This window comes from Coturnix japonica, chromosome 4, assembly GCF_054131305.1.
Source record: "Coturnix japonica strain WE chromosome 4, WE-NBRP24, whole genome shotgun sequence".
NCBI lineage: Eukaryota > Metazoa > Chordata > Aves > Galliformes > Phasianidae > Coturnix > Coturnix japonica.
The window spans coordinates 74,193,699-74,337,877 of NC_140666.1; the positions used below are offsets into that span (position 1 = coordinate 74,193,699).

The window sequence follows — 144,179 nt, forward strand, 5'->3', positions numbered from 1 at the left end:
AAGAAAATAAAAAGCAGAAAGGAATCCTATGTCAGACATTGCATTTTTATTCTGATTTATCAACACAAGAAACTTGTTAAAATGTTTAAGCCAGTATTCCAATCTAACTCTCAGAGTATTAAAACCTAGTAGATGCTTAGACAAGAAGTGCCTTAAAATGATCTAAAGCAAGACCAAACATTCTTATCTTAGTCATGACTACACCTAGAAGTCAGGTAACTATCACCAGAGCATCAAATCAAAGGAAAGAAAGACAAAGAGAAGGATGGGGGTGTAAAGGAGGTGTCAAAAAAAAAGAAAACTACTAGTAGTAGAACAAAGAGAGCATGGAGAAGACGGAGAAAAAGAACAAGGAGAAGAAGAGTGAGAAGAAGAACAAGGGGAACAAGAAGGACAGCAAAAAGAAGAAAAAAGAGAAATAAGATGTGTACACAAGTTCATTGTTAGAGTGCAAGTCTTCAGTTCAGCTGGAGAAATGGGAGATTCTCCCTCTCGTAAGAATACATTAGCAGAATATCGGTAGGAAGGTTCAGCCTCTACTGTCATACCACTATATTTGCCCCAACATAGTTAGCCAACATAATAAAATAGGAACCATCAGTTTTGGAGCAGCTCTCACTTATTAGTCAAAGCCATGGAGAGAAATGTGAGTAGGGATGAGTAGTGAAAGCTGATGACGCCTCTGACTTTGTCAGAGATGAATATATGAATATGTGAAACCTTGTATGCACACACATACCTTGTTTTTGGCAAACAGAAATTGACAATAAAAGTGTAGGTAGAAAGAAATGTAGGGGTTATTTCTGGGGAACAATGTCGCCTATGATGGAAACCATTCCTCCCATGCTATTGGGAAAACTGTTCCCAGCTTTCATTTTTTTTCTTTTCTATATGCTGGTTCTTTATACACATTACATTCTTATTTAACTACTTCCTGTATTTCCTTCTTAGATTTAACAACCAATTTTTAGGGAGTTTTGAATTGTTTTACCCAGATCTATTTGTACTACAGATCTCAGTGTAGGAGAGAACTGCCTCAGCTATCCATAATAACCTCAAGCTCATACAAATTTACAGAGCCTCTGCTGCCATGGCCAAACTCCTCCAGGAAGCTGAGTTAACTCACTGGCAATGCCAGTCAGTCAAACAGCAAAGCTGCTTTCCAATCTAATAAATAGTGTGAGGTATACTATTCCTCAATCCTGACATAGTTCCTTTGGAATTACTGCTATATGATAACGTAATATTCGTCATGGATATCTACTCATGCAAATGAAACTCATTATGGAAACTTCCTACAGATAAATTTGAGGGCAGTCTCATTCTCTGCATTCAAAATGAGTAAACAGCCTTTGCTTTGTGGAAGGGGGAATACTTCCAATAAAGAAATTAAAAAAAAAAAAAAAGAGAGAGAGAGAGAGAGAGAGAGAGAGAGAAATGATATGATCATGCTGTACATCTGTTCCATTTTCTAGATGAAAGTAAATAAATAAATAAATAAAACTTGCAGAAATGAAATTTTTGTAGACTTGGTGTAATCTGTAAGCTGCAGGAAACAATATGTCTATCTTTAATACGGAATAAGAAATGAAATTTCTGCAAGCCTTAAGGAAACATCATTGAGGCTAATGTGTTACTGTTAATGGTCCCTTGGCTTGCCATATGTCCAGGCAGTAAAGTTAGCTAATGTGCTATTTCCATTTTTTAAACTTCAATTCCTTCAGAAAAACAAGCTGATAGGAGTAAGACAGTATTAACATTAGAGATGTGAAGGGAAACAACAGAAGAGTATACACTATCTTTTGTTCCAGTGTATCAGTATTCAGACTATATTACACTCATTAATATTTAAAAAATTTACTTCCTGACAGTAGTTGTTTGTGTAAATTCTGACCTTGATTACAAATACGATCTGTAGGAATATGCAAGAAAGTAGCATTCAAGATTGCTCATTTTCAGTAACAACAAGACATGAAATTAACAAATTGATGAACACTAGATAATACATTAAGTTAAAATTTCGCAATTAGTAAGGGACCTAAAAACACAAAAACATTCTGTATGTAAGAAAATGCAAAAGGAAAATACCAGTGCATAATGATGAAGATGCTCGGTAGCTAACTCATGGTAATTTCTGAGCAGTGCTAAATGTCACTTAATTTTAGATACCACTTTAGTCTAGAAATGAATATTATTGGAGAAACAATATTTTTCCTTGTCATTAACATAAAGCCAGAAAAGCTCTGGGTCAGTGAAATTTCTTTAGAAATATATTGGGCATAAATGGGATCAGCATCTAGATATCAGAATAGTACAAGTGTAAAAAGCACTTTTCAGAAAATGTCCAAATTACTAGATCTGCTTTCTACCTTCTTGTTTTGCATGTCAGGATCAAGGTTTGTTCTCACTCCTACTTCATTTCATATCTCAGAAAGTAAGAGCACAGACGTGCACATTATTTTGTTTGCACACATCCACACATAGACAAGATTAATTGTCAAATTTCTTAAGGAAAAATGACAATTTAGGGAAATAAATCACTTTCTATCTTGGAAATTTCCATTCTTACTTCTGCACATTGGTTTTGAAATGCTGTATAAATGTCCAAGTATTAAATGTTTCTGTGAAAGTAAACTTCAAGCAACTCTTTAAAAAAATATATTTCAACAATCCTAAGATGCTTTATCTATCTGGAAGGCACGTCCTATGAGAAGGGGCAGACAACACTCATTTAGTTTGGAGAAATGGAGGCTAAGAAGCAACCTCACTGCTCTCTACAACATTAAGAGGAGCAAAATTGAAAATGGAGGTGCTGGTCTATTGCTTTCACCTTTCTTTAAACTTCTTGAAGTGGTTAGGCATTTGGACTTGATCTTTAAAGGTCCCTTCCAACTGAACTAAATTAATTCCATTATATTCTGTACTATTCTATGCTATTTGAAATTACAGTAGAAGAAAGCATTTGTTGTTCAAGCATCCTTGTTACAGGAGTCAATTTGATTTATAAGCAAAGAAGTCTACTTAGGTAAGACTCTCTAGAATTTTACTGAGAGCAAACAGCTGGAAACAGGTTTCAATATTACAATGACACAATGTCAAGAAATCTCTCACAGTCAGACATTGTTGAGGCAAGGGGAATGTCTCACAGTAGTCTCACAGCTGTTGGTGTCTGCTTTCCAGCTGAGATCACGACTCAAGTTGTGTTTTTTCTTCTGTTTCCTATCATAGCGAAGTTAAATGGCATAGCTAAAACAAGCAACAGTCTGCACAGAAAGGAAGGGAAAACAGAATAATTGAAGCCTGTGGCAACAAAAAGATGCTACTGCTTTCCACTTCAAACACATCAAGTGTATAATCATTTTGCATGTTAGCAAGCATGCTATGTATAAGTTTGGGACTGAGAGTTCAATTCCCAGCTATCAAGATCCACACAGTATTTTGCACAAGGCAGACTGATCTTGAATTTTAGGCTACTTCTTTCTTTTGTTTTGTTTTGTTTGTTTGTTTGCTTTCACATATTTTTATACAAGGGTAAGAAACAAATTAAGTGACGAATGATTCAGTATTCCTTTAGCATCTCTTCATACAAGAGTATGAAGGTCATCTTCAGTCAACCACTAATCAGCCAGAAATAAGGAAAATATAACTGGTTTTACACATCTCCCAGCAAATGCCACCATCTTTTCTAAATACTGCAAGGACATTTCTGTCTTGTATAGATTCTTCCTCACACTTAGCTGTTGGAAAGTCTCAGAAATTTAGAGAGATATTACTATATAATATCTTGAATAAACTGTAATTTGCTAGAAAAGCATCTCCAGTTAAAAATTAAACTACAATGTTAATAAAGCTTTAAACTCTGCAATGATTGTCTCTTTTTAGAAGACAATCTTAGGAGGAGGATCTCATCACACTCGCCTTTTGGTTATGTTATTAAAGCCATCTGCTTTGTTCAGCAATATTAACTTCAGCTTGGGAATATTCATTTCCTCCAGATTTTTGCAAAATGTCATTATGTCTAAAACATATTCTTTAAGAGAATGCATATATAGAAATATGTATGGAGGTATAATCATGCATAGACACTGTTAAAAATCCCCCACAATCAATAAAAACTCTGTACAAACAGACCAATCCACAGATGTCAACAATCGGTGTGTACTCTTTTGAATTCAGATAGACAAACTGAATTAGAAAGATAATTCAACATACTGAAATTAGATATAGACCTAGATCTAGATATAGATCCTTTTATCTTCTGTTCATGATTCATTTCTGTTCAGAAGGCTGTAGACTACATGCATTCTTTTCATGTACTGTGACATATTCTCATGTCACTATAAAATATTTTATTTCCTGTTATAACTCAGGTGTGATTTATGACTGTATCTTGCTTTTCTACTCCTCATCAGAAAATAAAGATACTATTGATACATAGGGTGATTTCAGTTTGTGCCCAGCTCCTTTGCTTCTTGTTTTAACAACAATTCACCAGTGGACAAAATTAGAATTGACAATACCTAATCCTAGTGCATTCGGAGTAAACTACATGATGTCTCATCACACTCATACAAATGTTTCCTTACTTATAACTCTAGAATTCATTACATGTTTCTTCCATCAAGCTCATCAAATCATGGTGTTGATAATACATATTTTAAAAAAATAAAAATGAAGTGAACACGTGGTGGAGAATGATCATTCAGGCTTACAGTTATATTGCTTAACTGGAATTTAGTTAGACCACTGAATTTTCAAAATGAAAAACAGGGTTTAGAAAACATGTTTTTTTCTTTCTCTTGATCTAGCTATGGCACAGTCTAATTTGTGATAGCTGGAGTTAAATTCAGAACGTTAATGCTGTTTTTATCTCTGCAATGTCATCTCATAATCTGGTTGCTGTTTTTTCACTCACATTGGACCTTATTTTGATTCATCTTCAGGTTTTGTCCTCCTAGCTTTTGCAGAATGCTGATATGTGCATATACTTACTAGTACCATCTTGAGATTGTCCCAGTCTTCTTCTAACTTTTTGACAGAGTTTTCAATTAGTTTCTATTCATTATTATTTTTTTTAAAATCATCGCAAATGTCAAGAAAGTTTGAGACGAGATTTTTGCTTTTCACTGAATCTGGAAATTTACTTCCACTTCTCTGAAAGGTCAGTGATTATAAGAAATATTTCTCTACATTTTGTAAAAACAGATGTATCACTTCAGAAAAAAAAAAATAGTTTAGAATTTGCCAAATAAATACATCTATAGTCTAGAAATTTCTAATATATTTTCTTCAGCTTCTTGACAGAGGCTTTAACAGTGTAAATACATGTTTCACAGTTACTGTCATCAATAATTTTAACAGAGTCTCATGCAATAACATTTTAATATAATAACTTCATTTTGTAAATACACAAGAAAACTAAATGTTTTGTGATAAAAACAGAAAATGAATTGTTGGATTTTTATGTAGCTTAATGGCAGTGGAACATCTGGTTCTACAGTTTGCTACATCTGCCATTTCTAACCAGATATAAGAAATATTAGAATTATCATTAAATGAATAAATAAATAAATATTGGAGTCCTCTCTATCCCTATACTCCTATTTTTGTGGAATCAAATCAAAGGGTAAAAAATACTATATTTTATAACAGTAATGTTACATTTATAAAGGTTCAGTAATACCTTTAAATAATGTCTATTATTCTATTAAAGTAATGTGGGTCTAAAAATTTACAAATTATGACTCAAGGTACCCATTGCCTTTTTATTAGACTGTATTTATTCAACTGCATCTATAGCTTTGCCTGAGTGAATGCTTCTGTTTATTTATAAAATTTGTTTGTTAGTTGCAGGAAATATTCACAAGTAATTTTTTATTACTATAGAATAACTATTAATTTTACATTAATTGATATTTTCATTAATTAATGTTTTTTATCCTCAGTATAATTCTTCAGTAAAAGATCCAAAAACATTAACACATGGGCTATTTGTTCCCTGAAATTCTTACAAATTTGTATTTTATGTTGTTAATATCCTTTGTTCCATTTGAACTCTACAGAAATTAGAAATACTCAGAATCTCAGAAAGAATACCTGGAATACTGTAAGATCAAGTCCAGCTTTTACAGCTCCAATACAAGCCTTCCTATGTACTGTTTTAATTTGTCCTGAAATTATCTGATAAAGTCATATTTTTTTTCTGTGGGAAGAGAAGAAAATGAAGAACAATCAGAAAGTAGACAAATACTATGAATAAGGCATTCTATTTATCAAGGATGCAAATTAGCACACCTTAACATAGCACAACTTCGGTTTTCCACTCTGATTCCTACAATGGGTCCACATAGATTTAGGAGACATATTTATGTAAAAAGACAAAATGTGATTTCTTCTAACTGTATACTTTAAAAGTAAACCTGAAAAAATGTAAACTAAAACCAATTCAGAAGTAAACATAAATTATTTCAAATTACTTTTATAAAAGCTTGCACCTGTAAAATACTGCATCTGTATTTCTTTTTCCTGCAAGCAGATCAAGTTCTGCTCTCATTGTTTTTCTGATCACATTTCTACTTTGTTCAGTTTTGTTTCTCATCACCCAGAACGACATGCCTTGAAACTTCTCAATGACTTTACAGCACAGGAAGTAATTACTGCTCCCATTTCACACCTAGAAAACAAAAATAGAGAAAATGCAATTACTCAGGCAAAGCAACTACAGACAGCAGTTCTGGAAAATGAACAAGTATCTCTTAATTCGAAGTTGAACCTTCTAACTTGAAGATAATTTCTCAGTTGATTTCTGACTGAGGAAGTTAATGAAATACATGTGCAAAGAGCTGTAGATAGCTCTAATATTTGAGCTAGTTTTAAGGCTATCTGCAAATATTTTATTTTAATGGAGCATACTTTCAGATATCACTGTCCCTATGTCCAATAAGTCTGCTCTGGTATTCACATTTGCTTTTACAAGTTCCTCCACTCAGAGGGCCATATCAACAAAGGGATGTTGTCCACTAGTTAAACATTTACTTGTTAATGACATGAATGCTTGAAACTTCACTGAAAATGGTTCCTGGTAAAGATTTTCCAGTGCTTTAAGCTATTCATGATTATCATGTTCACAGGTACAGAATTTCTTCAATGTCCATCTGATTCCTTTTCTTCTAATCCCAGATGATAAAGTTAGTAAATATGATTGCTTCAAAAAAGCATCCCCTAGTTTAAATAATTTCATTGACTATTCACCTACTCTATTCACAAGGCTGTTATTTTTAAAAAGATAAAAGATTTAAAATCTCTGTATATCAATTATTTACAGTCAATTATTTATTTATTTATTTATTTTTTCTTCCCCGCCATTTGCAAAGTGTTATCAGCTCAATCACTCTATATGACAGGTAAACATACTGAATTTATAACCTCGAAATAAAAAGTTAAAGTATTTGCACACTTCTTCTCAGATCTTTTTTCAAATTTTAACCACAGCTTTTCAATATGGACACCAACACAGGGACAACACGCTGACACTGATCGCAGAAATAATTTCTGTAAAAGTAATAATGTTCCTAATTGTATTGGCTCCTTTCAGTTTTACTCTAACATTTATGCTTTGTCTTTAGATTGAAGAAAATATGTTATTCTACTGCAAATAATTAAAGGACATTCTTTCCAGTGTGATTTTTAACAGTTAGAATTAGAGAATTACTTGTTTGAAGGATAAAACATGCTCCCATTAATTCAACGTAAGTAGTTATGCTATTGCAGCACTGTGATACAAAATACATATATGCATTATATTTTAAGAAATCTAAATTTAAATATTAAACACTCCACATCACATATTCTCTTTCTAAAAGGTGTGTTAAATAAATGGACATAATTTCTCTATCCATTATGGAATAAAGTAAATTGTTGCTTTCATGTGAAAAACCTCATCTATATCTAAAAGAGATATATTCACAGATTTCCTTTCATGTATAATTATTAAGTAGAGCCACTATTTCAAAGTGGGCAATCCATGTAAAAGAATCTAGGTTGTGACTAAGAAACTGACAGTGAGTTCTGAAATGCATTATTGTTATGCACTGACTTTTTGTCTTTGCTGCAGTTGCAGTTTTCCAGCCACACTCAAGATAAATTGATGAGTTTCATATAAGATATTGTAAAAATACACATTCTGGTGTTTGGACTGCTGGCCAAGCGTTTCTTTCCCGTTCAGCATCACTAGTGTAATGTTCTTTCTCTTATGAATTTCTATTTTTATGAGTTTTTGAAGGAAAGTTGCCTAGAAAATGCAATGTGGGGATGCTCAAACATGTCTAATAACTCCGAGTGTTTTGATTTGATCAAAGGTTCTGGTGTAAATACAAAAGAAGTTGTCATGGTCTTCTCAGCATAACACCCCGTCAGCTACAGGATTTAGTTTTGTTGTGTAGGCAGAAAAACTACAGGGAAAATAAAACTGAGCTTTCAAGATATTAGATGCTTCTTTCATTCAACTGAGAAAAATGCTCTGAATAAAAGAATCCTTGTAGGTAGCAACCAATTGCCTAACAACAATAAACAAGCAAGTGAAAACATAATGGAAAGGTGTAATCAACAGTTTGCATCCTTTCTATAAATGCATATGATTGCTACATGGTTATTTTAAAATACAGATGACTTAACATTTTCATTAGAATTGTAAAGGGAAAATAATATAAAAGAGTAAAATCTTGAAAGCCTGCAGACAAACAACTTGCTAGTTTAAGTACCCTCAATCAAAAGAACAACATACAATACAAACTGATGACAGAAGGACACAGGAAACACCTTGCAAAGTAGTATTTCATTCTGTTTAGCACTGACTGAAGACATAACCTCTAATCAAACACTCTGGACTACAGCCAACACTATGGTGAGAAAAAGCAGAAAATTCCTCCATAGAAGATTTAAATTATCACTAAATGAATTCTTATAGAACTAATGGAATGTAGGCTCATGCTCCACACCTCTCTCTTCTTTGTAGAATCCACTTATTCTATTTAAAGATAGATTTTATTAACATATAGAAATGACTTACTGGTTGAAGATCATGTGCTATCTGACCCAGTGGTAGCCAGGAGCACACGCATGGGGAAACATAAGAGCAAGGCAAGCACAGGTGTCATTTCCCCCAAATATTCTTCTACTCTATTTTAACATGACTTCAAGGCTAGCAAATGAAATACATAGTTCTTACTTGTTCCTCCTCGGGGCAGTAAGGACAAAGGCTTTCTGCCACGCTGTGTGCAGAATTCTTGTTCCTGGCAGAAAATTTTGAAGGCAGAGAGAGAGAAACAATGGTTCAGATAATAATAATAAAAAAGAACAGTATTCATGTGCACATTCAGAGACTAAAGAGGACAATAAAGATTTTAGAAGAAGGTATGGATGAAAGAACTGGTAAAACAACTGGAGAAAGTCCAGCAGCGAATGTGAAAAAAAAAAAAAAATAAAAAAAAAAAAGCTCTCACTAAGCGAGCCATTGAAAACAGTAAGAACAAAATGCACCTCCAGATCTGTAAGGAACACATACTGGGGGAGAACAAGAAAAGCTGTCATGGTTTAATAATTTTGTAATTTTTGCTATCAGTATTCCACATCATAACATCATATTAAGCATGAATAATTTTACTGAATCTGCAACTTACAGAAGAAGACTACATCTCCCAGGGAACAACACGATAGGTCACGGGACCTGGACTCTATATTAACTCTGTCGCAGAACAGACTGACGTCTTTCGAGTTCTGGCGTTCAGGGGAGTGTGTGGGAGCCTTCAGCCGTTCGCCTAGATTTACAGTAGGCCTCTCGGTTACGGGACTCATTCTCTCTCCTATTTTGCTTGATTCGTTAGCTCAATTTTCAATTATATTTTATTATATTGTGTTATCCTGTATTTCGATATAGTATTTAGTAAATAAGTGTGCCTCCTTAGATCGTTGCCGCTGTTTTCTTTTCCTAATTAATTAACTTTTCCTTTCGGCCTAGGGCCCCTCCGGGGCCTGCGGCCCCTGTCACGGACGCAGGTGGATTTTTAGTTCAAACCGTGACAGATTTTGGTGGAGGATGCGGGCAAATTGAGTTGCTGTTTTTCTGTGTTTTCTTCTGTTGCTCTTTTAGCTTTTAACAGAGCTACGAGTTTTTTTTTCCCTGTTAAGGAGCTATCTCGTGTTTGCGATTCTGCACCTGCGAGCTTGACCTTGAAAGTCCAGGCGGACTGCCAATACTCCGGTATATTTTATAAACACTGCTGAGCTTTGTTTTCTTTTACTTTTTCTCTCTATTGGAGGAAAAAAGATGTTTTCTCTACTAAATTTGTTTTACCAGGGACTGTGTGCCATTGGTTCCTTTTTTGAGACGCTCCGAACATATTGGGCCATGTTTAAGCTAGCCACTTTTTCTTATGGAGCTATACAATTGTATAATGAATTGAAAGCATGGTTAGCAATGCTCACTTCGTATCTGTATACAGCTCCAGAGGGAGCAACTAATGCAACTAATTATACAGAAATGGTGATTTTTAAGCGTGCTCCTCTTTCTTTCTATGAATCCTTTATGCAGTTCTTGAATGATCAGTGGGCCACACTCTTAATCTCCCTGATCTTACTGTTGATTATTGTAATAATCTCACTCAGTATCTGGATTTATAACATCCGGAGGAAGTCTTCCCTAGAACCAGAGAATACTGAGTGGCAGGGAATTGAAGAGATTCTCAAAGGACAGACATCTTCAGTGTTATGGAGCTTCACTCCTGAACACTTGAAGAATCCTGAGAGTTTGATTGCATATTTGAGGCAGGAATGTTGTGGCTCAGGCAGATCTCAGGAGGCACAAATGATTTTGGGCCTAGCTAATGCTTATTGGGCCTTAGTCAATACCATTCCTGAGAGAGAGAGTCTTAGAGCTGAGGCAGAAAAACTTTGGACTGAGAAGGTAGAGAGAGAAAAAGCTTTTGAAGCTGAGAGAAAAGATCTCCTGTACCAACGAGACTCAATCTGGTACGAGAAAGAGAGTCTTAGAGCTGAGGCAGAAAAACTTTGGACTGAGAAGGTAGAGAGAGAAAAAGCTTTTGAAGCTGAGAGAAAAGATCTCCTGTACCAACGAGACTCAATCTGGTACGAGAGAGAGAGTCTTAGAGCTGACGCAGTAAAACTTTGGGATGAGAAGGTAGAGAGAGAAAAAGTTTTTGAAGCTGAGAGAAAAGATCTCCTGTACCAACGAGACTCAATCTGGTACGAGAAAGAGAGTCTTAGAGCTGACGCAGAAAAACTTTGGGATGAGAAAAGCTCCCTGCAATCCCAACTCAACACTCTCCAGTCCGAGTACAGCGCCCTCCGGTCCGAGCACGACGCTCTCCAGTCCGAGCACGGCGCCCTCCGGTCCGAGCACGACGCTCTCCAGTCCGAGCACGGCGCCCTCCGGTCCGAGCATGACACTCTCCAGACTGAGCGCGATGCCCTCCGGTCCGAGCATGACACTCTCCAGACTGAGCATGATGCCTTCCAATCCAACTGCGACACCCTCCAGTCCGAGCACAACACTCTTCAGTCTGTGCATAATGCCCTCCAGTCCGAGCATAACGCTCTTCAGACTGAGCACAATGCCCTCCAGACCGAGCACAACACTCTTCAGTCCGAGCATAATGCCCTCCGGTCCGAGCATAACGCTCTTCAGACTGAGCACAATGCCCTTCGGACCGAGCACAACACTCTTCAGTCCGAGCATAACACTCTTCAGACCGAGCACAATGCCCTCCAGACCAAGCTCAACACTCTCCAGACTGAGCGCGATGCCCTCCGGTCCGAGCATGACACTCTCCAGACTGAGCGCGATGCCCTCCGGTCCGAGCACGACACTCTCCAGTCCGAGCACAGCGCCCTCCTGTGTAAGTGCGTCGATCTCCAGGTCAAACATGACTCTATTGACTCGTTGTACACTGACCTCAAGGCCGACTACAACGCCCTCAAAGCCAGTCGCAGCACCCTCCGGTCTGTGTACGACGAGCTCCTGTCTGACTACGACGCTCTCCAGTCTGAGCACGACGCCCTCCAGTCTAGTTATAACGTCCTCAGGGCGGAATGCGACACCCTCAAGTCTGAACCGTATGTACTCCAACTTAACCAACCACCGGGGGCACCAGATACAATGTTGGTTGCCCCTGTAAGAGGGCGAAAAACAAAACGAGTTTCAACTCAGATAGAGAAAATGCAGAAGGAGTTAGAAGAGCGGAGGGAGTTAGGAGAGCAGGACTCAGGAGAGCAGGGGGACTCAGGAGAGCAGGGGGACTCAGGAGGTCAGGGGGACTCAGGAGAGCAGGAGGAGTCAGAAGACCAGAGGAAGTCGGCGGAGCAGAGGTTGTTAGAGCAGTATAAGAAGATGTTAGAGGAGGAGAAGAAGTCAGAGGAGCAGAGGAAGTTAGGAGAGAGAAAGTTAAGAGAGAGGAAGAAGGAGGAAGGTCGCCTGGAGGAAATAACACAAGCGTCAGAGTCAGGGTCAGAGTCAGACGAGGAGCCAAAAGCTAAATTTTCTTTACGAGAATTTCTCGAGTCCAAACTTATAGATGGGGCAGCCTCATCAACACAGCTGCCAACATTAACACCTGGGACTCCTGATAGAGCAAAAGGTGAGCAAAGTATTACGACCATTATTGATCGATCTTTTAAACTGAGTGAAATTCGAGATCTGAGAAAGGATTTCACACGTCAGCCAAAAGAAAATATGGTCACTTGGTTACTTCGCTGCTGGGACAATGGTGCCAACAGTGCGTGGCTCGATGGCAGTGAAGCTCGCCAACTGGGTAGCATTTCCAGGGACTCACGTGTGGACAGAGGTATAGGCACATGCCAAAATCAGTCCTACACCCTCTGGAAGCGGATGTTGATAGCGGTAAGAGATAGATTCCCCTTTAAACGGGACTTGGAGCCTGAGAAAAAGAAATGGACTGATATGGAGAAAGGTATCCAATTTTTGAGAGAAAGGGCTCTGGTGGAAATGCTCTACAGCCCCCAGTTCAATCGTAACAATCCAAACCAATTACATGATCCTGAAGCAGTCCACGTTCCACGACAAATGTGGCGTGACTTTACAAAGGCAGCTCCAGAAAAGCATGCCAGTGCACTTGCATTGGTATATGGCAAAGGGGAAAGAAAGCCCCTTGTAAATGAGCTAATTAGCAGACTTCAGGAGCTTGAGTTATTTATAAGCGCTACAGAAGTTAAGCTTTATACTTCAGCCATTGTCCAAATGGGAAAAAAAATAGTAGAAAGGTTAGACAAAGTGGAGGAAACACAAAGTGATATTATTGACAAATTGGCTAATGTGCCTGATGTAGATGAATCCACGGTGGTACCAGATGATGGAAACCAGGATTTCCACGATCGCCTATTGAGAGAGCTAAACAACATGAGTTCCTCTCGACCTGTATCATCGAAAATCTCAACCATAAAAAAGAGACGTCCTCGTATTCAAGCAAATGACAACGATAAGACACCTCGTATACAAGCAAACGACAATGATAAGACCATACGTTTTGCTTTGTTGTATTTCTTGAGTAATCATGGGGAGGATATAAAGAAGTGGTATAACTCATCCACTTCTGCACTTCAGGCACGAGTGAAAGAATTACAATCCAAAACAACCACCAAGGTGAACTCTTCCAAACGGGGGAAAGTTCCAGTCGCTGCGAGTCAACGAGGTAAACAATAGAGGGGCCCTGCCCCCAGCCAGGGGGGGGAAAGGGACAACAGAGTATACTGGACTGTGTGGATTAAGTGGCCTGGCACATCTCAACCACAGAAATATAAAGCCTTGGTGGACACTGGTGCACAATGCACCCTAATGCCCTCAAGTCACCAAGGGACACAACCAATTTATATCCATGGAGTGACTGGGGGTTCCCAAGAATTGACTATGTTGGAGGCCGAAATAAGCCTCACTGGTAAAAACTGGCGAATGCACCCTATTGTGACTGGTCCAGAGGCTCCATGTATACTGGGAATCGATTACCTTAGGATGGGATATTTCAAGGATCCCAAGGGGTATCGATGGGCCTTTGGGATAGCTGCTGTAAACACAAATGGTGTTAAGCAGCTGTCAACTTTACCTGGTCTGTCAGATGATCCTTCTGCTGTGGGGTTGCTCCAGGTAAAAGACCAAGAGGTACCAATTGCCACCAAAGTGGTTCACAGACGGCAGTACCGCACCAATAGGGACTCATTGCTCCCCATTCAAAAGCTAATTCGCCAATTAGAAAATCAGGGAGTGATTAGCAAAACGCACTCGCCTTTTAACAGCCCCATATGGCCAGTGCGTAAAACCAGTGGGGAATGGAGGCTGACGGTAGATTACCGTGGCCTGAATGAAGTCACACCTCCATTAAGTGCTGCTGTACCAGACATGCTAGAACTCCAGTATGAATTGGAGTCAAAAGAAGCTAGGTGGTATGCCACCATTGATATTGCTAATGCCTTCTTTTCCATCCCATTGGCTGCAAAATGTAGGCCACAGTTTGCTTTTACCTGGAGAGGTATTCAGTATACCTGGAACCGTTTACCCCAGGGGTGGAAGCACAGCCCAACAATTTGCCATGGATTGATCCAAGCTGTTTTGGAACAGGGTAATGCTCCTGAGCACTTGCAGTATATTGATGACATTGTGGTGTGGGGCCATACAGCAGCAGAGGTTTTCAAGAAAGGGAAACAGATAATCCAAATTCTTTTGAAAGCTGGTTTTGCCATTAAGAGCAGCAAGGTGAAGGGGCCTGCCCAGGAAATCCAGTTCTTAGGCATAAAATGGCAAGATGGACGTCGTCACATCCCAGCAGATGTGATTGACAAAATCACTGCTATGTCTCCGCCCACAAATAAAACAGAGACCCAATCTTTTCTGGGAGTAGTGGGCTTTTGGAGAATGCATGTCCCAAACTACAGCCACATAGTGAGCCCTCTCTATCAGGTAACACGGAAGAAGAATAATTTCTCATGGGGTCCTGAGCAGCAGCAGGCTTTTGAGCAGATAAAACAAGAAATAGCCCGTGCCGTGGCCTTGGGGCCAGTACGGACGGGACAGGATGTGAAGAACATCCTCTACACTGCTGCTGGAGAGAAAGGTCCCACCTGGAGTTTGTGGCAAAGAGCCTCAGGAGAGACCCGAGGCCGACCCCTAGGATTTTGGAGTCGAGCATATAAAGGGTCTGAGGAGCGCTACACTCCAACTGAGAAGGAGATTTTAGCCGTGTATGAGGGGGTTCGGGCTGCTTCTGAAGTAGTTGGGACAGAGGTTCAGCTTCTTCTAGCACCTCGCTTGCCAGTAATAAACTGGATGTTTAAAGGACAGGTTCCCTCCACCCATCATGCTACTGATGCCACTTGGAGTAAGTGGATTTCATTAATTACTCAACGAGCTCGAATGGGAAAACTCAGCCGTCCTGGAATTCTAGAAGTGATCATGGACTGGCCTGAGAGTAAAAAAATTGAAACACCACCTACAGAAGAGGTATCACGTGCTAAAGAGGCACCACCATACAATGAGCTACCAGAAAACGAAAAGAAATTTGCCCTGTTCACAGACGGATCATGTCGTATTGTAGGGAAGCATCGCAGATGGAAAGCTGCTGTATGGAGCCCCACACGACAAGTTGCAGAAGCCACCGAAGGTAAAGGAGAATCAAGTCAATTCGCAGAGGTAAAGGCTGTTCAGCTGGCTTTAGATGTGGCTGAACGGGAGAGGTGGCCAATGCTTCATCTTTATACTGATTCATGGATGGTGGCAAATGCCTTATGGGGGTGGTTGCAACAGTGGGAAAATGATAATTGGCAACGAAAGGGTAAACCTGTTTGGGCTGCTGAACTGTGGAAAGACATTGCTGCCCGAATAAGGAACATTGTTGTAAAGGTGCGCCATGTAGATGCTCATGTGCCTAAAAGTAAGGCTACTGAAGAACATAAAAATAACCATCAGGTTGATCGAGCTGCCAAAATTGAGGTGGCTCAAATAGACTTGGACTGGCAGAACAAGGGTGAATTATTCCTAGCTCGGTGGGCCCATGAGACTTCAGGTCATCAAGGAAGGGATGCAACATATAAGTGGGCCAGAGACCGAGGGGTGGACTTAACTATGGACGCTATTGCTCAAGTTATTCATGATTGTGAAACATGCGCCATAATTAAACAAGCCAAGAGGATGAAACCTATTTGGGGGGAAGGGCGATGGCAAAAGTATAAATATGGAGAGGCATGGCAGGTTGATTATATCACCTTGCCACGATCTCGCAATGGTAAGCGTTATGTACTCACCATGGTGGAGGCAACCACTGGGTGGCTCGAAACATACGCAGTACCCCATGCTACCGCCCGAAACACCATATTAGGGTTGGAAAAGCAAATCCTGTGGCGGCATGGCACTCCGGAAAGAATTGAATCAGATAATGGGACCCATTTTAAAAATTCCCTTGTAACCACTTGGGCCAAAAATCATGGCATTGAGTGGATTTACCATATTCCCTATCATGCACCAGCTTCTGGTAAGATTGAACGATTCAATGGGTTATTGAAAACTATGTTGAAAGCAATGGGTGGCGGAACGTATAAAAATTGGGAGAACCATTTAGCAGAAGCCACCTGGTTGGTCAACACTCGAGGATCTAGTAATCGTAATGGTCCTAACCAATCCAGCTCCCTACGTACCGTGGAGGGAGATAAGGTTCCTGTAGTACACATAAAGAGTGTGTTGGGAAAAACAGTTTGGGTCCTTCCAGCGTCTGGAAAGGGCAAACCTCTCCGGGGTACTGTCTTTGCCCAGGGACCTGGGTGCACATGGTGGGTGATGGACAAAAATGGGAATGTTCAATGTGTACCACAAGGGAATTTGATGTTGGGGGAGTGCAGCCAATGATTTTCCTGTAGATATATAGGTAGAGTCTCAGAAAATATTTCAATTAGGTACAGAATAGTTCAATTAGGTATAGGACTTAAGATAGAGTGGATTAATGTTAAGGAAACACTTTTTCTCTATATACCTTAATTAGGCATTCTGTAAGCAAGTTTTCCATCTGGACTCTATATCCTGCACTGGCCATGCATGTGTAGAGCACACATGGAAAGAAGTATAAGTCAAAAGGAAATCTGCTGTGGTGGCTGGGAAAGGATGAGTGCACCTTGATGTGGGGGACGCCCTACTAGCGCTGCCTTTCCCCTCTACCGCTGACATGTTTTCCTTTTTCTGGCAGTTTTGCCATTTTCTCAAAATTAATAAATAGTAAATTAGGTTATAGAGTTTTGTTCTCAACTTAGGGATTTGTATGGAATAAATATAGATTGTTGAGAAAAAATAAGGTTGCTGATTATTCACAATTATACATATGAGTGTGTATGTATGTATAAATATAATGTAATGATGTAGAATAAGGGGTGGAATGTCATGGTTTAATAATTTTGTAATTTTTGCTATCAGTATTCCACATCATAACATCATATTAAGCATGAATAATTTTACTGAATCTGCAACTTACAGAAGAAGACTACATCTCCCAGGGAACAACACGATAGGTCACGGGACCTGGACTCTATATTAACTCTGTCGCAGAACAGACTGACGTCTTTCGAGTTCTGGCGTTCAGGGGAGTGTGTGGGAGCCTTCAGCCGTTCGCCTAGATTTACAGTAGGCCTCTCGGTTACGGGACTCATTCTCTCTCCTATTTTGCTTGATTCGTTAGCTCAATTTTCAATTATATTTTATTATATTGTGTTATCCTGTATTTCGATATAGTATTTAGTAAATAAGTGTGCCTCCTTAGATCGTTGCCGCTGTTTTCTTTTCCTAATTAATTAACTTTTCCTTTCGGCCTAGGGCCCCTCCGGGGCCTGCGGCCCCTGTCACGGACGCAGGTGGATTTTTAGTTCAAACCGTGACAAAAGCACATCCATTTAAACACTCATCAGAGAGTGATCATCATATTAGCTTCTGTACAACAGGATTCTTAAGAGAAATCTGAAAAATACTGAATATACCTGTTGCCAAACTGTGATAACATATACAACAGTGTTCTAATGGTTTTCTAAGTGTAAATGCAGTGTTTTCTTTGACAGTAGAACTAAAAAAAAAAATAAAAATAAAAATAAAAAAATGTAGTAAAGATAAAAATCTCAACTGTGAAATGAACAGTATAGTCAGTATCATGAGGGATCAAAAGGAAGTAAAATATATTTTATTATTTGGCAATCAATAAGAAAGACACCACCAATTTGAATTTCTTTCATTTCTGAGTATGAAACTCATGATCAATTTTTAACCTTTTCCTTATGTGTTATGTGAGTGGCAACTCTTCCCATGGCTGGCGGTTTGGAAGTAGATAATCCTTAAGGTCCCTTCCAACCCGAGCCATTTTACAATTCTATGGATTGAGATTGTTTTTTAAAGGAGAAAAAAAGAAAGAAAAAATTGATCTACACAGAAGCCTACCGAAGACAACAGAAAGAATCCCTTTAGGTCACTCCTTTGTTGTAAAAGAACTGTTCCATCCAAAGATGTTAAAACACTTTAAACATGACGGTATAGCTATGGTAGTTCTGAAATGGAACTACATCCAAGGTATAAAAAGAGTAAAAGCTAGCTTAGAATTCTGCACACAGAAGTATGTAGAAACTATCTACATATCTACTTCTAGGTATCTGAAAAACATTGCAAATTTTATCCATTTTCCCTGTGCTCACTCAAAGAAATGGTCATGGGAACAAAGTCCTCATTTTCAGTATTTTTTTGAATGGAAATGATACAAAATAACAAAAAGAGTAAGCTTCCCAGAATAAATGTATTTACTTTATACGAAGGATTTATTGAATCAATAGGTTATGAATGTAGCTTCCAGAAATCTTGAGAGAGAAGATAAAATGATTGTGCTCCAAGTCATCACTTTACTAAGTTGGGAAATGTTACTATAAAATACTGACACAGTTCTGCATTTAGACAGTGTTACATAGTAGCAATACCTCTTTTTAAGTAGGAGGTAGATAACAAAACAAATGTCTAATTACTGCTCCTGTGTGAATGGTAAGGCATATAAGCTAAAAATCAGAGCACTTCCAGAGGCAGTGCACAGGGTAGTAGCAGAGTTTACTGACATGTCTCTGTTCCAAACATTCACAGTGCCTAAAGTTTTGGAAAGCTGAACCTTGTTAATATTCATTCCACATTTCAAATTTAAAACTCATAACTAAGAAGTATTCTTGGGTTTGAATTTACCAGTTCCAAGGAAACAAAAGTACATTGCTTTTTTTCCATCATAACATCTAAGTAGACTTTAACAAACAGTTGGATAGAAATCCCCTCTGTTACCAACAAAAATCTACACACAAACAGACAAAAAAAAAAAAAAAAGAAAAAGATTCAGAAAAGAAGAAAAAAATAATTTAGTAAATACTTCTACTACAAAAAACAAAAACAAACTAAAAAATCTAACTAAATTAAAGTATGAAAATTCCAATTTTTCATTATTTATTCTCTAAAAATATTCCATAAATACCTTTGAGGTAGAAAACAAAATTGATAGGTCTCTTTTTTTTCTGGATAGCCAAAGAACCTGCTATTCATATCGCCCAAGATCCAGTCTGATACTGTCAGATAGTTTATTGGCTAAATGGAAAAAGTAATCATGATTAAAACAAAGTTTTTAGCAACAGTACTTTCTCATAGAGTTAAAACATTCAATTTTCCTTGTTTTTGACACATTAAACTGTAGATGTTTTCATAACTCCTTTCCTTTCCAACATATCTCAGTAAAACTTTGAATCTGCTACACTTGAAATGCTACAGCAGAATGGCACAGTACCCTGGAAGTCAGAAGGCCAAGACTTTATTCCTTACAATTGCATTGTACAATTTCAGAAAATTCAGTCTACCACTTCTTATTTTTGTTTTCCAGGCTCTTTCTCTCATCAGTTCGAATGTCAGAAATCACTTCTTCCATACAGACAGAAAGATCAAGCTGGGGGAAGGGGGGCAGGGGGGGGAAAGACCGAAGAGGATTCTAGAAACAATTGTAATTCAAATAACAATCCACAATAGCAATTTACTCTCAGGAAAGACATTGAGATAGTAGATGGAGATTGGAATGCCAAACATTATTTAAGAGAAAACTGTTGATGACATTAACTCAAAGAAGGCATTACAATGTCTGAGGGTATTACTCTGATCCATTTGCAGAATCGTAGAATCATAGAATGGTTGAGGTTGGAAGGGACACTTCAGGGTCATCTGGTCCAAGCCTGTGCACAAGGAGAGCCACCTAGAGCTAGATGCCATGGTAAATTTCTCTCTCTGAAGAAATTAAGATTAAAACAAAGAAATAAATGTAGGCATGTCCTTATATAACCTGGACCTAACAGCTGGGCCAGGGTGGACTGAATTTTAAAAATAATAAATTCAAAATTTCCATTAGTATATATATTTTCATTAAGAATCATGATTTCCTTAGGACGCTGTTAATTTTAATGACAGTGGTTGATTTTGTGTCCAGAACTTTTAGAAGTAATTTCCAAGAAGGATATTTCCCTCACTTACTAATGCTCTATTGCTCACTTCTTTCCAGTAGGAAAAACAGATATGGCTTTGTACAAACCTCAGTAAGATTTCCAATCTAAACAAAAAGACATTTTATGCAAATAAGATTTAAATGCATTTTGAAACTTTATGCAGGAAAATATCGTCTAAAACTGTTATATTGGCATTTTTTCCCCTAAAATTTCTGTGTTTTTCTACTTATTCTCTGAAATTTTGAAATTCTTAAAAGCTTACTGCTTAGATTTCTCTCTGAGAAAAGCTTTAAGCATTGTGCAATTCTAGAATAGCATACAAAGTCCTATGTAATCACATGTGTAAAGAAATGCATCCAATGCTGGAGTAATCTGACTTCAGGAAAATATCTGGAGTTCTGGTGAACTGTTGTTTACCATAGAAATCCTAAAGCAAATCTTAACTTGGCATGCAAGAAAGTCTTTGGAACTTGTGTTCAAAACTGGACAGTCTATTCCTAAAGAGCATGAAATGTTTGTAAGCACTGCATAAATAATTAGCTGTTCTGAATACATCTAATAGTGAGTTGGAGTATTAATTTATTCTCTTTTTCATCATTTTAATAAAATTAAGACTCAAAAAAGTAAACATACATAAATTAACTCTCCCCCCTCTAGTCACTGAGAATTACTATTATTGAGAATATTCTTTAAAAGTAAGGATCAACAAAGTGTTGATGACAAAGCATGTCATTTCATAGAAAACCAAAATCTTAACACAACAGTATAAATTGTAGCCTACTTTATTGTGCTGAAAGTAGATATCTATTTTAAAATGTTAAGAGATAGCTTTTTTTAGTTTTTAACAATGAAATATGAAAGAATTAACTACTGATACATAAAAAGGGTGTATGGAAGACACTTTGGAAGTTGCTTTAATATTCTCCCTTTAGTTTAAAAGTTAATCAGAACAAATTCAAGATATATTTATTTAACAGAAGTTCCTATTTTTTGTTTTAATCTTAGTAAGCATGTAGGTCTTCACATATAGCTGATTTATAGAAACTGTTTCACGCAAGGAATTGTCACTTGGTTCTGTTTAAATTGGGGCCTAGAAGGCTATGTGTAACAGCATTCCTGATAATTGGTTCTATTATGAAACACTGTCATGGTAAATTTTCCAAGCACAAAACAGACTGCATAACACTAACTCACAAAGAAAAAAAAAAAATAAAAAATGAAACCCCATGCTCTCCAGCTCCAGCAGCACAAATTTAATCTAATTACATACAGTAAATGTAATTATACTTCACATAATGCAGATGCTAAACCTGGAATTTAGAATATGTATTTTGAACAATACAGAACTGCCACAGAGCTTAAAACAAAGACATGAAATGCTATAGTTGGAATTCTTCTTTAAATATAAAAGAAGAAAAGAATCCATCTGTCTTTTCAAAGTACAATACACTCCACAAGTTTCTTTTTAACTCACTCTCCAGCAGATCTTCGCTACTTCATTAAAACATTTTTCAACGTCATATATATTTGTGGCACAGCAGTCCATAGTTTATTCATGTCATGTGGCTAACATTTCTCAAAGCAATTTAGCAATGTTTCTCATTCCTTTCTTTTATAAAATCTCATCTGAACAGTTCTGAAGCAGAGCTGGACAAGAATTTTTCTAAATAAAGCACTTTTTAAAGATTAAAAGATGAAATTTATTTATTTGTCCTGGTTCTGTTTCATCAGTTCTGACTTGATTTTAATTTTCATGTCTTTTTCTTTCATCCAGGTTAATTCAGACCAACAAAAAGTAATGTTCTGTAAAATTGTTTACATCATATTTCAAGGAAAAATGAAACCAAGATTTCCAAAGACTTTTACATCACACTATCTTACAATAAAATCAGCTTAATTTATAGCTGCTTTCACATATTTTTAGATTTTCCTATAAATCATTAGCTAAAACATCATTAAATTATCAGACCACTGGAATAGGCTGCCCAGACAGGGTGTGGAGTCTACTTCTCCAGAGATATTCAAGACCAACCTAGATGCTTTACTGTGTAACCTACTACAGGGAACCTGCTCTAACAGGAGGTTGGACTAGTTGACCTCCAGAGGTCCCTTCCCTGTGGTTATTAAAAACACGAAACTTCATTCTGAGGAATTGCTTGGATTAGTTACATCAATCCACCTAATCAACTTCTAAACTGAAGTTAAAATAGAAAACAATTCAAGCTTTAGCTTAAAAACATTATAATTTCTGTGATTTCTGTAATTCATTTGGATAAATAACATGCTTCTGAACATTTCATCATTCCATACTGCAGAGAATTGTTCATCGGGTTCAGTCAAAAATCATAATGCTCACAAATATGCCACATTCATTAGCTTTATATATTAATGGTAAATAAAGTACATATTGAAAAATCCTCATATATTTATACAATCTACAGTTGCCAACAATTGTACACAGACTTTCTAGAAACTTTTTCAGAGTAAAATTCCTATTTTTACCTTTACCTTATAGCTGAAACAGCAGTGATTTAAAGTATAGAACAGGGAGTAATAAAAGAAGCCTACAGAAGTACGTAGGCAAAGAATAATGCACAGCAAAATGACTTTTTTTTTCCCTTTGGGGATTCCAAACTATGTTTCTTAACAATCAGCTGTTGGATAAGCTTAACAATGGAGATAACCGCTCCCTATTTGTCTGAAAAAGTAAGGTATCTTCCTGACACTCAGAAAATTTATTGGATGAAAACAGGATGACAAAGGCTCATTTGATGACTACATCAACCAAAGTGATATTGAAAATGAAATGTTATTCAAAATAAAAATACACTCAGGAAACTACTAGATAGGCTTGAAGTCTTTAGGCAGTTCAAATAAACCCCTCCTTGGACCCAATAAAGCTATGAGGCATCACTTTATTATATAATAATATAATACAGGAAAGGGCACCTACACAGTCAATTCCACTGAAGCACTACTGAAATCAAAAGTAGAACGTACATATTCATAAGTCAATCTATTCTGTGAAACCAGAAGTGGATCATAATTAAACAATGAATTCTTACTCAGAGAAGCTGAACTTGAGCTGTTTAAAGCACCCCAAATTGGAGAAATCTATTGTTTTAGATATCTGGTCAGCTTAATATCCTAACTAATGGACTTAATTTTTTCACATAAGTCACAACAGAGTTAAGAACAAATATAATGTACTAGCTAGGCCACTTTTCCATTTCTGGGTAGATTTAAATCTAACCAACCCATCTGTTTTTTCTCTTGCCATTACCAGTATCAAAAGAAAGCACAGCCTTCAGCTATACTAAGTCTCTGGCATTTCTGTATGTTTCCTTTCCCACTCATCTACAGCACCTCTCCCCTGACCTGGAGAATTAACTACACTTCTCACTTTGAGTCCCAAGCACCTCCCTCACAGAACCCCCTAACAGAAGCACACACCCCTCAGGCCTACTTAGAGACCTAAATTAATTATGCTAATCAGAATACCTTGGCTAACCCAATTAAGTTTAATTAGCTGATGCCTTTCTTCCTAAACCAGCTTGCCTTAGGGGCATTTTACCTCTGTTTTTAAGCTAGCTGGAGAAGTCAGTCTCCTCTTACAAACTTGCTTCTCAGCCAGACTTTCAACGTGAAGAGACCTGCTCTCAAAAGCATACCTCCTTAACATGCTTTTCTGTTATGTTTCCTGAATACTTAAACTGGAAGTTCAGTTGTGATCGAAAGCTGCTTACTTTGTAAGTTCAGTGACTGTATTTGTTTCTTGTTTTTTCTCTGCCATTTTTGAGGGACTGTAGTTCTCTGGTCATATTCAGCAACACTTTTAATTTGATATCTGGGCTATTTACAATCAACTTCTACAAAATAGTTGTCAAAAAAAACACACAAATTTTACATTTCATAGTAAAAATATTTTCAAGATACGAATTAGAACAAGAACCACAAAAAATTCTCTATCAACAGGAATTTCAAACTTCTGTTGCTTCAACAATACTAAATATATATATATTAAGAAGAAAAAGAAAGAAGGCAAGTCTGTCTCTCTAGTTCTTTCAATTGTGAATTGAAATTACTGTTCTTCGACCTATCATACTGTTCTCCATATTATTTCCAGAGATAAACTGGAAAATATTTCAAATCCTAAAATAAATTTAGGAAAGATATTTTTTGAAATGTTTTCTATTCTCATGAACTTGTGATAACAAAAGGGAAAGAAAAATAGTATGCTTGTTTATGTTGATCAAATGGATTTTTTTATTAAATTTCATACAATAAAAAAGACTTCAAGATTTCAAACGATGCTCAAATTTTGAAGGTTTGCTTGTTGTGTTGTGTGGGTTTTTTTGTTGTTTTTTTTTTTCTAATTATTATCATTTTTAAGTTTTTAAAGTTGACAACATCTTCTTCAGGGTGTCAAGGTTTTCGTATTGTATGAAATGCTGGGGATAACTAAAACGAATTGTACAATAGAAATTTTAACATAAAAAATAGGAATATGACAATAAAACCTTGTATTCAGTAAGTTTATTCTAAACATTAAAATATATATTGTAATGAACATACTCATTCCCTAAAAGAAATTTGATTTTGGACAAATGGTCACTAGTTAAATTAAGCACTGAAGTGAGCAGTATTACTTAAAAAGTGTTGATCTAGGAAGATTAAATAAATCCTGTAAGAATTAGTTCATTGCTCAAGTAATATATTCTTTCACATTTCCAAATCTCCACAATCTAAATACAATATTGAAAAAGAGGAGTTTCCCCCACATATTCTGAGAAATACAATTCTCAATGAATTGTGCAATGAATTGCAACACAATGTGCTGTCCTATTAAAGCATAATTTCACTTGGCATTATCATCTGCTTAACTTTTCACCAGTATAATCACAGTGATGAGAGGTACATAGACTAAGTCTAAATATTTCTCGATAAAAGTGACGGTTTCAGGTTTTTATTTTGTTGTTTATTTGCAAAGTGCAACGGAAGAAAATGCATCAATTATTTCTTAGGAAATGTTTCTATTGATTCCGATAAAAATGTTGACTAAATAAAACCTGCAAGATTAGCTCTTGATTATACATTCCAACATGAATATTCTTTGCAAATATCTTCTACACAAGCATTGTTCTTAGCAGACTTTAAAATCCAGAATACTTTCTAGGTCATAATAATTCACTTATTTGCAGAAGTCCAACTGCTCATATTTCTCCAATCAAATATATTAATAGTATGGTCTTAAACAGAAATGCTAATCTCTGACTGAAATAAGAAGATCCTTATAAAGCTAAATGTTACATTTCCAATTATAACACTTGGGAAACACTGATAGGACAAATTGCTGTCTTTTACATACCAGAAGAAACAAGTAAAAACTTACTTTCTTGGAGGGTTTTTTCCCTTATCACAGCTCTACACAGCGGCACCTTCTGACCTATCATGTTGAAGATGTTCAGGCTATTCAGCTGTTAGAATAAACTCCAGCAGAATGTATGAAATGAATTTCCTACTGAATACACATTGATAAAATGTTAGCAGGTAGAAGTAGTGGCATGCGATGGAGAAAAAAATTACTTTTAAAATACCCAATCTAATGTTCACATTTGGGATTAAACAAGTAGTTGCCTGAAGCTTCCTCCGTGATGAGGAAACTGCATATCTTGCAAGTTGTATTTGGAGATGTATTCCTCAAGCCAAATAAATAACCTGCAGTGCATATGAAGTACAAACAGATAGCGTGTTTCCAAAACTTCTTATTTGGTATACAGCCCAATTTCTGCTTTGGATTATCTCTGTAGCTCCACTAATATCAGGTTGTTTGTAAGTTGTATTTAGTACTTAAAAATTAGTATTGCACAGAAAAAAATAAAAGAATAAAACCATGATAACAAATTATGAATTTAAAAGTTAATAACTAGCTTATTAATGAGCCAGTTATACCTTTTTAGTGTAAATGAGTACGTAGAATGCGTACTAGCCAATCTACTTGAGAAATGAATTTATTGTGTTGATCTACAGAATGCACATTATATACTCATATGTAAGATGCTCAAGTTGTAGAATAATTTCCTACTACATGCAGATTTCTGATTCCCAAGAGAATGAGTTAATTTCTAAAAATTTTCTTCCTGAAAATATCACTAATGTGAATCTCTTTCAAAGCTTTAGAAGACTTTTCTAAAGTTATCACATAGCTGTGTAGATAACCACCAAAGTTACATGTAGTGTAAGAATCCTCTCCTTCTAATGGTTTTGTATACACTACAAAGAGACAATGTGGTGAATCATACAGTAAGCCAAAGAATTATTAGAGTATGGCAGTGAGTTTAAAAAAGATCAGATGGTATGTATTTCTTTTGAAGGCAGATGACACTAGTAAAGAGGAATAGTGTAGAACAAAGTAGTAAAGTACAGAGGAGACATTTATTTTCAAGTCTTCTTACTCTTCACCTCTTAGTTCCTTTTAATTCCTTGATCCTTCTATTCTCTGTGATTTCATATCACAGCCAAACAACTGTAAGAGAACACAATTTAGAAGGATGGTATGCTATAGCAACAAAAGATGTGGTAAGGTGTCTGCAAATTAGAAGTATCGGTCTCTCTTTAGTCACTGATGATTTTGGAAGATCTGTAGGTAGTAAGAGTAGCACTCAAGACTAGAAAAATCTTCAGGAATATTTTTGGAGAGAACTAATACTTTTCCTCCCATTGAAAGACTTCACTGAACTGGATTTATTTTCTGATATCTTAACTTTGCTATTGAGAGGCTGAAGTCATTTTTCAGTCTTAATGAAGAAACTATCCACTGTGATGTTTCAACTTTAAGTTAGTGTGATACAATTTTCATCAGTTTTTAGCCACGACTGCTATTCATAGTGGGATCTTCAATACATTAGTCTATACCCACCCTGATCACCAATCATTTACTACAGAAGAGGAAAAGGAATTAATTAGTCTTGGTGAATACTTCTATTTCTGGTAAGACTGAAGAAATTATTTATCGATCTCTAAAAGTATCATCGAGAAATTCTGCACTGGTTATAGATTTTAAACAGTTAGGAAATTATATTTTGTGTGATTTACATGTGTGGGACAAGCTGAATGGAGAATGTGGTTGCATGTAAGACAAGCTGAGAGATGAAAGGATGGAGCACAGTTTTGCCAAAAAGGATGTGGAGAAACTGGTTGATCGTAAGCTGGGCGTTGGCCAGCAATGTACCCTCACAGCCCAGAAAGTAAACCACATCCTGGGCTGCATCAAAAGAAGCGTGGCTATCAGGTCCAGGGAGTTGATCCTGCCCCTCTACTCTGTGCTGGTAAGACCTCACCTGGAGTACTGTATCCAGATGCGGAGTCATCAGTAGAGGAAATACATGTACCTGTTGGAGCACATCCAGAGCAGAACCACAGATATGATCCAAAGGATGGAACACCTCACCTGTGAGGACAGACTGAGAGAGTTGGGGCTGTTCAGTCTGGAGAAGAGATTGCCCAGATTGGTGCTGGAAGTCCCATCCTTGGGGACATTCAAGGTCAGGTTGGATCAAGCTCTGAGCAACCTAATCTAGTTATGCAGGCTCCTGTTCATTGCAGGGAAGTTGGTCTAGATGTTCTTTAGGGGTCTCTTGCAATTTAGAAGATTCTATGGTTCTTTAATATACACACTGTTGGATGAAGTGCTCTACATTGCCAAATGACTCTTCTCCTCCTTTTTTTTTTTTTTTTTTTTAAATACTCTTCTGAAAACTGAGTCATGCATTCATGCATTTTTTTTTTCATTTTGATCCCTGTTACCTTGTGAAGCAAAAAGGAACCTGTATGCACTTGGTTTAATCATTTCTCACATACAAAGGCTTATTTCCACAATACATACTCTGCAAGAAGTGGCATCCCCATTTTCATTCCTTCAGGATATTTTTAAAATAAATGACTGAAGAACCTTTATCAATATAATTTAAGAACTAGGCATATCTGAGGATTAGTTGGTTTAAGAGTTATGACTTTCATAAAACAGTTATTCAAAACTGTAGGATTTTACATGTGGAATAATATGATTATGTTAGGCTGTGCCTGCATTAGCAAGTAATTAAAGGAAATAGGAATGGGTTGGAAGATCAAAAAATTGGTGCTAAAGACGCCACATCTGCCTAACACAAAGACTGTTGCTGCACCTGCCTTGCCTTTATCCAACAGGAAGCTTTAATATTAGTAGTCAGGTTTACTTTGTGAAGATGCTCCATGAGATCAGAAGTAGATGACCAAGTTTTTCCTGTTTATCATGAACTAATGTTATGATTTTGTCATCATTATATAAAGTACTGAGCACCTTATCTATATTCAAGAAAACTGTACCACTGTGTAAAACCTAACAGTGCTCATGATGTAACACTTCATGGGGGTATATGTTCAGAAGGAAATTGATCCCATTGTAAAGCACTTGCCAGAGAATAAGGACTAAAAATTATATCTTACTATGTAAACTATAGAATTTTAATCATTCTAATATACAAGGCAGGAGAGAACAATGTAAGAATTCAAGGGGAAAAGGGAAAACACTGGCAATTAAATATTGGGAAAATTGAGGGAAAATAAAATAGAAAATGTGTCAACAAAACAGAATCACATCATGTTTAATGCTCTGGAAGTTACCTGATACAAACCACTTTTTCAGTCTAGGTCATCCAAACCAGTTTGTTCATGATTATGTCCAGAAAGCTTTTGAAGATCTCTAGGGAGATCCCACAGCTTCTTCAGGTAGCCTATACCAGCAATCATCCACAGAGTAAAAATAAAGTGGGAAAAAAAAAAAAAACCAAAAAAACAACAAACAAAACAATAAAGAATATAAAATAAATGATGTTTAAGAAAAATAATCTGTGTTTCTGTTTGTACTTTTTGTCCTGGCACTTGGCACCACTGTTTTCAATGATTCAGGTTCTTTTGAACCTGCCTTCATCGTTTTCAGACTCCCTTCTGGTATTTACATACCTTGATTAGAACCCACCTTCTCCTTCTCTCCTCCAGACTAAGCAGCTAAGCATTTCCTGTTGTATCAGCTTTATCTCAGGCAGCAAATGCTCCATTCCCTTCGTCTTTGTGCCTCTTCAGTGGACTCTCTGGAGTAGGACCACGTTTTTGTACAGCTGAGCCCAGAACTGTATACAATACTCTGTGTGTGGCTTTACCAGCACTAAGCAGAGAAGAAAGTTCAGTTCCCTCAACTGCTGGCAATCTTACCCTAGTGCAGCCCAGGATACTATCAACCTTCCTAGCTGCAAGGTCATGCTGCTGTATCATATTCTACTTGCTGTTTATCAGGATCCTCAGGTCCTTCTCTGCAAATGTAGTTTTCATCTGAGTACATCCTGACATATTTGGTTGTATCCTCCCCAGGTCAGGGAGGACTCTTCAGATGCAGGAGTTTGTGTTTCCCTTGTTGAACTTCATGGTCTTCAGCTCATTCTTCCAGCCTGTCAAGATGGCAGCATTTTTTCTGTTTTTCTGATGAAACTTTGCCCCATCATTTAGATCATTAATGAAGATGATGAACAGAACTGGGCTCAGTATTGACCTCAGAGTGCACTACTAGTTATTAGTCTCCATCTGTATTTCGCACCACTGATCACTGCCCAGATGATCAGCCAATTTTCACTCCATCTCGCATTTTACTGATCCTGCCTGTACATCAACAGATTCTATACAAGGATTTTATGAAATAAATTGTTCCAGGCCCTACTGAAGTCCATGCAGTCTATACCCACTGCTCCCTCCTCATCTACAAGGTCAATCACTAAAGATTATCAGGTTGATCCCTTGGGTGAATATGTGCTAATGACTTGACGCTTTTGGTGTCCTTAGCTTCTCCATCACCACCCTAGGGAACAAGGTGAGGCTAATGAGCCTCTAGCTCTAGTTTAAACAATTTTTTAGAGTATTTTCTTTTTTCTTTCTTTCTTTTTTTTTTTTTCCCTCAGCAATCATACTTAACTAAATCTAAGTTTTATATGTTTTTCCATTTTCATTAAATATTACCATCTGTTTTTAAAATGTTTGGATAGTGTTTCAATATTGTCTAAGTATTTCCCTACTTATTTTCTTGACAGGATTATTTATATACCTTGGCTAATTTTTTATATATATAATTTAATGTATGTAATACTAATCTGTCTTCCATGTTGGACAATTTTTTCACACTTCAAAATATTCACTGCAAAAATTGTGTGCATACACACACAGAATCACTCTAGATACCAAGTGAATATTTTTATTTTCAGTCTTTTTTGTCTTAAGTAGCGCTAGCAAGTTTTCACACTCATTCTAACCTTAAAAGAATCCATATTTTTGTGAAAAACAAAATGAATTGTATACTGTACACATTCAAGACCCGCTGTTTTCAGTAATAATGTGATAGAAGTATTCATTACAGACTTATTCTGACAGTTTGCCACAGTAGAGTTCATATTGCATGTTGAGACACTAACAACAAACAGAAAGGAAGAAAATACCACTGGCTCTTTTCCAGTAGTCAGCACTCATCAAATACTGTATTTTCAAGAACATTATTATTTCTCCTCAATCAGCAAGTTCAAGGTAGCATCTTAACACAAGACAGAGTCAAACAGATATTTCTTTTAGTTGGCAGCTCTGTTCATTTCCCACCTCTGCAATAAATCTAATCTATTTTAAGAGTACTTCTCCCTCCACTTTCAGGTCAGACTTAATTTTCAGATGTCATCCACGGGTTACCAGAAACATGCAAAGCTACCTGAACTTATAAGTTAAACAGCTTTCCTAAAGAAGCAAGCGCCTGTCAACCAGATAAATGTTCTCTATCATATATTTTTTTCACATTACAGCAGAGTGTTATGATAAAAAGTATGGGTCAGATCTTTGGCAACTGTAAATCAAAAAAACCCTTCCAAGTTCTACTTGTATTCCTCGTTAAGGGACTTATTTATACCATTTTTGGACTTTTTCAGTCTGTATGTTTTGATTGTTCCCTTCTCAGGTAATGTTCAAACTATTTTATAAATTACTTTAATACTATTACTCTAGAGAAACCATAAGCCTGAAATTTCTAGTGAATTAGACAGAATTAATCTGAAGTCTTTATTGATAAATTGTAGTATTTGAAAGCATAGCATTTCCAGAAGGAAAGGCAACTCTTGAAAACCACTGAAATTATAACTTAAATGTTAAAAATTAAATATTTTAAACAAAAGATATAGAAGTTGTGCTACCCAAACATTCAGCTGCATCAAAAACAGTAACTTGTGCCTACATCCATACCAGTACAGCATCTCAGTCAACTTCTTGTGAAAGCATGCTGATTCTGCTTCTAACTAAAATCAGTCAAGGACTAATACTCATATTAACATCTACATTTGCTACTGAAAATTTGAAAAACTATACATTTTTCTTTTGCTCCGCTGTGGGTTCTGAATGGGTTGCAGTCCCTTCAAAGGTGTACCAGATCCACCATGGACTCATCTGCAGTCTTTCCTGGAAAGCATTTGCTCAGGATCAATCCATCTTAGTTTCAATCAAGAAAAATGATTATATACTGTAATCATTTAACATATTTTGTAATTGCATTTTTGAACTTTGAATCCCAGGGAAAATGGTATTTTAAGTAAGTATGCAAGAAAAGGAAAATGAGTCAGTCTACACCATTACAGCAAAGAGTCAAAATGATTTCATGTAGTATTTAAAATGTATAAGTTAGACATATACCTTCCTTATTTGTGAAAGTTATTTACAGCAACATCAAAGCCTTGAGAGAAGAGTATAGTTTTTCTAGATGGAGCATAGAGTATAACTATTTGCTTAGGTTGCAGGCTGATTTCTCTAACTTCTACAGATAACAAGTTATGCTGGACAATGACCACCAAAATCCCATCTGTTATATAATGGAAATGGGATATATCTCAAACAAAGAGAGCAGAGAAAAGTGAAGAGACTAGTGTATTCAGTATTACTTGGGTCTCTATAGAGAGACACATTATACCAGCTAGGATTGCCCCTACTATTTTGATGAAAATGACTTGCATCATTATCTATTATTATTACTTCAAAATAGACTTAAAATGATCAGCTTCCTTTTCTCTGTTAGAATTCAAAGCTCTCATATGTTTCAAAAGGTGATATTTTGGTTTTTCCTAGTGTATTGCTTGTTTACAGAATTGAATGGGATATTTCAGACTGTTGATCTATATTCAGGCCAGCTGTTGTAGGAATACAAATTAGGCAAAATATTTCAGAGCAGAGAGCACCTGTGCAATAGAAATAAGCTCTGATAAGATGGGTGTTATTCAAGAGAAACATACAACAGAGCCTTCAGCAACCACACAAAAGAGATGTTAGTACCTTTGTGAAATAATTCATAATTTTCTCATGCTTAGGGAGGGTCTGACTAGACAAAGTAAATAACAAATATAAAGTTTGAATGTTTGGATGATCACTTGCCTCAACACACAGTTACCTATGTGAGAGTAAAAACCCTTAATTCCCTTTATAAGAGACTTGTCAAGCAAAGGAGTACAAACAATCTCTACCTTTCACCACTGTTCACTGATTAAAACAGATATAAATAAATAGAATCATAGAATCACTCAGGTTGGAAAAGACCTTCCAACCTAACCATTCTACCCTAACTCTAAAACACAGTGCCTCCTGAGAGCAGTTTCCCTTTCCCAGAAGAATTAACATGCTTACAAGCATTGTTCATCACAGGCATTGCTCAACTGCTGAAGATCATAAATAATAATGGACAACATAGTATCATAGTAATATCACAGTTTAACATGTAAACATTGCTAACATCCTCCAGTACTGATCCTTTTCTGATGTTCCTGTATCTGCAATGACCCTATTCACACAGCCTGAACCTCTTGAGACTCTGATCTATTCTTCCCATTCCTCCATCCCAGGTCTATGGCAAGCTAGAGGTCTACTGCCAGAGTATTACAGAGGAAGTGTGAAAAGAGCTCCCTTTTCTCTTCCTCAGCAACTCAGTTATGAACTCTCCTTAATTTCTACAGCAACATATCAAGCTTAAAAAGGACTTATTTGCATGCAGCTTCACTGAAGGAGCTGAGGATTCCAAGAGAAGTATTGTTGAGGCAGACAGTTTCATTCATTTAGGGTATTAATGGTTGCAAGATTTAAAATGGGTAATAAAAAGGCAGTCCCAGAGTTTCCAGCACCACATTTTACTGAAATTTTTCCTGCAGTATAAAATCAATAGAAAATTTCCCTTATGTACTCAATGGGGCAAGATCGGTGGTAAAGTGGGGAAAATTAGTCACACAGGACTCCATTATTGCTTAAGCTAAAGTTTTAGTAACATGAAACATGATAATGTAATTTTGATATTTTTTTCCTCACACAAGGATTATCTAAAATTTAAACTTGATTATCAATCTCTGATTCTGCATTTTTTAGAGTTGTTGTTGTTTTGGTTTGTTTTCTCAGTGATAATGAATTTGACTGTTTTTGGAAAATTCCTTGTGTTCTTCTGGCAGCTATCAAAAGCCCAGGGAATAGTCTTCTAGCTGTAGACATTAAATAGTTTTGTTAGGAAAAGGAAAAGAACAAAGTGTTTCCATTTTCCATGCTTACTTATCCAGTGAAAGGAAAATGGAATAAGTCTTATATTTACTCTCATTCAAAATGAAGCCTTTCTTAAAACATCGAAATTTCATCCAGAAGGGAAATTCTGAGTCTCAGCCAGCTCTGCCTGAAAGTACCTTTTTGAATTAATTCAACCTCAAATGCAAGTCTGTGATTATTTCCAAAGGTTTTGAAAAGCTGTATTGTATTTTCACTTTAAAATGCACATTAAAGCATTACATATGCTCCAATGTGCATTCTCAGCAGCAAAAATGCTTTTAACCCTCAACATTTAAGAGCAGCTGCAGGGATTTTTTCCCCAGAGAAGACAGTTCTAAAATGGACAACAAAATTTTGAGGTTCCTGTGGGATCATGCTAGGCTTGTTTGGTTTGTCTCTGGAGTCTTTCATACAGTTGTGCTGAGAAAAGTTAAATTTGTTATTATATTTGCTGAGCATATTTGTTTAACCAATTCAGCAAGTACAAACAATAGAAATTCTAATAACTAACTAATCAAATTAGAAAATATCTAAAATGCTAATATTTTCATTGTAAAATTATGAATCCAAGAATTGTACTCATTAAAATCTTCCCTCATACAAGCCAGGATGCTAGTGGCCTTCTTAGCCACCTGGAAACACTACTGGCTCATGTTCAGCCATCTGTCAATTAACAGCCCATATCTTTTCCTGCCAGCAACTTTCCAGCCACTCTCACCCAAGCCTGTACCACTGCACTGGGTTACGACCAAGTGCAGCATCCAGCACTTAGCCTTCTTGCATGGTATGAGATTGGATGTAGTCTATTGATTCAGCCTATTGGGATCCCTCAAACAGATCAACACTTCCCCTTATCAATAACTAATTATAATTTATGTTCTAGTGAACAATCCAAAGAGATTTAAGAAAAATAAAAAAATCTACACATACATAAAAATCATATTACTAGTTTTTCAAGCATTTGGAAGGACATATAAATTCCTTTAACATCTAATCAGAGTTTTTGTGTGTGAAATAAATGACACTGATTCAAAAGGACATTCTTAGTTGTGACTACTACTTCTTTTTGCAGTAAGGTAAAGAAGTCTTAACTAAAACTAGCATACCATTTGAAAGGTATTGAACAAAAATGTTTAAAAAAAAAACTTAAACCATTCCTAATCCAAATAATTTTCACTTCATGTAAACAAATAATAGCTGGTAATTAAAATGGATTTATGACTAACTAAGCACAGTCAGTAGATCAGAGGTGGGGACAGAACTTAAGACTGGCAGGTCTTGAACCAGCTCTCCAATGTCATTTGTGGATTAAGGTTTTGTTCTTCAGCATTTTCTTCACTATTTTAAAGAAAAAATTACAAGACTGTTATCAGAGAACATTTTCACTTTGAAATCTAACAGCTGTTCTCTGTTCATAGAGCAAAGATAACTTTAAAGTTTAGCTTCACTTTCAAATAAAGCAGGATAGAAAATCAGGAGACACTCCTTAGTTTACCCCTTTTTTGCCTATAAGGTGGTGTATTCACTAGCTTGTTATAGCTTTTACCTTCAATTTCTGGCACAGCATTTGCAGTAGTTCCATAAGAAAAAAGAAAAAAAGAAAAGTATAAACTTCTGATGGATTCCCATCTGGAAAGATGGAATATTCTTTTACAGGCAAAAGTGAAGTGTTATTAAGAATAAAGCATTGCAAGCTTTTAAAATATTATTTTTTTCTTCTAACTGGATGTAGAGATTTCAAATATATCTGTCTTCGTGGAAAAAAAAAATAACATTCTGAGTAGCTCAGTAGCACCGCATTGCTATGGTAATATATGTAACTACGATACTGAGCCAATTCTCATTATCACTTGAAAAATAGAGTCTGTCCTACTAATAAAAACTAGGACTTAAACATTTAAATCAATAACATAGTGATATACTTCAGCTTTGCAAATGATTCTGTACTAATCCAAGAATGCTCTATTTCTTAGTAAGTCAATAAAAGACACATCACAACTTTATATATACTTCTCTTTCACCCAGTTAAGTGTACAATCACTGTAACACATTACTGAATGTAACAACCAAACTACACTTTATATTTTTATGGCACATTCAGTATGTTGGGCTAATATTAAATATATTTTGCTATGCTCATTCCATATAGCTTGAACAAAAAAAAAAAAAAAAATGAGAAGGAATGTCTAACAGTGAGAAATAGATCAGCTTCAGATGTGATTTCTATCAAAAATAGACAAATATAACTAATATATTTTTCTGTTATGAACAGTGACATAAATCACTAGAAGAAACATGAAATTGCAAACTTAGTACAGTGTTACTGAACAAAGGTCTTCAGAATCATAGAATCACAAGGTTGGAAAGGACCTACAAGGTCGTCTAGTTCAACCGTCCTTCCAGCAACATTGCTACCACTAGCTACTAAACCATATCTCGTAGCTCCTTATCCAGATGCCCCTTGAACACTGCCATGATGGCAATTCCACCACCTCCCTGGGCATGCCATTCCAGTGTCTCTCCACTCTCTGATAAGAAAATATTTTCTCCTTTTACTTCTCTTTAGGACCAGAACAATCATTTTGTCATATGATTACAATTGCATATCAAGAGAATACAGATCCACAAAACCACATTACTGAGCACTAACAAAATACATTAATATATAATTAGAAAATGATACTGCCAGCATCATATGAAGATAAGCACTGCTAGTTCTTACATTCAAGTTTGAAGGAACATTTTGTTTGTTAGTTCTGTTGAGAATGATGAAGTAACAGTAAAAAAATGGAATCACAGAATCACAATCACAGAATCACACAGAAAGACTGTTCAGGCACTGGAATGGCCTGTCCAGGCAGGTGGTGGAGTCACCGACCTGGGAGGTGTTAAAGGGACATTTGAACATTGTGCTCAGGGACATGGTCTAGTTAGAACAGTAAAAAGTTGTTCTGATTTTAGCAAGAATAGAAAATAAGCTTAGGAAAAACTTTTTAGCATGTATCATACAGAAATCATCAAGATTTAACATGTGCCAGAAAACAGGGAGTTACTCTGCAAAGTAAAAACATAATGTTTTTACTTGAGGAGATAACAGAAATATTGATAGAAACCAAGACTAAAATCTGGGAACCATTAAAGTAGATGTCATCAGACACTACAGAACATGTGTGCATTCTGCATACTGCCACAGATAGAAAAGTGTAATAATGAGAAAAACTGATGTGGAGTTTGCCATGACTTGTTTATCCATGGCTATAGACAAAGAACAATGGAATCTAAGAAGCACATCCAGAAGTTTTGTGTAAAGCGTTTCTGACATAGAATCATAATAAGAAACTAATTCCACAATCCAAATACTGGGAAGTTATGCTGCCTACTTGGTATGAGGACAGAAAATGTTATTAGGAGGGACAATGGGTTTTATTGCTAGTGCCACTGCATTTTAGAACAAATAACAAACAAGGAGTTTTATGAAGCAAGGACTGTCTTTCAATGTGTATGATTTTACAGCGCCATGGATTCTTGAATTTGTCACTGCAGTACACATAATGGATTTTTTTTTCAGCTTCTTTAGCAACTCAGATGACAGAAGGAAGAATCTGTAAACTTTGGAAGAAAATGTAAGGACATTTTAACTGCTAATTAGAGAGAGTCTTTTTAAGATTCATTAATAAGCTCACAACCAACTCAAATGTTGTTATCATTCTATAATCTGTGAATTTAAGATACTTCTTGTCTGAAAGAAGGACTGTCCCATAATTAATGGAATAAGTAAACACAGACATACTTTTTTAAACTATTATCTATGTTTCATTTGTCAGAGCAGAGTAAAGAGGCATCAATTAGCAGAAGAGTAAATACAAAAGATGGAGAGAAAATATTTTGAATGATCAAAGAAGACATAATGAATCACTGTGAAATCACTTGAAGAAAATTAAAATAGAGTATCTATAGAAATCATTGATAGTGAGCTGTACTATATAATAAATTATGAAGGAAACAATAAATACTAAATACTGGAACTTCTGGCATTTAAAAGTCAACAGGAATAGTATTATCACAGTACTTCATAGGGAAGAATAGTTTACATGTACATCAGGAGTAGCTACAGAATACATGCCTCTCTAGGCAGGGAAAATCATATTTGACACTTCAGAGTTCTGCCTGGAAGGATCTCATGGGTGAATGCTGGAGAGAAGAGTAGTCCAGGAGGGCTGGCTGTTATTCATGGATCACCTGAGGACGAGAAGAGAGTAAATGTCACTTTTATTTTGAAGCAGGGCAAGGAGGAAGATTTGGAAAGCTACAGGGTGATCAGTTGCATCTTGAATACTTGGAAGCTGATGGAACAAATAAACCTGGAAGATGTTTCCAGACACATGAAGGACAGAAAGGTGAATGTAGCTAGTCAGCATGGATTTACAAGGGGAAATCATTGACCGTAGTGAAATAAGTACCTCAATGGGTGAAAAGGGAGCAGCAGAATATGCTTTATTTTTACTTTAGTTTCTCACAACATTCTCTCAGACTAATGAAATACCTTCTCTAAGAAACCTTATTTAGCAGAGAGGTGGACTAGGAGATATGATGAGATCCTTCCAACTCCTATGATTGTGTGATTCTGTGATTCTGACTGAGTAGGCAGCGAGATGGATTGAAAACTGACAGTATGAACAGGTTCAAAAGCTTGTCCTCAGCAGGCAAATACCAGACAGAGGCTAGAAACTCATGGTATACCCCACAGGTCAATAATGGGGCCAGTGCTGTTTAATATATTCAGTCATTACCTAAATGTTGGGACAGAGTGTACTCCAAGAGAGATTGCTGAAAAATTCAAAGGTTGTGTTGTCATTCAGAGGGACCTAAACAGGATTGAGAAATGGACCTCAAAAGGCATGAAATTTAGCAAAGTCCTCCTGGGCTGGAAGAACCACACACACCAGTAGAGGGCCAACTGGCTTGAAGACAACTTTGCAGAGAACAACCTGAGAGCCCTAGTACATAGCAGGTTGAGCATAAACCAGTAATCTGCTCCCACAGCAAAGAAAGACAATATCTTGTTTAGGAGAAGTGTTGTCGAGATTTAGAAGTAGCAGTGGTGAGAGACAAGTGAAGTACTGTGTCCAAATCTGGGCTCTCTGATACAAGAGTACAAGAGGGACCTGCAGCTATGGAAAAAGTTCAGCAAGAACTGGATCATCTGTCAAAAGATGATAAAGTGAGGATGTTCAGCTTATTTGTACTTGACAGGAAGGAATGAAGAAGACAGAGACAGCCTCTTCTCAGAACTACACAGGGAAAGGACAAGAGACAATAAAGACAAACAAAAACATGTGAAATTAAAAATAAATTAATTTTAAAAGGTTGTTATTCTGAGAATAGTTTAACATTGATAAAGGTTCCCCAGAGAGACTGTAAAGTCTCCAACCCTGAAGATCCTCATGACATGATGTTGATTAATCATCTGCTGTAGATGACCCTGCTTGGAGCAGGGGATGGGACCAGATGATCTCCAGAACCTCAGCATTTTCTGATTCTATATTTTTTGCAACTATTACAGTCTGAAACAACACAGAAAGACAGTTTTTCAACTCAGTGCTTCCAATTACATTAAGTAAATTTACATTTGATGAGAATCTGTCTAAGAGAGCTTTAGGGCATTAGATGCAACAATTCTAATATAAGCAGGGCTGGAGAACAGCATAAGAAAATGAGGCTGAGTTAAGGAAATGTGCTGACATTTAAAGTAGGCTTCCTGCAGCAAACATCCAGGCTTAAGGAAGAGGAAGGAAAAGAGAACTAGCAATTACCATTAATGGAAATGGCAGAAAAACATGAGAGAATGCTGGGTAAAGTCTGTGCATGTGAAAAGATGGAAGGCAGAAATATTCTACATTCACTCATTGAGTAAAAATGATCAAGAGTTTGAATTAGATAATGAGGTAAAAGTAAACGGAATGCTGAAAGCAAGCAAATAAAAGATAAGCTTAGAAGACATTAATGATAGCAAGGATAATTTTGTCATTAGTCAGAGACATTTAATATAATAGGCTATCATTGTTTTTCATCTCTCTAATTGGACTTTCCTTTAACACCCACAGAAATAACCAATTGCTTTATGTCTCCCATTAAGAACCCTGGATATTACAGAACTTCAGGAGGAATTCAGAGAATCCTTCTACTTCAGTATGGATTTTTCTGCTACGTACACATAAAGATACAACTTACCCCTTCCCATATTCTTGCTAGCCTAGGGAAGGAGACTGTAAGTTTCTTCTATTATTCTTTGCCAAAGTTACTATAGATGTGAGGCACCACACAGTACAGTCAATGAGGAAATAAGATTCAATTAAATGTTAAAGCAGTTCACTGAAAATTCTCAACTGCTTGTGTACCTCCAAACATCAGAATTACTTTATGAATCATCCTAAAACCCTTTGCTGGATATTCACCCTTATTTCATTGTCAGATACATTACACTTTATTTCTAACTCTAAAACTTTTTTGTCCCTTACTTTTGTTTACTTGATGAACTGAGAATTTATGAAGAAAATATAAACTCAGTAAGGCGAGAGGTGATATCACTGGAGACAGAAGTTTCCTTTCTTCAATTCAATGAACTGTAAATAAAACACTTGCTATTTTTGGTTTGATCTACAGACAAAAAGAATTCTTTAGACGTGATGAGACAGTAGGAATTGATTCTAATTAAATTTGCTTTTTGCTTAAAAATATTCTGTGTACTAAAGCATTGTTAACATAAAAACACATGCAGTGTATCTTAATTTGATTTTCTATGGACTGTGAAACAAAATTTCCAGCTATAGCAGGGAAATTCAACTCAGTGATCTACTGAGGACCATTCTAATCCCTGCAATTCTGTGATTCTGCAAAAATTGCTCGCAAAATATATTAGATTAATATCTTAATATTTCTCACAGTGTAAGATTCTCAATGACTTTTTCATAAATCTTCCCCTTTATTTATTACAACAGTAAATTGACAGTGGGTGGAAGATCTGTGGAAGGCTTTGATGCTACCGTCACAGTGCAGCTAAAGGGAAAAAAATGCAAGCAATGTGGGCTTTTAGTATTTTGCTCAAATGTTAAAATCACAGTAAGAACCCTGGTTTGGCTAAGGAAAAAAAGAAGTTTATGAAACTATATTCTTTATCAACAGCTTTAGAAGCATTTCCTTTTTCATTAGAATAATAGCTAAAATTTGACCTTTGAAGTTCTTTTCACATTATAAGGAAAAGTTAGCTTTCTTTCATGGATTTATACTTTATGAAGAAAGCAGACAAAACATCTGTTACTAATTATTATTTATTCATGTCACACTAACACTGAAAGGCCCTAACATGAATCAGAGGCTCTATTGTACTTTAAACTAGAAAATACATTCAGGGAGACAGTCTCTGCTTCAAAGCCTTTACAGACAGAGCAGACAAGTTCTTTCTTCTGAATATTAGAGATGAAGTATTGTAGCACAGAACAATTGCACTTCTCCAGTTTGCTCAAAAAGACTGCAATGGAGACACAAATTAGACTTACATATTGTAAGGATAAACTTAATTCTTTTATCCCTGGACCTCCCTTCATTTTTAAGTACAATATACTTCCTCGCTAGTGGACCTAACCATGGAGGTTACAAGCAACCTTTCTGATTGTATAGCCAAATCTTTTTTACCAGTTCAGTGCTTGAAGAAATTAGGAAATTTCTTTCTAAACTGGAGGGATGCAAAAGGTTATTCTCAATAATGGTAAAAATAAAAAAAACAAACACATTTTTTTAAAAAATAATTCACACAATGTTTTTTGGACTTATACTTCATTATTATTTCATTTTCTAAGAAAGACATCTGTGATTAACATTGTTTCACATGATGTATTTGATTTCCTACTAAACTGGATGTCATTACAAGATATAGATCAATACCAATAAAAGCTCTTCTTTCCCATATTTCTTGCCTTCAGCCTGCATGAAATAATAAATGCATTACAAAAAACTTTCCAATTTGTCTATTGATCGTGATTAACTACATAATAGAAACAACAGCGATAACAAAGAAAACATAAGTGAAATTAAAATAAAAAATATTCAGACCCTGAAACTGTAAAACTTACAAGGTAAAATGAAAAACAGTACTTTTTTAATTACCTCTCCAGACTGGATGACTGCAAATATCTGAGGTCATCTATGTCACACATCCTTCATGAGCAGGCACTGGAAAAGACATGGAAGCCAAAATAATCACTGACTACATTAAACTGGGATACTTTCCCCGAAGGAATGAGCAAGACACCTTTCAAAGCATTGGGTGTCCTCATTTAGTTTCTAAACTCAGAGGAATCCAATGTTTTTATGATCAGTTCAAAGCCATTTCTGAAACTCAGATTAATTAAATGTATCCCTTCAAATCCAACCAATGCAACAAATATGTCACATAATCTGTCATATAACCACAGAATGCTTGAGATTGGAAGAGACCTCTGAAGCCACCTGATCCAACTCCCCTTCTCAAGCATGGTCACCCAATCCAAGTTGCCCACAGCCACATGCAGGCAGATTTTGATGGAGAGAGGCCACAACCTCTCTGGGCAGCCCGTGCTAGAACTCAGTCACTGTTTCCAGGCTTAACTATTCCACCACCTTCTCAGAGGGAGAGGTAAGGCTAACCAGCCTGTAGTTCCCCAGGTCCTCCTTGCCACTCGTGAAGATTTTAACAATTTAACAATTAATTTGAAGATTTTAGCTCTCTCAGTACTTATGGTTACATCAGAACATGGCCTATGAACGTAGGAATGTCCAGTCTGATTATTTTATGACTTGACATTCTTCTTTTAGTTGCATCTTCATCAGCCTAATCATTCACCTTGGTCACAACTCCTAGAGTTGTGAAAGTCCTTTTGCTAGTAGTGGGACAAAGAAGGAATTCAGTGCATCACCCTTTTCTGTTTTTTGTCAGAAGGGCTCCTGGCTCATTCAACAGAAGGCCCACATTTTCCCAGTCCGTGCATGTTTATATTCTCATTAAGAGTTTTTCCCAGTTCATTATTTCTCATGTGTGATGTTCAGTCAGAGAATATTTCCTCTTCAGTGAAAAAAAGCAATCTAACCTATGGACTGTTCTCCAGTACAGCCACAGTATCTCAGAGGGAAAAAGGATATGTTACTTTTACAGGAGTCATTTATAACTTCTTAATATTTTGAATGTCAATTACTGTACTAATATCAAAAACACATCTGAAAAGTAGTCTTCTTTTTCACTGCTTCTTTTAAAACCCCAATTCATTCTGTGGGCACAGAGATGAAGCCACTCTAGAAAGTTTACTGAAACAAAGATTCCATATTAAATGATATAGATTTTTTTGTCATGGTTGACTTCACTCAGAGCTTTGCTTTCTTCATTAAGTATGACCAGATAAAGTTGTGTCATTTTGAAAAGAGACTGCAGGTAGATAGCAAATAATCATAGGCATAGTATATTTTTTGACATAAAAACGGATTTGTTTCATACTGTTCTGCCATAAAATGCCACAATTTCTCCAGTCCTCTTCTCCGGTTGTACAATTTATCACCTGAACTGTGAATTCTAGTTCATTTGTTTTGAAATTTTTAGGAAGAAGATTAAAGGGTCAAATGTTATATATATACACTATATATATATACTTAATATCTAATGCTATAACATCTTATGAGTCATAACAGGCTCATCAAAAAAAAAAAAAAAAAAAAAAAAAGGTGAGAAGAAGGAATGAAATTAATGAGCAATGAACAACTGGCATCTCATATGGAGATAAATGGTAGAATGGCAGAAAAAGTGGAAACTTTAAGATATGACAAAGTTAAGGTGTCCTGGTTTTATCAGTATTTCCTGTACATGGGACTTTACAAGACAACTGTAGTTAAAGCTACAGTTAAAGCTATGTCTTCCTGAAAATAAAATAAATAAATAAATAAATAAATAAATAAATAGAAGTATACAAAAGCATGTTAATAATTAAATCATTTAGTTAACGTGATTTTCTCTTAACACATGAACTTTAGAATATGGATCAGCTTGAAAGCATTTCTCTTTAGTAATTAAATTTAGCTAACTTGCTTACAGTCATTACAAAAATATCTTGTTTGATGTAATCAAAGTTGACTTAAACTATTATTCCATTTCCATTATTTTTCAGTCATCATGAAGAATAAGGAGTTCAGGCTCCTGTGGTCCTACATTCCCTTTCCCCCAGACCCTCACTGTTGAGCCACTTTTAACTACTTAAATAGCCATTCTAGAGAAGATAAAGAAAGAGTAATATAGGCTAGTACTTTCTCTCTGGAAATAGTTCTTACACAGAGCACATAAACCTTGCCTCTGTCTGCAGTGCATTCTTTTCATCTGCCTTTGATATTCACATTAGCAATCATAGGGAGTTTATTCCTGATTTTAGTGTCTGTTTATTAAACATGTACTAGATTAATCCCTATATGAACCTGCTCGTTATTACTTCTCTCCACAGCCTCCTGTGGCAACACTTGCCAAAAATTTACCAACCACTTTTTAAGATAAAACCTTGCCATCCTGTTAGCATAGTGAGAGTCCTTTTCTCCTAGTACTGTGGGCTTCAATGAATAATAGTAACACATTCATATTATCTACTATCTTCATGACTTTGTCAATATTTGTTATGTCCCCTTCCAGACTTTTCTCCCCCAAGACAAAAAGTTCAAGCATTTTAATATTTTATTGTAAGGCAGTATCTTATCTTTGTAATCAATTAAGTTGCTTTATCTAGACCATTTTAAAATTAATTATATGTTTTTCTTTCCTTTTTTTCTTTTGTTTGAGATTCAGGTATTTAGTATTTAGTAACTGAGGAACTAATAGACCAATGTTTCATACAGTAAAAAATACTGATTTAGTTTAGCATTAACATTTTTTCCTGATGGTGACCAGGTGACCAGTATTTTGTATGTTCACGACCAGGGTTGCATACTGAGCTGATGACTTCAGAATACTGTCAGTAAGGATTTCAAGATTTGCTTCCTGAATTGTAACTTCCCCTTCCAATAATCCTGTAAGCACAATTTAGGTTACATCCCTTTTACTGACATTATGGAATTTCTCAGTACTTCTATTCTGTGAGGTCTCTGTGAGGATTCTCATCATCACTGACACATTTAACTGCCTGAAATACCTTACTACCATCTGCAGACCTGAACATCTGATTATACAGTTCCCTTTCCAGGTCATCAGTTAGAATGTTGAACAAAAATGAAACCCCCTGATCCTGGGGACTCATGCTTTTCAATTGTACTTTATTGTTTACCTTTGTATCTTGTAAAGCCACGAAAGCACCTTTCCTCCAAACCCATAGCAACTTAATTTCCTTAATTTAGTATAGTAGTTGCCCAAAGTAGTTGCTTTTCAAGTCTATATGTGCTATGTTGTCTACCTGCCCGTTACTCACCCACTCACTCAAACTGTTACAGGCCTCTGAGCTGACTGTTTCCTAACACATCAAGACTACATCTGCGCTTCATTATCTCATTCTTTATTGCAGACTTTGATTTTGCGAAGAATGGAAGCCAGACCCATACTTCAGATAATGTAGTTTACAGGACTTCCCTTGAAGTCCTTTTTTCAGTGAGAGATACCTTGGCAACCTGTCAGTCCTCTGTTACAGTGGCCTACTTGTAGTGGGCAGTTTTAACAAATTTGCTAGAAGTTCAGGAGTTTCAAATCTGAGTTCCTTCAAAACACAAAGCTGAATGTGGCATGCTCCTAGTTACTTACCCAACTTTATCTTCATTGAGCAAAATGTAAAAAAATAAAATCCTCCCTATATGGATTATATGTCATCTTGCTTTTCATTCTTCCTGCTCCTTCGAATCACAGAGATACCTAGCTTTAGTAATTGGGATGGAAAACATTCATGCTCAAAAACGCATGCATTTACATTGGTAGAGCCTAGAATCTAGAATTTGGTGGGTCTAAAGAGATAAGAAACATAACATTCATTTATTTTTCAGGAAAAGAGAAACTGAACCTGTGTGCACAGAGTCGAGTTAAAATTAAGTGAAAAGATTTATCCCCCAGTTTTGATTTAAAAGAAAGCAGAAGCTATTGCTGCATGCTTGGTTATCAGTTAAGTCTCAGGAAGCTTAACAGATCACACCATTCAAAGGAGAAAAGCAGTAGGTACCTAGTTTCTGGATCCTTCTGTTAGGTCTGGATTGCTGAACTACCAGGATTGAGATACTTCTGACAACTGCAGTAGCAGTGATTTAAGCATCTGGGCAACTTTAAGGTCAAGAACAGAAGTTCTTACAGATTACAGACCTGTCAAATATAAGAAAGAGCTCTGTGTGAGCTCTGGACTTCACAGGTTTAGACTAAGGCTTCAAAATATGCTGCTCTTCCATTTCAAGCACTGAAATTCTTTCCAGGATTCTGCCTTTGGTGACTGACATAATTTGTTCTGAGTTTACCAGAAATCACATCTTCTTGAAATAATCAAGCAGTCCTGAAAACCAATTATAAATCCCAAAATAATTTATATATTTTTTGTCATGTTAAAAAGGTCTAAAAAATAACATATATTTTGATGTTTTACATTGCTTAATTATGCTTATAGTGGACACTTCACATACATGTATAGTATATTACATCAAATGGATGTATATTACGTATAGTATATTACATCCAATGGATGTAATATCTGTAGTTCTGATATACACATGACTATATTATACACTCTGTCAAAAATATTCACATTATATCAAAAGTGACCTTAGGTAGTTTTAGGTTGCGCCGGAAGCTGAAAGCTAAAAGAATCTCTTCTAAGCAAACAGCAAATACCTTCTTTTTTGTTGCAGACTGTCTTGATTTTGTGACTAACCTTGAAAGTAACAACCATGACAATTCCATAAAATTCTTCACAGTTCATATAATCTGAACATTTTGTTTAAAATTTATTCTGAATCTAAGGAGAAAACTTCTGCTTAAATAATTCTAATCTCTTTTAATTACTTCACAGTATTTTGAAGTGCTCAAATCTGTTGACTTCTCTTTAAGCTGTCCTCAACTAAAGCAAATGATTTTAGTTGGTTTTTTTTAAGTCACACTTATAGAAATTTCTTCTGAAATATGAAATGAAGTTCTTATTCATTTTTAATAATTAAGGAACTTTTTCAATGATGTTTTAAGAACTCTTGTATCTTTTAATAATAAATAAATAAATAAGATTTTTCTATACTGGATCTTATACACAACAAAATTATTTCTTACATTTCATTTCCCCTTCCACTCTCCAATTCTGCTGTTTTCTCCCTGCATCTTGTCTGTACTTTAAATCAGAAATAGAAATAGTGAATTTTCATCACAATATGAACCTAATCACTGGGGCCAGTGCTACTTAATATCTTTGTAGGTGACATGGACAGTGGAATTGAGAGCACCCTCAGCAAGTTGGCAGATGACACCAAGCTGAGTGTTGCAGTTGACAAGGCAAAGGAAAGAGATGCTACCCAGAGGGTTCTGGACAGGTTTGAGAGGTGAGCCCATGCCAATCTCATGAAGTTTAATAAGGCTAAGTGCAAGGTCCTGAACCTGGGTCAGAGTAACCCTAAGCACAGATACAGACTGGGTGGAAAATGGCTTGAGAGCAGCCCTGAGAAGGATTTGGGGGTGTCAGTTCATGAAAGACTCATCGTGTGTCAGCAGTGTGCACTTGCAGCCCAAAAGGTCAACTGTAACCTGAGTTGCATCAAGAAAAACATAACCAGTAAGTCAAGGGAGGTGATTCTGCCCCTCTACTTGCTCTCACAAGATCCCACCTGAAGTAGTACATCCAGTTCTGGGGCCCCCAATACAAAAAAGATATTGAGCTCTTGGAGTGGGTCCAGAAGGAGGGCCGTGAAGATGATAAGAGTGCTGATGCACTTCCCCTGCAGGGACAGGCTAAGAGAAGAGAAGGCTCCAAGGCAATCTTATCTCTCCAGTACCTGAAGGGGGCCTACAGGAGATCTGGAAGGGGACTTTTTATAAGGGCAGGTAGCAACAGAACAAAGGCAAATAGCTTTAAACGGAAAGAGGAGAGATTTAGATTAGATATTAGGAAGAAATTCTGTTTGTGGTCAGACAGTAGAGCGGGTTACCCAGAGAGGTTATAGATTCTCCCTCTTTGGAATCAGGCTGGATGGGGCTCTAAGCAACCTGGTCTAGATGGAGGTGTCCCTGCCTATAGCAGGGGGATTGGAACTAGATGATCTTAAAGGTCTCTTCTAACCCAAAGCATTCTATGACCCTATGATAATAATACATAATTACATAATTATATACATAATAATTGTTAATTACATAATTAATTATGTAATTAATTACATAATTAACCTGTTTTAAACCATTTAACTTCAGTATTAATACAGGAAGAATGCACAAATTATAATGCTGCTGTATAAATTCATAATAATTGTAATTATTTTTCTGCAAAAATTATTCATTATCTCCTAGCATTATCTTCTGTCATTTGTTAAAGATGTTGCTTATTCACCTCAGAAGAATGCACCAAATAATCAGAAGTAGTCTTTTGATTAATTTATAGAATTATCAAAATCTGATACTCTAATCCATGTCAGAAAAATCCACCAATTATTCAGTGATATTTTGTTCATCAGTTCAAAGTATTGTGTCAGTCTGTCGCTGTTCTCAGTTTTGTTAACTTGTAATGCAGAATATTTGCCTATAAAAACATTGAGTCTTTAAACACTGCTAAAAAAGTAAAACAGAAAGATAAATATTTTCCCTCCACTTTTTAGAAGAAAAAACAAGTTACAGACAAACACCTGTCCTTTGAGTCTTAGAAGCTTCGATAATCACTAGCTCTAGCCATAGAAATTTCCCCAACAATTTTTCCATTATATGTGTACAAGACCATATCTCCTGTGTTAGCTGCAGATCCTCTTTCTGTAAGACACTGCATTTATTTAGAGTTTTTAGGCAGCAAAAATCCACTACTTCCCAAGACAACATTTTAAAAAGATTAATTACTTTTGCTTTTAGAAATATGTACTTTCTTTTTCAACTTTGAATTTGAATTTGAATCTAGCTACACTTTGAAATAAGAAGACTGGATCTCATTATAATTTTGCAGTTACTCTAAACAGCTTGCTTTCTCTGGAAACATTAATATGCCTATAAATATTGTTCAATAGTGTTCAATAGGTTGACTGTAATGCCACATGTACCCTGTGATATAACCTCATTATGTGTTCGTTGACTTATATTTTAATCTCCAATAAGAATTTTATGGTGGCCGTTTAAGAGGTTACTTGATCAGCACGACCTTCATGTAACATTCAAATAGACATCTATATTATTAAAGAAAAAAATTTTCAGTATTCACTTTGGAGCTTGCCTTGACACTGAAACCTTATGCACCTGACCCTAAAATATTGACACAGTTCTTATCTACCTTCTTGTTGTGTACACTGTCCATTCAATATACCAATTGTCATATAAAGGACTTGCACAAGAACACTGTTGACAAGATATTGGCATTAATTGTTATCACATAGAGTTAAGAAATGGAGAATTGGATTGACTTTCTATCTCAGTGAGACAGGAACAAATTCATCAGAGATTGTCTGTCATCTCCATAACTGCCAAAAGAGCTATGGATTAGGTCAGGACAGATCAAAGACGTAATGCTTTGTTCTCTGTGCTTTTATCTTCATGCTTACATACTGAGACATAAACCTTTCCAAATAGCTTTTTTCAGAGCTTCTATGTATAAAAGTAAGATTTTATATATTTTTAAAATGTAATATCCTTGAATAAATATTTTAAGACAATCTTTCTACATATCCCACTCTGTATACCTAAAGGTATCAATATAGATAATACCAGCAAGTAATTTAGCGCATCATAAGAGGAACAGCAGATCAAAATAGCTGATGATAAACCTAATCAGCACCACCCTGCATAGTCTCTGACTTTATTTCAGATTATCTTGAATCATGTCCTGTGTACTGAATTCTGTGATTCTGTGAATATCATCACCACATATATGTTATGAATAATCATAGAATCATAGAATCACCAATTTTGGAAAAGATCTACAAGATCATCCAGTCCAAGCATCCACCTATCTCCAATAGTTCTCATTAAACCATGTCCCTTAACACAACATCCAAACATTCCTTGAACACTTCCAGTGTTGGTGTCTCCACCATGCCTCTGGGCAGTCCATACCACTGCCTGACCATACTTTCAGAAAAGTAGTATTTCCTAATGTCCAACCTGAATCTCTCATGGTGCAGTTTGAGGCCATTCCATCTCATCATATCACTGGTTACACGAGAGAGAAGGCTGACCCCCAGCTCACTACAACCTTCCTTCAGGTAGCTACAGTGAGTGATAAGGTCTCTCCTGAGCCTCCTCTTCTCCAGACTAAATAATTCCAGCATTCTCAGCCACTCCCCATATGGCCTGTGTTCCAGACCCTTCCCTCCTTCCCCCCCCAAGAGCTTAGTTGCTCTTCTATGGACATGCTACAGAGCCTTGATGTCTTTCTTGCAAGGAAGGTCCCAAAATTGAACACAGTACTTGAGGTGCAGCCTCACCAGTGTTGAGTACCAAGGTACAATGGAAGTTTTTTAAGTAATTTCCACAGCAGTGGTGGTGGTATTGTCTTTTCAATAGGTATTTACAGTAAAGGTATAAAAGCATCATGTATCAATTTTACTCTTGAAAATCCAGGAGTTTATGACTACTTCAAAAGAAACACAACGGCCTAAAAATTTGTTGACAGGATTGTGGTCATACTCACCAGATGATTGAGAATTTACATCAAACAGCTTATAGTTGCTTATGTTGCTGGTCACCATTGTCTTTGCCTTGTCCACAAAAGTGCTTTGGCATCAAAAGACCTAATGTTAGCTTTTTTGCTTTTTTTCATTCCTTTCATCATATGCCATGTTTCTATTTTCACTTTTCAGAGAAATATTATCTCTAGGTTTAAAGGTTTGATCAGTATTCATTTCTGTTTGTTTCTTCCTCATAAATACCTAGCTAGATTTATTACAAAACGTGTTTGAAAACTTTTCCAAAGGGGATGCACAAAAATGCAGCCCAAACAACATTTCCATCCTCTTAGCTGATATTTCTTTAATCCAGAACTTTTAATTATGTAGATAACAATGTTCCAAGTTTATCTATTTGTAGGTACTGGGGGGTTCCAGGTAATGCTAAGCAGATGTACAATGTTAAATGCATTTGCTTTTTCTCAAATATCTTCTTCAGTTTCACCGTGGATGTTTTTAAGCAAGTACAGTTACTATAGAAATCTGTTATTTAAAGATCCTTTGTAACTCATTAATCCCTTTGTGCTTCAAATTAACTTTCATCTTCTTAAAGAAATGCAGTTTTTAATGTATAAAGAAAAGAAGATGACTTCTACTTTTCAAATTACATTCAGAAACAAATGCTTTGAAAAACAAATGGCATTTTTCTAAGCAAGGAATAAACACTGCTTAGTATAGTGTCCAAGCAGATTATTTCTCATGAACACTACCTGTAAATTACAGTGAGCCAAAGCATATAGAGTCAGAGTGTGTGATAGTATAGTATCTATAGATAGTATAGAGCCACTGAGTGTGTGGCTGCAGGGCCAGCAACTGCAGAGACAGTGCTGTATGCACAGTGTGAGTACATGTGTATCACTGGGTAATCCCTGATACCTATCATCCTGGACCAGCAAGGGAATAGGTTAAGGAGCCAGGTATGAAAGTGGCCATAAGCCTGGGGCAGGTATGTGTTTACATTTCTATGAGATAAGTGTGGAATGGGCTTCTTCAGAATCCAGAGACACTCCATGTTCTCAAGAAAATTATTTTCTTCAAAAGTGAACTGATTTACAACATAAAAGCACATATAAAAGACATGTAACTATAAATATTTAAAAAAAAAAAACAAAACAAACAAAACAAAACAAAAAAAACCACCTTAAATGTTATAACAGCTCCATATTCCATTTTGTAATATTTTCAGTGTGATATTTTCACAGAATCACAGAATTGTAGGTGTTGGAAGGGACCTCTAGGGATCATCGAGTCCAACCCCCTGCCAAAACAGGCTCCCTACACCACGTCACACAGGTAGGTGTCCAGGCAGGTCTTGAATATCTCCAGAGAAGGACACTCCAGAAGTCTCCAGAAAAGACTGCAGACTTCAATATCAGAAGTTCATGTATGTCTAAGGCAAAAATGCCTGACTTACAAATAAGACCTTTCATGCAGTTACCCACATGTAATTTTTACTATCACTGCACTGTAACTGTTATAGAGAATTTAATAAATTCTATGCATATCTGAAATATAACATATATAGATTAAAAACAAAATGTATACTGTAAGAAGTTCCAATGTTTCAAAACTGAGAAGGACCAAATCTTGTTACTTTCATGAAACTCTGTAGAACAATGGAATGCATGTCAAACACATAGGATTTGGCTTACAGTTAGTATTAATATTCAGGGCTAATGAAATCAATAAACTGGCTGCTTTAAGATGTACGTGCACTACAAACGGCAATAAGGACCTTCTTAATCCATCTAAAGATTATTGCCATCACAGCACAGTAATTGGAAAGTATCATGTAAGTACTGATAAAGTAACTTCATGTAAAGTATAACAGAAATCTCTTGATAACTAGAGATTCCTAGAGAAAGAAAAAAAAGAAAAAAAAAGGGGGGGGGGTAAACCAAGCTAATTTCTTTTTAACTACATGTAAATCAGTTTTAACACTTTATTCAAATGTCATTATTGAACCTAACAAGAGAAGTAAAATGTTACAGCAAATGATACAGACTTTCACTCTTTTCAGAACTGAACATTCAGATGTTCAAATCTGACAAAAGCATGACATCAGAAGCTTCAATGGAATTAAGGATCCAGGGAGCTACCTAGGAAACAAATAGCACCTCACAGGATGAGGCTATATTGACTAACCCCTGTGTAAGACTGCATATTGTATGACTAAACTTCATGCACATGTCATACTCTGCATTCTGTGAGTCCCACAGGTAGTTATATTACAATCATCAGATTTTTTCACATGAATGCAAGTTCACTGTATGCATAAAACTAGTTTCTGCCTCAAGTTTTCTTGTTACCACAGGCATAAATCACACTCTGCTATTTGTATATAGATTCTTGCCATTCGACAGTTCAACAGTTTTCTTAAAAAAATACATATATAATAAAAAAATACCTTTTCTCTTCCGTATTTTCAGACACCTTAAGCAGTAGCTACAGATTTATTTTCTCTTCTTCGTGATATAATAACTATTGAACAGTTTGAAAAGAAAGTTAAACTTTAAACCTAAAATAGAAGTGACTATCGAGCTATCACTTCTATTACTACAACAACGTTTCTGGGAAACTACTTAAAGTCTTTAATAGCCCAGTCTCGTACCTCTGAACTACAGTTTCTTAATGTAGTCTAAGTTAAAAGTTTTCTCTATAATCAAGAGAGAATCAGTGGTAAGGCCACCAGCCTGTGGACTGAAGCTAGTGAGCTTGTTTTGTGCGCCTTGTATTAAAACAGAGGGTGCAATGAAGAAAGTCATGTCACACTAAGAAGAATTTGGGTTCTAAGTTTTGCTACAGGTACTGCTTCTCTACGTTATCTAGTGACTAATACACAAATACTCCAGGGTTATGAGCATCTTCCCCACCCAATCTCCCCATAGCCTGGCTCTTGTTAGTTTATCCCATCCTAAAGGAGACTGCAGGCACAGTGTGGTTTCCTTCATCATAAGAAGCCCTACTGCAAGAAGTGTACACTCCACTTCTCCCATTCTGGTCCATCTTTCAATAGCACATAGCATAACCTGCTGCTTTTAGCTACAATTCTAATGGGAAAAAAAAAAAAAACAAAAAAAACAAAAAAACCGCATCAAGGTACCTTCATTGAGTATGAAGTTGTGAATTCCAGCTTTACATAGACTACTAAATCCAGGGGAGAGGGATTTTGAGATCTGCTGTTCCTACTCCTAAAGCCATTTGCAAAATGTTGCCATAATCCTCACTGAATTCACATTCACATTCTGTAACAACTCAGCATCCAAAAACCCCGAGAAAGCTTTTTGCTCACTAATTGAGATCTATTTAAAGTCTAGTAGTTATAGCAAAAAACTTCTATAGAGCTGAGGGCTCCTGTTATCCAACTGGAGGTTATATTTAATATTCTGGTCAGTTGTCTTTTGCATAAGCATTTGCTAGATAACAGCTGCCAAATTAGAGTAATCCAAAAAATTAAGAATAATTGTCTTCTTTGCAACATTTTAACTATTTCACTTTTACAAATGAGAATCTTTTCACAAAGGATTACCTTCTTTCCTATTCAAGTAATTGATAAAGAATTCTGCACTGCGCATAAGGTATGTCAGCCAGACACTAACTATTCTTCCCACGTTCCGAAATACTGTTATATCTTACAAAATCTTACAAAATCATTTATAACAGATTGTTATGGTTAAAATAGAACATAGCTTTTGGTCTGTCAAACTTCGAATGACCTTTGGGCACTCATTTACTACACTTCTATAATTTTCAGAAGCAGTCTTTAAATTTGATATAGCTTACTCTATGCATGTTCAGTTTCAAACAAATCAGTTCATGTTTTTGGAAATAATTACCTGTCTTTCTATTTGCTATTGTTATTTCACACAAAGGATTAGCTTTCACTCCAGAAAGGAAGACAAGTTAAGCAGTACTGAATCAAAGAAAAAAAAAAAAAAAATGCATTTGCAACTACCAATTAACATGTCTGTAGACACAAAGAATTTCAAAATTATCCCTTTTTATTTTTTTTCTACTTTCTTTTTTCTTTTCTTTTCTTTTTTTTTTTTTTTTTCCAGACAGAAGTTTCATAAGATTTAGCCATGGTAAATAGTAAATAGCATGGTATTTCAATCAGGGCAAGAGGAAGAGAAGACAAATACATCCTATGTTTATGATGATGTATAATATTTTCAAGAGTTAAATACTTATTCCCTAAAGCCAGAGTAACAATAATTCAGGTTAAAACTCTATTCCCCATTTACTTACAGTGCCAAAATAATGGAAACTGAAAAATAGCCTGTTTTGTCAAATTAAGTGGTTCATGTATTCAGAACTGTTGATATTTTTAAGCAGGTTTGTGTATCAAGGTTACTCATTGAAACCAGCAGGATGACTTTGATTTTATTTATTTTTAAAGGCAACCAGTGATTTCCAATCAAATTGACTAGTTGTCACCAAATGCACTTGCTACTTATGAATTTTAAGCTGAAGGAACTGCAAAATTTTAATAATGTTATTGTGAATGTTGGTACTAAACTGTTGGTTAGCCAGAATTCAGAAATTTTAGGTTTTTTTACAAAGGCAAAGAAATTCTATTTTATTTTTCATCTTCCTTATGTAAAATTCATTGCTATTGGAAACACAAAAACAGTAAGATTTCTTCAAAAAGTGTGAATCTGCCAATTCAGTAAGTCAATTGTGAATGAAGTTCATACATTACTTTGCTGGACAGACATCAAGATCAAAAGCTTAACTGAGAGAAAAAACTTTGAAATCACACTGAGAATAGTAGAGCTAATGCCACTTTTTGCCCCTTTGAATATTCAACCTGAAGGACTCAGTACCCATTTACAGTCAGATCAGAGAGCACCTAGGACAGTTTTATTTCATTCTTAAAGCTTATCTAAGGTACAGTCACCATTGTCACAGAACATTTTTTACTCCCAGTGCAACTTTTTCTCTTGTAAGATTTGAAATCCATGGTTTATGTGCTATGTGGAATGTGAAATGATTTTAAGGATTTTTTTTAGGTCATAGTATTTATCTGAGTTCCTGACATAGGAATTAAAATGGCTTGATACATCTAAACTGTTTCCTAGATAATGCATTTTCTTAGTAGTTTTCTTGGTATAAAATTGTTCTTCTCACTTTATGTATTTGATCAAGATTATAAATATCAAAACAGGTTGGTCAACTATTTATTTTTTTTTATCCTTTTCTGTCTAAACCTGGAATGTTGTCAAGACAGAGTTCTGTCATATCTTGTTATGAAGACAATATCAGCATTATCACTTATCAGCAAGCCTTCTCTGGAAAACACCTTCTCTGACAGTATTATTTTATTTTATTTTTGTAACCCATACTTTCAAAGAGGGAGCCTACTTCAAAAATCTGTATACTGATACTGGTGTGTTTTCAGATATGCCTGTGCTAAGGCCCTTGAAAGCCTGAAAAGGGATCAGACAACCCCAGCAGAACCCTATAAGCGTTTGTATGTGGCTATACAGTGAAATACTTGCTCTGAGAGAAGCTAACTGAGAAATGATAACTACGTGCCAGGTCTCCATTGTTCTCAAATAGCAAGAGGAAGGAGTAAAATATAGTGCACATAGAGTATAATAATCTCTCCACCAAATTTCAGTAACTATCCTCCACACTGACCCAAAATTTTTCATTGAAGGATTTCTAGTGCAGCAGAAAATAGAATCATAGAATCATAGAATGGCCTGGGTTGAAAAGGACCACAATGCTCATCTAGTTTTAACCCCCCGCCATATGCAGGGCTGCCAACCACTAGACCAGGCTGCCCAGAGCCACATCCAGCCTGGCTTTGAATGCCTCCAGGGATGAGACATCCACAACCTCCCTGGGCAACCTGTTCCAGTGTGCCACCACCCTCTGCATGAAAAACTTCCTCCTAATCTCTAACCTAAACCTCCTCTGTCTTATTTAAAACCACTCCCCCTTGTCTTATCACTATCCATCCTCATAAACAGGCATTCCCCCCTTCCTGTTTAAATGCTCCCTTCAAGTACTTGAAGACTGCAATGAGATTTCCCTAGAGCCTTCTCTTCTCCAAGCTAAACAAGCCCAGTTCCCTCAACCTTTCCTTGTAGGAGAGGTTCTCCAGCCCTCTGATCATCTTAGTGGCCCTCCTCTGGACCCACTCCAAGAGCTCTGTGTCCTTCCTGTACTGGGGTCCCCAGGCCTAGACGCAAGTACTGCAGATGGGGCCTCACAAGTGCTGAGTAGAGGGGGACAATCACCTCCCTCTCCCTGCTGGCCACCCCTTTTTTAATGCAGCCCAAAACACAGTTGTCCTTCAGGGCTGCAAGCACACACTGCTGGCTGACATCCAGCTGCTGTCCACCAGGACCCCCAGGTCCCTCTCCACAGGACTGCTCTCTAAGAGATCTTCCAACACTTTGGATATATACCTGGGGTTGCCTCAACCCAAGTGCAGCACCTGCGCTTGGTGTTATTAAACCTCACTAGGTTTACACAAGCCCACTTCTCCAGCCTGTCCAAGTCCCTCTCTGGATGGCTTCCCTTACTTCCAGTGTATTGATGGCACCACTCGGCTTGGTATCATCCGCAAACTTGCTGAGGGTGTACTTCATGCCATCATCTATGTCACTGATGAGGATGTTGAAGAGTGTCAGTCCCAAGACTGATCTCTGAGGGACACTGTTCGTGACCAGCTGCCACCCTCACACAGAACTATTAATCAGAACCCTCTGGATGTGTCCAGCCAACCAATTCCTAATCCATCATGCAGTCCATCCTTCAAATCCACACCTCTCCAATTTAAAGAGAAGGATGTAGTGAGGGACCATGTCAAAGGCTTTGCAGAAGTCCAGGTAGATGACTATCTACTATCCACCAAAGCCATCACTCCATCATAGAAGGCCACCAGATTGGTCAGGCAAGATCTGCCCTTGGTGAAGCCACACTGGCTGTCTCAAATCACCTCTTTGCCTTGTATGTGCCTTAGCATGGCTTCTAGGAGGATCTGCTCCATGATCTTCCCAGGCACAGCAGTGAGGCTCACTGACCTATAGTTCCCCAGATCTTCCTTTCTCCCTTTCTTAAAAATGGGAGTAATATTTCCCTTTTTCTCCGGGGACTTCACCAGACAGCCAGGATTTTTCAAATATGATGGAGAACTGCTCAGCAACTACATCAGCCATCTCTTTCAGAACCTTAGATGGATATCATCTGGTCCCCTGGACTTATACACCTTCAGTTTCATGAGGAGAGCTCGGACTTGTTCCACAGTTACAGTGGGACAGAAAGCACTCCCTACACCCTCAACTAGGAGCTCAGTGTCCTGGTAGACATGAGAAGGCTGACCACCGGTGAAGATTGAGGCAAAGTACTCACTGAGTACCTCAGCTTTTTTGATGTCTAAGGAAACCATCTCCCCATTACCTTTCATCAGAGGGAGAACACTCTCCTCTTAAATAGTTTAATTCTCCGTATTAAATAGTTTAATGTTACTACTTATTACCGCATTTCATCTGTTTCTAAGCCAGAACACAATAACAGTACACTTACTGTTCTTCATACCACTAATATATATGGATGTTAGGTAGCAGGGTGCTATCACAGTCATAACTAGGCAGGCAGTAGCTGACATGGAAACCAACACCCTAAAAGAACAACATGTTGCTACAAATTTAGCAGTGATCAAACTGAGAAGAGTCCAGTTGTGAAGAAGTAATACAGCTTTACAGAATAGATTGCTATAGAAGGTATTGGTCAGGTGGGAGATCCCATTGAACATCATTTATTACTTGCCTTGTGTTCAGTGTCACCTCAAACTTCAAACGCGCATGTATCTTTGATATTTATATGTTCAAATTACATTTTAGGGTAGAATATTTAGGTATTTATGCATCAGGTTTTTATCCATTTGAATGTAGATACTTTAGTTTTGCTTCTTTTTTTCCAAAACTGTAATAAATATTTTGCTAAAGGTTATTTTTGAAAAAGCAATACATTCTAACAACTGTAATTTGAAAAAATAATTGATAATGGAGAAGTTTCTTGTTTCTCAAGAAAATATAATTATGCATAATTATACTAAGACAATTCTGAGTAATTTTATAACTACATTAATTAACTGTGAAGCATTTCTTGAGTAATCCATTATTTCAAGAGATATTTTAAATGAAAAATCCATTTATAAATTCTACACACATAAAATTCAAGAAGCTGAGTTATAGTAACACAAACAATTGAAACTGTTCGTGTTTTCTGTAAAAGAGCACAAAACTTTCTTCAAAAATTACAACAAATTGAACATTCCAGTAGTCAGATATAGTTTCGACAGATTAATGAATGCTACAGAAAACTTACATTGATAATACTTTTTAAATAGTCATTTACTAACAGCTATGTATTGCACTCAAAAATAATTGCCTGGTTTTTTTCATTTTAATATACATACAATCAGAAATGTCTTTCCTTAGATGTAGTGTTATTTTCTTTAACTGTTTATAATATTAGAGAATAATTCCTTAAATAAAGTTGTGTTTACAAGTCCCACCTAAGTCTTTGCTTTTCTATATTCTGAACTCTATACAACTGGACAGCAAGATATATTTGTATTGCAGTAATATGTTATTACTTCTGCCTGTGTAACAGCAATAATGATGACACAATAGCTTTGTGAAAAATGAAGTTCCCTATCAGTGATCTAACTGTTAGCTTCATGAAACATTGCACTATACATGAACAATTACAAAGGGTTTGAAGTCAGGGAAACTAGATGAATTTCAAAAGATCAAGAAATGAGTCACCCTGTAATTCCTTAATTAGCACGTTCTATCTTTAAAAAAATGACGTTGATTTCAGTCACCCACTGAAACTTATTTATGAATCTTTTCCCTACTAACATATGGTAACTACAATTAACATCCTCAGGTGACCTTTATCCTCCAAGCAGAAGGCTTCATGTCCAGGATAAACAGCAAATTTGTATAATTTTATATCAATGTCAATGGCAAATACAAAGGTCAAATAGGGGACATTTCAAAAGCCACTACCCATAATGAATATATAAACCAAATTTTAGAATCCGGGCTCCAGAATGGCATTACAAATTAATGCCATCAGTCAATGACTGACCTTTAATAAATTCACAGACAATTGTTTAATCAAAAAGAATAAGAGGCAGCCGGATTGTTAAAGTCAAATACAAACATCATATTACTTCGGAGTGATGAATTTATCTGCAAAACACAGCTCAAAATATCAAGGAACACACTGAGAAACATGTTTTCTGAGAATTAATGGAAAGTGGATGAAATATTTATTCAATATTTATTCTTTAAATACTAATTATCTGCTATACATATATATATATATGTAGAGTTTCTCAAACACTCTAAGAGCAGATACTTCTTGTATTCATTCCTCCTACCCAACTTTAGTCTCTAGACCTACAGCTTTAGACCTACAGTAAAACTGGTAATAAGTAAAAAAGTATCAAAGACTGAAGTAAAATGTCAGTTGTACAAGACAAAGCTTTGGAAAATAGTTACTTTGTCAGTTTAAAAGGATTCCAAAATTTTCAAGAGGTAACTTTTTTTCCCATACAGACATTATTTCAGGTCACATATCACCCATTCCACGGCTTGCAGAGAGCCTGCATAAAACTATCAGGTGGTCTATGTGAACAGAAATGCAGCTGCTTTATATCTGATCAACTTGGGACCGTCAGGGAATTGCATGCACAAATCCAGCAAGACCAAACACAGAGAGATATGAACTTAATAGCAGATGTTCCTTCTCTGGTACAGATTACAGTAAACCTGAAAGGAGCTAAACTCCCCACACTATCTTTCCTTTGGTCTGAATAAAAAGCCAGAGCTACATTATTATTTCAGTGCCTGAACTGGATAACTTCTAGCTCAAATAGGTAGAATGCAATGGTGAAAGGGAAACCTTAACTTTTTTCAGATCTTTTTCGATTTCATATTTGCTTCCTTTACAAGCAAGTTTCCTGGTAGATTCTCCAATAAAAAGCTAAGCAAACAAAACAGAAACACCTAACACAGACATAAGTACAGTTACTGGTAGAGGGACTGCAGTAACACAGGCAGTGAAAAGCCAATCAATAAAAATTAGAGCACATTGAATCAGCTTCTCCTAAGAATACCAAGGGAAAATTAATGTCCCAGGTGTGAAAATCACTGGGATGAGCCAGCAGCAAAAATTCCTTCACAGACCTTCAGACTAAAGAGGGATTACTGCCTACGAAGGTATAGCTCTTATTGTGGGATGCAGTTGAAAACAGAATTTGTAGACTGTATAGATTTTGTTATGGGATGGTTCAAGTTAGTTTTGGGAGTTTTTTAAACTTGTTATGGAATGGGGAAGGAAAGTGATCAAGATGGATTGCACATCAAAGAGAGGAAAGGTAGTAAAACCCATTGCATACAAGCAGGTCATCAGGCTTGTCTTTGTCACAGAAAAGGAGAAAAGATTTGAGCAGTTTCTGAGATTCGTGTTTATGCATACACAGAATCACAGAATCACAGAATTGTAGGGGTTAGAAAGGACCTCTAGAGATCATCAAGTCCAACCCCCAATACACTTTTCTGGGTGATCTCTGTGTCCAGAGTTATGTTAGTTTTGTGTGCACTTGCTGGGAGTACCTCTCTTTTGGAACAAGGGAGGTGCAATAGATTGACTTCATGGAGATGGGACAGGAGGGTTCCCTGGTCACCCAGTTCACCAGATCTGTCTGCTTCTTGCAATTAGTGCAGGAGAATTTGGAAGATTTGCAACAGTTATGTTACTAACATTATTTTTCAGACAAGTGTTTTAGAAAGCCCTCAAATAGTTCTGGGGGAGGCCTAGAAAGATATTATGATTCTACAGAGTGTTCTTTCCTGGAGATACTGAAAACCCTGTAGCTGACCCTGTAATCAATGTAGGCTACAATACTTTTTTGGAAAATTCTTTCCTCAGTGGAGAAAATGATAGTCCCAAAAATAAAAAATCACATAGTTTTCTCTACAACTTCAGTTCTTAAAATATTTATCTTCTATTTGAACAGATTTGTCAAATGAAATACTTAAAGATCAAGAGGAATTACTGGGATGTTTAAGTCTGCCTTCACATATGTCTCAAGCTGAACAATAAAGCCAATTATTCCTGAAGTCATATCAGTAATGAATGGCTCTGAACAAAGAACACTTTTCAGAAATACCATCCAGACCTGATTTGGAAATATCAAGAAGTGAAGAATGATCCATTTCTCTCTTTAAGTAATTCCAGTGGTTAATACCAACAATGGTAAAGATGTGTGCTTTATATCTAACTTAAACTTGTTCAATTTTAACATCCTGTCATAGGTTCGCATTACAAGTTCCTCACATAGAAGAAGGAGACTTTAATATTCTGTATTTTCCCCCATGAAAACTAATCTGACAACTGTAAATCATTCGAGATGGCGATGTAATATATGGAAATATGCATATGTGTATATAAGTATATATATATACTTAACAGATTTTAAAGCAAATTTAAGAAGCAAGAAGAAAGAAAATAAAAGTTTGTGGATATTCTTTCTACTGTTCTTTTTCTAACACAGGTAATGGCTAGCATTCAGGATCTTTTACTTTCTTTTTTTTTTTTTTCTTACTCTTTGAGAATATCACACTCAACTATGGAAATAAAAATTGGTCCTGAACTGCAGAGTTCAGGTAAATCTGGCCGAGTTACAATTGAATATCTAAATCTCAGTTATGCTACTTTGGTATGAATTTAAGGTTAACATTTCTAAATATCCACAGTAAAGGATTTCAGAATTAAGACTCAACACACTTTTATCATGATTTTTATAATATATATAGAGAGAGATATAACAAAAGAACAGGAAGAATAAGGAGGAACAAAAAACCTTTTTCTCAAGTTTGTGTTCATTGGAAACTAATTATGTAGTTCAATATGACTAGTTTCATATTCTCAAACATGCCTTTAAGTAATCATTTAACTTCTAGAAAGCAACAGTATACACTGGCTTGCCTTTCTGAAGATATTATTGTATTATTATAATATGCAGTCACTATTCCACATACATGTATTCCACTTGTATATGTATGTTTATCTCCCACAAATATATATATATTCCATGTGGCTAATTATACCTCAGATAAAGGAAATGCAGATTGAAGTGGGCAGGAGGATATGTGGATATAAAACTACAGTGTTTATGTAATAATAAGTCTCTAAAACATATTCTTGGTGAAATAAAAAGCAAAATAATAATAATTTTAAAAGATCTGTAGACTGTTGTCTTTATGACCGAATATGGTATACAAAAGAAATGTGCTTGTAGTCTCAATAGAGACAGTTTGAATTAACCACTCCTTGTTCTTGTATCATCTAACAAGTGGGATAAACTGATCAATAGTCAAAAACAGAAGTGAATCTGACTTGTAGATCTTTCTAAATTGTAGTATCACTATTTATGTCAGACTTTTTCTTTGAGATCACTTCTGTGGATGTACTCCAGGGCAAGATGTACTCTACATGGGCAAGAAAATTACAGATTTTCCACAGAAAACAATTGTTCTGGAGTATTTTTTATAACAGAATCACAGAATCACAGAATTGTAGGGGTTGGAAGGGACCTCTAGAGATCATCGAGTCCAACCCCCCTGCCAAAGCAGGCTCCCTACACCATGTCACAAAGGTAGGTGTCCAGGCGGGTCTTAAATATCTCCAGAGAAGGAGACTCCAACACCTCCCTGGGCAGCCTGTTCCAATGCTCCGTCACCCTCACTGTAAAGAAGTTCTTCTGCACATTCATGCGGAACTTCCTATTCTGTACTTTCATCCCATTACCCCTAGTCCTATCCCCACGCACTACTGAAAAGAGACCAGACTCACCACTATGGCTCCCACACTTCAGGTATTTATAAACCTGGATCAAGTCCCCTCTCAGCCTTCTTTTTTCAAGGCTAAACAGACCCAGTTCCCTAAGTCTCTCCTCATAGGGGAGATTCTCCAGGCCCTTGACCATCTTAGTGGCCCTCCACTGGACTTTTTCCAAGAGATCCCTGTCTTTTTTGTACTGGGGAGCCCAGAACTGGACACAGTATTCCAGATGAGGCCTCACCAGGGCAGAGTAGAGGGGGAGGATCACCTCCTTCGACCTGCTGGACATGCTCTTTTTAATACACCCCAGTATGCCATTGGCTTTTTTGGCTACAAGGGCACACTGCTGGCTCATGGTCAATCTGTCGTCCACCAGGAAACCCAGGTCCCTCTCAGCAGAGCTCCTCTCCAGCAGGTCTACCCCCAGCCTGTACTGGTGCATGCAATTATTTCTACCCAGGTGCAAGACTCTACACTTGCTTTTGTTAAACCTCATCCGGTTTCTTACTGCCCAGCTCTCCAGCTTGTCCAGGTCTCGCTGAATGGCAGCACAGCCTTCAGGAGTGTCAGCCAATCCTCCCAACTTCGTGTCATCAGCAAACTTGCTGAGGGTGGTCACTATCCCCTCATCAAGGTCGTTGATGAAGATGTTGAACAAGACCGGACCCAGTAAAGACCCCTGGGGGACGCCGCTAGTTACAGGCCTCCAGCCAGACACCACACCGCCAACGACAACCCTCTGCACTCTGCCAGTCAGCCAATTCTCAACCCACTTCACCGTCCACTCATCTATCCCATACTTCCTCAGCTTTGTTATAAAGATGTCATGGGGGACAGTATCAAAAGCCCTACTGAAATCAAGGTAGACTACATCTACTTCCCTCCCCCTGTCCACCCAGCTAGTGACATTTTCATAAAAGGCCACCAGGTTGGTCAAGCATGACCTCCCCTTGGTGAACCCATGCTGAGTACTCATGATAACCTCCTTATCACCCAGTTGTCTGGAGATGGCATCCAGCACAAGCTGTTCCATCACCTTCCCTGGGACAGAGGTGAGGCTGACTGACCTATAGTTACCCGGGTCTTCCTTCTTGCCCTTTTTGAAGACTGGAGTGACATTGGCCGTCCTCCAGTCTTCAGGCACCTCCCCAGTTCTCCAAGACCTCTGAAAGATTACAGAGAGCCGCTCAGCAACAACTTCTGCCAGCTCTCAGCACCCAAAGATGCACCCCATCAGGTCCCATGGATTTATGGACCTTAATGTTTCCTAGGCACTCACGGACCACCTCTTCCCTGACTAAAGGGAAATCTCCTATTCCCCAGACTCTCTCATCAACCTCCAGGGTCCGGGATTCCTGAGGGAGAGACGTTTCACTAAAGACAGAAGCAACAGTTCTAACCCAGTCATATCAGGCCAGGTAGTTTAATAGAAAGGATACTTTAGGTTCCTAGGTTCAGGATTTTACATGGTCTTTGTGCTGACTACCTACATTTGCACTGGAATTGTAAACTGGAAGCTAATTATGACAAGAGAAAACCCACTCTTTGATTCAAGCGAATTTTAATTTTGCCATGACATACAAAAATTGGAAACCAGCCAAGATTCAGATTTGCAGATACAGTGAGGAATTTAAATCTTACAGAAATCAAAGGGACTTAAGTTTATAAATACAAGACCAATGCAAATACAAATGAGAAATCCTAACAGCTACAGATGAATTGTAACTTTGCTTCTTCTCCTTTTGACTGGACATGATAACATATTTGTTAAAGAATAGTAAGATTAGCCAACAGTGTGCCCAGGTGGCCAGGTGGGCCAATGGTATCCTGGCGTGCATTAGATATAGTGTGGCCAGCAGGAGCAGAGGGGTAATCATCCCCCTGTACTCAGCACTGGTGAGGCCACAGCTTGAGTATTGTGCTCAGTTTGGGTACCTCAATACAATAAAGGCATTGACGTCCTGGAACATGTCCAGAGAAGAAACTGGTAAGGAGTCTGGAGCACAGGTCTAATGAGGAGCGGCTGAGGGAGCTGGGATTGTTTAGCCTTAAAAAGATGAGGCTCAGGGATTACTTCACTGCACTCTTCAACTTCCTGAAGGGAGGTTGTAATGAGGAGGGGTTTAGAGTCTCCCAGGCAACAAACAGGACCGAGGAAATGGCTGCAAGTTGTGTCAGAGGAGATTTAGATAGACATAAGTAAAATCTTTTTCTCTCAGAGAGTAATCAGGCACTGGAATGGCTGCCCAGGGAGGTGGTGGAGTCACCATCCCTGGCAGTGTTCAAAAGGCGTCTGGATGAGGAGCTAGAAGATATGGTTTAGTGGCTTGTGGTAGCAATGTTAATGGGAAGATGATAGGACTAGATGATTTTGCAGATCCTTTCCACCCTTGTGATTCTGTGATTCTAAATAAAATTTCTTGGGGCAGATTAACACACATTTCTGAAGAACTTATAGGAAATACGGGAAATGTTTCCATGTTCAACACTGATCTTATGAATCTGAAGAGTAGTCAAAAGTCATTCCCAGACACATTCAAATGAATGTTTAATGCCCCTAAAATATACTGATACCCATCCTAGGATATCGCTACTGCTTCTTTTTCTTCTTCTTTTTCTTCTACTGTTTGTTCACCAGAAGGAAGCAGTGCATAAAGAAAGTGAGACAGAGTTGTAGCAGTAGATCCCTGGGGTCTCAAAGTTTCCACTGTGGCCGGATCCATGCTCAGGCTACTCCCAGACTTCCCAGGACAGCCCTATTTATTACCTTAGCTGCATTACTTTCTGACTGTCTTTCTCTTCCCACCCTTTTTCTGCCTCTCCTAGATAGCTTTGAACTGGTGGCTGTGAATGATCTTTGTTATGTGTTTGAATTTGAACAAAAGCCAAGTAGCTCTGCTATTGTTAGAGGCTTCTAAGCTTTTCTGTGAAAGATGGTAACAGTAGGATGGTTGAGAGATCATACTAATATTTTACCTAATGATACCTGTTACTGGGCCCCTTATTGGCACATTGCTGTACTCAGTGACACATAATTAATCATTATATCACTAACCAGAATCGATGCTGTATTTTCAACCTTCCCACTGAATTACTTTCACTGGCATCAAGTTTAACCTAATGAAAGAAAAATGTTATGCTCCTACAACACCTTGATCCCATCTCTAGGATATTGCAATTGCTCCTTAAGCTTTTTAACAGGAGGTCTGTTTAACCTACAGTCCCCTAGGTCCACATATGCAGGAAACCAATCTGTTTTTTATCACTAGAATGTTTACTACAATGCATTTTAATTTCAGTAGCAAAATGTATGCATGCTCTTCTCTGATTGGAAAAACATTCCTGTCAAAACTTGAACGTATAGAACTACAGAAATAGTTGGGTTGTGTTTTTTTCACTCAGATGTCAGGATAGAAATTCTGGATGACTCTCCTGGCAGTAGCAACCTTATAATTAGTTTGCTTTTAGAAGCTGGGAAAACAAAGCATGTATTGAGAACTTTAATTACCACCTATACTATGATATTTCATTTTTTCTTAAATCAGTAGGTATTTGAGGTCTGTGATGACAGAGTGCAGACACTAGAATATTAAAAATTAAAAAACATAAAAATAATTTTTAAAAAAACTTTAAAAACGAAATAATAAAGCAGGGAAAATAAGTAACATTTAAAAATGCCTTAAATCTCTATCATGCTTGGTCAATAGTAAATGACTATACATTTCTTTGATGTTTTTGGTTTAAGAGTCCTTAGTACTGCTGCAGGGTAAAATAGTTAAATTCACCTGAATTTTTTGCCACATAGGAGCATTTCAGGTTTTAGTGTTTGTTTATCTACTGTGTCCTGTGTAATGATTGCTTATCAGAACCCTTTACAAAAAACAGAAGGGCTGGAACATGTCCATCATGTCCTTCAGAACTTAATTTACAGGGTCCAAATATAAATATTGCTGTTACTGCTTTTTAAAAAAAGTCTCAGATGGCATCCTAGCAGCATAGTTTAGTCAAACACATAGTCTTCCTGCCTGAAGCCCAGCATAAACCAATCAAAATACATCTGCGCACGTGTGTCCTGAGCAGATACTTCTTAGAAGATCAAGCTCAGCACAGTGCCAGAGTTTTAGATACTGCTTCCCATTCACATACAGCAGATTCATTTCCCAACAGGGTTAAAGTTCCTTTTTCATTTATAGGATGGCTCCAGCCTGGCTCTTATGGAAATGAGGAGCCTTACAGTTGTGATGCAGTTGTCTTCTCAGAATAGATTACATAGCCAGCCAATTGGTCCCAGCCTAAGTTCTTCAGATAAATTTCCCTGTCACATCATGTGTAAGAAGTGACCTGCCTGTTTTCATACATCAAACTACTATTTGGAAAGCTTACTCTGCTTTTCTGCATTGTACCAAGTGTTGCTTATTAGCCAGGGAGTTATTATCAGAAGTTACCTGCCTGTTTTCACACATCAAACTACTATTTAGAAGGCTTACTCCACTTTTCTGCATTGTACCAAGTCTTGCTTATTAGCCAGAGAGTTAAATTTATGCATGAAAACACAAAAGAGATCAAAATTTCAGAAGAAATCTTCAGAATCAAAACAGATATAAAAACATCTAATCAGTTCTGTGGAATTAGAGATCAAGGCAACCACCAACAAAGGACATATGAAAAATTCATATGAAAAGACATGGAGGGTAACCCAACTTCAGCCAGTTTCAATTTATTTATCTCCATTGCATAGAACTCACTAATTACACATTCAGAAACAGAAGCTTATTTCTGTGTTACTGAGCAGAGATGATCTAAATTTAAACTGGAATGACAAGGAACTCCAGGGTTTTTACTAAACTCAAAGAAGCAAGACACTAACATGAAATTTTAAAGAGAAAAGAAGGAGCAGAAGGCAATCTCTTAATCAACAACTTCAGTGCTGGCACCAATCATTACAAACAGTTCTCCTTGTGTATTCAGATGACCCCAACATCCAAAGGTCTTCCAAAATACAGGTCTAGATAATGAGGTTTCAGTTAACATCATATTCCAAATTCCAGATACACCATCAGGAAACTTGAAACGCTCTATCTTAGATTTTACCAAAGGGCAAGGTGAAAATAATATATTAAAAATAAAACAAAAACAGAAACAACAACAAAAAAAGAAAACAGAAATGTTTTTCCTTTTTAGACCTAAAAGCTTTCAATAAATAAATATTGCAAAGACCTTCTTGCTTTGAAATAATGTTAAAATTAATGTTGAGTGACTTCTTTAAAAACAAAATCCTGCATGAATATTCCTCTTTCTTCTGCATGAACACTGCATGCTGAGAAATAAGACACATAACTTTTGATGTGTACTTCCCATAAACAGTACCGGACAAGTAATAAACCCAATTTATGGTAGATCCAGGCACAGGTTAAGTTTTCATACTGAGAATTTGTACATTTTGATTCCTTGAGCTTTGTGTTTAGGAACATTTTATTTTGTCTTTTATTTAAATGACAATAGTCATAGCTAGAAGCTATATCTTTTTCTGTTTATCTCATTTCCCCATGCTGCCATTTCTATTGACTTCATTTAAAGTTGGTATAGCTACTGAAAGGATATGAAGATGGATATGATCTGGAGAAAAAAAGAAAAAAGAAAAAGAAAAAGAAAAAGAAAAAGAAAAAGAAAAAGAAAAAGAAAAAGAAAAAGAAAAAGAAAAAGAAAAAGAAAAAGAAAAGAAAAAGAAAAAGAAAAAGAAAAAGAAAAAGAAAAGAAAAAGAAAAAGAAAAAGGAAAAGGAAAAGGAAAAAGAAAAAGAAAAAGAAAAAGAAAAAGAAAAAGAAAAAGAAAAAGAAAAAGAAAAAGAAAAAGAAAAAGAAAAAGAAAAAGAAAAAGAAAAAGAAGAAGAAAAAGGAAAAGAAAAGAAAAAGAAAAAGGAAAAGAAAAAGGAAAAGAAAAAGAAAAAGAAAAAGAAAAAGAAAAAGAAAAAGAAAAAGAAAAAGAAAAAGAAAAAGGAAAAAGAAAAAGAAAAAGAAAAAGAAAAAGAAAAAGAAAAAGAAAAAGAAAAAGAAAAAGAAAAAGAAAAAGAAAAAGAAAAAGAAGAAGAAAAAGAAAAAGAAAAAGAAGAAGAAAAAGAAAAAGAAAAAGAAAAAGAGAAAGGAAAAGAAAAAGAAAAAGAGAAAGGAAAAGAAAAAGAAAAAGAAAAAAAAGAAAAAGAAAAAGAAAAAGAAAAAGAAAAAGAAAAAGAAAAAGAAAAAGAAAAAGAAAAAGAAAAAGAAAAAGAAAAAGAAAAAGAAAAAGAAAAAGAAAAAGAAGGGAAAAGGGCAAATAGAAGAAGCAAGTAAACAGTGCATTATTTCAGATGCTGTATTCCTCAGACATTTCCTCAGAATAAGTAATCAGTAAAGTGAGTATGCAGCGGGAGGGGGGGAAGGAAGAAGTGAAATCAAGAAAAAGAGGAATGAAGAAATTAATGAGGTACAAGGAAGGAAGGCACACCACCTCCAAGAGGCTTGATTTTTCACCAGTACAAGCTATTACGAATGTAATTGACTTTTTACATTGGCAGCTGCTGCTCTTTTTACAATAGTAGGCAGAGAGCATAATATTACTCTGGTTTATCCATCACATTAATTAAACACTAAGTTCTGCATCACCCGTTGATGATTCACTACCCCTGCACAGTGTAATAAATAAACATTCCTAGTTGCTATGAAGGGTAAAAGTGAAACATAGAGTCCATGCCATAATAAATCATTTTGCAAGCCATTCCACTTCATTCAAATACTTTACAGCAAATGAAATCAGTGAAGCATAAAGGGTTTCATAAGGCCATCTCATTCTCCACCCAGGCAAACGGCGTCTGAAAGCATGTCTCTGTGCAGGAGTTTCTTTTTGTTTAGAAGTCAATTCAGCACAAGCTAGTGAAGAAATATGGCTATGGACAACAATTGGATCCAAACTTTGGTATAGGAAGTGACTGAAAGTCCAAAGAATGGGCTTACTACAAAGTCTACTAATTCCATGAGAAACAGTGGTGAATGGACCAGTTGGTGACTGGCCATTATTAGTGTTCCTCAGCTGTAAGTATTGGGGCTGCCATGTTTAGTATTTTTATTGATAATCTGGATGAGGGGATTGAGTATACCTTCAGTAAGTCTGCATATGACGCAAAGTTGGGAGGAAATGTTCATCTGCCTGAGGGCAGGAAGGGTCTACAGAGGGATAGGCTGTATCAGTGGGCTGAGGCTAATTGTGTGAGCTTCAATGACACAAAGGACCGAGCTCTTCACTTTGTTCACAACAGTGCCATGCAGCACTACAAGCTTGGGACAGAAGGAATGGAAAGCTGTGTGGAGAAAGAGGACCTGGGGATGTCAGATGGCTGAATATGAACCAGAAATGTGCCCAGGTGGCCAATAAGGCCTGGCCAAGCACCCTGGCTAGAATCAGAAATGATGTAGTCAGCAGGACTAAGGAACTGCTCATCTCTCTGTACTCAGTACAGGTGACCTCATCTTAAGGATGCCCCTCACTCCAAGAAAGTAATTTGGGACCTGGAACATGACCAAAGAAGGTCAGTGAAGCAGTTGAAGGGTCTGGAGCACAAGTTCTATAAGGAGTGAGAGGCAGAACTGAGGTTGTTTAGTTTGGAAAAGATAAGGCTCAGGGGAAGCCTTATCACTCTCTACAGCTCCCTGAAAGAAGGTTGTAGCAAGTTGGATGTCATTCTCTTCTCCCGGGTGACAACAATCGGATGAGACATAAAGGTTGAAATCCTTAAATTGCACTAATGGAGGTTCAGTCTGGATACAAGGTAACATTTCCATTCAGAGAGTGGTACTGCTTTGGAACAGGCTGCCCGGAGAGGTGATAGAGTCATCATTCCTGGAGACTTTCAAAAAATGTTCAGATGTGGCACTGAGACCATGGTTTAATGAGCATAGTGGTGATGGGTTGACAGTTGAACTAGCTGATCTTGGTGGCCTTTTCCAGCCTTACTGATTCTATGATTCTATGATGCTATGAATATTTTGTACCATCAATATTCATCAATCTTCCAGAAAGTGTGGAAATTCTACTGATCAGTAGAATACTTACTTGATATTCTATATATTATAGAATATCAGTAGAATATACCACTTTAAGGTATAAAATGGTCTTAGTGTGAGATTTTACTTCATAACCAACAGAATTAAAGGCACATTATGTGTGAATACCTGAACCTGTCACGCTTCTGAATCTTTATGAATTTCCAGATGTCCATACCAGGAAACTGAATATTTATGATGCATGAGGACAATGTGAGGATTTAGTCAACTATCCAAACATCTCTTTAACATAAAGTAATTATAGAAAATTTTCTTTCTGAATATTTTATAGTAAAATTTATTTAGCTTGTGCATCATTCAGCAAATTATTATTACAATGTGTTTAAGCATAATTTTGGTTTTTATGATTCAACAGTATTTATTACTCTATGCCTAAGGACTGAATATAATATTAAGATAACACTCAAACTTTCTGTAAATCAATACTTTCAAATTATTAGGAAGTTTTCAGATTGAAAACTGAAATCTGAATCTGAAAACTTTTCAGATTAGGAAGTCTACAGAATATTTACAAGAAAGCACATCGTGTCTACAGTGTGTGACTGCAACATATGGTTTATAAACTGAAACAGGCATGGGAGAACAGGTGGTTGCAGCCATTCAAGAACATAGCTGGAATTCACCATAAGAGGAGTGGGGAGAAATAAGGAAAGATTTAATAGCTTAATTACCTTCTAAGGAAATTTGTGGATATAATGACAGAGACCACAGTTCTTCACTGAATTAAGTCTGAGACCTCCATATTGTGTTACAAACTAACTTGATGGAAAATCTCACCACTGTTGTCCCCCAGCACTATGTCATTACCTGTCTCAAATTCATTTTTTGTCAGAAATTAATACTTATTTGGGAAAACATAATGTTTCTTCATCTTAACTTTCAAAGAAGATAAGCCTATGCATAAGAAACAAGTGATAGAAAGATACAGTTAGCATACCTCATTCAGTTGACTATCAATTAAGACCTTATTCAGTAACTGTCAACCAGTTCTTTAGCTTTGCAGCTGAATTCTCACAACCCCAGAGAAGTAGGATGTTGAAGTCATTTGTGATTTCTTCAGTGCATTGGACTGCATTAAAAAGTGTATATTCTCCTAAAATTAATCATTCTAGTTTTTTAATATTCTCCAACTGTAATAATTTAAAATAAAATTAACTTGTTCTAACCTATGCTTTCAACCAAATTCTTTTGGCACTTGTGCCCTGAAAAGCTATTTTCAGGAACATAGGAACTCACATGCTAGATCAAACCAATGGTCCATCTAGATAGTGTAGTAAGTGTGCTTATCATCTCTCACAGTTTTCCTCTGAAATTTCTGATTCAAAAACTGACTGCTTATTTTTAATCATGTAGACAACAATCAAACCAAACCATTAATTTCAGAGAGCTATTTAACATATGTGCTTCAACATCTTTCCTATGGATCTCAAAAATGCTATGTGTGGTGTCTACATTTAATATACTTCTACTAAATTGTGCTGTCGCAGATACATTTCCAACAGTGGACCAGATTTGCCCCTAGCAGCACTTCACAGAAGCCAATGGATTCACTAAGAATAAAAGAGGCTAGCTTTGCTAGATTAACACTCACTATGTTCTCTAATGCTAAGCCAAGTCAGCTAAAATTACAACAGAACATTTACTAAGCAGGCACAGTACGGTAGCTGGAGATGTACGGCTTACGCTTTTTTCTACAATCAACTTTTTTAAAAATCTGATTTCCAGAAAATGATCTTATTCTTAGAGGATGTTTGCATTTGTAATTAAATTCTACCAAATTTGATGAGATTTAAGCAGTGCTGAAAGGTAAGCACATGCTTAAGCCTATCCCAGGATGAGTCCTGAAGTTGAAAAATTATGTATGCCTCATCAGTAAGCAACCTGTATATATTTCTCTAATGCTATTCCAGGACTTCATGGTTTTTAAAGAGTGTACTGCTACAGGAAAAAAAAAAAAAAAGTAAAAATGAAATTATTATGTTTATCATTTATTTTCTTTTACATGTAGTATTTTTTGTAGTGTTTAGAGGATCAGTGTTAGAGAGCAGCAATATTTGAAATAGATTTTTCGTATCCCATTTGTTACTAGTCTCTCAGAAATACTTTTAATACTGTGGTCCAGAACACTGTAGCAGCTTCACTTGGTCTTTTGCATGTAATGCACATCAAATCTAAAAAGTCTTATCGGTTACTACCTGCTTAAACCACCTCGGAGAAACTCCATATGCAAGAGTTACCATCTGTTGAAGGTACAGCTGTTCAGAGCATTATAAAGCAGGCTATGATTAAAATCCTATTAAAGTATATTTTCCATAAATGAATTATTCTCTACTTGAAAAAATATATCAATAAATCTTCCAGTTAATTTCCAGAATTGTGGGTGTTTGGATATCTAATGAAAATTCTCGTGAAAACTATAATAATAAAATAAATACTTAACACAAATGAAGAGCTGTCTCTAGCATTAAGAATAACAAGAAATGACATGGAAAGAGACTGATATGCTTTCTCTGCAAGTATACTACCAATGCACAACTGAATAGCTTTGATATGCCATATAAGCACACAAGTTTGTGGGTTTTTTCATTGATATTACCAATCTAGTTTAAATATATGACATGTATACTCCCTGGATTTGAAACAAAACAAAGAACAAAGTTCAACAAATGTCTGAAGTACGCTTAACACAGAAATTTGAATTTTGCCATGCATGATGTCCCTGAACTATGGAGATGACTGCAAGTGTACCTGAACAGTCTAATCATAATTATGTCCCAAAGTATTTTAGAAGACGAGAAGCAACCTTCCTGTTATTTAATGAACATAAAAGAAAGCCAAGCAAAGTACATGACTTAACTACATCCTAGAGAAATAAAAATTCCAAGATAATATTGTTGAGGATGCTCAAAACAAAAGTTTGAGTGAACAAACTAAATTAAGAGATACTTTTAATTGAACAATGAATATCATAAATCAGGAGACCAGGAGACATTCTGTTGTGTCTACACGTGCATCTATATCAGTATATAACAATATACCATGAGGTGAACTCTCTGTCAAGTTACTTAGCATTCTACTAATACTGAGAGTTTGCTTAGTACCTTGGTTGTTTTTTTAATTGAATTCCTCTATTTGTTCATGAACAGCCTCAAATAAATCCTTGTGGAAACCACTGTTTGATAATGAATCATTTTGTTCAGTACCACTTTATTTTAATTACATTGAAGAAGAACTTGTTAGAAGTAGTCTGTAGTTGCTTAAGCTTTAAATGTCAAGCAGGGTCGGGGAGGGGGGTGACGTTTAGTTAATGTAAAAGACTGTTTCCTAAGTAGAATTAAAGAGCATAATTTGTCAGATAGACTATTAAAGTAATATAGAGTGTCCTTTTCAGTTCACAGTCTATTAAGGGGAGAAAAAAAAAAAAAAAACAACCTCAATTACCAATTAAATTTCTGGAGAGTATAACAAGACTCTAAATAAATTTTGTAAGACTGAAAACTCTTACATTATGACCTGCATTGCACCCCCATAGAGGAAGAAAATGGAAAACAAAGAAAGGAAATTGCTTGTAAAAATAAAAAGTAAGACGTGTATCTCAGTTAAAGAGTTGTACATATGTTTAACTGAATTTGATATTCTAAATTTGACTATTTGATTGAAGTCTCTAAAAGAAAATAACTTTAAATTAATGGTAAAGAAATGACATACCTCAAAACCTCACTGAACAAGAGTTGTTATTCATTCCAGTACACTTTTGTCCTTTCCCTTTAATTAGAGCCATAAAGCTGTGCAGAAAGTTTAAATATGAACAACAATGTTAACAAAGATTCATTGCAGACACCTTTTGCCCTTGAATCTGAATATGCTTTAGAATGGGAGGTACTACTTTCCAATATATAGCTGGACTAGGAGTAAAAACCTGACTCCCAAGTCATCTTTGAATGATTTTTGATTCCATCTTTCTATCCTAATTCTTCAAAGGTGCTAGATAAAAAGGAATACGACCGGAATATTGACTCAAAATGTAAAAGTACATTAAATTTAAAACTTCACTCTCCATTTCAGTAGATCTTTGCAGAGTGGAAAATCAGGGTTCTCATACAACTTTCCAGGATTTCACAGATGAAAATATGCCTGAGATGTGCAGCATATGTTTAACAAGTCTGATTTATCCAAAATGTATCTCAGCCACTGCACATACTGTTTTTCAATTGATCTGTCCATATAACCTCAGGCATGGACAAAGGTTGCCTGAATGACTTCAGGCTGTTCAGATATCCCAAGACAAGTACATAATTCACAAATGTTGGCTGGATAATACTTCTAAAAGGGAAAAAGAAATTAATATAAATAAACATAGATATGAAACTGTATGAAATATGTCCATTTTCTCTTATGGGTGTTCAATGCATGATTTTAATTGCCAAATCTCAAAATCCACTTCTCAGAAGCTGAGGAGAGGTAGGAATATATTTATTGTGCTAATGATGTTCACTAGCTCTGTTCTCCCAGCCTCATATGGCCACAAAGGAGGCACACATTTTAATTTCAGCATAGCTTAAAAAATCTCCAACAGTAACTTTAATTAAGTTTTAATAAAAACTAACATAAAAAATCCAAAAAGGAGAAACTTCACACTTTATTTGGAGTAATACTCATGTGTCTAATACTTCCTAGAGATTTACAGGAACCTTTGTAAATCCCTGAGGTATTCCTTCTAATCACAGACCAAGCACATTACAGACCAATGTCTCCTCCTTCAAGGTCTTCATCTGCATCTTGGATAAGTTCTGTTGGGAACATTAAAACTTCTCTTCTTGACTGATTCATAGAAAACTGGGCACCTTCCCTCTTTCAGGTGTTTCAGGGGTTTTTCTTGCCCAGGTTTTCTATCACATTTATAATGGGCCAGTAAAGAGAAATACTCCTTACAGACTCCTAAAAGAAGAGCATCCATTTGGAGGTTTGTAAAAAACACCTGAAAGAGGGAAGGTGCCCAGTTTGGGGTGTGTCTCATTAATCTCAAACTCAGATCTCCAGATGTGTGTAACAAACTGTGCCTCTGTGTTCTTGTCTGCATGAGTTGGGAACAGTTCTCATGTCATGGAGTTTACCAGCAATATAACTTAGGAAAAGAACTGTCAGGTGGTATTGTTCTAAAATGCTCTCTCAAAGAAAAGACATAATTCTGTCATTAACTGCTTTGGCAAAAAAAAAACCAAGCCAAAATGGCTTATTAAGAACATATTTATTAAAAGCTGTAAGCTCAAGCAACAATTAAAAAAAGAAAAAACCAAGAGTCACAGCTTAGCTGCGAAATAGGTCTTTGAAGTTAACTGTGTCAAGTTTTCCTGCTAAAATTACCAATCTGTTAAGGAAACATACTAAAAATGTTGCACCTAACTTTAACACAGATTTCTGGTAAAGATTTTCTCCTAAAAGTGTGGCACGGAATATTTTAGTTTAACCGAAACTTTGCAAACTCTGCAGAGCTCAATTTGGCACCACATTTTTTGCACAGCTCTGCTACTAGCAGAGCACAGTCTCCATATTCTCTTTCTAAGCTCAACATAGAAAATTTATTTTAATGGAATAGTCCTTTTTGATGGCTTTCTGAAAAATGTAGTCCTTACAGCTTAAGTAATAAGGAATGCCTACAAGCAAAATCCTTGAAATGAACATCACAAATATATTTTAAGAGTGTCCAACTACTTTGGTAATTCTCTCACCAATTCTGGTAAATGTTCCCTTTAGAATATAATGTATTATATAATTATGCAGTCAGAACTGTGTGTGTACTGATTTGTGCAAGTAATTGAAATACTGTTCTTCACCAATTTGTAGGTTCATCATTGCTGAAGCTGCTTCTGATTATCTTGCTGTTTCTTACTGTTTGCACATATGTCAATTTTTAAATCTTCCAGACATTTTTAGAATTTTTAAAAGTTCTTAGTTTTGCCCAGAAACATATTATCGGTTTCTGGATATATATACATGGTTGTTGTTTTTTTTTCTCATAGCTTAATCTTTAGCTGAATAACATTAGTTTTAGAGATAAGTAACTGTGAAAGAAGATTTTGTGAGAGAAAAAATAATAGTTGGAAGAAAATTAATAATGCTGCATTCATATATGTAATAGAAATCTCATAATGTCATCCTACTTAGCTATCCAACTCCCTGATCTCCATGACTTTTACTCATAAACTCAAACATAACCAGGCATTATTCTTAATCTTTTCGCAGCCAAAGAAGCATTTGTAGGCTTTCTTTCTCTGTCAGCTCCTATCCAAGTAGATTCAAATGTAGATATACACCAACTTAGATTGCCTAGTCTCAATTCTAGCTACAGTTCAGATGCTGCACAGCAACGTTTTCTGACTTCTGTTTTTCTGCAACATAAAGGAACTTTATGGTGATGATTCTGTAAGTAGGAAACATGAAATACAAGACCTCTGGACAGAGCTTCAGGTGCCCTACACAGAGCATGTCACCCACTCTGGATCCACAACTCAAATAATATCACCTAACTTGCTATGCAATATAAATCTCTCTCCTCTCAATATGAGTAAAAAAGTAGTTTATATGCTCACTTACACACTACATTTTTTCTCTTTGGAGCCAAAGTAACCAATTTCCCAACACAATCTCTTAAACATTAAAATGGTGTTTCTGTAAACCCTGTCTCTGTGGTTAGATTTATCTATTCAGAAGCATGATGTTTAAAATTCAAAATCTATTCTGGATACAGATTAACTGTGAGCAAACTATACACTGTTATGAAAATTACAGTGCTTTCCTCTTCCTGCTTTAACCCAGATGACCTATGTGACCTGTCCATTATCACCCACTACCCTTATTGTTAGCAGATTTTTCCTCCACTGGATCACTGAAATAAGGTTTTGTGGTAAATGTGTATTTTTTTAACTGAAATCATTTGATTTTACAGACCAGTTTTTCAATAGATTATTATTCCCTGCTTCAGAAGCACGATCCTCTCAAGCTGTGTTTACTACTAGAGACTGTGCCTTTGTATTTTCACTATTTTCAGTTCATTCAGCATGGTACAACATGTTGGGTTCTATCGTCTGACTTATTTTTGCTACTTTTTATTTGCTTTCACTAATTTAGCAAATAAATAATACATTGAGATATTTTGCATAATTGCATTTCAGCGGTGCCACTAAGACTTATTCACTACTGAAATAAATAAGAAAGCCGTTAATTCTAGTGATTTTTTTCATTTTTCAGTAAGAATAAAGTCTTATTTTAAACTTTTCTTCTTTATAGAACCATACAGTCTGAGCTTATTTCTTGTGCTATTCTATGTTCTCAAAGTCACTTTTTGCAGTCACATTATACCAACATTTCACACTGTATTCAAGGTGAGGCAGAACTATAATTTTAGGTCAAAATAGTGTATCCAACATTGATTATATCATTCAAAGAGTGCAAAATGAGGAACCTGTTTGTCTTCAGCATTACAACTGCACCTCTACAGATTTTTCACACAACTGCCATTTTTTTATTTTTTTTTTTGACAGAATTCTATAACATCTTTCCTTTTTTATTATTTTGCACACAATATATTTTCTTTTGATTTTCTGACTGATTATTATATGTAGAGTTAATTTCAGAGGTAGTGGTTACCAGGATGAGCTGGATAAAGAAGAAACTATAAAGAAGAACTGATGCTGCAACAAAGAATGTGCAATGTGGGGACATTTTAATCTAACAATCTTATTCATAAGAGTTAGGCAGCTTAAAACTTCATGCAGGCACAAAAGAGGAAACAGGTGATGCTATAGACAAAAATTCAAGATTTGAAAGTAAATTTCAACACTGTGTGGTAGACTAGCCAGAGATCTGTATAAGATTAACAAAGAGATTCAATATAGGCAAAACAGAAGAAGGAAGATGTAGAATTAGCAGCATCAATATAAATAAAAATGATAAATAAAAATTAAATCAAAAACCTCTCTAGAAATACTGTAGGGATCTAGACTCCTCTGTAGTGATTAAAAGGACCAGACAAATCTCGTTCAACTATAGATTTGCTTATTGAGAGTAGCTGCTAAGTAAATCTAATGCTTCCATTAGTAATACAAGGGGTGACATAGTTCATTTGTGCTTAAGAATCTCAAAGTAAGAGAGAACAACAATTGATTTCACTGTGAGGATTCCCTCTCCCATCTGTTTCAGTGTGCTTCTAAAGGAGAAACAAAAGTATGCTAATTGATAGCAAGACTTTCTGGTGAACAGTGCTTCCTTAGTCAGCAAGACAGGCTGGTGACTGGTGAAAATCAAAACTATTATAAAACCAGCTACATCTTCAGCATTCCAGATTAACAGAATATGAAATTCAGTGGGCCCCAGAACAGTAGATTATTTTGCTTACAAACGTCTTAGTGCCACATTAATTTACTATTTATAAGCATGAGGAAGGATCACAGTTATGTAAAAAATAGACCCTGTACTTTCTGCTGGACATTTTGAGGTTAATTTCTATTGCTGTCATCAAGGGTAGCCAGTATCCTTTAAAATGTTGAATTATTGGATTATTCTTTTTTCTCCACCTACTTTTTTGTGACAGAATTTCAATGATTTTATTTCACATATTGAATTTGTCTCAAAAAATTATAATGATGCAAAATAGTATATTTTAAAACATTTTTTGTGAAAGAGAAGTTCTAATATCAGTACTTTCCCACATATATGAAAATAATTCAGTTATTGTACAGCCCATTTTACCTGTAATAACGCCCTTATGAATTCCTTACCAAACTATATTTATAGCTCAGAATTATATTAGATTGTGAGAACAAGATATATAAACACCATGGCACAAGAAAAGAGTGTGCTTCTTGACCTAAAGAAAGTATAATATGCTTTGCAAAGATGACTATTTCAAACAGCAATAGGCCTGCATGCACTATATGGAAATGGGTTTTATTTCAGTATATCACATTACAAATCCCAATCCCAACCTTGTCATTACAATTTGTCATACGGTTATGTGTGGGTCCTATCTGCCTAAAGATTCCATCTCTCTTTCACTGCCTCTGGCTGTTATCTGGAAAGAAGTTCTCTATCAGAATGCAAAAGACTTGCCAAACCCAGAAGTTAATGACCATAGCTATAGCTGTTATTTATGCATTCTACTTCCCAAAACCTCTGAAACATCACTGACATCTGCAAATTCAGAAAGGCATATGCCTAAGTATGTGCTAAGAGTAGCTTACTGGCAGCAGCATGATAATGGATTTTGGACCTTTTTAACTCAAGAATAAGTCTTTTCCAGACTTTTCAGGTGGTTTTTGGATGACTTTTTACAATAGTTTTCTTCAAAATTAATTCGATGATAAAGCATCTACTCCTAGAAAAGAATTTAAGTTACAGGAGACCATGGCAACCTTGTTCACTGTCTCTACAGAAAACTCAAAGGTAGTGTAAATAGGGAGACTGACAGACACTCAAACTCTAATCTGGTTTTAAACAATTAGGATAGGAATGCAGCGAAACTAAACTAGATTTGAAGATATAGATTGTTCTGACTGCTCCATTTTCTGGTGTCTTTCTTTCTGCATGATGTTCTAAGAGACAAAATGTTCCTATATGATGTGAGATCTTTCAGGTTGAATGCATAATTTATCTACACATTTCCTCTTTCAGTAGCTATTGTTTTGAAGAACTATCTCGTTCATGTATCTTCCAAAAATCTTTCCCAAATGATCTGTGTTTCAGTGTTAACCCTCAAAATACTCTGCCATTCTTATTCCACACAGCAAACGAACGGCTGCTGCTCATTTGTGATTCCTGCCAAATCACTACACTGCTCAGACTGAGACTAGCTCAAGACCCTAATTCAGTGACAGCTGCTGGGTATGCTATTCTGTAAACTGAATAGCCAAAAAATATTCTATCAACTAGCAGCACATAGTCTTCTGAGATCTTATTTGAATATAGGTGGTGATGGCTCACTTCCTTGTAACCCACATGTACTTCACAATATGCTAAGTTTGTGCTACTGAAATCGTTATAGATGCTTGCAGTGTTTTAAATTAAGCTCATACAAATTCTTGCAGGATCAGACTTAAAGTTTGCCATTAAGCAGTCAGATTAAGGTATGAGTTTTTTTGTAACTGCTTCACATCAGATAAGTTAAAACAATAAAAAATAAAATATAATAAAATAAAAATTTAAAAAATCAGACTAAACAATGATAATGGTAATTTAGGAAAACAGAGCTTGCATACACCAGACGCAGCAAGTTAGAACAGATCCTAAAAAAGCTAACAAGACCAAGTATATCATAAGAGCAACAAAATCATGTTTTTCATCAACAGATCAATATTTGGATCAGAATTCATTAAGTTTCTTACCTTCACTACTTTGGTTGGAAATCTACTCCATGCTCATGCCTCACAGTATGAATTCTTTTGTCATTACAGCACTGTTTTTCTTTTATTGTTTTTTTCTTTTAAACTAAGTATCTTCTACAATACTTTGTCATTAAAAATATAGGGTATTTACAAAGGATATTCGCTGTCTCAAAGCCCACATTCTATAGTGTAAAAATAACTATATTTGCCTCTGTAAATAATGTAAATTATTTTCTGTTGATTCTGATATCCTTGTCTTCCCTTCTCCAAATTCATATCAGGCAATATGTGAACAATGTTCAATGGCACTTTCTGTACATACATAACATCAGGTGCTTAGTACAATGGCCATATTGGTATTTTGCATCTAAATCTGAACTAGTAGCTTGAATCAACTTCTTTCAGAGAAAGAAATTAGAATATTGGGATATCTTACAAAAGTTTTGCATGTTATCAGTGAGTTCAATTATACATTTCAAATAGTACTGTCTGATTGCATTGTCACGTCTGGCTACAAGGAAGCAGATATAAGAAAAGACTCATGTCACTTCTACACCATGTATTAAACCATAGAACATTCAGAAAGCCCGCAGCTCTTTTCTCCTTTCCTAAATAGAGGTGCAGTTTGTAACCTCCTCCATCATAATGTCACATGTGGGCTCAAAGTTTAAAAAGTTCACAGAAATGACTCAGGCAGAAAGAAACTGAATTCCTCTAGATGAATGGAAAATAGAAAACAAATCCTGGAGGTAACAAATTATGATATATGGAATAGAAACAAGTAGCCAGAAGATGGAAAAGTAGGCATAGAAAAATAAAAATTGACGATAAATATATTGACTATTATTTGTTAATCTTTAATGCCTTTTGTATTGCTACAAGTATATTACTATTGGTTTTCAGCAGGATTCTCAATAGTTATCCAGGGTGGAGAGAGTAAGTTGTTTTTTTCATTTATTTATTTTTTAAACAAGGAAAGTTCTGAAACAGTAACATCAAACTTTAAATTAAGTGTGAAGCTGAGAGAAATTTCCCTACCTGTAATTGAATTATGGTGATTTGTGAGGGGAAGTTAGTGTGTAAGCAGGTATATGGCCCCCTGTGAAGTGGTAGGTGAATACCAGAGAGACTTAGAATCAGATATTGTCCTACAAATGTGTTTTGCAGGAACAAAAGAAACTAACCACAAAAGCAGATTTGAAAGACTTAAAAAGCAAAGTACTTGAAATATATTGTGTCTAGGCTACAGCTTTCATGTACATTTAAATTATCTATGAACTCAAGTAGAGTCCCCGCAGGGGACTGGTAGGTTTCACAGCCAATGCTCAAGACCTGTTTTAAAATTGTGAACAGGAACTAGAGCAAACCTGAATATAGGGTTTTCAACTATATATAAAAAACTGTCATTCTTTCCTACAGCAAAAAGCAAGCCATCTTAGCCCCTTATGACCCTCTCTCTGTGGTTAAAAGAGGGAGGCACTAGTCAGAGCAGGAAGCTCACCTAAGCTCTGTGAGCTGTCCTCTGGAGATGAATTTTTCTCCTCACCATCATCTCTAACCTCTTGGTTTAGGCACCCGTAACTATCCCTGTAACTTTCTCACCAATGGGTGAGAAAAATTCTCACATGTGCCTCACAGAAGTGTGCTTTGAGAGTCATAGAATCATTAAGGTTGGAAAAGATCACTAAGATCATCTATCCCAGCCACCAAACCATCACTAAACCATGTTCCTCATTGACACGTCTTTCCTTGAACACCTCCAGGATAGTGATTCCAACATCTCCCTGGGCAGTTTGTTCCAATTCCTCACCACTCTTTCTGAGAAGAAATTTTTCTTAAAAATGAACCTCCCCTGGCAGAACACATTACATCTCATCCTGTCAAATTTTCCCCGTGCTCAAGATCAATTTCTTTCTGCCAAGATTATTACTAAAAATTCTACATGGGATCAGATGCAAGACTTATCCTAGAGGAATTTCATTAGCAATATTTCCACTTTAACAAAACCTATTATCATCTCATCTTATACTGGTTCCTCACTTCCTAACAATTCTTGTACAAATCTCTGTCTGCAGTAACTTAACTACTACATACCAATTGTCAGGATATACTGTAGAACAGATTTTCTTCTCAAAATATGTTTATCATACAAACAAAGCCAACAGGCAATCCAGACATACCACACTTGTGGAAAAGCATACATTTCATTCTGTCCTCTCGCCTGAGTGGGGTATTTCCTTGCTTTCCATTGTCCTCAAGTAATTCCAGTAGCTATTTTTTCCAGGAAATGGTACAAAGCCTTGCACATTTTTAAGAAGAAACTAATAGTTCTATAGTGATGTGATTTTATTATTTTTTTTTTACCTTTTGGCACCACTATAATTTGTTTGCATTCAGATTTTTATGTTTGGTTTTAGTTTAATCCAGTGGAAAAACAAACAGAATGGATTATCCACCTTTTTGAAGATAGAGGTTACATCTGTACAGTTAACTTGGGTCAACCTGAATCTTATCAGACAGGGTCAAGAAACTCAATCTTCTCTGATCAATGGTGAGAAATACGAAGCAAGAGAGAATCTGTATTCTATTCACCCTGACAGCTCAGTTTAGATTTGATAATTCCCTGTGCTTATGCCTTTGTTCAATGACAGGTTATTACTCTTGAGTTTTTTAACAGTGTCGTAAAACAACATGAAAGTTCATGAGCTGAATATGCTGCTTTAAGAGAAAATACTGAACAGAGAGGTGCTATATTTTGCTGACAGATTGCAATATAACAAGAACACTAGAAAGTTAAGTCATCTGCTGGTAGTGTGGCAGTGAAACAGTGAAGCATGCTGCCCACCCCTTATAGTTGGGAGACCCATAAAACCCAAAGTCTGCTGGTGATCCAGGATGGCATGCTGCACTTACAGTGATGGTAACATAGAAGTCACTCTTATGTTCCAGTCATACTCCCTTCTGTTTGATAAATCTCTGAGCTCTGCAGGGCACAAGGAGGCATCATTCCCACAATAGATGAAGAATGAGAATCAGGCAGACTGGAAGGAACTGCACCTGTGCAGACAGACTTGCAGTGGCATCTTGTGCACGGAGGGGAAGATCTGATACAGTTGCAGATGAGATCCCTGCACATCCTTCTGCTTTATAAAGATCAGGAATATATTCGTGGAAATAAAGCCTTTTTATTATTTTGTCAATAAAGGCTAAGAATAAATAAATAAATAAATAAAGCATTTAAATACACCAAAATAATGTAAGATAAACTAGAATTTGTACAAATTATAAAGTAAATCTAATAATACAAACTGCTGCATGGGAACACAATTAGATTCAGATAGGAACCTAAACTAATATTTCTTATCTTCAAAGTACCTGATTTTGCAACCTTAATACTGCAGGTTTTGAATGGGCAGTTTCCTTGTTTTCTTTAAGAATGCCACAGCCACAGCAAATACATTACGTAGAAGGGCTCAGCAGCATCATTAAAGTTGGATTATCACTTAATTTCAAGTTTCCAGGGAAATTAACTTATTTTTCTTACAGTGCTTGGCTACGAACACTGAAAAATACCTCAAATAACTGAATTTAGCTAAGCCATCACGTTTTATTTAGAATTTTTTACAGAGAGGAATGGCTGCATAGGGGCTTTTTCCAACTACTTAAATTTACATAGAGATTAATACACTTGAGACATTCCACGGACACTGATCTGTTTAATTGGTTTCTCTTGACTGTAAGCATACTACACAAGATATTTTTTCAGCATTTGAAAAACTGCAAACAAGAAATCCAGTTTGTAATCATCTCGCTGAACCATGCAGCAGTCTTCTATTACTTTCTATTGATACATTCTCTGCTCATTGGCTGAAAGTGCAGCCCACTCTGTGAAGTTACACTATAAGCAAAAGGTAAGAATAATCTGTACAAAGTGATGGTTGATAGGAATGGCTGGCTGGGCACTGTGCAAACCTCCATGCTGGTAGCTGCCACCAGCTGACTCAGAAACTGTCAAAAGCTTCTAATCTGCTTCACTTTTCCCTCATTTGCTGCTGCATTTTTGCTTGACGGTGAAATCTTGACAAGGCATTGCTGTGGCTTTGTTTCAATTTAGTATATACACTGATCTTGCGCTACCACAGTTTTGGCAGCTACTAAAATATACTCTATACCTCCATATTCCCAGTGATTTTACAGTCTTCATAACATTTAGATCTTATCAGCGACTGAATTTCATCTTCTTAGATAAGTAAAGCTTTCTATTCCTTCCTGTTCTTTACTAGCAAATGTTTCTTTTTATCACGATTTTCAAGCCTTCATCTTCAGAGAATTTATTCTGAGGTCAGTGAATTTGTCATCTTTCCTGCTACAGAGATGCTCCTGTGCATCCTAAAGAGGCTACCAAACAGTTCTCAGAAAACACAACATACTAAAACCCATCTAGGAGGATTTCTCTGCAACATCATTATTTTAAGAAACTTGTTGCATGACATTTACTCAGTTGAATTATTATTGACCTCTCTTACTTCATTCCTATCAAGAGTAAAATATTAAAGCAGTGCAATAAAGTGAAAAATAAGCATCTTGCTTTTTAAAAACAAATGGCAAATCTGCCAATAAAATCAATAAATGTTTGTGGGTTTTCCTGTGTATGGAAAAGATAAATATTTTTCTGTAGATAAAAAGAAGGCAAATGCAAATGGCACAATATGCATTGTTTATTAACCTTTCAGCATATAAGTTATGTACTGGCACTTCTTAGAACCAGTAAACATCATGCTGGTGACAAGAAAAGAAATAATTTGCTGCTGAATGCATGATGAGGCCAGTCAAGGGGAAATTAAGTTGTAAGCACTTTCTTTGTAGCTTGACTCTTAATTTGAATTTATTTTTTAAATTTATAACTGAAATATTCATGAGTAATAGTAGTGTAACTAGAAAGCATTCACTGAAGTTGATTTTAAGCATACAGTACAATGTTTATACAGCTGCTTAATTCTTTAATTGACATCACGTCTTCACGCTGAAGATTTGAGAAAGGCCAGCTCAGGTAAGAAAGGCTTATTTTAGAATTCTTTCAAGACATGAAACTTAAGGAAAGTATATTCAAGAGGGATGTTTGAAGTAGCATGGAGAAACCAAATCCTGTTAACAAATAATAGAATGTATGTATAAATCCCATAAACTACACTCCATTTCTTTTAGTGTTTATAAACTGTTTATTGAAAAAATAGCGCTGTTCCTAGAGATCAGTGAAATAGTGAAATATTTCTCCTTTAAGCGAAAATATAAAAGGTAATGCTTTTTTCCTAATAAGATTTGTTCTTTCTAGTGGCATAGCATTGCTTATGTTGGAGGTTTAAAACCAAGTAACAATAGGATTTTATTAATGTTTAGTGACAATATGTCTAGCAGAAAGGATGGAATTGATGGATAGTAATGCTCTTGTTCCATGACTCCATTATGTCTGTGCAGAGCACAGAGTATGGCTGTCTGTTAGGCACAATTAGTTAGACCAAGTTTGCCAACACTGTAAGGGATGCTGTGATAATTTCATCCTGTACATTCATCCCTCATTTCTCACCTGACATCTTTCTTAGGCATAGAAGTAATTTGGTTTTTTTCTGTGTTTTATTTTGTTGGGTTTTTTTTTTTTTCATGTCATAGTTCTCTAATGTCCAATTCAACTCACAGATGAGCAAGGATTTGCACTGACACAGCACGAAAGTGCAAAACAGGGAAGGAAGAATGGGAGGAAAACAGGCACTGGGACCCAACACTTTGTATCATGAACCTACAGTTTAAATCAGAAGCAATCTAATTTCTCTAGAGTGGAGAATGAGCAGCAGCTGTAATTACTGCCTGCTAGTACAGATACTCACTCATCCTCCCTGCCTCCCTGAGGCTGAGATGCTGCTGGCCATTTAAGGCAATTCACAGTTCCCTTGCTACTGTAAACACATATCCAATAACACTTCTCACTCCTCCTACTTGTTTAAAGAAGGGTTTCTTTCTTAACCTACATTATCTCAGTGCTTTTCTTTACATCACAGAGGCAGATACAAAACTGAATGGGCTGTGAACTGCAGAGCATGTTCTATTGAAAAGGGTTCCATAATAACCCTGTATATTTTCCCAGAACTTTTAATTTCCTTTTGTATACAGAAAATCTTCATTTTTATTTCAATGTTTCTGTTTTTAAAATTAAGAAAAATTTGATGTGCTCATCCACTGGTCTATAAGATTTTTAACAGAATTTTCAAGGACTTATCTAGCTCCACTCTCAGTAGATGGGGAAAATCTGCTGGGCGACCCTGGATGTGCCTCAAGGGCACATTTCTCATCAAGCCGTTTTGGCTACAGGCCTCTTGTAACCTCGTTCAACATACTCCTGCAAATTTGGCTCATGCTCTCTCACCCCTTTCTATCTGATCTTACTTTTTTGTCCAAGCATCAGCCACACATTGAAACCAGGCAAAATATGACCTTATACTATGCAAGAATCAACTCATTTTCTTTAAAAGCTCTTCTGAAAGGTGTATCAAGAGTTTACTTGTTATTACAGCTTTGTATTGGCCAACTGGAAATTTCCACTCATGCCACATATTTGCTAAAGCATATGATGGTTTTTAGGTCTGAACAAGTACTTTCCTTGCTGTAGGACTAGGATGAGGCAGATTCGCTCCATTTGAATTTGAAAGGCTAATTCATTAGCACATTACGCCTACATCAAAAAAATTCATCCTCAGAGGTGCTAAAAAGTCATCTGTCAGTTTTCTAGAATTTTTAGTTCCTTATCATCTTTACCCATATTGCAGGATAATTTCCTTTTATTAAAAAAAAAAAAAAAAAAAAAAAAAAAAAAGTCTATGCTTGGCTTTATTTGCATAAACCGAGTATATCTTTCTACATCTTAACTATATATTTTCATAAGTGGACAGACTGGACCAATCCTTCAGCTGGTGGCCTCCACTGGTGCCATTAGAGTTACACTGCTTTTGTGCTGTTTTGAAACCTCTTTTGATAGAACGGTAAACACAGCAAGATCACAAGTACTGGTCACTCAAAACAAGAACACACAAGCTCAGCTGCAGAAGGGCATTGAGGCAGCTCCCCATGCAACTGCTGGTACTGCAGAATCTTCAGACTAACCTGTTTCTACTCTACCATGCAGCTATGTACTTAGTTGACCAATAAATTCTTGTTTCCTTTTTCTCCCCTTTATCCTCAGGGTCCTGAAGAAGCAAAAAACGTTTCTGAGAATGTTTCTATTCTCATTTAGGCATTTAAATTCTCTCATCCATGTGCCATAGTGAGATTTACACACACGTTCACTCAACAGTAAACCAGTAGCAATGCTAATGTATTTCTCAATGGGAGTATCTGGGGCACACCAGGATCCTAATAAAGAGCATTTTCTATAAGGGTTTGTCCATTTGTTTATTTTATTTTATTTTATTTTATTTTATTTTATTTTATTTTATTTTATTTTATTTTATTTTATTTTATTTTACCATCATTATGACCTGCAGCAGGCTTTCTGAGCCTGACAGGTGAGCAAGCAGAAAGCAGATGAAAGGCACCTTATGAACAAGTCACTTCTAGCAGCATGACAGAGGTTGATTTGAAAGGATAAGCAGAGGCAGAGTAAGAGCCACATATAGTCCTCAGAAGGTCCTAAGCCAGCTTCCCACAGTTGCTTTGCAGAAGCTATGTCCAGCAGAAAAAGAACAGGAATCTTCCGGCACCCCTAAGATGCAACTACAGGAAGAGAAGGAGAAAGGAACAGAGGAGAGAAAAATTTATATTCACTGTTACATGGCAATTTGAAGCCAGTAAGGAGAGGTTCTATTTAATAAAATAAGAGGAAGATAGTTGCTGGAGGGATTTGAAGAAGTGAATTGCATCTCTATGTCAATAAAAAGGAAGATTACTCTTGTACCTTCATTTTATAAGAACCAAAAGGAGAATGGATTGGATGCCTATTTGTGGTAATAGATTCAGGGTTTGCATGAAAGACATTAAGTTTAATAACTAAAACCAAAAATACCTAACCATACATTCATCACAATTGTAATGTATTTCACTGCTAAAAGTTTATGCATTCTTCTCTGCCTTACTTGTCCTTATGTCCACAGTTGACAAGAACCTTTTCTTTCTATTTTTTCTTGAGTGAGAAAATGCATTTGCTATTGGAGATGCCACCACCAGTATTGCTTTTCTTTAATCAGAGGAGACATTCAGCTGAACCCTTACCAATTAAATTTCAGAGTGTTTACATAAAACTTGATGTGGATACAATTCATTTCTGTGTGTTGTAAAGACAACGGTTTTTATCCTGCGAAATGCAGCACATTTCCATATTTATCATTGTAAGCATAGAATTGCCTGAAGGCAGCACATCTTTAATTAATTTTTACTGCAGTGTGAAAAGAATCTTAAATCATTAATCATTTGCCTTTCAGTATCTCCTGAAAGAATTTTTTCCTTTCCTATTCTATATACATGCATACACACACGCACACACACACATACATAATCCTCTTGACTTCCCAGCATTCTGGTTACAAACTGAGCACCTTTCTACCCTTTGATCTATGCTTCTCTACCCAACAGAAGGTAATCTTCCAGTGAGATTAGGGTCACTGCAGTTGCGAGTGACTCGTCAGCAGTTTTTCCTAGAGCTTACTTCACTTTCTACAAGCACAGATGCCAGATTGAATGTAACATTTAAGTATATTCTTTAGTCGATTGATTTTAGCTTCCATTCACCTCCCAGAATTGGATGACAGCTGTTTCCTCAGCCCAAACACCTTTCCATCTTCTACTTCTTTCCTCTTCAAGAGGTGAATAAATAGGTTTCCACAGGAGAAGGCAGATATTTTGCTTCCATATACGTGTTTCCTTTCCTATATAAATGTCAGTATATGAAAAGTTACACTTTAGGAAAGCAATAGGGCAACTTAAAATGAATGTATCTGCACATTTCATCTGCTGCCTAAACACAACTTTTTAAATCAATTTATTATACGTTGCAAACATTGTACAAATGTTAACTTAAATTTCCAATAACCCTCTACCACTAGCAGTCATTACTGGCCCCATCTGAAGGATGAATGAATGATGAAAAAGAGGCAATGAATTATGCTTCCTAACTACTTCTATGACTCAAGATGCTGAAAACTTCCTTCTGGAACTGGTCAACCTCAAGGTTAGGCAAGTAATTACTTGGTGGTTCATGTAAGGAACTCGAGATCATATGAAAACTAGATGCATACACTGAAATTTTTGCCCAAAACTGTAATATGCACCAAACTATGATTCTAACTAAAAGAAAATAAATAAATACAACCTCCATATTAATCAGAAGGACTAATCTTATTTTTCACGTTCACAGGTATTAAGCATGACTGAATATTCTGCTAATCTTGATAAGAATGAGAAATTAAGTAACTTTACCACACCTAAGTACAATCAGAATCCAGAGATGGATTCTGCTTGGGTAATACAAGAGGTCATACTGAGGGAATCAAATCTTCGTCAAGCCTTTGTGCTACATCTTTCACAGTGAGGTGAGCAGCTGTTGTTCAGTGAAGTCTAACAGGCAGTCCAGCTGAGGAGGCCAGCTCACTTGGTGAGCCGCTTGATCCACAGCTTCTATGAGACAACACGGAGAGATTCAGTCTCACATCAAAGACAGCTGAATACATTGTTCTGATGATTTTTGACAACTGAAAATAAATCTCCTTAGCTCTGGAATATAAATAGTCTTCATTTATGTGCTGCTACTAAATGCATAGCTATATTTTAACATTTTCTAATCACTGTTTTTCTGAATTCAGCATTTTCCTTTCATTTCAGTCAAATTCATGGAGAAAAAAAAAAAGGGTAAAGCGATTTTAATATCTCACTGGATAAGAGTTTCTATTCTCAAGTAGCATTAGTACTGCTGCTTTAAAATGATCTTCTGAACCATGAAGACAGATTCTGAAAAGCACCTTTTGAATATGCTCACAAGCTTGTCTAACACGTTACCCTCAAGGTTAGCATTTTAGAGCCATGTAGCAGAGGAATTCTTTCAGTGGTGGCACACAAATTGAGGCTACACAACTTTCTGCCAGCAGACAGTCTGCAATAGATATTTGCTTTCCTTTCCCTTCACTGTTAACATTTGCTGTGTGTCAAATCAACAGATTTAAGCAGATAGTTTCTGAAAGTTATTGCTAAAATGAAATGCTGCGTTTTTTACTTTCTTAAAAAGACTCTCAATAGTGGATATGCAGTAAAGAGATGAGCAAAGATATGAGTTGCCTATCTGGTGTTTATATGTATCCAACACAATTTGTAAGTCACTTACTACTATTTATATTACACAGTAATTTCTGCCTAAATATATATTTATATATTTTCTGAGGACTGCTGTTCAAAAGATGATGAGCCTTCTGTGAAGGGAGCTCCTTGAAAAGTGGATCTAGATGATCTTGGCTTCTGAAGTAGATTACAGTATATTTAAAGCAGATGATCATTTCCACATACACTGTGGTTTTGTGATGATATTCTTCAAACCTGCATGGTTCTGTTTTGTTTGAAAGTCAAAGAATACTTACTTAATATATATACATATACATATTGCTTCATGATTGTAATATATGTTCAGAGTTTATATTCACAGGTCTGAAAAGATAGCATATTGTGCATTCAGAGTAACTTTTTTGTGTATTCAGACTATATAAAATAAAATTGCAATAAAAGAGGTGCTTTGTAGTAATTATTGTATGTTATTATAGTTCGGGAAAAAAAAATCATCTTTCTTTGGTTGTTCAGGGCAACTTATTGTTTAACTGAAATCAAAATAAGAATAACAACGTCACATGACATCTCAGATCAGATCTGCTATATAACAGTTAACATACACCTTTATGTCCAAACTCCAGATCCCAAAACCTGTCCTTCACTTAATTAAGTAAAACATAAATGGTCCTGAAGATGAAAGTTGCTGGAGCTGTCTGAAATTATAGAAACAGCTTTGAACTGTAATTGAACAAATTAGAGATCATAAACAAGAAAAAAATCCACTTAAAATGTGTCATCGGACAGGTCATCTGTAAGAGGCCATCTCAGCAGGAGGTATCATTTGTTTGTGAGACAGTTTAAAGCCTGCTTACATTACTTATGTTTGAGCACTGGAGATTTCAAAGATTGTTCTATGCCTTAGATTTCTATAGCACTTTCTTAGAAAACCCCCTTGCTAATCAAAACAAAATATTTTTAAAATGCTAAGCATAATTTCATGCTGAAGGCTTAAGAATAACCCCGTTAAGTCTTTTGTAGCAACTGCAGCAACTGGCACAGCAACAGTCGGGGTGCTACTCAGCTTGGGCATTGTGGTGAATTCTTGAAATCCTTAATGAGGCATGTAGTTGCATTTCCTGTTATTAGCAAGTCTGCACCTTTTTAAAGGTGTACAAGTATGAAAAAAAAATTATTTCTCTCTACTCTTGTTTTGGTGTGTTATTTTTTTTTTCATAACAGGAATACCTGAATCATTCATATGAGCAATTATTTACATTATAATATTGCTCAGGAAATAAGACAAAAATGATACCTCCTTCTTACACACTGAAAACAAAATAAGATAAAGCAATGATATATGGGTTGAATTCAGTAAAGTAGAAAGAAAGTCAGAAGAAGAAAACATTTTCTTTGTGTGCATAATAGATATACATGATTAAATATAATTAAACACAAGTGAAATACGGTATTTTACATATTATAATACAGATAGTTTACTTGCTACTCAGGAATGGTATTTTCCCTCAGCTTGAAACATAAATTTAAAGGACTGAAAAGAAATACTTACTGTGCCTTATGGTGAAAATCATAAGACAAATAATCCACTCAAGGCAAAAAAAGTCCTGAATGTTATAGCAAGAAAAGGCATCTCTTTCAACATCTGTTAAGAGACAGGTAGCAATAGATAAAAGATAAAAGATGGAAAATGCAACTACACAGATGATTTTTTTAGGTTGTCATCCTCTTTACTCACCCAGGTAAAATGACGGTCCCTTTAAAGGAGTCTCCCTCAAATCTAAAAATCAAATGATGATACAGAGGAGTTAGTTATTTATTTTTAACATGACAAAGAACAAACACTTGGAGATTTTCAAAGGTCAGTCAATCCATCCCACCTCTAAGTTTCTTGCATCATAGCAGTCACCTTAAAATAAAGTATTCATCCTCTTAGCACTAGGTTGTGGTTTTACCCATGTTTTACAGGTGGGAAACTGAACTTGTGAAAATCCCAGATTTTAATCACTAATAAAGAAAAGAGAGAATGCACATTTTCTTTCCCAATTCATATTGTCACCTAAGCTTAAAATATTCATGTTCCACCAATAATAAAGAACAGGTGTATGTCATCTGGGCTGCTTCAGGAAGAGTCTCAATGGAAATTGTTTGCCAGTAGAAGCATATTGAAGGGACATCATGACTTCTCAGTTAAAAACAGGAGAACTTAGCAGGTGCATTGTCACAGGGAGAGATAAATAGAATTTAATTGAATGTATAGAATAACCTCTTTTTCTTATTACACTTGTCTCTTTCTGATTTAAATAGGAGCTACAGTTACACAAAAATAAATAAATTAATTAATTAATAAATAAATTCTCAACTTATAGTAGAGATACAGGGGAAAGGGACTACTGACCTCATTTCATGGAGAATTACTTTTTCTCACTAGCAGCAATGTTATCTTGCCCTGGAATGTTAGGTGGCCAGGTTATGCCTTTTTTGGAAGTAGTACATGCCAAGTGAAGAAAAAATAGGAATTCTTGGGAGCCTACCAGTCTTACAAATGGACTTAATGACCCATTTCACTGAAGAAACATCTCTCATTCTCTTTGACTCAAGGCACATCAGATTATTTTGAAATGATCACATTAGAGCAAGATAAGTCTGTTCTGGCAATTATATAGTAGGAAATAAGGAAAGGTAACCAGGCTAATAATAGAAATTTACAAAGTTCAGGAAGGAGGTAGCTAAGGTTTAAGAAGTCCACAGTTCAATTAAATGCTAGAACGAGTGCTGCAAAGAAAATGATTATCGAAGTTGAAGATTACAATGGGAAAGAAAAGTATAAAGCACAAACTTTATTTCTTGCTTAAACTAGCAATCTATATAATTACCCTATAGATTGACACAAAACAATTGGCTTTCCAGAATCTGCTATTGAGTGTAAAGCAACCTCAGGCTCAACCTTAAAAATAGATGTGAGGAGTCAGACATCAGTTCAGCAAGTTTTGACTGCCTTTTGCCCCTGCTTCCCATTTATCTCTGTGAAAACAGAAGGACTGTCACTTCAGGAAAAACTGCAGCTCTTTGGTACCAGGAGCTGCTTTAGTATTTCCATTCCAGTAATGCCTTTAGGAATAAAGGTTCCAAGGGTCTGTAAGCAAAGGCTCTAAGGGTAAATGCAAGTCAGATAAGCTTTTTTTTTTTTTTTTCCTCTGTCTTTTTGAGGGAAGGAGTTCTTGAGTGACAGAAGTCATATTTGTGGTATTTATTGTTTTAATCTTTTGTGTTTTTTTAATCCAGAATTGGTAATACTAAACATTTAAAGGTCAATATTTATTCCAAATATTTGCTTACGTTTCATTCATACCGCAGCCTTGTGCAAAGTTTGAAGGGCTGCACTGGATGCAAATACAATAAAAGGAATAGCTTAGTGCTGATTATTTATGTCGATGTTTTGGTGGATTGGAACTTGGAAAAGATAATCATTTCACTCTCATAAATTCTAGTCATGGAGAGCAAAGTATTTCTACGGTAAGGAGTTCAGCCTTAAGAAGCTTGGTTACAACTCCGAATAGGAGGAAATTATCAGTTTATACTCTTCTTGAAACTATACTATATCACTAGAAATTATTCCTGTCTTTTCTTATTTTTCAGCATGAAGCCTGGTAGAATGTAACCTACCACTGTGGTACAATTGCCTACCAGAAGAAACTTGCAGTCCTGTCTCTTCTACTTATCAGTCCTAAACTGAATTATATCAGAATAAGAAATAAAAAAATGGATGGCATGACAGCTCCCAATTTCTATAAAATGCATATTTTTCTGATAGTCCAATTGAGAGGAATTAATAGCAGTGTTAACATTTAATAACTATGTCATCCTATCTGAAGAAATAAAATCCTAGTACTTAAACCATTTTATATGAAATTCAGCATTAATTACTTACCAAAATGTCAATATAAATTACTTAATGAACCATTCAGAATGGCGTCTCACTAAAGCTAACGTGATCTTTAAGATCTAATTCAGCTTTGCTGTACTTCAAGCTGAGTAGCATCACTGTTAGACTACAGAATTTATGGTCTGTTACACATTTTCACTCTCATTATCCCATTCTATCTCCTCTCTGATCTCGGCTTGCCTTTCGAGGCATCTACATATTTCTTGTCCAACAGTGCTTGTATTGTTATTTGCGCAATACTAGTGCACAAAATTTAAATCTTAAGAAGAAGAAAAAGAAATTATCTCCTAATGGAATAACTGGGCTTCCTGATATTTACTCATAGGTATTTTACTTCAACTATGAGTTGCCAGTATCATTGCAGAAATATCTAAGTCAGGCTGCAGAGCAAGAATTTTGCCAATGTCCATAAATATCCTCTGGACAAAGTCTTATGAAACCTTTTTATTTTTTTAATTTATTGTAAGAAACTCATAGTCCAGTGATACATACATGTGGGGTTTTTTATCCAGAATCTTTTTACTTGCTAATTGGCTGAAACGTTACACTTTTTTTTTTTTTTTTCCTAAATTAAAGCTAAATATGGTTATGTGCCTCCCATTATGAACTACTGTAATTACTTACTTATGATGACTAGCAGAAAAATAGTAGTCTTGTTATCAGGAGACATACCAAGATCGAAGGGAACAGACCTACAAGAGGCATCCAAAATACTCAGTTCCATTTTCTGATAAATAAAATCTGGACAAGAAGCAGCAAGGGATGGAAAATCCTGTAAAAAAAAAAATGTTGTTATACAAATGATTTTACACCAACTTGCATATGAACAAGTATGTACTAGAGGGCAAGATGTCATAAACTGATCAGTTACAGGCTTAATCATTGGCATTTTGGGAAGCTAAATGCAGGCTACAGCACACCTCTGCATCTCAACTTCTCCATCTAGGATGGCAAAGAAAAGCTAGCTCTTTCACAAGATGTTCTGGAAGCTGTTAAAGAAAACTCAGTGTAATAACTGTCTATTACCTTCCTGCATTTATTAAAATCAGATACTGTTTGATTAATCAAACTTTTCCTTTTTGTGCACTTCATACACGAGTGATTCATCCTCCAATTAGTTATATGATATCTTAACACTTATTTGATGCACAGAAGCTGACATTTTTATTGAAATGTCACCCCCTGAATAACAAAAAGTGTAAACGTCCTTAAATTTAAACACACATTGTCCCTTTAAAGGTAATGGAACTAGTCTTATGCTACAATTACTCATCTGTTTAAGTACATTGAAGCATGGTGATAATGCAGTGGAATGCAATGGCTTTCATTATTCATTTAGATATTCTAAAATAAATGGATATAAAAGTATAATATGTAATTGCATGTTTTTTAAGATAACTATACAAGTCTATGGGAGACAAACCTTAGACTGCTATGATGCCTTGTGAATCCTAATCTTTCTTGCTCAAAAGTGCAGTAAGACTTCATTTTACAAGCTTTGTTAAACATTTTACATGTTCTGTAAAAGTCTGATCAGCGAAATTGCTTCTGCTGAAATCTCCAGAAAAGCTTAACTTTATGGAAGCATGTGCAGTTTGCGAAGTAGCAAAGACCTAGTGATGCTTTTATTACCTCTACCCACTCACAGTTGTGTCAAACACAAGTGCAGCAGGATCAGTGCTGCCCCACTTCAGGTCAGCTGTGATTAAAGAAGCAAATACATTTAAACAATTGCTCTGCTGCATGTTTTGTAATTGCAGTGGTCATTTTACACATACAGAATTCCTGTGCCAGGATTGGATTCTGGACAGAGGGGAGAGAACTGGAGCTCAATGCTGAGCAGTGTTAATGGGAGAGGAAAAGTCCTTCAGCTAAAGAGAATGTGGGCTTTTGGAAGAGGATAACTAGGGTTGGAAGGGACCTCTGGAGATTCTAGTCCAACCTCCATGCTCAAGCAGTGTCTCTTAAGTGCATTACCTAGGATTGTGTCCAGGCTGCTTTTGAATACCTGCAGGGAAGAAGACTCCACAGCCTCTCTGGGCAGCCTGTTCCAAAGTTCAGTTACTCTCACAGTAAAGTTTTTCCTAATATTCAGATGGAACAGAGCAGTGCTCTGCCTAATGCAGCTCAGGATGATGTTGGCCTTCTTGGCCACCGGAGCATATTACCAGTCCATGGTTAACTTGTTGCCCGCAAGATCTTCATTGGAGATCTCTTTTCCAACACGTCAGCCCCTCCAGCCTGATCCCTGGTGTGATTTCTCCTCAGGTTCAGGACCCTACACTCACCCTCTCTGGCCACCTCTGCAGCCTGTCACAATCCTTCTGAAAGGCAACACAGCACTCAGGGTATCAGCTCCTCCTCCTAGTCTTGTACTGTCAGCAAACTTCCTGAGGAGGCACTCCATTCCTTCATTCAAGTCACTGATAAATAAGTTAAATAATAGTAGACCTAAATCAAGGTCTCCTTAATAATCAAGGCCCAAAGTATTTGTCAAAGATGGATGCTACAGTGAAAGAAATGCCTCTTTATTTCCAGGCAGATCTCAGCAAGTCAAAGAAAGCAGCCCTTGAGGGGACTGAATCTACACATCACAGAATAAGAACAGGTGCAGCCAATACACAGAAAAAGGTCACTTTGTTTCATTATCTCCCATCCCTCACACATCAAGCAAGGATCAGTGATGGTACATGCTCGCTAAATCCTGCCTAGCACTGCAATGTTTACATTTACAGGCTACCACTGAATTGCAGTGTAATCTAATTCTGTAAGTTTTGTCCATAGAATATAACATAAATATGTTTAGGTATTAATATGTCACATTTACAGAGCTAGACTCTGCTAGTCATTACTCGTGCAAAGCCTGCAAAACATTATGTGGTCACTGACTTGGAATAATAAAAAACAATTCTGCAAACCACAGTAACTGTAAGGCACAAACTCAAATAGACAGATAACATTGTTTATAATGAGAATCAGGCATCATTGCTGATTCTCGTGATATTGACAGATAACAGCTTTTAAATAAGAAAAGCAGAATACACATTATTTAAAATAAATTGCAGAAAAAAGTATTGTCCGCCTATTAGCCTAAAGCCTTAAATTTAGTTTCAAACAAATGGCATAGAATGATCAGATGACAAAGTACTTTATTAATGTGTTTTTCTTTTCATAATGCTATTTTTGTTTGCTGAGCTTGCTGTCCGTAAACAACTTATGCTCACTTTTGATTTAAATCGTGCTAATATTTCTGCATTTACTGCAATAATACAGTGTGAGTCATAACACCGTAAAGTAAGACATAAAAGCTATTTGTTCATTATATTATATTGATTTTTAAATAAGTGAGTAAGGTTTTTTCTTATTCCATGTACAAAACAAACACAAAACTAGAATTAATAAAATTATACATACAACTTTTCCAGACTTTTCTAAAGCTGGGCACAGTTGTGGAAAGGTTTTTGGATACATTTTTCAAAGCCACAGAATCATGCCCCATTTTCACTGAAGTGCTTCAGAAACTAACGCTTCACATTCTTCATAAAGCATAGGACATCTGTTCCTCTGAATTTTTTTCCAACATGACAACTTATGGGCAAGGAAGAATTTGAAAAAGGAAGATTTTAATGCAGATACTTCATATACTGATATGAAGTTTTGTTATGGAATCATACTTTCCTTCCAGCATTACATTTCCAAGCTAATTTCACTGAAACACCGAGAAATCTTATCATCTTTGTTTGTCTTCAGTGAACCAGAGTACCAAGCATTCTGAGTCAAAAAGAAGTTGTTTTCTGATTCTCAAAACCAGACCTAGCTGGGAAGGAACATCAGAGAATTGATGATCCAATTTTTTTCTGACTAACACTTCCCTGACTCCTGTATCTGATATTAGGGACAAGCAGAGAGAGATTTTTATGGCAGAAATTGACTTCACGTCCATCACTGATGGAGATAAAATGCCTGGATTAAGCTGTTCACTCCAAGGGACATAAAGAACAGAAATTTCTGCCAAGAAATTCCTGTTTTAAAAGAAATAAATCATGACAGTTTTAAGATTAGGGTCAGGTAATAAACACCTTCATGAGTTTGGCAGTGGAAAACAATGAAATTCATACACATACCTATTTATCTTGCAAAATTAAAAAAAATAAAATACAAGTTAGATGTGAAAAGTCCTATCTGAAATGAAATTTGGTGTTTGCTTTCCTTCTACTTGTAAAAATATCAAGATAAAAGACCTTGTTCACTAAACTGAGGAAGACCATATCCCACTCCTGCATAAAAGCCTACTGATTTGATTTTGTGGACTACCTGATCTCATCTCGGCTCTCAATGACCAGAACAAACTGCATTTTTGAGGCAAGCTCCCAACAGAGTTCACAGAGACCTATGCTGGTTTGCAAACAGTCCAGTATGAATATAAAATAAAGGGTATGGAAAAAAAGGATGAGGAATAAGGATGAGGGATATCTAAAGATATGCAGCCAAAGATCTTGAATGAATTGACAAATTGTGGCAGACAAAACAACTAAACATTAAATTAAATATATATATATATATATATATATGTATATATATATGTATATACACATGGGGAGAAAATCCTAAGCATTCCCATAACATAATGGTCTCTGAATGAGCTACCACTCAAGAAAGATATCAAAAAATAGTCATTGTGGAAGGTTTTATGGAAATGTAGAAACTACATTTACTACAGTTAACAGTAGTCAAAAAATAGGCAAAGGTGTGGCACATTTAGCAGGAAACCAAGAAAATAAATCAAAACAATATCATGAAATAAATTTTGTATGTAAATATCATTCATTCCTTGAAAAATATACACAGCATCAATCATCCCATAGCAGACAGTATAAGTGGGGAAAAAACTACTCCAAATATCTGAGGATCTGGAGCTCTTATATGTATATACACAAATAGAGACACAAAACCTAACATTTTTCAACTTGGAAAAGACTTTCTGAAGAAAGAAAGACTTACAGTGTTTTGGAAAACTGTTTTAAAAGGAAGAAATATGAGTAGTTACAATACATGTAACTCCAGTCCTTGAGTCATTAATTGTACACAGACAATGAATAGGAAATTACTATGATAGTTTGCAGATATTAATTGTAATGATTAGCAATAACAATTAACTATGTATATAATTATAACAATACACTATAAGAATTAATTATAGGCACTTACTACAATTACTATTATTACAGCATGATTAAATTGTGGGACAGCACCACGTAGTGTTCTGAAAGCCGAAAGTTAAAGTGTTTTCCAGGAAAGAAGTGAAGAAATTCACAGGAGACAGAGCCATCAGCATCTAGCAAACACAGTGCATTTTGTCCAATATGGGCTCCAGAAAGTCTGCTTTTGTTATTCTAGGATTCTTTGTTTTGAATTATTTGAAGCCACAGATCATTTTGTCACTGGTGCCAACAGGACCAGGGTGTCACATCTGATCTCTATGAAATAATTATTTCCGAAAGAAATTCTTCTGAAAGAAATGAGAGAAAACTTATTGACAGATCAGACATCTAGTGAGTAATCTGGCAATGTTTACTTCTGTATTCTGCTATATGAGACATATCTTAGTTGCAGTCTCCTTCTATCTCAGAGACCATAACGGTTCTTGTCAATACGGTGGAGTTCTAATATTTATATCATTCATTACAAAGAACGTAGGAGGCGAAACATGAAATTTTATTAACATAAGCAACAAGAAGTTTTAATTACACATTAATGTCATTTTTCTAAGTTCTGAGGAACATACTCAAAACGACCACTTTTCTAACACTGATTTTATTTCTGAATATTGGAGTGATTCCTTGCTGCGATTCCTGCTATGTTGCTATGCTGCCTCCATTTTTTTTATATATATTTTTTTTATTTTTTTACCCTCTAGCTATTTTGTGACCTTCCTCACAGAGAAAACCATCATTTCCTTGACTAGCAAAGCCCTAGTTCCTGTACCTAACTCTGTCTACCGTGAAGTGATTGAAATCCTGGCCTCATTTCTTCCTGCTGCCAGCTGCACAGCAGGTGCAGGTAGTCAGGGCTCTCCTATGTTTCACCCAAGCAGCTGCATATTTCCACAGGTGTCTTCTTTGCTGTTTGAGAACATCAAATGAGATGGCTGCTTCCTGAGTCTAGCTCTTTCTCTGAATTATCAGTGCACTTCTATTTGATAAAAAACCTGTATTCTAATATTTAAAACAGAAAAGGGAGTAGAAGGTTCTATTTTAATGTAGAATTATGAGACTTAGTTGTCTCTTTTCTCACGGGAAACTGCTACAAACTTCAGGTATGTTTATTAAAAGAACACTGTAATTCTGAAGATCAGTATTGCAAATAAAATTTGTACTTAATATTGTTACAATTTCTTTATTTCCCCTCAGTATTACATCTAAAGAAAACTAGAGGGAAAAATAATTGTACCTTATTTTCATGCTGCCTTGCTTTTGGCTGGATCTCAGCTTCTGCAGATTTTAACAGAATCCTTTTATTGCACTTTTTTTTCTCAGTGCTGGCCAAGACACAGTCAAATTTTCAAACTCTGCAGGAAAGAAACAGAAAGAGAGATAAAATAACTAATTATGGGTAGTATCAATGAAAAGTATGAGAGAACTTCAGGGTTACAAAGCTCAAAATGTCCAGATGGGGACCCTAAACAAGGCAATTTTCAGTGCTTGAGGGTGTCTACAGAGGGATTAAAACACATTACATGTGCAGCTATGTGGCTGGGGTCTTTCTCTCACAGCAGAAAGGTCATGCACTAGGAAACTCCACAAGTTACACCACTAAACACCATTAGCCCACCTGTGGCCACCACTGTAAGGACTCCAGACAATGTCCCCAGCAGGCTCCAGCATGACATCCGAGAATTCAAGCTATCTCACAACAACTCCGTACCTTCTAAAGGAGTAAGATGGCCTCTTGTCTTGTGTTTCTTTGCACAGTGTTGTAATACCTTTGCAGTGACTCTGGTCCCTGCTGTCTTTTTCATTTCTGCTGAAATTCTCACACCGTTTAGAACAATGTGAGTTTTGAAGTCCATATGGAACTTTCCGTATGGCACATCTGTATTGTTAGCAGTCCAGCTGTTGATTAGATGTCAGAGAAATATTCATAGGTTCCTTTCAAAATACTTGCCTCTGGGGAAACAGAAACAGAGGTATTCATACTGTTTCTGACCACCGGATCCCTTCCTAGCTTCTTTGAGAATGCCCAGCTCTCTCATGTAGTGCAAAATTCCACAGTCCTTCGTGTTTTAAACCGAGACTCTGGGTATTGTATTGTCTACATCAATCATGCATATTCCAGCTGGTTTGATGTTACCTGCAGTTTTCCTTTCTAGAGCATGTGATCCGAGATAAACAGTGGCCAGATGGTTTTCTTAAAATTGGTCTATTGAGGTGTGTTTACTGATTGGTAAAAGGTATAGTACATGGGAACAAGGGCTTGAAACTCCAGAAAGAACTATAGCATTACTTTTTTTACTTAAATTTGTAAAGAGAAGCTTTTCATCAGACAGAAAACAAAACAATCATTAAATGCTGTCTGTTGCTTGTATGTTATTCTACTTTGTTTTAAAGCAAGCTGTATGAATTTTGTCCACAATTTGTCACTTCACAGGCTGATATTTAACAGATTATGCTAATTTTATCAGAACATATTTTGATTCTGAATATGACGTACATAATAAGAAAAATTATATCCAAGCTTAAATCTAGACAATTTCGTCCCTGAGCAATGGCTGGTAGTAAGATTTTCAAGTGCAGCTAGTCAGGTTTTGGGCTGTGAACAAAAGTGGATGACTGATTATAGCAGTTCTAAGTGTTGATACTATTAAGACATTACACTGGCTTGAGAGCTAACCTGTACATTATAAGCAAGAAACATTACAGAGACCAGTCAGCAAAAGTATTCTACTCTATCCAATTTTATTGCTTCATACATGCTGGTAGCCTTCTCACAATTTTTTCGTGGCAGTATGAGGAGCTAATATGCCCAACCTCCATCCTGGACCTGCCTGGTGAGTTCTTAGTACTACAGGCAGCTTCAGGACCTTAGAAGTACCTTAGAAAGGTCTGAATAGCTTGACATTATGAACTCCTGAGAACTGTTTCAAAATTTCACATTTATATTAGCTTAAGATCATTATTGTCATGATGAAATACTGTGTGGTGTAGCTTCAGATCTCCCTATTTGCACCTCATTTTTTTACACTAAACTTTGATTGATAAATTACATTTGCGTTCATAGACACCCAAGTCAGTCATTTCTTCCAATGAACTTCCATCCAAACTATCAATCTCAAAATCACCATTGCTTTGGGAAATTTTCATAATCACAGAATCTTAGAATACCCTGACTTGGAAGGGATTCACTGGGATTCACTCTGTCCTGCAGAGCCCAACCATCCCTTCCTGAATCATAGAATCATAGGAATGGGAAGAGACCTCTCTCACAAAGCACATTCCTTAGAAACTGTATTTTCTCTGCATGTTGTTCTTAAACCAGAAGAATAGCCTTTTCAGGTTTCTAACTTGATTTCAGTAAATTACTTTAGACTGATTAAAAGTCTTTTTAATATTTATAAATATTTTAATAGGATCCTTGCTCTGTTCCAACCCTAGACTACTAACAATGGTTATCCTCTAGTTTAACCACTCTATATCTAAACTAAAAATGATACTAATCTAAATTAAAAATGATACCGTCTCAGAATTTACTTCTGGAAAAAATGCAAATTCTCATGGTTTCAGTATGTTAGTTATTATTTGTTCAAATTACAGTATCACAGTCTCACAGTCTCGTGTGGGTTGGAAGGGACCTTAGAGATCATCGAGTCCAGCCCCCGGGATTCGAGCCTCCTGTGTAGCAGAGCGGCACTTCTACCAAGGGGGGGATTCGAACCTGGGCCCTCCAGTGTTGCAACATGGCATTGCTACCACTGCGCCACCGGGGCACACAAATTAGATACATACACTCTCTGACTTCATGAATAATTTACCTTTTAGAGAAAATAAACATGGGCAGCAATTACGGAAGGGGACTCTGAAAGGTCTGATTCATATGTTAATTCAAACGTAAACTTTCATAACTCTGTTGAACTCCACAGAGTTACAGTGACTTATAAATAGAGCAACATAATGATAAATTAGGCCCAGCATAGTTTAAAGAAGTTTTCATCTTGTCTTATTTGGAATTGTGTTACTGAAACTTGATTAAGGTAGATCTTTCCAAAAGGCCCTGAAGAATCTCAGTGCCACACCCTGAGAACAGCAGAAATAGAATCTAGGTGAAAGTAATGTAAAATGCCAAGTTATACTTGTTGGAGCTACAATGAATTTACAACATGCATGAGAACATTTGAAATAGGAAATTTCAAGTAGTGCAAACAGGAGAAGGGAGATAAACCTTTAGTGACTAATAATCAATCGTACAATCAGACCAATCAGAGGAAAGGTAAATTTATCTTAGAAAGATATTATGTGAAATATGGGTCTGCTCTGAAAGTAATACCTTCTATTTTATTATGTTGGCCTATGATATCAAAGTGAAGAGAAAAAAAAAAAAAAGAAAGGAAAAAATAAATAAACATAATGCTTACAAGGTTTAAAATAATCAAGTTGTAAAAGCTACTGTGGGCCATGGTTTCTTGCACTGGCAGAGTCATTACACTTGGACGATACAGCCTTGTGTTACCACACTGCCACATTAATGTGAATAATTGCTACACACAGAATGAATCTCTCAACAGTTTCTTCTGCTCTGTAATTCTTATTAAGCCAAAAGCAGAAAAAGCTGGTCAGGAAGTTTTCCTAGAGGACATGGTATGACTAGCTAGAGTTAAGTAGCAGTATGGGGTAGCTGTCTTTGAACTTAATTTTTTTAAATGACACTATGCAGGGGAAAAAAAGTACTTCTACCCAGTTATGAGTCTGCCTCTAAGATGGAGTACATTTTAGCTAACTAAATTTGACTCTAAAAGACAGTGCTGGAATGCAAGCCAATTTAAATAAAATTTGCTTCAATGATTCAAAGGAAACGTGTTTTATACAGAAAGGTTTTCAGCATGATAGATGCAATTTTGCACACATTTTTGTAACCTACTCAGATTATTACTGTATATGTTATCAAGATACAGCAGTATATTATGTTATCATACTGTCAAGCTTACTAGAAAACATTTTCTTGTTTCTTTTTAACAAATTCATTCCACGTACGTACTTCATTTAGGAAAAGGGGTTAATTGGTTTATTTTCACTGAAATGTTTTACAGAAAACAATTCTACTTTATTTCGAAATGAACACATCTTTTTTGGGAACTTCATTTTAGTGCTTCAAAGATTGTCATTATGTTGCACATTCAGTGGTAAATGTGTCTCACTGGAAGTGAGAAAGTAAGTCTAAAGTCAATATACTGTCACACCGAATATCTTCCTAAAGCAAGATGGGCTGCCAATTCCTCCTAAAGAAATCTCAAAGGGAATTAAATTATATTCTTCACTGCCTAAAAGTCCCTAAACACAGGTTAGAGCAGGTTTTAAGAGATGCTGTGCTTGCAACTATATGCAAGTATGCCTGAAAAAGCACCTTTCTATGCTTGCAGCTGCCTCACTCTCATCAAAGCCATTTGGTGAGCAGTGACTAGTGACTGAGGTGGAAGAGGTCACAAAAATAAACTATTAAGTAGCCTTATACAACACCATTAAAATCAACAGAAAACTTTCCAGTGACTTCAGTAAGAATCAAATTGGATCTTTTAGGGAGAATTATAAGGAATAAGAAAATAGAATATTAAGAGAGATTAGGAACTTTGGATGTTTATTTTTCCCTTGGGGGGACATTTTAGTTCATGTTTGCAAAGACAATTATAGTGAAGAACATGAAAGAAAATATAAACTTTAAACACACAAAAGGTCAATATAATTCCTGATAAAACCTGATGAAAGTAAAGGGAAGTTTTGAAAGGGTAAAAGCAGTAATATTTTGTATACATTAGGATGCTTTATGTTCTCATTTAAACACTTGGCTATTTCTTTATATTTCTAAGAGAGCAGGAAAAGCTCAACGACACCAAGCATGTGGGGATGAAACCCTGAACCTTCAAGCTCAAGAGCACAAGTTCATTTTGTTATTCAGTTTGTTGCTTCAGAGCAAGGTAAGCTATGTGTACGTTTCCTTTGGTATGAAGTACAGGTTGTTACAATCCTATGATCCAAAGCAGCTAGGGATTCTTTTTAAATTGAACAAGTCACACCAACTGGGATATTCACTGAAAAAGTCTGTAATGACTAAATACCTTTTCTGACCTTCCTTCATCTTCTTTTTCCCCACTGTTTTTCCCTGCTAACAACCACTGAGCCTCCTTGTGAAACAGAAATAAAATGGTCATTCATTTTAAAAGATGAAATATGTGTTTGTTTTTAGAAATCACAGGAAAAAAAAATAATAAATCTCTCCACATAAAACAGAAGGCCACTGACCATTAGCCTTCTCATCAATATGATACCCAGTAGCCAATTTCTCTTTCATCATCATTGTCTCATCTACAGGAACTATCATTATTCATGCAGTCTCTCATTCTTCAATTATTGGCAGTATATCAGCAGATTATTGTCTAATAAGAGCTAGTAGCTTTGTCTCAAGTGGACAGAAACACCCACTTTTTAATTCTGTCCATGATTGCAACTGTGCAAGCCAAAAACCATTTTACTCTTTCCAATGTTCTACCGTACACTTATCCGGGGTATTGTTCCTGTAGCATATCATTGCTTCTCTTCTTTCTAAAAGATTTTTAAGACTATGGCAATCCATGGTCACCTGCAAATGGGATAAGAGATTCTCAGAAGGCTAAGCAGAGGTAGGGGTTGGGCACATGAAGAAGCACAGGAGGCCTTTATCCATTTGCTGTTCCTTGTCTTGAGAAGGACAGATACAATATATATATTATATACACATATATACGTATATAGTGTATAGATAGATAGATAAATAGCATCTGTTTAGTCAAGACAATGATTGCAATGATTAAAAGCAACCTGGTGACAGACTCAGCCAAGCTTACATTTAGGAGTTTACTTAAGTAAGGGTGGGGAAAAAAAAAAAAAAAAGAGGCTATAGTTATTATCCATACAAAAGATGATAAGACATTGATCAGAACAAAATTCTTAACATTTAAGAAACTGTTAAGTTCTGAATAACTCTTTAGTTTCAAACATAAGTCTAAGTTTTCTAAGAAATCATGCAATTAAATGTACACCTGTCCTCTTGCAAGAATGTTCTTCGCATTCTATGAGCATTTGTATTTTTACAAAAGATTAGAAATCTTTCTTTTTCTTTGAGACAAGTTTTTCAAGATAAGCATTTTACACACCAAGGAGTTATATTGTAATCACTAGAGATGATTAAATAAAAATATCACAAACTTCAGCTCCACACAAAGATGTTATAATATAATGTAAAATAATTAAGATTTGATTAAGGATCAGTGAAGACAAAATGAATCAAGTCCTTCAGAATAAAGTTTTTATTTAAGGTTTTTCAAATTTTACACATAATAGATATTTCGTAGGTGAAATTTTTTAATATTTATTTTTCATTTGTATGTACTTAACCATGAGCAGAAAATGCCATGATTGTGTTGCTGAATGCTAATGCTCCTCCGACAACAGCAGTTCTACATTTGATATATTTTGACTGTATACCCTATTTCTATTCAGAACTCAGAATCACTAGGAAAGAGATCAGTGATGAACAGCAACCTGTGCTAGTATGAGATCTGAAAGTTGTTGGTCCGGCCTCTGGCGAGGGGATTGGAACTTCATGATCCTTTGCATCTCTTCCCACTCAAGTGGGAAGTGGGAACTCCATGATTCTATGAAACACTTTCTGAAATCAAGCACATTTAAAGTAATATTGAAAGGACTCATTTTGACCTAAGAGTTTAGCCCAAGGGCTATTTAAGGTGGGAGATGAAGTTCAGGCCAGGTGTTTCTTCAGTGTAATTCTTTTTATTTACAAAGAATGCACAAAGTCTGGTTCCCCTAAATGCAGGAGAAATCAAACAGCAGGAGATATTGCTTACTTGCCCATGGGGTCAAGGTTCTTTCTAGTCAGCATTTAGCCCAAAATATCTTTCTCTAAGTTTTCCACAGAGCTACATTCTCAGTGTTTTTTCCCACCATGTACTCAAATGCTTTTCTCTCAACTTCTCTACTTTTTCTCTTGTTTCTATCGAAGAAAGACCCATTCAATTTACCAAGCAATTTCACCATAATCTGACCATCTAAGAAAAACCCAGATATTGTCTTTATACTAGGAACTTCTATCATTTCAGAGGGCACATCTATGTTTCAGTTATCCGGATTCACAGACTCTTTACATTTACACAAACTTATTTATTAGTAATGACTATTAGATCAAATAGATTACACTCTACTCATAAGGACACAAATTTCTTTCCACATGTGTAAAATAGCTCATTTCAATCACACAACATACTTGAAAAAAAAAAAATTAAAAAACAAAGACCAAATTTCATGATCCTTAGGCTAGTTTGCTGGCATTTAATTACATAGTTTTATTGGCTAAATATTAAAAGGTTCAACATACAGCTGGCATCCCTGGAGCAGAGATAGACGTATTTTAAAATCTTTCCAGTATTAAGCATTTTGAAAAACGGTTCCTGACATAATATAGACAGATGGAAGGTACTGCCTAAAACTGCAGAGAGGCCTCTCAGTGCCTTAGAACTAACTCCGCAGCTTCTGTGCTGTTATCATGCTCTCAACAGATTTTTTTTCCTAAAGCCAAGTACCTGTTAAAGACAGTCAGAGCTCTGAGGTACAGTGAGTATAGCTGTTTATCACAAACAAAAATTTCCCCTTCCAAACCTGCTGCTAGAGTAAACAGTATATTTTCAGTAACCATTTACATGTAAAAGGTAAACTATACTGATTCTATCTCGACTAATTAGTGTGAAACACATTGCTGTAAGTGCACAGACAATGCAATTAATTGCATAATCTTATTGCAGAAATTAAGTGTATATGTGCCAATAAAGACACATTTTCTATATTTCTGATTTCTTGGCTGTTGTATAGCATAGCTGACATAACCAGTTAGCGACATAACCGTAGAGTTATAGAATCATAAATTCATAGAATGAATTGGCTTCGCAGCAGCCTTACCAAACACACCACCAAACCTCCAAACACACCACCATGGGCTGGGCTGCCATCTACTAGATCAGGCTGCCCAGGTCCTCATTTAACCTGTCACTGAACACCTCTAGGAATGGAGCATCCACAGCTTCTCTGAACAACCTGTTCCAGTGCCTCAGCACACACATGCCAAAGGATTTCTTCACCATATCTAGTCTAAATCTCCCCTCTTTCAGCTTAAAGTAATTTCCCTTGTCCTGTTTCTACATGATTTTATAAAATGCCCCTCTACAGCTTTCCTGTAGGCCTTCTGTATGTACTGTAAGGTTGTTATAAGGTCTACCAATCTCCTTGAGGCCTTTTCTTCTCCTGACTGAACAATCTCAACTTTCTCAGCTTGTCTTCAGAAGAGAGGTACTCCTGCGCCCCCAAGTATCTACATGGCCCTTCTCTGGAACAACATTAACAGGTCCATATCCTTCATATGTTGGGGGTCCCAGAGATGATTGCAGTGCTTCAGATGGTGTCTCACAAAGAATGACTGTACACTCTCCTCCCTTGACCAGTTGGTAACACTTCCTTTGATGCAATTTAGGACATGGTTTTCTGGGATAAAAGTGCAAACTGACAATTTATGTAAGTTGAGTTTTTCATTAACAAACTCCCCCACGTCCTTCTCTTCAGGTCTGAAGCCCAGGTGTAGCACTTTGCACTTGGACTTATTAAAATTGAAGAGGTTTACACAGGTCCTCTACTCAAGACTGTCAAGGTCCCTCTGAATAGCATCCCTCTGAATAGCATCCCTCCAATGGATCAACAGTAACACAGATTGGTGTAATCAGCAAATTTAATGCACTTAATCCCACTGTCTGTGTCTCCAACAAAGATATTAAATAGCGCTGATCTTAATAACCCCTGAGGAACACACCTCGCCTTTGTTCTCCACTTGGATATCAAGCCACTGATCGCAAAAACTGGAGTGCAACCATCCAGTGAAGTCTTTATCCAACAAATGATTCATCCATCACATCCATGTCTCTAATTTATAAAAACGAATGTGACAGGGTACAGGATCAAATGCTTTGCAAAAGACCAGTTAGATTGCATCAGTTGCCCTTCCTTACCAACCACCATAGAAGGTCTCCAGATCTGTTAGGCAAGATTTGCCCTTAATGAAGACATGTTGGCTGTCACCAATAACCTCTTTTGTTTTGGTGTGATTTTATTTTTTCTAATTATTTTGTTGTTGTTTATACGTACCTTAACATGGGTTCCAGGAGAATCTGCTCCATGATCATAGAATCATAGAATTACCCATGTTGGAAAAGACCTTGAAGATCATCAAGTCCAACCACAGCCTAGCCATAGTACGCTAATGCTAGCAACCCTCTGCTAAATCATATCTCTGAGCACCACATCCAAACAGCTCTTAAACACATCAGGGACGGCAACTCAACCATCTCCCTGGGGAGCCTATTCCAGTGTTTTACCCTTTCTGTAAAGAAGTGTTTCCTAACTTCCAACCTAAACTTACCTTGGTGCAACTTGAGGCCATTTCCCCTCGTCCTGTCACTTGTCACCAGTGAGAAGAGACTTGCCTAGCTCTCACTATAAGCACCCTTCAGATATAGGAAGAGAGTGATAAGGCCTCCCCTTAGCCTCCTTTTCTCCAGACTAAACAGCCCCAGCTCCCTCAGCTTCTCCTCATAGGGTTGATTTTCCAAGCCCTTCACAAGCCTCACTGCCCTTCTCTGGACCTGCTCCAGTACCTCCATATCTTTTTTGTACTGAGGTGTCCAAAACTGAACACAGTACTAGAGGTGAGGCCTTACCAATGCCGAGTTCAGGGGCAGGATGACTTCCCTAGCCCTGCTCACCACATCATTCTTGATACAAGCCAGGATGCCATTGGCCTTCTTGGCCACTTGGGCACACTGCTGGCTCATATGCAGCTGACTGTCCAACAGCACACCAAGGTTTCTTTCCATCAGGCAGCTTTCCAGCCACACCTCCCCAAGACTGTAGGGTTGCCTGGGGTTGTTGTGACCATAATGCAGAACCCAACACTTGGTCCTATTGAAACTCATGCTGTTAACCTTGGCACATTGATCGACTCTATCCAGGTCCCTCTGTAGTGTCCTTCTCCCCTCAGGCAGATCAACACTCCCTCCCAACTTGGTGTTGTATGCAAACTTACTGAGGGTGCATTCAATCCCCTCATGATTTTGCCATACACAGAGGTAAGACTGACAAACTCCTCAAATCCTCCTTTTTTCCCTTTTTTTAAAAAATGTAAGTTATACTTGCCCTTTTCTAGGCAGTGGGAACTTCACCAGACTGTCACGACTTCTCAAATATGATGGAGGGCTACTTAGCAACTTCATCCTCCAGTTCCCTCAGGAACTGCAGATTCATCTCATTGGATCTTATGGATTTCAGTTTCCTTAGATGGTCTTTAACTCATTCTTTCCTCATAGTGGACAGGTCTTCATTCAGTACCTGCCTTTGAATTCTGTGAATTGAGTGGCATGGCTAAAGCCCTTGCTGGTTAAGACTGAGGGAAAATAGCTTGAATCATAGAATCATAGAATCACCAAGTTTGGAAAAGACCTCTGAGATCATACAGTCTAATTGTCCACCTATCACAATAATTGCCACTAAACCAATTTCTTCAGCCTTCTTCATATTCTGAGTAACCAGGTATTTCATCTTCCAGAAAGGTACCATATTTTTCCTAGTTTTCCTTTTGTCACCAACATACCTATAAAAGTTTTTCTGTCACCCTTGACATCCATGGTTTCAGTGTAGAGAACAATTGCATAGCATGTGATTTTTGTGCTGTTATTCCCAGCTGTCCATATACAGCTTTTATTTGCACTGATGATCTCTGTTAAACCAGACACTTGTGCTTGAAACAGCATTTTTATGAGCTTTATCTGTGATGCTCTCAGAAACAGAAGTCACGTGGAGTTTTTATGTAAAGGATAATTCACAGCCCATAGCTAGGAATTTTCATACCAAGATGTACATTCCTAAAAATGAGGGCTGTTCAGAAAATAATACCTCCTATTTCATTATGCTAGCCCATGATGTCAGATGTTGGTGATAAGGCAGTAGAGGTTGAACCTTTACACTAATATTTCATCAAACTTTTTTGTCATGTGACAAACAGCAGCAGACAGGCAGTCTGACAAAATGGCATTTGACATGAAAGCACATATGAAGCAAAAGTGTGCAAATGAATTCCTTCATCCAGACTAAATTGTACCAGCTGATATTCCTTGAAGCTTTCTGAATGTTTATGGAGACCAAACAGCAGATATGAGCACACTGAGGCAGTGAGTGGTGCATTTCAGCAGTGTTGACAGCAACAGATGGTCACCTCCACTGGTGTAGATTGTTACAAGCATGGCATATGAGCACGTGTGCATCACTGGCAGAAATGAATAACTAATGGCCATGATTATGTTGAAAAAGTGTTTTGTAGCAGAGAATTTGCTCTATCAAATAAATTTATTGTGCACTTCGTATCAGTTGTAATTTCTCATTGCACGAAAAAGGTAGGAGGCATTACTTTCAGAGCGACCTACACATTACAGTTCACCAGTGGTAAATGAAAATAAAGTTAAATGAACTGATTTATATTACTTCAGTCATAATGATTAATTTCTCACTTGGCAGGACATTGTGAATATTTGTTTATTGTGAATATTTGTTTATTTAGCTTCCCTTCAGGCCACATGAGTTTTATTTTCCATTTATACTGCTGCAAAGACTTCAGCATTTACCCAGTAATGTAAAGTCACTTTTTATCTGCACAGAATGATAAAATTATGTTCAAATTAATATTACGTTAGTATTTCCTGCAGAGGCAGTTCTGGGTACAATGAGCTAAGAAGGAAAGCCAACTTAAGGACCTGTTGCCACTTTTCTCAGTCACAATCACTGTTTTCCTCTCGTCTCATGTACACCAGGTACATGAGACAAGTTGTTTCCCATCTTCTAAAACTCATACTCTTCTGGAAAAGTGCAGTAAAATGGATCAGTAACTGACCTGTGACAAAATTACTCTTCTTTCTCCTGTTCCAACTGGATGCCTTGCTCTAATGCAGCCAGGTGAATGATTTTAGAGTGCTGTTGGGGTAGGAATCGGAGGCTCATTAAGACAACTTAAAATACCTGCATCTAGGTGATACAATTTTATCATCTCTAAGCAGAGTGGCCTTGAGAAGTTAAAATAAATTATTCTGCTGACAGCCAAGAAATAGACCTGCAAGCAGGAATGGATTCAATAAATTGGTAAAAATGCTTTCTGATAAAAATATGTTCATCAGTGTAGAAATATAATCAAGTGCATTTTTTATGATGCTCTGTAGACAATTATAGATAAGAGGTTTTTTGTTGTTATTTTCATTTTGTTTTGTTTTGCTTTTTCTGCTTTTCCTAAAGGGAACAAATTGGATATTACAAATTCAACAAATTTGATATACCACATTAAAATCTGTCGAGTTATCTGTCTATTCTTCCCCTGCCCTTTCATACTATTTGAATTTCACTCTCCATACTAAGCTACATATGAAAGTAAAGTATCAAAGATAATTATGTTCCTTCAAGTATGTGAAAATCAGCAGTTTGTGGGAAGGGTATGGCACAAACTGCTGTCCTACTGAGAGAAAGACAGATTTCTGCCAGTATACACTCCATTTGGCAGCAGCATTTCAGCAAGTCAGCAAGTGCATCCTGGCTGGCTGATGAGTACGCAGATAGTTTCAGACTAGGTATAGAATTGCTGTCTCTTGCCTGTAAGGGATATCATAGATGACATGAAAGAGAACTCATCTGGAAAAGGTTAGAGACAGAAGACACAAATTATAAGAGAAAAGACTTCATTAGTTCAGCTGTTTGTGGGACAGCCAATAATCCTGGTGGTATAAATTACATCATGCAAGTGTGTTTCATAAAACAATCTATTTTCCAGATATTAATTATTGGGCATGGTACAGGTTATGTGATAGAAAGGGAATTCTAACATTAGGAAGACTGAAACTTTTCTACCATAACAAAGATACATCGTGGAGTATGATTAAGTGGAATGCTTTGTCCTGTTTCTGCTGCTTTTTTGCCTTTTTTTCTGACTTGGAAAGTTCTGCTCTTTGCTCAGCTGCTGCTGCATTTTTATTCTCTCAGACATTTTGTAGGTCACAAGGGTATCATTCTGACTGAGATGTGGTCAGAGAGAATAAGAAAAATTGATTTTGGAAAACCTCTGTTAACACTCTTTCATGAACATTTTGTTATATCCATTGTGAGCTTTTAAAAGACTGAACCTGTGGATTTCCTATTGCCATGTCTTTGTATGATTTTTGTAGGCTTATAAGCTGAAAAAGAGCAGCACCGCATAGAAAACACCCCAGTCTTCATGTGCAGTGGGACAGATTCGCTTTTGTATTAGATTGTGATTTAATATTCTGTGCACAGGCATGCAGAATTTCTTGCTGGGCACTGAATTATGCAGAGAACTGTAGATCTGCAAACAGGAAGCTAAGCTTAGAAAGGATAATATATTAAAAGTGCCAGTGAAAAGCTGCTCTGCTTTCTGTGTTCTTTAACTCCCACTACAAGTACTCTGACTCTTACTAGATCTGCAGGAAAATATGTGGTACAAACGTATTGAAAGGTAAAGTTTTTTTCAAAGACCTGGAAACTGCTGGTTCTATTTGTCTGCTAAGCTTTTCTATGGTTCCCTTCATGATAACACCTTGGAATTTCCACTCATCAGGTCTGAAAAATCAATGCAGAAAATGAATTAAGTACATCTGAATGTTTGTGCAAGACTGGGAATCCTTTTGATTCACAATCGAGACACCATTTTAAGTTTCACTCCACAGCAGCAGAATGGAGGAAAAGAGTAAGAACTTGTGATTAGATAAACAACTTCTTTTTTTTTTTTTCATCCTCTCTTAGCCAGACGGAAACACATGGACAATTGGTTTACAGAGATCTTTATCCTCACTTCTTCATTAGCACCACAGGGAAGTTTCTATAGTGGCTAATGTACTTACTGACATGGTTTCAACAATTTAATCACCTAGAAGACTCTCTGTAAGGTCAATGTTCTCTACATTTGTTCCAACTCATTTACTGAGTAGGAAGGTGAACTTTTTCATTCCAGGTATGTCATTATGGAAATCATGCTAATGAATCAAGGCACTGGAGGGCATATGTATCTCTGTTAGTGCAAGATTAATGGAGACTTTATCAAGGAGGATTCAGTCTCAGATTCTTCTGATAAATCCAGGGCTGAAGTTTAACTGTACTTTATACTGGCATATCAGCTTCCACCTCAGAGAAACTCAAAACATTTTACTAACATCAATGCAGTACAAACAAGGAACAATTCTTCTATTGCTGAAACACAACCACCTGAGGGCACAAATCAACACAATGTACTGCATAGTAACTTGCAAGGAGATCAGGGCACACACATTAAAAAATCCATGCCTGCCAAAAAGATATTTTGGTCAATTACTGTTTATTTATGTATATATTGCATCAAAGAATCCTGTGAGTTATAAGGGACCTGTAAAGGTCTGAAGACAATTACCATATACATTTATGTATATAATTTTATATGTTTGATTTGAAGCTCTCTGGCCCAGAATTTCCCTTTATTGTTTTTTGACTGCAGAATGAACTGAACAACACTGTTGGCATGTTGTCAAATTGCAAATATTCACATAAAATTCCCTAAAAATGTGCTGCAAAAATGACTCATTGATTCCAAAAAAAGTGATGAAAAATATTTCATGACTTAATCAGTCTCTCTGGTCATGGAGGCCTATAGATGACAAGCAGAATGGTAAGAAATTGGTCTGAGAAGAATAATAAATAGGAATCTTGAATTAGTAGGAATTGACACTTCCAATTCTTTCTATGCTAAATATCATTTCTTCTTGTTCCTTCATGACTCAAAAGCTTGAAGGAGAGAAAAAGAGCTCAGGTGCACTGAGTATAGAAATTCTTTATAGCTGAAAATGATGGATAATTCCTTTACTTCTAAGGAAGCTTAAGGTCATAATGTGATTCTGGGTTCTACATCCATTTCTGTTTTAAAGAAAAATTTGAATACATTTGCAATTAACAAAAAGCTATATTCTAAAAAGGCATGGATTCTCTAATACAGCCTAATCTTACTTTCTATGAATAGAATTCAACATAGTGCTATTTGGAATTAACCTTTGTTCTTCCCTTTGCTTTACCACTGTATTAACAAAAAAAACAGTAAAATAAGACTGACACCCGTTTAGAGTTCAAGAGCTTAGGAAAAACTACGCACTGCTGACCTTTTCATTTTAAATCTTTTTCCCAACAAAAGAAATATAATCTGTTTTAAAAGCTTTCCACATGCAGAATTTTTGCTCCTTTCTGTAGATTTTCTTTTTCCTTTTTTTTTTTTCTTTAAATGTTTTGAGGACGTAAAAGATGTAAAGTTTGATATTTGCTGCAGTTTCAAATAATGAAAAATAATCAGGCAAAACAATATAAAATGCAGATGGCATTGAAAGACCACCTTGGATTTCACATTCTGCTCAGATGTATTTGTGTATGACTGTAACTGAGAAAGAGCAAATATTCTGATCTTTTCTGTGGTACAGCACTATATCGTATGTAGTGAATCCTGGCAAAAAGATAAGGCAGCCTCTCCTAATAATTATTGTATCAATTTTCTTTCTATGAGTTTAAAAATATAACTACTGTAATAATAGTTTACAGTGAAGTGACTCAAATTATCTAGTTCTGTCATTAGCCTGAGCCTATGATAAATAAGCCTCTAGGAAAAATTAGAAAAAAAGAAAAAAAGAAGAAAAAAAAAAAAAAAGTAAAAAAGAAAAAAAAAGACAACATATGCATCTGTTCATCATATCATTGTGCCTCTGTTCTCCAGGGTTGGTGTCAGCCACAGTACATATATGGTAGCCAGGGCTGTCCTAAAACACAGATGCCAGGAGGACCACCAGGATGTATGCTATTTCCCAAATAACTGCCTGTTCTCTTTCCTTTTAAGGGAACTCTGTTTTTCACCATAGCAATAATGTGCTGACTGGTGAAGAATATATATTTTATCAGGTTGCCAGAATTCAGGATGTAACATAAGTACATGTACCTCTGCATCTCAGCAATCATATATCCTTTGTTCCTCTGCTCAGTTTTGTGAATCATGCACATACAGAAGCAGAATGATCTATTTTTACCTGGGGGACTCAGGTAATCTGGTTAGTTGCACATAGTGCAGTACAGTGAAAAGGAGGAATCCTAGAGTGAATGTCAATGAAAGGTTAAATCTGACAAGACTGGCTGCTTTGCACAGAGTAAATGAAATAGTTTACTTGAAGTACAGCAAGCTCATGTTCAGTAGCTTTGTCTTCATGTATCTATTGCTTTTAAAAATCAGCTGGGAGAGAATTCTCTCATCTATATGTAATCACAGAATCACAGAATTTCTGAGTTTGGAAAGGACTTCTGGAGGTCATCTGGTACAAACCTCTGCTCAAATTAGGGCCACTTCAAGCAGATGGCCCAGAACAATGTCCAGACGTTGGAAGATCTCCAAGAAAGAAGGCTCCAGAACCTCTCTGGGCAACCTGTGCCAGTACACAATTACCTTCACAATAAAAATTTTCTGACACTCAGCGGGAACCTCTTGATTATGCATGTGACCATTGCCTCTTGTCCTGTCACTAAACACCAGTGACAAGAGCCTGGATCCATCTTCTTTGCACCCTACACTGAGGTATTTATGTACATTGGAATGATACTTCATCATATATTCGTGGCACTTCACCAGACTCCCTTCATATTACACCTTACAATTAATGTGGCCTTTGTCATATCTTACAGTTGTTAAGAATCAGAATCCTGTGGAGGCAATGATGGTGTGCAAGTATAGAGACAGAATGTTTTCCTTCTGCATTTATCAAGACCTAAGGGAAGGAAAAAAAAAAAAAAAAAGGGCAATTTAATATGTAAATGCAGTAAAGGAACACAAACAAGTGAGTGCTGAGCCTCCTTCCACATGTTATAATTTGTGTGGGTTTTTAAATTACTGAAAAATATCTGTCTATATTGCTTAGGAACTCATCTCACGTTTAAATACAAAATGAGTCTGAAATGATCATTTTCTATTTTGCTATATGTTCGTATTGTGTCATGTTTATTTCTTTCCATTAGCCTTGTTCCCATTTTCTTCACTGAAAGATAAAGTAACTCTCAGCTGTGCTTTACTGTGATAATTGAAGTAGATTGTGAGTGATTTGATAGATATGACAGAGGTAACCTTCAAATAATTTTCTTTTATGATAGATAGAACAAAACCACCACACATGCAGCTTTAGCTAGGGGGTTATAAAAAGCATAACACCCATGCCAATATAGAGTTCATAGAGCAATGTGTTATCAATGCCCAGATCACTGCGTAGTGTTATAGATTATCAAAAAGTGCAGAGGGGCGGTGACTTCTCATAAAAGCACACAGCCATCCTGTGACAGCAAAAGATAGGAACTTCCATGGAAAGTGCCTGCAAATACAAACTGAAAAGGGGAAAACTGGGTCAGCAGAAGTCTGATGCATCAGTGTTTTACATAAGACAGTAGTCTACAGATTGGTACCTTTCAGCTGCAGGTGTCTAATAAGCTCGAAGATGACTGCAGAACAGAAGAGATGCTGACGGACATCCAGGGATCTTATATCTGCTTCTGTACAGAATAAGCGGGGATACTGTGAAAAACTTGACACAAAAATGCTTTGTTTTGCATGAGGTACTCAGATTCAGCTATGATGTACGAGCAGGAATTCTGGGCATATTAGTCACAAGAAACTCTTATTTTTGAGTTAGAATTAGAATTCTATGTATGAGAGTGTAAATGAGACAAGGAAGATGAAGGCTGAGAAAAGAGGAGGCAGGTGTGATGCTTTTTCATCCATGACTAAAGAACTATCTTCAACCCACTTCCATTCTGGAAGCATGGGGTAAAATAAACAGTGGGCTGGAAGTGATACAGGGATCCATTCCAAGGCTTTGTGAGAAAACAGAGCTGCAAATTGTGGGTTTTATTTATTAAATTTTTATAAAATCAGTATGTTTTTTTATTGAACTTTATTTATTTATTTATTTTGTGGGTTTTTTTGTTTTTGTTTTTGAAAGAAGTATACAGGCTTACTACAACAGTATTTATTTTACAGCTAGATTTCCAGATTTACAACATACGATTGATGTACTACAGTACAAAAAGAGTCCAGTCAATCCTGTACTTACAGAAAGCAAATTCTTTCTTTTTTTTCTCTTCCAAAATAAACATTCCTAATTCATTATCAATCTATTTATCAATTTTTTTAATTCTCACCTGTTTATATTAGGAGGAAATGCTTTACCCAGAGGGTGGTGAGGTGGTGGCACAGGCTGCCCATAGAAGGTATGAATGCCCCAACTCTAATCGTATTCAAGGTCAGGTTGGGTGGGGCACAGGGCAGTCCTATCTGGTGAGCGGCAACTGTGCCCATGGCAGAGAGTTTGCAACAGGATGGCTTTTAATATCTTTTTCAATCTAAGCTAAACCACGATTCTGTGATAACAAAGTACTCTCACACAGACAAAATCAATCAAACAAACAAACAAAAACAAGTAGCAAATTGTAATTCTGTGCATCTTAAGTACCAAAAATTGATCAGAATGGGGGAGGGAGAGAGAGTTCAATCAAACTTACCTTAATAAATCTATTCAAAATGGTTTTCCACGTACCTGTATTAGATCTTTGTTTTCACCTTTACTTGCTTTTCTTTTTTTTCACTTTTTTTTTTTTTCCCCCCAAAATTTCTCATTCTTTTCCTTCATCACATTCTCTCTTCTGAGCAGGTTCTACTTTGATATGTCTCATTCATTTTGAGTTGTATCTGTTGGCTAGAATTCAGATATAGCACAATTTTGATGAAGTTTGAAGCTCCTGTCTCCAGAATCCATGCTGGTATATAGCAAGAAAGCAGGACTCTGGAAGAATGATTTAGTAACCTAACAGGAACCTGAGCAGTACAAAGGTACACATGCTCATTAAGGAAAAATTATCTACCACAGTGGACTTGCTTACTTGCAAGCTCTTTGGCACAGAGATTGTTTCTTCTTCTCTGCTTCTGGAAGAATAGTACAACAGGGAGCCAAACTTCACAGGGGCCATGGGACGCCAGCACGCCATAGAAAATCAGCATCTGAAGGAAAGAGGCATTTGTGACAGCCTGTGTAAGAATGACTGCCTCCAAGTCTAGTTTCAGTCATCAAATTAGTCACCTGCTCCTAATTGTTGATAAGTATTGGACTGAGAAAGTAGCATTTTTGTTTCCAAATGATACTGGATTAAGAAAAGCAGGTGTCTGAGACACTGCAGCTTCCCTTTTTCTGCACTTTAGGCTGTTCATCTCATTTTCAGTTCTGAAAATTAACAAAGCTAACCTCCAGCCAGTACTTTTTTTCTCCTTTTTATTGTTGCAACTGGCACACTACTCATGGTGTTAGTGTCGATCACAAATGATAATGATACAGGATTTGTACACTTCCTTTGGCCCAGGCTTCTCTCACTGCTGGCTGCAGTCTCTCTCTGCTTTGTTGTGCCGCCTCCAGAGGTTTGGATAGGAGTTTGAGCTCTTTCCAAAGCAACTCAATGAGCTTAGCTGTAGCAAGGCAAAAACAATAGCAATTGGCAGCAAAGGGTAGACAGAGGCTTTTAAATATTATGGTGTTAGACAGCAAATAGGAATTACAGACAGAAAGAAAAAGGAAGAAAGAAAAATATAGGACAGGCGAAAGCAAAACATGAGACAATGAAGTGGTCAAGTGACAATTTCAGTATGCTAGGAACAGTCTATTGTGTTAGTCATCAGCAACCTGGTTTACATATAGACACACAATACTATCTATAGAATGATAGGACATTTGCTTCCCTTGTTCTGCTTCCCTTGTCCTCTCTTTGTTCCCTTCCTCCTCTCGTATTTCTTTCTTCCTTGTTCTTTGAATTACTTCTTTACACTGTAGATTTTTTCAGCTCTTTAGTTTATTGCTCTCAGCTTTTTGTTCTTCTGTTTGAAGAGAAGATGAGAAAGAGAAGAGGAGCTGTACAAACTTTCAGTGTTGAAGAAAAGAAGCAATAATAAAGAATAAATCGGCAGGGAGAAGAAACCAGTTGTTTATTACTTCAGCTCTGGTGTTACATTCTGTTTCAGTATCCTTTTTTATTTTTTTCTAACAGAGAACATATTTTCTTTTCATGTGTACTTTGCTTATTTCCAGTAGCACAGAATGATATGAATGATCCTGGCAATATCTGGTTGCTACTGTGTATAAGAGTTTTTACCAGTTCCTCACAATCTTATCACCATTCTTGTAATATTTAATGCTTTTTTTTTTTTTAAAGCCCCATCTCTCATATTCATATCATTATCTGACAATCTCAAGTTACACTCTTTGAAAAATAAATGAAGGGTGGGATTCATCTCACCTAATTTAATATGTGTAGAATGTAGACATCTACATCTCAGCTAACCCCCTAGGCTGCCTTTATAGTCAATGAAGAGAATTAGGCAATTTTAAAGCATGACTCTTCTAATCTATTTTAGAAGTCTATTTTAGGATGAGATGTGTGGCACCCAAGAAGTAGCTATTTCTCTCTACTGATACAAAAGACCAGGATGAATAATATCTGGATGATTACATCAGGATGATTACATCTGGTCAGATGAATTCTTCTTACCTCTGGGTTTGGAAGAAAAAAATGTAATGTCCAACATGAATGACATTTTCATTATTATAGCATTAATATGCAAATAAGAATAACCTTAAAGATTTTAGTTCAAAACATAAACAAACTAAAGAATTTCATTCTTGACCTGGCACAGTTTTGTTGTTTTTTTTATTTTTGAATACCAGTAACTCATATTTAACAGAGATTAATAAATACCCTACTCACTATCTGTCTTTTGTCTCCTACTTCTCCTGCCTTGTTTTTCACTGACTTTTCTGGGCTTTTTGGGTTTTCTGAAATTCACTGTATTGACTTCTGAAAGGAAATATGGAAGGCAGGAACACCACTTCCATAAGGTTGCCTCATCAAGGATATTTTCAATGCAAAAGGTGATAATAAGTAAAGGGGGGAGAAATAACTCCAAGTGACAGAAAAGTGGTACACAAAGGATAACAGAGACAAGGGCAAAGACTGAAAGTCTCCTGCCACTAATTGATAGGCTAGCGAAAAACTCCAGAATTGGTTAGTCTGTACTTTTAACTGTCAAGAACTGGAAAACAAAAGGAACACGAGGATTTCAGATATTTCTGTGGGAGTACAAAAATTTTAGGAATTTTAGGTTTAGGAGAAGGAATTAAAGGTGGAGCAATGAGGGAAACAGACAGAAACAGGTATAAAGTGGGCTGTGTTCACAAGTCATAGCTGGTCAGTACATTTGCCCAACTTGGCCTCATAACTGGTGCTGCCTCCAGTTGCCTCCTGTGAAGGCCTGTATCTATCCTCAAACCCCCAAATCTACCCCCATACACATGAATTCACTTGGCAAACCTCAATCTGCATGTAGCAGCAAGTAAGAGGCCAAGAGTCCAGGCTGGTATATGGAGGACCCATAAGTGAGCTGTGCCTATGGGGCAAGAGTGTGAGTGCTGCACATGGGCAGTGAGCACCAGCATGGACAAGCAGGAGGCTGCGGGGTGGGTAAGTGGACAGAGGCTCTGGGTGTTGGATGGACAGTGACACAATGCCAGTGCTCCAGGCATCGGAATGTGCAAGTGCCCATGAAACTATAGTGCTTGTCAGTTTTCACTAGTGACCTTCAGAAAACTTTAGAAATTAGAATGAGATTGTTATAACTGGATTAAAAATGAATAAATAAATCTAAAAAAAAGATAACATTCTCTCTTTTCTGTACTCAGTTGGAGATTTTTTTCTCTTGTTTATGCACTACAACTGCCTGCATTTGACATACCTTGTAGTACGTATCCCAAATAGAGCTGTGTGCAACCTTGGCAGTTTCACTTCCCAGGGGCTTGTGCAATTACAGTCTGTCAAATATATATCACTTAGCTAAGCAACAACTATGGAGAGCAATAATAACCTACAAATTTCTCATGGAAAAGCATTGCAGAAGGAGAGACACTATTCCAAGTAACAAAACGAGATATAGCTGCAGGAAGAATAATAACATAAAATTACAGAGGGCATTTGTTTTGATTATTTTGCTAAATATTGGGGGGGGAATTATTCATCTTGTTACTACTCTGTGAGATAAACTAGAAAATCTGTCATTTGGAGAATACATTAGCAAGTGGACAAAGGGTAAAATTTAGAATAATACAAGGGATAAAAAATAATGAGTTTTTGGGGTGGAGTTGGATGCTTTTTCAGGCTTTTAAAAATATGTGCAGTATATTTTATGAATGTGTGAGCAGATTCTCACACACTGTTGAACAAGTAATTTGTAATAGCATCGTAGGGGAAAAAAATATCAAGAATTTTGATTGTAACTTACGTGAATTTTTTTGATTGCTTGTTTTTGATTGTAAGGGAGCATTTTGGTTTTGCTATAGAATTAAACTGACAGGAGATAGGAAACTCTGTGAAAGAAAGCAGATAGGGATTGTTAGTACCATGCCAAATAATGAATATTACTGATAAAGCTTCAGTGGTGAAGGTGGGATAATGGTACAAATATAGGGAGCAGCACTCCAAAGAGCAGAGTTGTAGGGAAGAGACTTTTCACTGCAGACAAAGATTAAATCTCTATCATCATTTTTCACACTTACAAGTGGGTTCTTATAATCCAAATTCTTGAAGGGCAGGCTGTAAATGAAACCTCACAACTTCTTATATGACACCAGAAAAATCCTGGTGTTTTTTTTTTTTTTCTAAACAGAAAGGACTGTGAGACTATGTCCTCTTTGTATTCACTCACACTCTGCAAAATTCTCAACAGATTCTACAGCCCTATATTTTATTCTTAGTTGGTGTTTGTAACACACCTTCAGTCAATTATTTGTCTTCTGAAAAATATATATACATATGTAGGTGTTTTCCTTTTCTTCTTATTTTTCAGTATAATTCATGAGATGTGTGCTAAACAAATCAGTGACTATGAAAGAGAAGAGTCTGAAGCTATTGTAGTTTCATCTCAAAACAAAAATAATAGTCTGCAGAGGGCAAGGGTTGACTGTTTCTTGCAGAAACTAATTTGCTAAGCTTTGCAAATTAGACCAAGAAAACTGAATATGTGAAAGGTTTTTACCTAAATCTGTACTCTGCTCTTCCATAAATGGTTGCAGGATAAAAACTATTCAATTTAGATAAGGTACTGCATGTTGTTCAGAAAATATATTATGCCCTTTTGAAGGCAAGTTTCTGTTTTGTCATCTGTTTTTTTTGAAGTTTTATTTCTTTTGGAACAAGTCTCTGCTTTCTGAGTTTTTATTTAACTTAAAGCAGTTCTTGTGATCTGAAACTAAAAAAAAAATCTGCAGAAAAACACTGAAACACATTAAAATATAATGTATTAGCTTACTGACCCCTGGCTTTAACAGTAAGGCATGCATCATATTTCTAGTTAAATTTGCAATATCTTAATTGATAACCAGAAACATATTTAACTAAATTTTATATTAACATCTCCATAGCTATAATTATATACTATACAATCATATTATTTCATCGTTGTATGTAACAAGAATAATACAAAACTTTAATCAATACAAATAATTTAATACTATATATATATATATATTTATATATAATTATAATTATATATATATACATAATTATATATATAGAGAGAGAGAGAATATTTTAAAAGATAAAGGTTGTAAGTAAAGATGAAACTAGAACTTGAACAGATCATGCTTCAAGCTTTCTCAGACCCTCTTTGTTAGCAATTCACAAACACGTATTGGAAGGCAAGGTATCTTCCATGTGAATAATTGCTCAGTGAATAAGGTATGTCATGTCAGGTACAAATAAAAGCCCAAATCTGATCATTTGCATCTACATCTAAGTGCATGAAAAGGACAATAAACTCATCCTACACATTTTTATTTCTCCACATAACTCCACAAAATTTACAGTCTTCTTATATTGGTGGGGAATCCCTTATCCCACCATGATAATCTTGTAGCATGCACCTGCATACATTAATGTGCTCTCACAGCACCTCACAGAAGTAGGTATGATTGATAAGATATAATAGATGAATAAGAAATTAAGCATCCCAAAGTTCGACAGGAATTAAATAGATTTGTCCCATGCCACAGTACCGATGCAATTTATTAAATAAATAAATTAATTAAAAAAAAAAAAAAGAAGCCTATTTTTAGAGAAAACATTGTCCTGGAAGGTAACAGCATCCCTGAGCTTGGTTTTCAGATGCTCGGTACTGCAGATGACATTTAGAGACTCAGCCAAAGCACAGTGTCTTAGAAACTGAAGTGCAAATGAACTGAATGAAAAATCCTCTGTCTGCAGTGGTCATGAACACCTATGTCAGGGGTTACATGCCTTTTACACCTATCTTGTCCAGAACCTTGAACCATGCATCCTCTTCTGCACAGCAGGACACCTTTGATAAGAGGAGTACATGCTGAAATCTACAAGTATGTTTCAGTTTCAAACTCTATAGGTTCAGTAGTAGACTAAAGATTATCACAGTTGCAATAGAAACCAAGCCAAATCAGGGCAAAGTTCTGAATAGTAAGACTGGTGAAATAAGAAGAAAAGTTATTTTACTCCTGCTCTTACAAACTTACATTCCAGGGAAAAGAGGAAAGCAAAGGTTGCTGTCCTGATGAAGCATCCCAGAAGCAATATATTCTCTATTACTTGTGGTTGAGATTGACTTAAGAATTGACAGTAGGAAGCCTCAAGTTCTCACTCATAAATTTATCACAAAATAAATCCTTCCCCTCTGTCTCTCTCTCTCTCTCTCTCTCACACACACACACACACACACACACACAAACACACATGCACAAAGGAAAATCCTATCCTAAGTACATCATTTAATTTGGAAAGCTGGTAAACTTTTCCTACTCCTGGTGATTTTCATAGGAAGATCTTGAATATTTCACTTAATGGTTAAATCTGGGCAATGTACTTTATGGTAAAAATAAATTAAATAAATAAATAAATAAATCCCCTGATTGCCATAATTTAATCCAGTGGGATTTTTTTAGGTAGAATTCATCTTGCCCTGTCAGAAATGAGGAAGTGATGGATGTTTATCACGAGAAAAAAAAAGAGCAAAATGGAAGAAGGCATGTGACAAAGAGTACATAGGCATAAGTTTAAGGCATACACACAAGACGTGCACTCCTTTTCTTTTCCTAAGGATCCAGGATATATCAGTATGCCCTAAACACTATGGTCTGTGTCATCCCACCAGAAATAAAGTCTGTGCACATGTATAAATAAATTCTATGGCATCACTGCCACAAGAAACAATTGCTGTAGGTAATTTGGCTTACCAATTAGCATAAGCACCCCACAGAAGTACAGTTTATAATAAGTAATTTAAGCAATCTACATGTATAAAATTAATGAATAGAAACACATGGAATTGAGATAATTTTTAAACAAGTGAAGTGAGCTATTTTCCATGTTGCACAAACATAATAAGGTCATTTAAGAAACAATTACAAGGCACCATGGGGTGAATAAAGTATAAAACTAGAATGACTGATGGCCAGTATAACCTTTCTTAGTTCCCATAATTGCCTGTGTGTTCTACAAAGTTAAGTAAAGGGACAAAAGCAATTTAGTTCTTCCAGCATGATTAGCTATTACTGAGGAAATAGGATGATTCCAGAGCAAGCATTTAACTCAAGGAATATGGAATTTTAAAATAGTTTCTTCATACTGCTGATAGTTTGGGGTTTGGTTTTTGCCTTTTCTTTGTTTTTTGTTGTTGTTGTTGTTGTTAACTACATAGTTTTTTTATTTTTACTTTTGGAAAATGTTCTTGCTCACTCTAAACTGTCCATCAGCCTTTCAGAAACCATCATGAAGTGCTAACAACACAGCTGTCATTCAGAACATAATTCTTGACAATTTTCTACCAGATAATCCAACCTACTATGTTATCTTCTCCAAGGGAGTAAAATAGTTACACGACAGGAGCTTAAATGATGGTTTTATCCAGAGTGTTGTTTTGCTTGTGAAGCAGAATATTTTGAACACTTAGAAGTCCTAAATTTGCTTTACATTGTCAACAACACAATGTACTGATAAATGTAAAGTAAAAGCAGACTCTAAAATTATCATCAAATAACACAGGTCATACTCAGGAAAAGTTCCCAATGTCTGCTAACTTATGCATGCTTCTCTGACTCTCACATACTCATTTGTGTATTAAACCTTATCTGTTGCTTGGAAAAAAATACAATTTTTAGCCTAACAAAGTCTGATGTAAGAAAAACATTTTCACTTATCACCACGAATAGAAATACTGAACGTATTTTAAGCTTTTTAATATTACTCTTAATTAGGGCTTTTTCTTAATGAATGATTGCTATTTCTCTAGCCATTACAGTTAGTTACCAATCAAACCACAAATTAGAAAAAAGTTGCATACAAATTGTAAACAGTTACTTCGAACTACTATGTCCTTGAGATTCAGATTTATTTTAAAAATGTATTCTCCATGCAAGGATCCAACAGCATAGTTAGGATGAAGCCGTCTTTTGATATATTAAACCTCAATGACATTTTTTAAATTAATCAAAAATGTAGAACTCAGCAAGAGAATGCTTATTAAAATCCCCCTTATGTGGATATTTCTCATTAACTTTGAAAAGCTGCTTATAGCAAACACTTCTTTAAGCTGAGCACCTTTCCATTTTGTTTGAGTATTTCACTTTGTGATTTCTTTTACAGAATTGGCAAAAAACTTCTAACTTCGATTCTGCTGAATGAAGGCCCTGTCGTAAATGGCAAATTCATAACTTGTTTTCCAAATAACACTACAACCCTCTTCATCATTCTCATAATTTTAGTATTGTTTATCTTCACAACATTCTTATAAGAATTTCTTCTTTTTACCATTGAAAACTTGAGACAACAGGAAATAAATGATTTACCATGAATCCCACTGAAAACCAAATGCAAGGTATCCATAGAACTCCCCGAGATTCTACACAAGATAAAAATCAATAATCCAAAATATTGTTACACAATATAGGAAAGATGGCAGCCATTTTGACAGCTCACCATTTTCCACTACAACTAGTTCCAATTTAAGTTGTTGTCATGGATATATCTAGACTTACACTGATCTAATTTCCTTTCTTTCTGATATAAACCCACTGCAGTCACAGAAATAATGTTCTTTTGTCTCTGCTCATGGAAAAAGAGAGATCTTAAACAGTTTAGGGTTGCGATTTGAAGCCCAGGGATGAAGAACCTGTAATGTATTAATTTTTTCTTTTTGAAACTTCAATCCTAAATAATTTCTTAAAGGCAAATTAGAATCTAAATAGGTAATACTGATTTTAGTGTATTTTATCATGAGAATTTTGAGATCCAGTGGATTTAGCTCTTCCCAAATATTTATCTCCCAGCCTGAATGCATCTACTATTTTGCCAAGTAACAATGCCTCCATCATGTCCTCAGGATAATTTAGCTGCCACACCTTGAGCCTGCTTTCCACATATGAGCTCATCTCTATTTTTTTTTTTAGCCTCTTATTAAGCTACCTTCAGCTGAAATAAGAATGAAATTTTCCTTTTGTGTTCAGTTTCACAGTTTGTATTTGAAAACATTTAAACCTTTATTCTCCTGAATAACTGTATTGCCTCTGATCTAATTTGCTAATTGGGGTGGGAAATGCCTAAGAAATGTCCTCCAAACCAGACACTCAGCCCAAATGGAAAAGAAATCTGTAAGTACAGCCTGTTCAAGCCTTCCAAATCATGGAAGTGTGCCAGGCAGGTTTGTATGCTGGTAGGCACACAGCTTGCACTCAGTCTGTGTTTCAGTAATGTGGATGGCAGTCAGGCAGGAGACAGCACACTGTATTCAAAACCTCTTTAGGGATGACTCTTTATGAGCGGTACAGACATATCCAGTGGGTCTCATCCCAGATAAAGCCTGAGTCACTATGGAAATATAAAATGATGGAGAGGCGATAAAACATTTTATAAATAAATGTGAAGAAGTCCATTCAGTCCCACACCATGTACGTGTATTTCACACAGATTCTATAATGACTGCTGAGTTGTCTTGTTCAAAAGAAAGAATACTGGATAAGGTAATAAACTACAGAGCTGTATTAGATGATGTTAACTAAACGTATAGCAGCTACACATGTTAGTCAAAGGTATAACCCTTAGTCATTTTATAAAATAAATCTAAGGTAATATATTTGCACACAAAATAGTGTTGTCAAGATTCTGTAAGTGTACACAGTAGGACACTGACTTCCACTCTTATAGTCTTTAAGCTATGAGAGGAAAAACCTTCTGTTGCATGAAAATACAATGATCACATTCACTATTTTCTACCTTTTCATAGGAAGTATTTTCTCACTCAAGCATAAAAATCTTTTAGAAAATACATTTTTCTTTTTTGCCATTGCCTGCAATGCCTACTACTATGGGACTGAGATTTTAGCCATAACTACAAACAATAACAATGAATATGATAAGTATTTCAGATTTGAAGATACTTTCTGACTCTAAATAATGCCCTTTATTCTTCGCAAGTATCCAGACTTCCATTACGTAATCTCAAAATACATTTATTTGGATGATACTAAGTGTTCTGAAGGACCTTATATTCATCTATTATGGAGCACTGACAGCAACAACCTTGTACTATTTCTTTCTCCTTTGACATAAAGTGTGCATGCACTACATCTGTTTCTGAAAGCATAAGATTCTCCACAGGTAATGAGAGCATTTCATAAAGTAAAAAGCAGCATAAAGGACTGCAATTGTTCAACAATCATACAAACAAATCAAGCACTCATTTGGAGACTGGTAGTCTCAGGGGTCCCATGAATGTTCTGCAGTTTGTAAATCGGCTCTTTCTCTATTTACAGTAGAAAGACCAAACTGTTTATCTTCAAGAAGCCTCTTTTCACTCTGTCAGAGCTACTAATACCAGCACCAGAACCAAATGAGGCAGCAATTCAAGACCCTGCATTCTGCTCCTATGGCCTTAGGATGATGTAACTGGACAATCTACTTTTTTGCTTACTATCTTATGATTTGAAAGTAATGCAAAACAGTTTAAGCAGGAAAAAGATTCACAAAGTCAGCATGGGAGTAAATCTGAATGAGGAAAAAAATCCTATTAATAAAGTTGTGATAAAAGAGAAGGTCATTTGAGCTCTGAACATAAATATAGATGAGCATATTTATTCTCCTCCCTCTAGGAAGAGGAGATCAACGATTACATACAGTAGCTAGCTTCCAGTAATGCACAGGTGCCCATCATCATTGTATGATTGTTAGCTTGTCTGACAATTAGCCAATACACTGATTTTTATCACTGGCACAACAGGGTCACATTTTCTTTTCCTGTAGGAGCTCTCTTTAAATAGAATCTTTTTGAGACAGCTGAAGTTCATCAGCTGATGACAGGAACTAGACAGTGCCATCTGCCTTAACAGCATTTCAGGTAATAGCAAAGAAAAGTTAATTGCCAAATGTGAAGTGTGCAGAAGTGGAATACTTTTTATAACTTCCCATTAAAAGTGGATCTATGTGGCACTATGCAACACTTTGAATAAGCACTCAGCTTTGCTCTTAAAAAAAACAAAAACAAGTCCTTCCCTGGACTAACAGGAAGTATCTCCAGGATGCTGCAGCTTAGAGGAAGCAAGCATGCTCATCAAAAGTGAAGCAATCCATGGACCTGGACCTACTGTCCAAGTGCTCATATATCCCAACACTTTAGCTGGTATCTCAAGAAAAGGGCAGCTCTATTTCAAAGATTAAAAAGAAAAGAGCTCTGCTCATTTTGGGCAATTCCCTTTTGCTCAATTGGTCAGAGCCTTGCAGCTGCAGGGGTCTTCCCATCCTTGCAATTGTGGTTACATGGTTCCCAGGAAGTGATCCAAGTTCACAAAAGTTCCTTCACTTTGATGAATTTTAACCCACAGAACACAGTATCACAAAAAAGGTAAGAGTTTGAGTTATCAAGGAGACTGCCAAACTCTGAGCACAAGCATCAACAGAAGTTTACATTAAGATCTTCAGAAAGAAAGAAAGAAAGAAAGAAAGAAAGAAAGAAAGAAAGAAAGAAAGAAAGAAAGAAAGAAAGAAAGAAAGAAAGAAAGAAAGAAAGAAAGAAAGAAAGAAAGAAAGAAAGAAAGAAAGAAAGAAAGAAAGAAAGAAAGAAAGAAAGAAAGAAAGAAAGAAAGAAAGAAAGAAAGAAAGAAAGAAAGAAAGAAAGAAAGAAAGAAAGAAAGAAAGAAAGAAAGAAAGAAAGAAAGAAAGAAAGAAAGAAAGAAAGAAAGAAAAGGCTTATTGGAATTAATGCCTGGTTCTTAGAGATTATCAGTAGCAAAAACACACTTTTCAACATTATCTTCCAATCAAGCTCCAGTAGTTATTTATACTACTGAGTGGAACTATTTCCTATTTAGAACATCCTTCTGCTGGCATGTACACAAAATTTCTTGGACTCCTGCACTGATTAGAATTTCTATATTGGGGATCATTAGAAAAATTAAAACAATGTCTTCTGTAAAATTAAACACAAGCTGCATGGGGAATCTGTATAGCTTGGTTCTCACTATAAATTTTGGCAATAACACTCAGCCCTTTGGGCTAATATCTGTGCAATCTAGATGTATTATTATTTCTGAAGTGCCCATAAAATCAGTATCTATGCACTGAAGTTTGCCAAGAATCTCAGCTCCCAAAGAAATACATTTCAGAAACTGTTAAAAAAAATGTTATCCACCATGTTCTATACTAGATCATACACTTCAAAAGCCTCATTCTGAATGTGTGTATGGAATAGAGTCCACACAGCAGACATCAGTAGGAGAACAATCACTTTGTCTTATTATTGCCTTATTACATTCAAACTAATTTAAAACATGAGAAAATTTTACAGAAAAATAATGTCCTGCTCTGCTTCTGAATCACGGGGTTGAGGAAACCAAGTCTTCTGCCCACTAGTTTTAAGTTTAGCATCACCAAACTCTTTGCAATATCACAGATCTAAAAATGAAATTCTGTCCTTTCCCAGAATGCACTAAAACAAATTTTATGCCCGTCCTCTTATTGACCTTTATAATCTGGTGTTGTTGGTTTTTTTTTTAATTATTATTATTTTATTTTATTTTCTCACCCTCTGGATGAGAATGGGAGAACAGTCTGGACAAAATTCTATCAGAATAAGTTCATCTTTAAGATAATACTTCTAAACAAGATTTTGTCTAGATCAATGAGAACTATAACCTTCAGCCTGTTATAATCAGACCATCTTTGACGTGATTACAAGAACCATGTCTAAATTATGCTCTTCTATGAAATAATCTTGGACTGCCACATTTTCTCTGATCCAAATTCCCATGAGGCAAGAGTGTTGGATTTGGCAAGTTTGCTGTTACACATGGTCTCCAGCTGTTCTATGATAGGTTAGGAAATAAACTGGCCTTGAGCCAGACCAAAAGTTTCTTATCAGAATCTGTGTAGTAAGCATACATGAGTGCAAATGTAAACATTCATATTTTATTCCTCACTTCACAGCAGCCCACAGATAATTTTTGTATTACTAACAGAAATGGAAACAATGAGCAGAACTTAAAAGAGAAAAGGATACATTTACTCAAATGGAAAACTGTATGATTTCTCCAGCACTAAGAACAGCCCCCCAACAAGCATATACCAAAGTCATAGGTACTGTGCAGTTAAGCAATGTATACATAGGTTTCATAAAGAAATACTAGTTCAGAAGATAATCAGCATTCATTAACATAGGTATAAGCAGCTGAATTTTTTGTTGCAGAATTAGAAGTAGTTTTTAATAGCAGTTCTTAGTCATTTAAAGCCATACATGCCTTACAGGAATTTGCAGTTTCTTGTAGGAAATCAAACTGAGTTCAGTGATACAATTAAGTGACAAGATATATGGCCAGTAAAATAAATAAATAAATAGAATAAACCAGCCACATTTTAAAATGAAATAAAAGTGTCCATAATCAGCACAGAAATGAAAACCCGTCCATTATCCACTGATTCTTATCACAAAAAGGCACTATAAATAGCATCTAATCGAATGCCAAGAACAGTGTCCTCTGGCATGCCATTTCTGAAACAGAAAAAACAGTTGAGTTAGTCAGGTTCAAAAACTATCTGAACACGAATCACAAGATTAAATTAAACCAATCTGATACTTAAATAGAATGTCTGGCATCAGACCTTAAGAGAAATAATAAGATAGAGTGATAAATTATATCAGAGAGATGACTAATGAGTCTAAAAAAGTAAGTTAGTAATTGCTTTAACACTTTTTGCTAGTAAATCACAGAAAGATTCTAGGCAGATCTTACTGTGGTAGCAGTTTTCCTAGAATCATTATGAAAATTTGTTAGCTACTCAGCATGGACTGAAAGAATGATATAAAATGAAGGAACTTCTCTTCATAAAACTTTTGATAACAACATTCTGAGACTGGTATAAGAGTGGAATTTAACTGCTTACATTTCAGTAAGATTAAATTTTTATTACAAGTCTTTTTCATATCATTTTTAACCTACTGTGAAATTTTGTATACCTTATTGTTGTGACATGGTTATTTTTACGGGTGGGAAAATAAAAAGATTAAGAAAAAAAATAATCTAAATTATAATAATTTACATTTTCATAATAATATATGTAATTTGAAATGCATTTGCATCACAGCTGTCCCCACACAGCCCAGCTGAGATAAAGCTAAACTCTGTATCAACAAACTGTATGGTCCAGACCTGACCCAGAGAGTTTACAGAGCAAATGAGGGGTACCAAGGACTACAGTGAGTCTGTAAGTGCTGGCTACCAGATCTCCTCTAGATATTTCACTACTGTTGTTGACATCATATTATAGCAGATACGAATAATATACTATGGGCTAGAACAGAGGATTAAAATTGACTCCAGGAGTCTAGGGAATCTATCATAATTATGAGGGGAAAAAAAGGGGGGGGGGGAGGGGGGGGGGAAATGGGTGAGAATCAAGCCACTTCCCAATTGGGAGTCCTGCATATGTACTGTGAGTCCTCTGCTTGCTCTCTCACCCTTATCCAGCTGCCCCAGGCAGGGAAAAAAGGGTGCACTTTCACCACTTCACAGGGAAATGAATCAGGGGAATCAAATGATCAGGACTCAGCCAAGAGCCATGGCACCTACAGATCAGTCCACATGTACCCTAAGTGACTTGACTGATACCAGACAAAATAGTTAGAGATTATTCTGGAGGAGAACCAAGGATTCTAGCTCCTGGCTAAAAGATGGCTCATTTTTACACTGTAAAAGCTGATCAGGAAAAAGAAATGAACAGATAAGGAGTATCACAGAAGAGCATGAAAGTAAAGGACATCCAAGTACAATCATGTTGCAGACTGTGGAAGCAGTTAATAAGGGCTGTTATGTTATCTCCCTTAATAGATTTATCTTCTGATTGATAATAAAGAATTTGCTTTCCCCAAAAGGCCAGGCAGACTAGAAGTAAAACATCTTTGTGTGTACTCAAAAGTAAAGGCAAGCACGTGGAGCTTTAGCTGATTAGTGGTTACAGGATTAGCCCTTGGAGGAAAAAAATCTACAAGATTTATAATGGAAAGCACTTTTATAGGCCTTTGTGGACCATCTGGTAGAATTTAACAGAAAATTATGCTTGCCTCAAAGAATTCTTTGCTGGCACTTTCCATTACATCCAGGGCTATTTCTGTCAAGGATTTCTCCATACATTTTGCTGACACTAGGATTCCCTGGGTGAAAGGATGAGCTCTGCACTCATTATAATGGACAACTCCTCTCCACTCTCTCCTTCTATCCCTGTAAGCCAAGTAATGACACTAAAAAAGCACATTTTTAGCAATTTATTGGCAAGATATTACACAGTTCTTCTCCTTCAACTTATGGTGCAGCACACACTGAAGACAAATACATCCTATTGCTTCTCTGCTGTTCCCTTTTCCAGACTACAAAAATAACAAAAGCATAGCATTGCCCATACTTGTGCCTATAGAGTAGCAGTCTATTTCAAGTTAGTTAGCTTATGTTTTCAGCACCTGAAACTCCATTTCTTTTTTCTCTCCTTCACATTAAAGGCTTTCCTTCCTGTTCCCTGCTTGAGACCAGTTTCTCTTAGGAGACCTAGTCTGGCACAACAGTGCAGTAAAAAAGGCATCATGATAGATTCTCCATGACGTAAATTAGAGTGCTGCAGTCCAATCACATCCCCATCATGGTCCTCAAACAATACCTCCCACTGAGATAGAAACTATTGGATTTCCATCTGTGTGTCTCTTGCTGTCAGTGGCCATTGTTTAAGTAAACATTGGTTTGTATTGCTTTTTTTAAAATTTATTTTATTCAATATATGTTGATGCCTGGCTAAAAGGAAAGAAAATTGTGATATTAAAAAGACTAGTATTTTCAGCATCTTGTGATGTAAATTGCTAATTTAAAACCCAAAATATTGTTTAAGTGTCTTTATTTAATAGCAGACGATTGCAAGCTGTAATTTGCAAGCTGTAGTTGCAGATGGCAATGTTTTTCTCTCTTTTCAGCAGTACAGTACAGTATTTACTGCAGTGATCTGCAGACAATGACATATCAACTGCAAAATAGATGCTCAGGGGTAATACAAACTATCAGGATTCCCACGAGATCCAACTTTTGAGATACCTGCCACTAAAGCATGAAATTTAAACACCAATTAAAATGTTAAAATCTCTTACCTGGTCTCAAAAAATAACTCCTTGCAGTATACAATTTTAGCACTTACAACTGCCGAGAGTGTTTCTAACCCAAAACAACAGCACTTGTTTTCTTTCCTGATTTTTAATCCCTTTGGATTGAATAAACTTACTTTCCAATTCAGACCTGCAGGCCCAAGTCTGGATTTGAAGCTGACAGCTACCATCTGGACCACACTAGCACAAAGGATCGCATGTGATCTGGCACATGTTTAGCATGCCATTACACTTTTGCACAAAAGGACATGCCAAAATTCCAAGTATGCAGATTACCCTGCATTTATTAAACAAATTCTTTGCCTCTTATTTCATTTAATTAAATAACTCATTAATGTTTATTTTTCAGGACAAAAATTATTTAACATTGTCTGTTCAACAGCATTGTGTAAAGCACTTAAATACTGTATTCTGTAGTGCCATCTAGGGGATTTAAAATCTGGAATAAAGATAAAGAAAGAATAAACACCAAGAAATCATCTAGGACTGCCAGGGTAACTTCTTATGTACATCTACTGTTTGGGATTACATTTTGTGTTACAGTAGGCATATTTGAACAAGGTTACACATATAGCATCATTATCTGTAGAATCCATAAATAGGAGAAGATATATTATGCTATAGTTCTGCTTTATAACTCAGTAATTCACAAAAGCAATCTAGGGGGAAAAAGAAATAGAAATCAGCAACATGCTCCGAAACAAGATTTAAAAAAATTTCCAGCCCTATTTCAGTAACCAGGAAATATATGGGATTTTTGTGTGATATTTACATAAAAACTAGACATGTTCTTGTATAAAATTATAGGAAATTGAAATAAAACAGGAGATCTACTGCCACTTTTTTCAGTAGTCAACCCCATTCAGAATTTTTTATCTGAAATGCCCCCAACAAGATGTCGTTATACCATACTTTACAGTGTATCGCTGAGTACACTGACAGAAAGTATCAATTTTGTAACACACTGACAGATGGAATCACAGAACCGCAGCATGGCTGAGGTAGCAGGGCCCTCTGTACCCATCTGGTCCAATCCCTGCTCCAGCAGGGACACCAAAGCAGGGCGCCCAGGCATCTTCTGAAGGTCTCCAAGAAGGGGACCCACAGCCTCTGGGCAGCCTGTGCCAATGTTCCATCATCCACACAGCACAGAAGTGCTTCTGATCTTTAGATGAAACCTCCTGTATTTCAGATTCTGCCCATCACCTTTCATTCCAACCCTGTGCCGCACTGATAAGAACCAAACCCTGCACTCTGCACCCTCCTTTCAGGTATTTATAGGTAAGAAATCCCTGAGATTCCTCTCCTCCAGGCTAAATTATTTCAACTTTCTCAGCTTCTCCTTATATGAGAACAGCTCCAGTCCCTTAACTTCTTTAGTTTCCTTCATCTTTGTGGCCCTATGTTGGACTCCTCACAGCATGTTGATGTTTACTTGTACTGGGAGCCAAGAAATGGACAGAGTACTCCAAGTGGGGCCTCACCAAGTCTGAGCAAGGTGCAGTGATTTATAACTCCCTGATCACATTTGCATTATTTCTTCTTAAATAAACCATCATGGAATTCTTCCACTGGGAAAAATTTGACCCCACTTATGTTCACTGATGTTTGCTTAATGTTTTTGGAGAGCAAACAGTAAGTCTGAACACTGAGGTGGTGAGTGGTGCATGTCAGTAGCAACACCATCACAGTACCTTTGAAACAGAGAGTTGCCTCCATTGGTACAGATTTTTACAAGCACAGCATGCAGGCTCTTGTTCATCAGTGATGAAAATACATAGCAAACAGTGGTGACCATGTTGAAAAACAGTGTTTTGTAGTTGAGAATTTGCTCTATCTAGTAATGTTATTGTGTTCTTTATACCTGTTGTACTTTCAATGGGGAAAAAAATAGGAGGCATTGCTTTTGGAGTAACCTATGTACATAGTCTGATAACTTGAAAATTATTTGTTTCTAAGGATAAAATTCTAAAAGCACCTAAAAAGTATCATAATAACACACACATAATGGTTTTAGGTGTGCCTTTTTTGTGGACAGGTTTTAGATAGTTATCAGCTTTTCATCCTGACATTAGTTTCTATATTCAGTTCGATTACCTCCAGCTCACCACCCTCTCAACACAGACCCTGTCATATAGACATATATAATCCTTTATATCCTCCAGTCACCCACTTTGCATCACAAAAATTCTCATCCCCTTATAACATCCCCTTATACCATGTTCCTCTGTCTTTTTACCACACTACACCAATTCACTGCTACCCTCTTTCTCTTCCAAGGCCTTTGCACTATACTCTTGCTTGGAAGGACAAACTGCACTTTCAGGTGAATAAGGGAGGGGACAGTAGAGCCATGCTCTTCCCCTGTGTGTTCTGATCAATAGTCCTTGCAGTTTGAAAGCTCTGTCCAATGCATATCAACAAGTATCCCATAACATAATGAGAGGAGTAGCAGAAGGCTCTGGATGCATATCCCAATGGGAAGTCATTCTATTATCTGTACTTAGCCTGCTCTGATAAGGAAATAAATATGCAATATCTCAAAGTTTGATTCTGACACCTTCCATGTATTCTCAGATCTCATCACACCCTAGGGTCTGCATACCCCACAAGGGTTGATGTTGTTGACCCACCTGCCAGCTTGTGACAGTGTGGATATTTTCCTTTCTCCTCCTTTATTTGGGGCATTGCTTTCCCAACTTATAGTTTCCTTCACACCAATGCTGACCATAGATGAAATAGTGCAAACAGAACAACAAAGGTATCATGTAAAATATTTTCAAGTAAGAGCAGGACTGTGAAGACTGTAAGACAAGAAGAAAACAAACAAAGAAACAACAACAAAAACAGTCAATATGTTTGATATTCTCCAATGTACAGAACCTAGCTTGGCTTAAAAACTTTGAATGAAATAAAGTTTGAAGCAGTGTTGACACAGACAAGGATGCAAAATACAAGCTTTACAACAGCAATTATTTTTGAGGATAACAATCTGTTCACATAAAACACCATCTATATTTAAAATAAGAAGTCACAGGAGATCAGTGGAATTACAAAGCAATGAGACTTGCTGTGGTATCAGAGAAAGTAATTAAGAGCCTAATTAAGGACAAAACCATATAAAAACAAAAGTGAGACTCAATAGGGGAGAAAAAAAAGAGAGGAAGGAAAAAAAAAAAAAAAAAAAAAAAAAAAAAAAGAGAAGAAGAAGTATTGCTTCTAGAACAGAAAGGTATTTTTTCCTACCATGGTAGCTCATACAGGAGAACCAGCATGGCTTCACCTATGGCAAACCCTGTTTGACCAGTCTAGAGGCCTTTGATAATGGTGTCACTGCATCAACAGACAAGAGAAAACCCACTGATGTCATCTATCTTCGTCATGGTACCCCACAGCATCCTTCTCTCCAGACTGGAAAGATACGGATTTGATGGTTGGACTGTTCAATGAACAAAGAACTGGCTGCAGTACTGAGTCCAGAGAGCGGTGGTCAGTGGCTCAGTGTCTGGATTGAGAGTGGTTATGAGTGGTATCCCCCAGGGATCAGCACTGGAACCAATACTTTTTAATATCTTCATCAATGACACTGACAGCAGGGTTGAGTGCACTCAGCAAGTTTGCTGATGACATCAAGCTGTGGGATGCAGTCAACTCAACAGAGGGACACACTTGAGCAGTGGGTCCAGGTGAACATCATGAGGATCAACAATTCCAAGCACAGTCTTGCACCTGGTTTAAGGCAACATCCATTAACAATACAAGCCAGGAGATGAAAGGATTTGGGTTCAGCCAACCCAAAAGAGACCTGGGGGTAATTGTGGATGGCAAGCTGTACATGAGTCAGCAATGTGCCCTCTCAGCCCAGAAAGCCAACCATATCCTTGACTGCATCAAAGGAAGTGTGACCAATAGGTCAAGGGAGGTGATCCTGCCCTCTACTCTGCTGCTGAGACCTCATCTAGAGTACTGCAGGTGAATGGCCACAAAGATGATCCAAGGGATAGAACACCCCCTGGGTATTTCCTGGCTGAAAGAGCTGGGGCTGTTAGCCTGAAGAAGAGAGAAGGCTGCAAGAGGACCTGATAGTTGCCTTTTCAATACATAAAGGAGAGATACAAAAAGGAAAGGGACAGACTCTTTAGCGAGATCTGTTTTGATAGAATACAGGGAAATGATTTCAAGCTTAAAGACAGTAGTTTTGGGCTAGATATAAGGAAAAAGTTGATTTTTGTTTGTTTGGGTTTTTTTGTTTTTGTTTGTTTGTTTGTTTTTATAGTATGAATGATGAGGCACTGGAACAGATTGCCCAGAGATGTGGTGGATGTGCCATCCCTGGAGACATTCAAGATGAGGATGGCTCAGGCCCTGGGCAGCCTGATCTGGCTGTATATGTCCCTGTTCATTGCAGGAGAGTTGAACTAGATGGCCTTTAAAGGTCCCTTCCAACTCTAAGGATTCTGGGCAACCTGATCTAGTAAATGTGGAAGCTTGGTGGCCCTGCCAGGCAGGGGGTTTGGAACTCCATGATCCTTGAGGTCCCTTCCAACCCAGGTGATTCTGTGATTCTATGATTCCATATTGCTCAGATGCAATGAGCAGACAAAATTCTGTGGGCAAAACCCATGCACAAATTTGCAAAAATGGGAATAAATCCATAGTAGGAATAACTTCTACCTCACTGTAGTATGTGGCAGAGGCTTTGGTTTCTTTCCCTATAGTGCTCTGAGACACAGACATAGTGACCAGATAAAGACATCTTTAAGCTATGGTGTCCATATCCAGAAATAATTTAGAAAATGGTACATAGGAATGAAACTCTTCATGAGGTACAAAACTGCATTCCGACTGTGTTTCTAAGTTCACAGCTTAGGAAGAAGACATAGAGACAAAGTATTTTCAGTAGTAGTGAATGAATGATAATACGAGATGCAACAAGCAGAAACAGCAGCTATGGAGGTTCAGGATGGACCAGTAAAGCACTTTTCACAGGGAAGGTAGTGCAGCACTCTACGCCTAAAGAAATTGTGGAGCTTCTATTCCTTGTAGTTTTGCAGACTTAGGTTAAAAACAAACAAACAAACAAACAAACAAACAAGCTAGATTTGAATCTCTCAAAAACAGTCCTTCACTGAACTAACTAGAGGACTTCCAGACATCCCTTCCAAGAAGTTCTATGATCCTGTGACATATTTAATGTGCTTTAGCTGCTAATGTGAATTTAGTCAGTGGGACAGGACCAGAGCTCATCAAATGAAAAACAGCCAAAAAACTACATATGTGAATGTCAGCTCCTCAGTGTCATTTTGCTCTACAAATCTGCTCCTACTGTGTTGCACTACTTACTAAAATATACACATCCAAATAAGACAGTTTTAATACCTGTAGGAACTTGAAGGCTACTGATACAAACCCAGTATGATCTTCAAGAATTTCAATAGCAACCTCTATTTCTTATAATATGAAACTGCATGCTTTTGAAAATCCCTTTTGGCATCTATCTGAATCTTCAGGCACCTTTTAAAATTTAGCCCTAAAATCTGTAAGCTTCTTTGGAAAATCCCAGCAGTTATCCTTTTAGGACTGAAAAGAGTGAACAGCAGTACTTGAAGTTAGGAAAAAGTAATAACCTATATACATAGTATCAGCAAATTAACTACAAATGTGTATTTAACATTCTATAAGAGAATAGCCCTGCAAGAGATACGACACACCAGAAAGCTTATAAATCAAGATAACAATTATTTTCAATATAATTCTCCCAACCTTTTTCTAAGAGATTCACTTTAAATTATTTAATGGTTTTGAGCAGGTCACTATGGTTTTATTCATCATTTGTTTCACTGACTAACATAAGAAACATAATTATCCCTCAAATTTATGAAGTCTGCATTTCATCACATTTTTAATATTATTAAATTAATCATGCAGGAAACTCAAGTGCAGAGTTTAGAATGGATCATATTAAATAAATGATGAGACTAGGGGGGAAAAAAATTAAACCAAATGACAAACTGGCAAGACACTATGTAAAACTGATACCAGCTATGAACGATTTCTTATTTCTTCCAAACAGAAGGAATAAAACCTTTAAAATAATATTCATAAATCTGTGAGTAAAAATACAGTAATATTACTTTAGAGATATGCTACATCTGGAATTAATTATCACAAACCCCAAACAGCACCAGCCTTGCAACTCCTCCATGAGACATCTGTCAAACAGAACTGAGTAAGCAAGGAAACAATTGCATTCTTTCTTATAGTAGAGCCTGAAATAGAAAATAAGTTTCCTGCTTCCTAGTGCAACCATTTCACTTCAAATAAGCCTTTCACCAGATCATGTAAGAAAACTGAA

At 36.4% G+C, this 144,179-nt stretch overlaps 2 long non-coding RNA genes across 2 annotated transcripts; both read right to left on the minus strand.

Moving 5' to 3' along the window:
- Nucleotides 1–42,339: 42,339 nt before the first annotated feature.
- Nucleotides 42,340–94,471, minus strand: LOC146761133 (uncharacterized). The gene is made up of 3 exons (XR_014945471.1): nt 94,430–94,471; nt 94,244–94,336; nt 42,340–42,405 (listed from the first exon to the last, which is right to left on the minus strand). It is a non-coding gene; the product is annotated as an uncharacterized LOC146761133 (long non-coding RNA).
- Nucleotides 94,472–117,338: 22,867 nt separating this feature from the next.
- On the minus strand, nt 117,339–122,511 carry LOC116653395 (uncharacterized). Its single transcript, XR_014945472.1, has 5 exons — nt 122,322–122,511; nt 121,963–122,080; nt 121,620–121,778; nt 120,490–120,576; nt 117,339–120,411 (listed from the first exon to the last, which is right to left on the minus strand). It is a non-coding gene; the product is annotated as an uncharacterized LOC116653395 (long non-coding RNA).
- Nucleotides 122,512–144,179: the final 21,668 nt, after the last annotated feature.